At 39.5% G+C, this 117090-nt stretch overlaps 3 protein-coding genes across 3 annotated transcripts; 2 read left to right on the plus strand and 1 right to left on the minus strand.

Moving 5' to 3' along the window:
• The first annotated feature begins 17434 nt into the window (after positions 1-17434).
• LOC146676886 (uncharacterized) lies at positions 17435-26637 on the plus strand. Its single transcript, XM_085383986.1, has 5 exons — positions 17435-18021; positions 18130-18530; positions 18627-18824; positions 18873-19329; positions 26414-26637. The coding sequence occupies exons 1-5, from the start codon at positions 17574-17576 to the stop codon at positions 26635-26637; spliced, it is 1728 nt and encodes a 575-aa protein (XP_085240112.1). The 5' UTR covers positions 17435-17573.
• Positions 26626-115674, plus strand: rxfp1 (relaxin family peptide receptor 1). The gene is given in 18 exon segments (XM_085416036.1): positions 26626-26796; positions 32853-32990; positions 91638-91721; positions 96099-96204; positions 98127-98198; positions 98913-98984; positions 99286-99357; positions 99511-99582; positions 100491-100559; positions 100687-100758; positions 100988-101059; positions 102800-102871; positions 103900-103971; positions 104598-104669; positions 107021-107250; positions 113494-113904; positions 114148-114366; positions 115256-115674. Coding segments are annotated over 18 exon segments (2367 nt in total). The 5' UTR covers positions 26626-26753.
• On the minus strand, positions 46507-57483 carry LOC146676888 (uncharacterized). Its single transcript, XM_085416021.1, has 3 exons — positions 53865-57483; positions 49064-49242; positions 46507-47135 (listed from the first exon to the last, which is right to left on the minus strand). Exon 1 carries the CDS (start codon positions 57448-57450, stop codon positions 55201-55203), a length of 2250 nt encoding a protein of 749 aa, XP_085272147.1. The 5' UTR covers positions 57451-57483; the 3' UTR covers positions 46507-47135; positions 49064-49242; positions 53865-55200.
• Positions 115675-117090: the final 1416 nt, after the last annotated feature.

A 117090-nucleotide genomic window follows, 5' to 3' on the forward strand; every position in this document is an offset into this window, starting at 1 on the left:
AGATTTCTGCTTACAACTTAGAATCTCAGTTCTAAATGAAATTCAGATGTTTTTTAAGTATGGCTAATGTATTAATTGACTTCTAAGGCACGCACACACACACGCACACACACGCACACGAACAACAACACCAACACAGAGAAGAAGAAGAGGGGGTCGGCAGACTATGAATAAATCTACATACTCTGATATATGGTATGTGTTTTATAAAAACCTACTCTACACCAGCTGAGGAAGTAATTAAACACAATGTTTTGCCAAGTTTCCCCTCTGGGAAAAAGTCTGTCTTCATTTATTCAGTTATTGTACTAATGTATGCACATTTCTATGCTATTAAAGGTACTGAAAAGCTTTACTTACACAATACTTTGGGTACTGAGTTGACTTACAACAAAGATTATGCTGAAATGCTGAAAAAAAAAAAAAAAAATATATATATATATATATATATATATATATATATATATATATATATATATATATATATATATATTATAAACTATATAAATAAAAAGTACTTTTAATAAATTAAATTATTTTTTCACATGAAAACAATATTTATATTAATAAATTCTCGTTTAACAGAAATCTCTGATAACGTTTGTGGTGTCAGCTTTTTCCTTTTCAAACTGTGCGAGAGAAGAAGTATCTCATGACATTCACGCCTAATGTGTTCAGCATATTCTGCACAGTCTGCATCGTCACTGGTACCTGTTTAAGGCTGACGGGGGGGTTGAACAGCAGGCTCTGGACACGGGCCCCAGTGGGGAACCTGAGCCCTGATGATGGGGAGGGTGAGTGCAAACACCAGAGCCAAAGGTAGCTTCATGGTAAAGATGTGGCTTTATTACCTAAAGAGAGTATGAAAGAAAAGCAGGTAAGGTAACACAAACCAAAAGAAACATGGCCAACGCAAACAAGATTACTGCTACATCAACTCAGGCAACATTTTTCTTGGCAGAAATAATCTAATATTAACTAATTTATAGTTTAATCCTTCGCATGTATCTCCACAGATTTCTCTTACCTCTGTGTTCCAGTGGTTCAGATATGTGCTCTGTCTTTAGAGATAGAGAGACAAGGCCGTGTGACCGATGGTGACATGGAACTGAATCTGAGCCCCAAAGAGAGAATAAGAGTTATGCTTTTGCACCATATTGTGTTTTCACCGTTCTTTCATAGCAAGAAGAATGATTTTCAGTCAAATGATCCCTACAATCAGTATATTTAATTTCAAAATCAGCCACCCTGGAAATCAACCTACCATCTGGATAACTGTCAGATACTTCTTCCACCACAGGTACTTTTGGATCTTAGGTCCACAGGAGGCAAGACTGTAATACAGGTACATCAGGACATGGATCATCGCATTCATATGTGCACCAAAGAATGCTGCAGTAGAAGAAACAATAAGTTTTTAATTTTGTTCTGCTTACTATAGTTAAAAAAAATCTTAAACTGAGTTGCTCTGAACTCCTGCTGTCTGTATCCAATAAAAAGACAATAGTTGAGGGGGTGGGAGATACAAACAAGTGTAGGTCCAGGGGCCCATGAATCCAGATTAAACTATCCAAGCTACATATGACGATACTATGCTTGTGGGTTTCAGTGAAATTTGTCATCTAGCTTCCTCATCAGTGTTCAGACTCAGTTTACTCTCAGTCACAATCATCTACTTGCAAATATACATATAGCTGCACCTGTGTTTACTAATTAGCAAGTGATAGCGTGTTATCATGCTAAATACATACTGTGAACATGATAAACATTGTACCCAATAGTAAACTTCAGCGATTAAATGCTATTACTCTCAACATGTTGCCTTGTTGGCATTAGCACTTAGCTCAAAGTGCTCCTCTGCCTGTGGTATACCTTTACAGAGTTGCTAGCATGGCTGTTAATATGCAGATGCATATTATAAAAAAAATAAATAAATAAGCTCAACAAACAACAATAATGAATACATTAACCAGTAGTGAATAAAAGGTTTATAGACAAGTAGCTCCACATGTTTGGTTTAGCTTCCTGAAGCATCCACCAAGGCATTTGTGTCTCTTCCCAGCCCTCACCCAGTATAAACCACAAAACTACAGAGCCGGTGAAGGCTTTATCAACAGCAATGCTGATAAATTCATATATATATCATATAGCTGATGTCTGCTGTGTTGTAAGCTACTCACACTGTCCTCCTGCCACCCACTTGATGCCAATCCACCAGAGCGTGAACATGGAGCAATGATGGTAGACGTGCAGGAAGGTGACCTGGTTAAATTTTTTCCTCAGGATGAAAAACACAGTGTCCAGATACTCAATGCCTTTGGAGATGAAATACCTCCACAGAGCTCCTGCCACCTGACTCCCGCAGAAATAAAGAAGGGGAAGAAAAAGACTGTTAACATATGAACATATATGATCAAGAGCTACATGTGTGTGAACTCTGATTTTGGAAATCCTAACCTCGACCCGAGACTGACTCACTTGTGGTTTCTGTTTCAAACTACGTCATAGAGCAACAGGAAGGAAGGTGAAACTGAACACCATTCAACTCCGGCTTGTACTTTTTTCTGATAACAGGCCCGTGCTCTAAATGTATGGATGCCTCTCATGTTTCTAAAAGCTCTCTGAGTGACGTGTCCCTGGCAGGCTGACTGTAATTTTCTGAACCATGGGTACAGTGGAGAATTATTAACAGGTAGGGATCTGGTTCCAAGGAAACTAATTATTGTAGACACAAAAGTCTTAAGATAGTAAGTTACATAAACAGCTGAAGTCCCACTACTATATTCAGAGTTTATCTATGCAAGCGTGTGTGTGTGTGTGTGTGTGTGTGTGTGTGTGTGTGTGTGTGTGTGTGTGTGTGTGTGTGTGTGTGTGTGTGTGTGTGTGCGCGCAGTTGGGAGAGTTGGGGTATCCAATTTCCTTTTTTTTGAATGCCTTCTTGTGAACGCTGTCTGTTTTCCACATTCTGCAACGGTAAAATACGACTTAGAGGCGGATATTTGTTTTACCTTATGGGCAACAGTTGTCTGGCTTTGTTCTTGCTGTTGACAAAACTCGCCTCATGGTTGACTCTGAGAAAAAAACTCTTTCCCACAGAGGGGAATAAACTTATTCGAATATGAGCTTTTTTCCACTAAGACTTGTTTTATGGGGAGATGTACGAAATTATTTACCGGGTTACAAGCAATGATAATATCGGATGTTGACTCCTCAGCGTCATCATTTTCTATCTATTGAGAAAACTTATTGTTAAAGTATTGAAGAAAAAAACTCCTCCTTGGCCCGCGGGGTGTGTGTGTGTGTGTGTGTGTGTGTGTGTGTGTGTGTGTGTGTGTGTGTGTGTGTGTGTGTGTGTGTGTGTGTGTGTGTGTGTGTGTGAAACAAGATCGCCTGTCGCTGCAATTATGGTTTGTTTTTCAGTCTCTCAAAAGGAAAAGTAGTATTCACTAAGGGATATTTATTCGTTTTTTACACATAGGCAGCCTGTAGGTTACAAGCGGATAGAAAGTTCTTCTTTTCATCACAAGCTATGGTGTATCTTAAAGGTTTTTTACAGCGTCTGTATTATAGGAAAATAAAATACTATTGAAATCTCTACAGGAAGTCACTCTTTATTTCCATTACAAACGCCGGTGCAGCTTAAGAAAGTAAAATTACACCCGCTCTGTCTCTCTATACATCACAGAATCAGCTGCTGCATCACCGCTGTGCTTAGGGAACATGACGCAACAGGTCTGAAAATGACTAGACACTTCCGGAGTATTTCCGGTAGGGTCATAAGGTCCGGATCGAGATTGAATATGTCATATTCAAAGCCTTCTTCTTTGGGAGAGCAGATCTCATCGGACACAGGAACGCTGCTGGGCTGCAGAAGGAAATCCATCTTGTGTCTGTGCCTTAGAAATTGTGACGGACTCCACCTCTCTGCTTTTTTATTCTCCTCCAACAGATGGCGCGCTTCCGGAGGTTTCCCCCTCCCCTCTAAAAACTTTTTTTTCCCAACAACAGATGACGCGCTTCCGGAGATTTCCCCCCCCTCCCTTCTCAGGATGCAATTCGACACGCTTAGCAACAGATGGCGCGCTTCCGGGGTTCACCCCCCCTTCTCAGGATGCGATTCGTCACGCGGGGGGTTTCCCACCCCCCTTCTCCGGATGCGATTCGTCACGCTCATTACACGCTTCCGGGGGGGAGGGGCGGGAGGTCAAAAGGTCGTGATTAGGGCCATCAATCACTTCGGATCAAATTTTGTCATAAGCTGTAGGGTATTAACTCTCTTTGATTGATTACCCTTGTAAACAGCTTAGTAGTAATATGAAAAAAAAAGAAATATATGGTTGTCTTGCTGCATTTATAATGTCTCTTAGGTGTATGTAATTTAAAGAAGCCAAAATAAATCCCGGTAATTGCATCAACAGGAGGCACAAAGAATGCATGTCAAATAGTATTGTGAGGTAGATCGATTGAGTTCTGCTACTTCTATATGGCACAGAGTAAATGCTCCTGGCAAACTAAATGGATTTACTTGACAAATACAGACTTAAATACCCTAAAAACCAAAAATATAAAATGAAATATATCTGCATCCTAAAAATAATATTACTGACAAACAGTCCATCTATCTTTTGGAAAAAGGCAAATTTGTTTAGAGCACATCTATTTCTGAATCAGCAAAAGCACAGGGTTATGTGTCTCAATCCTATTTATGATGATTCAGAAACTGTAGAGGCTGCAACAAGAAATGCATATTTGCACAATTTCTCTATGAGCATTTATTTCAATTATTTTTCTACAACATTAGTAGATACTTAGAGGCTAAACAGAAACTATGCAGTACTCTAAATAGAACTACTTAAGCAAGTAAAATATGATAATGTTGTATTTTAAATTTCCAGAAAAGCACAAGCAGTATTATGCCACTGCTGTTTCAACAATTTTATAATTTGCAGAAAAAGAAATGTTTTAGATACTTGGCTAGTTGTTGTTTTTTTTCAGTTCCTGCTCCTCTCTTTCAAATATTATTCCATGGATTTTAATTTATTAAATAGAATTTTTAATATCTACCACAATTAAATGTAAACTATTAGGATTACATAAAAAATAGATATAGCAACACAGGACAAGATACACAAATTTACCATAACAATAAAACCACTTACCTAGTATTTTGTGATCGCATGGCATGAAGGCGTGCCCTTGGAAGGCAGAATGTCCAAGAAAAGCCAGGAGCAACAACTCAGGCTCTACATTCTTTAGACAAGCATGATGTGTTTGGAAGGGTTTCCAAACACATCATGCTTGATTTCTAAATGGAAAATAGCATGACTGCTTAGGTTTCCAAAGTTATTGGGAAATAATCCTTTAGATAGATAAGATCAAAGTGGAGATGTTTGGTCACAGTGCAGTGCCATGTTTGGGCTTGTTTTACAGCTACCAGACCCAGGCACCTTGTAGTCTTTGAGTCAGCCATTAACTCCTCTTTATACAAGAGTTTTGAAGTGTGAAATGTGGAACTATCTGTCCATCTGTTTTTTGTTAAAAAAAAAAATACATTTGAATCTATGTTAGTTTGTTGTTGACCTGAGGTTGTATTTAACTCATTTTAGAGGCAGAATTCTTATTTTTTTTTTTTTTTGAGGGGGGGGGGGGGGGGGGGGGGTGTTATAATTATACATAGAACCTTAGAATTGAAAAAAAAATACTGTGACTGAGCTACTACTTGCCGACTGGTTAACCATAGAGATGAGCACAACACAACTGCTGAAAAACAAAACCTTTAATTAAATCGCTAACACCTGCAAAGCACATGTCTAGTGTCATTTCTGTCACTTTTTTACTCTCTAGCATCTGCTGCCAACCCTCCAGTTTTTTTTTTAATTGGATGAATAAAATCAGCTCAGAAATTCTTTCAAAATGATGAATAACCAAAAACACAATATAACTGGCTCTATATGCAGCATGAGCAGTTTCAGATCTATGTGCAGGTTAGTATATATCAATTCATAAATCAGCAGAAATGTACAGCATGTTTAATCAGCATGTTGGATCAGAACAGCAACGTTATGCTAAACATGAACGATGTTTATAAATCTTGCTTTAATCACATAGTACTATTATTATTTATTTTATTGAGTATGAGTCAGTGAGGAAATTTCATTGCAAAAACAAACATTTTTCAGTCACAACACTTTCCACTGTTTTTGAAGTAAATAGGGTGGCTGTTCATTTTGTCTTCAGGAATAAAGAAAGCAAAAACATTTCTTGACGGCTTCCACCAATTTGCAGTTTTGTAAAAGGGGACAGCATGAAATGAGATGGTTAGAAAAGCCATTTAAAGTGCAGCATCAGCAGCATTCACTCCTGCTGGTGTGGCTTCTTATGTCTTTCTGCTTTGCATTTTAAAGGGCTGCATTTCCCTTCTTCCTAATGGTCAAGAATGCTGTTGAAAAAAGTGACAAGTGTCACCAAAGTTCAAAGAAAATATAACAGATTAGCCTTGTGGTGCATGAAAGGGCTGTTAAGTTGAAACAGTTATAGTTTTTCAGTACACTGAATATCAGAGCCAACAGCAGTCCCCCTAACTCTGTTGTTTTATCATAATAATTATCAGAAAATGTCACCAGAGGTAGGAAATATGATTTTTTCTGCACTGCACAATATATACTATTCTTTATATAGTTTATATGCTTTTCTTTATTCCTTTATATAGAGATATCCCAGGGCTATGGGCTATGAGTACATGTGAGCATTTTAGAACTGAAGCCATACTGGCTTAGCCATCTCCTGGATTAACAAGGCCAGCATCAGGTACATGGTGCATGGAATGCCATAACTAGGTGGCTGGTATAGTATACTGGAACATCTTTGTCAAGTGTGGCCAAAATGGGATACACTCACTGGGTGGCTCAGAATGATGGCGCCTGTGGGGCTTGCAGATACAGACAGACAAATTGATGATTTGTGGCTAACCAACAACACATGATAGTGATAGACAAGTAGAGGAAGTAGGGATAAATGTAGTCATACCAACTGGTAGCAACATTGGGAAGAAAGAGAGATTTGAGAAATATCAAGAGCTGAGAGAGAAACCTGATAAGATGTAGAGGGTTGGGGCAACAGTGCTTGCTGTGGTAATCAGAACACTCATTGCAGTGACACCCCTCAAATTGGGCAATTGGCTCCAGCAGATCCCAGGAACAACATCCAAGATCTCTGTCCAGAAAAGCCCTGTCCTAGGAACACCAAAGATAATGCGCCAGAACCTCAAGCAGGCCTAAACACCGACCACAGTGATGGATGGATGGATGGATGGATGGATGGATAAAGCTTTCTTTTTCAAATTAGGTTCTTGTGTTTAAAAAAAAAAAATCCAGCAGTAGTAATTTAACACTGGTGGTGCCTTTCTGTTTTGATCTGTTTGACCACAGAACAGTTTTCTGTTTTGTCTCATTCCCTTAGCCCAGAGAGGACAGCTTCATTTCTGTATCATGTTGTGGAAGTTTTCCATTAAATAACGCCTGCAGACGAGCTGTGAGCCGTTACTAACATTCTTTAATCCAAACACACAAAGAACAGAAAACCAAGCTTGTGGAGAGCCTACATGACCGCGGGCAGTGTTGGGAAGGTTACTTTTAAAATGTATTCCATTACAGAATACAGAATACATGCCCCAAAATGTATTCTGTAACCTATTCCGTTACGTTACTCAATGACAGTAACGTATTCAGAATACTTTGGATTACTTAATATATTATCATGCTTTTTACAACAACGTGAATGTACTATTGCTGTGTGATTTATTACTATTACTGAAGGTCCGCGACTCCGAACTGTAGTAAAGGGACCTCTGACTAATACGGCGGGGTCCCTGTCGGCTCGTAGCCGAAAACTAGCTTTACTTTGTTGTGTGGGTCAACTTTTCTTGCGACAGACAGAGAGAGGCGTTGAAAGACTGCTCCAACGGAACTTATTGTTTTCGGAGGAAAACACGAACACGGTGTACAGTCGAGTCTTAATAGCTTACTTACAACTGGGCTCGTCAGGCACTCTTCTTGGCTGCAGTGGTTATTATTATATTTACATGCTTCCAGCTCCCGTTTTTCCTCGATGACAACTCCTACCTTTCCACTCCCCTTTTTCTCTCTCCCTCCTCGCGCTCACAGACCCATAATGTGTATGGCAGTCCATTCTCTCTGCAACACGGACTACACTGGCCATGATGCTACATTCTTTAGAGCTATGCTTGTAGCATTCTGCCTGTTAGCTTAGCACAACAACGAAAAGGTGCTCTCTCACCCAGGAAACACACAGTCGCAGAGAGAGAGAGAGCGTCGCCCTGTAACCATGGCAACCGTAACGCTGCCGCCTGGAACAACAGAACGTAGCTGTCAAACAAAACCCAAACAGTCCTGACCCGCGACAAAATGAAACAGGAAAGTACCGCAGTGTAATCCATTTATTTCAACAAAGTAACTGTATTCTGAATACCACCCTTTTAAACGGTAACTGTAACGGAATACAGTTACTCATATTTTGTATTTTAAATACGTAACGGCGGTACATGTATTCCGTTACTCCCCAACACTGACCGCGGGGCAGGTCAGCAGAGTCCCACTGAGCCTAGCATGGCTCTCAGTTAAATACCTTCTTCAGAAAAAAAAAGCAGTACACAGCTGTTTCAGACCTTAAGGTTCACACTTCCTTGCTACCTCCCAGAGTCCTCGAAGAGACAAAAGACTCTTCCTGTGGAGTGTCTGCTCCCCCCAACTTCCTTACTACACCCCCACCATTTGTCTTACTGTATGAGTGTCAGACATATTAAACTCCAGTGGCACCAAGGCATTATACAATAAAATAATGTGATTAATACATAAGTAAAAGAAATTCCTATACAATCATTTCCACACATGACTTCTTTGCATGACAGAATATTTGTAGGTGGTAGGTTGGGATTTCGATAACATCTTTTGTAATGCAGCGCAATCTTTGAGGACCCAAAGATCATGGTCATATTGATTTTCAACCTTGTCCTTTGAATCTTTCAATAATATTATACATTGTAGATAATGAGATATTCAGTAAGTAGTTTTATATTGAGGAACATTATTCTGAAATTGTTCCCAATAAGAATGTAGACATGGTGTTCTGTATATTGATGAAATAATATACAAAATATCAGAGCCATCTTTACTTCTGAGAATTTTTGCCTCTCTAAAGGGCTTTTTCTATACCTCCATAACAACATGTCATGTAACTGATATGTTGCTCCAACCTTTTTTTAGGCATGTTGCGATCATCAAATTCTAGATGACCCCATAAAGGAAATAATAAAATACCAGTTTGATGTTTTCTGTATTTGACTGTGTTTTGAAATTTGCCAATCATTGTATTCTGTTTTTATTCACATTTACAGTGGTTCAGCTTTTTTGTTCCAGTTCATTGTCCTTTGCATATTTCATTGTGGTTTTCTTTAGTTTACTGTAATATTGTGTCTCACACGGGGATAGTTTAGATCACACCACAGAGAAAAGCTGTGAAAAAGCTGGATAAGACTGCGATGTGCTATTGAAAGCCAAATGATTTAATATAGGTTTTTGATTTGAAGGATAAAGTCCTTCATATCCATTGCCTAAGGTTCTTTTGGGACTTAAAATTCTATTGCTGGCTCAATGAGATTTCTTTAAGTGTAAAATTAAAAACAAAACAAAAAACTAGTGACGAAGTTGTTAAAATGCAACATGCACCGATTATAAAACACTTGTTGCTTGTTGCACAGAATTTGTTTGATATTTTGACATTCCCTGAATAAGACCTATGACTACCTGTACTTGGTGTCAACATCAAATCTCCAGTCTGACAGTTTCTTCTTTCAAGGACACTTCAGCGGGGAATGGCTGAGCCACATGAGCTTCAGTCTCCATCTTATATTTGAAGGATGACTTCATGGCACCCTGCTGTTTTTTTCACACTCACCATCTTTTTTTTTTCTCTGTTTTTCATTCAAACGTTTTGTTTCATATTTTTGAGCATACCAACCCAAGTGTATCAGCAATCTGTCACTGCATACAGGCTTCTCCTATGAAGACATTTTAAATTACTTTTAAAAATTTTATGAATGCTCTTGATGTGACTGTGTTTGTCTCCAAGTCCCATTTCACCCTCATGAATTTTAATAGTTTTTTTTTTTTCATTTAATGTAACATTTTGTGAAACTAAACTTTAGTGATTGAGATTTAGCATAATGAGATTTTTTCTTCTGCAAACATAGCTGCCTTCAATCTCAGGAATGTTTATGTAACAAACAATAAAATCTCCAATGAATGGTAACTTATTCAAACCTAGGCTTTTGCAAAGTGTATTATTTCCCATTTTTGATGTAGATGGGAAAAAACCCAATGAAAAATAAGAAGATGGCAGTTTGCATGAGTCCAGAGACAAGACTAAGTGTTATATTGATGTCTTTGCTTTGAAATTATTGAATAGCTTAGAGAGAAAGTTGAGAAACTGTGTGAATTTCTTTTTGGCATTAAAAATGTCAAAATATCAAAAATATTACAATATTTTAACACATTTTCAAAGTCTAAGACTTACTTATGTTTAGTTTGTATTAATAATGATGATCCAGTGGGAAGAAAACAGTGAACATTACACAGCCAATAACCATTTTTCACTGAACATCTTTCCAGTTGAATGCAAAAGAACGCACTTGGAGCTGATGTTAAAATAATAATTATAAACTAGTAAGTTAATAAATAAGTAACATGTGCCAATGCCACAGTATAATACTGAAGGTGAAGGTTGTGCTGTTTTCCCCATCGCATGTATTTTCTCTCTGCACCTCATTGCTTTCTACTGTTTTTTCAAGCGTCTTACATAACAAAAACTACTCAACAAGATTATTCTATCTGACTCTCAGTAAGACAGATGGAAACGTGTGGTCAAAGATAACAATAACGGAGAACAGCAAGAGACAGAGAAAGAAAGACTCTGCGAAGAAGGTGATAGGAAAACTTAAAAAAGAGAATTTTGCACATCAAAGACTCCCTGTTGAATATTAGGTAGAAAGTAGAAGAGTACACACTTGCATGTGTGGAATACTTATGACTTATCTCTGTGAATCTTGCAACGTCTTCAAAAGCAGGTATGCCAGTTTTTTATATATTTAAGAGTATCACTTCTGTTCTCTTACAAGTGATTAAAGTACACATCGCTCACACATCGGGCACACTGATAAAACAGCAATTTTTTTTTTAAAAAAGTGTAAATTATGACATTATGAAATGTAGAAAATGTCCTGTGATGGACTGCTTGTTGTAACCCACTCCTTGCCCAATGACAGCTGCAATATGCTCCAGCAACTAAATTGGTCTGATGTCTTATTGTCCTACTATCAAATAAGAGACGTTAATGATTTCTGGTTTTATAATTTGGGTTTCTAAAATGGTAAAAAGTGGCATTTTAAGGGCACAGTCAGTGTCCTTGTGCTCACTTAAGATTAATTCCTATGCAGAAAAGTGGGCTGAAGCTGTAACACAATGCTTTTAAGTGCACTGTTACTATTATGTCTCTTGTTGATAAGTTATAAATATTTTTAAATATGAAATATGACTGTTTCTAAATTTCAATGGTTTCCAAGAAATGTACTGCTGTCTAAACAAAAACAACAAAAGGCAACATCTTAGCTAAATATAATCATAAAGTAAAATATTTTTAGCAAAGCTACCATTAGCCATTTACCCTCTTAATAAGGACTTTGAGTTAGCAAGAGGGGGTATAATCATATAAGAGTGTCATATACTCTGCAAGATAGGTCATTCTCCAATTCTCTAAAGCTAGTTTATTATGCTAATATATCTTTACTTCATTCACTTTCATCTCTTTCTGAATCCTTAGTTTCTCACGGTACAAAAAAATATCAGCAAACTGATATAATTAGTTATTTCTTGTTCAGCTCAGATAGATAGATAGATAGTAGGGGTGCAACGATACACAAAATTCACGGTTCGGTTCGATACTTTGGTGTAACGGTACAAAAAAATTTTCATGCTTTTTTAATTTGTCATTTATTAAAATTATAAATATATATTTTAACTCAAAAGTACAGTTTTTAAATTTAATGTTGCTGAAACAACAAAGTAATAAAAAAATAAATCTATCTGATTGAGAAATCACTCATCTTTGGAAAAGAGAGTTTATTACAGAGAAATGGCTCTTTCCAAAATAAAAGCTATACTATACGCTTCTTCTGGGGTATACTCTCAGCAGCATATTAAACATATCAGGTCCCCATAAGGAGAATCATGTGCTAACGGCTGTCTAAATGACTCGGGTAAAGTTTGTAGCATGCGTGCTTGTTGTTTTTGTCTGCTTCCACTTGTCTTTGTACTAGGCTGATGTCGGTGTAAATGTGCAGTCATATTCGTTGTGTTCCCACTAGTGCTGTCAGCGTTAATCTGAAATAACGTTAACACCACAACACGGTAAATCTCCGTTAACGAGCTACCGCGGATCGCCCGTGCGTGGGGTTGGACGGCGTCAACACATTAACGAGTAAACTGCTCTAATGCAGTAGTTCCCACCATGCAATTGAGCAATGCATCCGACACACTGTTTTACTTTTGTCCATGATGCGCTTACCTTCAGGGTCATACTTCACATGAAGACCAAAATAGTTCCAAAGGCCAGATCTGAATGAGGGTGGGGGAGGTTCAATTTGCCATGTTGCAACGAGCTTAGCTTCTGTCTTGCTAGCTTGCGCTGCGCTCAGTGGATCTGCGCTCAACAGTGCAGCCTAGGCAGAGTAGTCAAATGCAGATCCACTGAGCGCTCAACACAGACAGCATCGTCAGAAGAGAAATTGATAAAATACATTTAAAATTTTGTATTGTTCGATACATATGCGTACTGAACCGAAAGCACTGTATCGAACGGTTCAATATCGATACGAGTATCATTGCACCCCAGATAGATAGATAGATAGATAGATAGATAGATAGATAGATAGATAGATAGATAGATAGATAGATAGATAGATAGATAGATAGATAGATAGATAGATAGATAGATATTGTTAATTCTTGTGATAACTCTTACAAGTGTGAAAGCTTATTCAGAGCTGCAATCTGACAGTAGATAAACTGCAGTGATTCAAATGTTTCACACTCACAGGCTCCAGTACAACTCTTGCTGCATGACAAATGCACCATCAGTATACATCAGTGGAGTTCTTTGGGTTTAACTGTTATCTACTGCAGGTCTTGATCATTAGTTCATTGGTGAGTAAGTGTTTTAGTTATTTAACAGAAACTATAATGAGAGGCATTCAGCCTATGTAAACAATGTAGTCAATAAGATACCAATGCTGTCAAATGTAAACTGTTATTGCATCATCATAAACATGTACATATGACATCCACAGCCCAATGATGATTTGGATGTGCAATTTGGAGTGTTCAATATGTCCAGTTAATTTGCCTAAATAGGGCAATTTGGCTTTCACGGTTGAGAAATAATTTGCAGTGGAGTCATTTACTCCCCTGCAGTTTGACTCATATTCTTCCATCATTAATAACCCAGAGGGGTGATTCTTTCTGTAGCCTGCCACATAAAAACAAGTGAAATGGTATATAAATACGAGGTCACATAAAAAAACAAAAAAAACAAAACATACCTTTCTTAAACCTGCTGTCAGGAAGTGCTGTTCTGATTGAATGTACTTTCAGATTAAATGTGGACAGTTTGGTTTAGTAATTCATGAGGCTGATCCAGTTCAACTAACTGTGTCCCAATTCATTCAATCTAATGTTTTATTTCTCAATTTATTGCAGATGTCTGTATTTTTACATGACAGGTCTCCAATCGACTGTGGCAATATTTATGACAATATTGATCCATACAAACCCATCTAGAAAATGTGAATATAACTGAGCTGCAGCAGGTCTTGATCAATACTGGTGATGATTTTCAGCCAGTTATCACTGATCAAATTATTAGATGTGGCAGCCAGCTGGAGCCATGTCAAGTCTAATTTCAGCAGAAGACTACAGTAAGTTTTTTTCTTTGGCCATAATGTAGATTGTGTTTTTGTTTTTTTGAGTAAATGTGAGTATGTTGTGGTTAAGGACCTGTGTTTGTTACTATTATTATGATATTATGAGAAAACATAAAGCCTTTAAATGTGTTAAATGACTAACAAAGCCAGTTGTGTAATAGAAACCTTGCTCTCTTGAGGTGTTTTTCAGATTCTATTATATTAATTGCATCTTTGATGTCTTAGATTCTTGCCTTGATTTGGGTTTTTTTTTTGTTATTCTCAAAACCAAGTTTAATAACTTGTGGGATTGTGGTGTCTTTGATTTCTAATTGTTCTAACAAGCTGTAATTGTTTTGCAAAACTATGTTCTGGTTAATGCTTCCATTGTTCTTTTAGTAGTTTGAGTTTGATTTATTTATAATCTAGTTATTAGGAAAGTTTGATGCTTGTTAAGATGGATTTTTGTTCTTGTGTTTTGTTTCTAGTTCTGACAGGGATGTCATACTGATCTGTTGTGGTGCAGAGAAAGCCAAGCATGAAAGTGAAGATGTTGAATTGACGGTCAGTATTTGTTCCTACCCTCACCTATGGTTGCAAGCTTGCGGATTCAAGCACCAGAAATCTGTTTTCTTCTAAGTGTGGCTGGGCTTTCCCTCAGACATAGGGTGAGAAGCTTGGTCATTCAAGAGGTTCAAGTTTTTTTTAGTTTAAGTTCTAAACTCTTGATTTCTATGTAGTTTCAGTTTGTGTTTAGTTCCTTTACTGTTTCCTGCATTGTTCTTTCCTTTGTCACATTGTCATGTTCAGTGAAAACCTGCTTGTCTCCTATTTTAGATATTGTCTTTTGATTTATTACAGTTTACTTTGAAGGATGGTTTGCCTTCGTGCCATGTGTTAGTTTTACTTGCCATATTATGATTGTCCTGATTGTTGTCACTTCTGTAATCCTTTTCATACCCATACATCCTTCGCCACCTGTCTTCACTATCCTATTAAACCCCCCATTTATACATGCCTCGGGCTTCTCTTTGATCATATTTTTCTTTTCCCTGTAGAGGAGCCTTTGTCCATTAACTAGTCCTTGTGTTTTCATATGATTCACTTGCTTTTTTGGACTCCTGGGAAGTGTATACCACAAAATAAGTTCAATACAGCTTTCTGTGTCATAACTGGCTTGGATATACCCAAAGGTTATTATCAACTTTCTTTTTTAACCACTGTTAAAAAGGGGCATTTCACATGTCATTTAAATTCTTGCACACAAAATGATCCCTGTGAGTGCAATCTAATCTAATCTAATCAGAGATGTTACCACGTAGTGATGATGATGATGTTGATGCTAAAATTCTGATATTAATGCTGCAAAAAGATAAAATAGATATTCTTGGTGAGTGTTCTGTGTTCTGGTAGCTGCAGTTCTAGCACTGTAAAAAAGACTTAACAATAGGTTAGAACCAATTATGACAACATAACTATATTTTCTGCACTTAGTTTGTGCTTAATTCAGTTGGTTTAGTAAGGTATGGTAAATAGGTTGCACAGAAAACATAGTCCCCCAGCAGAGAATCTATATTTCGCCTATAACACAACATTTGAAACACAAAACATAACAGCCTCCCAGCTTTTCTCTGTGTTTAGCATAAGATACCATGTTGATAGCACCATGTTTTGTTTGGTGGGGTTTTTTTGGTAGTCAAGTAATTATTTTATGCCATGTTTCTTTATGTCCTGCATTTGGGCCCTCCTCACAATACTCTTCATGACAAACTCAGACTTCCTAGATGCGATGACTAACCACAAAGTAGTCCATTTTCTGTAGCAGATAACAGCATGAAAAATTCCGCAAAAGGAACCACCACACACATGTTTAAGAGGTCCTGTTTTATGGTGTAAAACTATGAAAAGAAAGCCATTGCATGTTTGTTATGAAGGGGTAAATAAGTTATTTTTGTATGAACCTGCTTTAGTGTCTGTCATTATAACAATAGATATAATTTTTTCATCACTTTCTTGGCTGGTTCTTTAACTCATCAAGAACACTCATACTTATAGACTGATAGTAGTCTTGACCACATCATGGTTGAATGTGGTGAGAGATAAAGTATTTCAGTTTACATAAACAGCTGTCCTGACAAAAGAGCCAGAGCTGCAGCACAACTCCTTTTATGACTGTGTTAGTGTCGTACTGCATGTGTTTCTTCTGTATACCAAAACTGGATACTGCATGTTTATGCTGTAAAATGGAGAAACTCTAAGCTACTACTGTTTCTGAATTTCCAAGAGCAGGGAGTACTACAGTTTAAACAAAGATAACAAAAGACAAGGAACTTAAGTAAATATACACAAAAAAATGCTTTAATTTAAAGTTCAATACTTTAGTTGATTTGTTTTGTTTTGGGGATTTTTAATAGCTTCTTCTCCCAAGTTCTACCAAACAAATTAATAAGTATATTCAGACAACCTTGCTATCTTGTGATGACAGTTTTAGTGTGAGTAATATTCATGACAAGAATTAACAACAGAATTGGAAAGAAGAGACAACGCTAATACCAACAAGCGCCGCAAAGTGCAGGTCACATAAGGCCAACCTCTAACACAAAACAAAGCTGCTGCTCGCTCAGCTCTTAAAATTATTTTAAATCTCACATTTTTTATGTGTCACTGGATTTCTTTCATACTTCAGTGTTTATCCAGGAAAAAGAATAACATGGCATCTATCATTTATTAGCTATACTGACACCACACAGCTTTATCTAATCAGCCCGCTGGGTTTTGAAAATGATCTCTTCCTTCTCATTGAAATTAGTAATTCTGTCACGGTCCTGGGTCTCCTGACCCAGCGTTTTTAGTTCTTTGTGATTTTCGTATTATTGTACTTGTGTGTGATTTATTCTATGGCTTCTAGTTTTGATCCCTTGCCCTTCATGTCTCTCTGTGTCCCCTCTGTTCTGTGTAATTGTGTCTTTGCATGTTTGAGTTTCTTGTTTTCTGTCACTCTGCATTGTGCATTATGTTCTCATGGTTGGTTTTTTGTTACTCTCTCTAGTCTAGTCTCTTGTGTTCCCAGCTGAGTATTTCCCTGTGTATTTTGGTTCTTAGACCTCTGCCTTATGGTTTATGTCTCTGTATTTCTTAGTTGCTGTCTCCACTGTGTCAAGTTCGCGTCTCTGTGTGATACTTCCTGTTTTACTTTGAAGGTCCGTTTCTTATGTGAATGTGTCCTGCTTTGCTTGTCTCGTCAGTCCTGATTTCTCCCAGCTGTGCCCTCCTTCTGTCTCATTCCCCTCGTTACTCCCCAGTGTATTTAAACCCTGTGTTTCTCTGAGTCGGTGTGATGTTGTCCCTCATGCTGCGTGGATCTCCCTGTGTCTTGCTGTAGTTCTTAGTTTGTGGCTTCCCAGTTTAGTTTAGTTTGTATGTTTGTTTTACCAGCAAATAAAGCTGTGTTTTGAGTTCATTCCCTCGAGTCTGTGAGTCCTGCATTTTGGGTCCAACTCCCGCCTGCCGCACAGCGATTCATGACAGTACGACGTCACCAGATATGGACCCAGCAGCACTCAACCCACCAGAAGAACTGCGTCTGGACATTATCTACTCCGTGGAAAGACTCCTGCATCTGTGGCTCGAACATGAGGGGAAGGAATTTCGCCGTGCTGTGGAAACCAAACTACAGCGTTTAATCTCTGGTCTTCCCTGGCTACTCAGTGCACTCCACCCACTTGAACAGGATTTAATCCACAACGAACTCCACCTTCATCCCCCAGCTGCTACTACCCACCTGCCTGAAGGGCCGGATGTGGAGCCGCTCGGCCCGTCAGAACCATCATCAAAAAAGAAACGACGATCACGCCGCCAGCGCGCCACCCCACAGCCGGACATTCAGACTTGTACATCGCCGGCTATGGTGAATAAGGACTCTTTTTCTGTGTCGAACCGTGGGACTATTCGTTCAGGGGTTGTGTTTTGTGCTACGGATGGAAATGTGAACAGTTTATTAGCTGCCCAGCCTCCTGAAGCTCTCTTAGCTGCCCGGCCTCCTGAAGCTCTCTTAGCTGCCCGGCCTCCTGAAGCTCTCTTAGCTGCCCGGCCTCCTGAAGCTCTCTTAGCTGCCCAGCCTCCTGAAGCTCTCTTAGCTGCCCAGCTACAAGCTGCGTCTCCTGTGTCCCCGCTAGCACAGCCATTAACTCCACCACACGCTCCATTTTCACCTCTACCATCGCTTCAGTCATCAGTTCGGTCTGCCACTCAGTCGCCCTTAGTTCCGTCATCCACACTACCACCTGTTTCCCTTCCATCACTACACCCAGCCATTCAGGCTGCTACTCAGTCAGACATTCAACCCATAGCCCTGCCGTTAATATGCTCTGTAGCTGAGCCACTAGCCGCCCGACCCGCAGCCACTTCAGCCACTCCTCCACCCGTCACACCTCCACTACAACCATCACTGCAGTCTCTAGCGCAGCCTCCTGCAGCCCTGCTTTCCCCAGTGCAGTCTCCAGTGTCCCCAGTGCAGCCCCCTGCAGCCCTGCTTTCCCCAGTGCAGTCTCCAGTGTCCCCAGTGCAGCCTCCTGCAGCCCTGCTTTCCCCAGTGCAGTCTCCAGTGTCCCCAGTGCAGCCTCCTTTAGCACAGTCACCCACTCAACCACCAGCACCACAACCGTCACTACCTCTAGTTCATTCCCCTGTGAAGTCATTAACTCCACCACCTACTCCACTCTCACCACCACCGTTACTACAGACATCAGTTCAGTCCCCTGTGCAGTCATTTACTTCTCCACCGTTAGCAGCTCAGGTCCCCGTGTGTCCAGCAGCTCAGGTCCCCGTGTGTCCAGCAGCTCAGGTCCCCGTGTGTCCAGCAGCTCAGGTCCCCGTGTGTCCAGCAGCTCAGGTCCCCGTGTGTCCAGCAGCTCAGCTCGCACCTGAACCTTTGGCCCAGTTCCCCGTAGCAGTGCAGTTTTCTAGCCAGCTTAACGTTGAGCCCGGGGTCCCAATTCTCTCTGGCTCTACATCGGCTCCTGCTGGAAGCTCGGATGAGCTCATCCAGCACTCCGCGGCTCCCGTGCCGCCATCTACCTCGTCCGCTGGGGGTTCCAGTGAGCCCAGCCAGCACCTCCTCGTCTCCGCTGGAGGGTCCGAGGGGCCCGTTCAGCCTCCTGTCTCCGCTGGAGGGTCCGAGGGGCCCGTCCAGCCTCACGCCTCATCAGCTGGAGGGCCCGAGGAGCCTGTCCAGCCGCCACCTGCGACCGCCTCGTCGTCGCCTGGTCCGGCTGCATCCGCCTCTGCTTCTGCTACGCCTGGTCCGATCTCAGCCTCTGCTTCTGCTACGCCTGGTCCGGTCTCAGCCTCTGCTTCTGCTACGCCTGGTCCGGCCTCGGCCTCTGCAGCTCCGCCTGGTCCGGCCTCGGCCTCTGCAGCTCCGCCTGGTCCGGCCTCCGAGTCTTCGTCCTCGTCTGGTCCGGCCTCCGAGTCTTCGTCCTCGTCTGGTCCGGCCTCCGAGTCTTCGTCCTCGTCTGGTCCGGCCTCCGAGTCTTCGTCCTCGTCTGGTCCGGCCTCAGCCTGTGCTTCGCCTGGTCCGGCCCCCGCATCGCCACCGTCTGGTCCGGCCCCCGCATCGCCACCGTCTGGTCCTGCCTCGTCTGGTCCTGCCTCGTCTGGTCCTGCCTCGTCTGGTCCTGCCTCGTCTGGTCCTGTGCCCACCAGGCCATGGCCAGCACGCCTGAGACTGGAGGGCCGCCGCTGCCTTCCGCGCGGTCGGCCCCCTGAACTGCTCTGTCGTCTCCTTCGTCGCCGCCGCTGCCTTCTGCGCGGTCGGCCCCCTGAACTGCTCTGTCGTCTCCTTCGTCGCCGCCGCTGCCTTCCGCGCGGTCGGCCCCCTGAACTGCTCCGTCGTCTCCTTCGTCGCCGCCGCTGCCTTCCGCGCGGTCGGCCCCCTGAACTGCTCCGTCGTCTCCTTCGTCGCCGCCGTTGCCTTGCGCACGGCCGGCCTCCTGAACTGTTTCCGCATCGCCGCCGTTGCCTTGCGCACGGCCGGCCCCCTGAACTGGTTCCACGTCTCCGCCGTTGCCTTCCGCATGGTCGGCCCCCTGAACTGCTCTGTGTTTGGGTTGTTTTCTTGGGCTCCGGTGTTTGCTGTGCTCTTCTTTTGTTTTCTGTTCCGAGCCCTCCGTCCTGGGCCCCCGCCGCCCGCCCTGGGTTGTTTTCTGTTTGGTTTTGTTTTTCTGTGTTTGGGCTGTCTGGAGCCAGCCCTTGAGGGGGGGGGGGGGGGTACTGTCACGGTCCTGGGTCTCCTGACCCAGCGTTTTTAGTTCTTTGTGATTTTCGTATTATTGTACTTGTGTGTGATTTATTCTATGGCTTCTAGTTTTGATCCCTTGCCCTTCATGTCTCTCTGTGTCCCCTCTGTTCTGTGTAATTGTGTCTTTGCATGTTTGAGTTTCTTGTTTTCTGTCACTCTGCATTGTGCATTATGTTCTCATGGTTGGTTTTTTGTTACTCTCTCTAGTCTAGTCTCTTGTGTTCCCAGCTGAGTATTTCCCTGTGTATTTTGGTTCTTAGACCTCTGCCTTATGGTTTATGTCTCTGTATTTCTTAGTTGCTGTCTCCACTGTGTCAAGTTCGCGTCTCTGTGTGATACTTCCTGTTTTACTTTGAAGGTCCGTTTCTTATGTGAATGTGTCCTGCTTTGCTTGTCTCGTCAGTCCTGATTTCTCCCAGCTGTGCCCTCCTTCTGTCTCATTCCCCTCGTTACTCCCCAGTGTATTTAAACCCTGTGTTTCTCTGAGTCGGTGTGACGTCGTCCCTCATGCTGCGTGGATTTCCCTGTGTCTCCAAGTATTAGTTTCTTGTGCCCAGTTTAAGTTTTGTATTTTCCTGTCATCTTGTCAGCAATAAAGCTGCCTTTTGAGTTCATCCCTTGAGTCCGTGAGTTTTGCGATTGGGTCCTCATCCTGCCTGCCACACAGCCGACCTTGACAAATTCAATTTTCAGCCTGATGAACACTTCTTTGTTCTGTAGAAGATAACAACTTCAGTAATTTCTTTCATAGCAAGAATGACAATTTCAGTGTGCCAGAAATCTTCTTGGTGAAAAAAGGCATTAAAGTTTCACAGATAAAGTTTTAAGGTCATTTTTGTGATACAGTACTTGTGCTCTATAATAACTATTTATCTTTTAATAGGCATTAGGGTCCAAACTCATTTTATACATATTATGGAATCATATTAATATTTTCCATATATTTATATATATTTAACATTTATATATATATATTAATTAACTTTTACAATAAAGGAAAGTCACACTGTAGAGCGTTTTAAAGAACTGAGGTTTCAGTTTTTAATGCACTATCAAACGAACAGCATTCTGATTTAAAATGTCATGGTGATTTTCAGATATCTATCCGACCTTTACCTCTTTAAAATTGACACAGTGTCTATTTTTTATAAACATTCCACCAAATCAATACATGATAGCACAGGTCCACAACCTGTTCTAATGCTTTTTCTTTATACCTGTAATTAAAATCAAGCGCATTACATCAGCTATGAACATGCTAGAATTCAGGTTTGATAATAGAATAGAAACTTCCCTGGGTTGCTAAAACACTGCTCTTCAAGTCTAAAATTAATTCTAATTAAGTTAACACTAAGTGGGAAATAGTGACTTCCCATCTGTGAGAAAGTATACATGCCTCCCTTAATCCCCCTAAATCTAAATATGTAAAATCAGGGCTTATCATGCACCCACAAAAAGCAACTAAGGGGAAATTTGCATACTAGCAAAGCATAAAAATAAATATGCAATTTCCTTTTCAAAGAACAGCGAAAAGATATGAAGATGAGTTCCTTGAGGAAGCCGTCAGTGGTGTAATGTAAGTAATTCATTGACTGCCAAAATATTACATAATGCTGCAGCTTGCCAAGCACCCACAGCGCTTGTTTGTATCTGATCTTACAGTCTGAGGCTTGTTAGAAACCACAACACGGTTAAAAACAAAGATATTTAATGCTGTCAATGCTAAGTGTTGTGGTATTTTCTTTAACCTCCTAAGACCCAAACTCTTCCACAGTATGCATTTTTAATTTCTCTTTGACATTTGGGCATATTGGGGCCCGATGAATGTAAAAACCAAGAATTACCAGATTTTTTTTACCTTATTTTTGTTTTTAAGAACAATAAGAGCCACATATGAGGATATTCGTTTAAAGTTTTGATAGAACAGCAGCAGTATAATGTCCTCGTAAGTGGATATCAGGCCCATGTAGAGCAAAATTGAGTATTTTGGTCTAAATAACCCAAAATGGGATGTCCACATATGTGGACGACAGGTCCTAGGAGGTTAACAACCTCAATTTTAAAAAAAAACCTTTAAAAGAATTCACCTTCCTGTTTTTAGAAGTACAGTAATGCTCAGCAATTCCAGTACACCATAGCAAATACTGTTTATTCTTTATTTTTCCTGTTTGATGAAGACTTCTTACTGAGGTCAGGGCTGGTTAGAGTTGGTAGGTGGCTTCTTCTGTCTTTTTTTCCCCCAAACAGCAGCAATGATTGCTTAATCGTGAATGGTGCTGCCTTTCTTTTTAATTATGTTTCTGAGTAGAGATGTAACAATCAATGTCAGCCTTTGGATCAATTAAAGTAACTATAATAGGTTTATTTAACAACTTAGGGACAGCAACAATGCTTCTAACAAACACAGTGCAACAATATCACCTATTTTGAGTCATGTTTCTGGTTGTGTGAAGTATACCATTGCGGTCATGCACTCATCATGGACTTGAATGTCATGATAATTTGGGGCTTTTAAAGATGTATTTGAACTTTCTTTTTGCCAGTGTGTAATGACTGTGCTGCGTAGCTCTTTAATGATTTAAACAAATAAATGAAGTGCACAAGTTTGATTTTGAAAGTTTCTCTAATCCACACAGTTCAAATGTATATATGTAGGCTCAGGTTTATATATAAATACCCACTGATATTTGGTTAAATTAGCAAGTTACACCTTGACCACAGGTAGGTCAACAAGCTTTGGATATGATTCTGGCTGTATATTTGACTAGTCCTTCTGGTAGAATTGGTAGATTTATTTATATTGGTTGGTTTCCTGGCATGGACCCAGATTTTAAGCGCTGTCCACAAATTTTCAATAGGGTTGAGGTCAGGACTTTGGCTAGAAGGCCATTCTAGAAGCACAAGGTTAACCTTGTCTTGTCCATTCAGATAAAGCAGTTTTGATAATTGTCTTGTTGCAACACCCAAATATGTCCACATTTCAACTACCTAGCTGTTGATTTCAGGTGAAGTTGAAAAACTTGGAGGTATTCCTTCTTCATTATTCTATCCACTTTGTGTAAATCAGTGACAGCACCACTGGCACCAAAGCAGCCCCAGACCATGATGCTACCACCACATACTTGACAGTGTGTGCAGTGTTCTTAGGTTAGAAAAACTCAACCAAGCATACACCTTATTATTGTGGCCAAGTAGCTCAATTGTCTCTTCTGACCATAAAATCTTTCTCAAATTTTTTTTTATTGGCTTGTTCATGTGGAAAACTACAAATTTCAGTCAAGCTTGAAAGTGTCAGTTTTGAAGCCTGTTTCAGTCCTGTCTTCATCTACTCACCCCCAAACAGCCGCGCCAGCTGTCCACTCCTCCCTGAGCCTGGTTCTGCTAGAGCTTTCTTCCTGTTTAAAGGGAGTTTTTCCTTCTCACTGCTGCCAGACTGCATAAGGGGTGATATAATTTGGGGGGGTCTCTGTTTTCTTTGTTTTATTGAAGGGTCTTTGTAGGGTCTCTTACAATATAGAGACCCTACACTGAAGGCTGGACAGTCCTGCCTTGAGGCAACTATTGTTGTGATTCGGCACTATATGAGCTGTTAGGGTTAGGGCCTTGGAGACCCATCCACCGACCCATCCAAGGTGTACTCTGAGTGGCAGGAGAATAATATGAGTATAACGCCACCATGGCTGGAGATTGAGCAACACTAGAAGAGCATATGGGAGAAGGACACAACTCAAAGGTAATGCTCAGTGGCTTCATAGTTGATCTAAGAACAGACCACAGCAACCTTACTGAACAGGACCCAGTAACCATCACAGCAGTAGACATCCAACAAAGTGTCTCCAGTATGAAGAATTGTCACCAGGCCCTGACATGGCTCACACCTACTGGCTAAATGCATTTGGCGAGCATCTGGCAGCACAGATGAACCAGCTGCTATTTGATGAGGGACACCCGGAATGGCTAACTGAAGGCTGGACTGTCCTGATCCCCAAGGATCCCCAGAAGTGACAGCTCCCATACAAAGGAGGCTCCAAACAACCATGTGCTCACCTCAGACAGCAGAAACCCAAGAAAGTGGAGGAAAAGGAGCAACCATCATGGAAAGACAGGCCACGGCACAGTATGTACCACCAGCAGACAAAGGAAGTGGCTGACATCCAGAAGTCCTTCCAGTGAATGGACAAAAGAAAAATAGATAGCACAGAGTCAGCACAGGAACAAGCTCTGAGCAGACGATCCATCGAGGCTCGGATCTATCACACCAGGCAAGACCCCAGGTGCAGGCTGTGTACAGATGTCCCTGGGGCAATCCAGCACATAACAGCAGGGTGCAAGATGCTAGCAGGCCTAACATCTAGCACGCCTTAACCAAGTGGCCAGCATACAGAAAAATCTGTGCCGAATATGGCCTGGAGGTCCAGAGGTCAAAATAGGAGATGGGGTGGTGGAGAATGGCTGAACTAAGATCCTGGGGGAGCTCCAGATACAGATGGACAAATTAGTGGTGGATAACCAACTGCACAAAGTGGTGGCAGAAGAACAGAAGAAGATGGCTGTAGTGATAGGCGTAGCGATACCAAATGACAGCAACAACAGGAAGAAGAAACACGAGAAGCTTGTGAAGTTCCGAGGGCTCAGAGAAGAGCTCGAGAAGATGTGGAGGATGAAGGTAACAGTGGTCCCAGTGGTAATCGGAGCACTAGATGCAGTGACTCCCAAGCTAGGCGAGTGACTCCAGTGGATCTCAGGAACAACATTGGAGATCTCCGTCTAGAAGAGCGGAGTCCTAGGAACAGCTAACATAATGCACCAGAACCTCAAGTTGACAGGCCTCTGGTAGAGGACGCGAGTTTTGAAGGACCCCACAGGGGCGACTGCCCACAGGGGCAACTTCAACTCTGTGATATTCAGCAAAAGGAAAAAGAAATTCTTTTTTTAAAAAATCTATATTAGCTTGTATTTTGACCCTGTTTGCATGAAAGAAAATGCAAAATAAATTAAAACCGGTGCACCCAACCCTTGTTCCAATCCGTTTTTTTAAGCCACTGAAGATGTACACTGTGCAATCATTCCGAAGAACAAAGAAACCAGTAAAAAAGCAGTTACTGGTACATGGAATAATTATTAGAAAAGTCAGTAAAAAGTAAGCCCAAAATTACCATTACAGTCATGCCCATGATGACTTCTGACTACAAGTAAGTCCAGGATTTCTTTTAGCTCAGGCTTTGGTCTCACAAAATGCATAAAACTAAGACTCTTTAACAGCTGATCCGTTACATTCACGAGTGTCTGTTTGCCATCAGGCACCAGGCAAGCAGCATACAGTTGGTTCATTGGGGAGTTTATTAGATGAAAATAGCAGCTGTGTCTTGAAATAACACTAAAGTGAGAATGAATCGGAACAGCAAGTCACTACCTTTTAAAGCAAAAGAGTGAAGCATGCGGTGAAAGACAAAATGCAGCCTGCAGTGATAATATTCACAGGTTCTTATTCATTCATACATAATTTATATTGACTTGTTAAAACACACAGACATTAATATGTAAATCTACCCTACATATAATATCTTGTACATCTTTTACACTGGCTTTAACAAGCACTACTAAAAGTATACTTCAACTTACAAGCAAGCTGATGAGTTGTTGTTATTGTGTGACGAACGGCGTTAAAGCTAATAATTAAATCTGATATTTCAGATATTTGTTTTGTCTCTAATTGCCGGTTAGAGACAAAACAAATTCTAATTCTCTCTCCTGGTCCAAACATACCAACTTTTTTTATTTTTTTTTATTTCTATAATACAGGAAAATGTTTGATGTGTGTGTGTGTGTGTGTGTGTGTGTGTGTGTGTGTGTGTGGGGGGGGGGGGGGTGATTCGGGGAAAATCGTGTGCGCTATCCCACACTCAGACGTTTTTTTCAGTGATCTCACATACACTCCTCTGATCCTACTAACACATGAATTGTCATTGAGGCTTTTGTAGACTCTGCAGGGTGCTGTGCTGCACAATTAAAGTTTAGCGCTCAGTACAAACACCTACTGATTACAAATTTGATCAGCGAAACTGATTATTGCTTTTGGACTTTAGCTGTTCCTCCTATTCAGAGACCCAGACTGCACCCCCACCCCCTTTTCTCCTGCGAGCGCCCTCTGCGCGCTGCACCTGTACTGCTGCGGCTTGTGCGTCAGAAGATGGCAACTGATTCTTTAGACCCCTCTGCTAGTGGAGATGGCTGCAGACCTAGTCGACTTTGCGAAGTGGCAACGGGTTCTTCTCTAGCTGCATCTGCACCGCACGCGTTTATTACGTAACAGGAACGCAAGGGCAAACTTTTGGTGACATTTTTACGCACAGATTCCCAGTTTGTTTCAACCGCGCGATATTCAGCAAAAGAAAAAAGGAAAAAAAAAACCCCCAAAGCGCCACGATGCAAGTTTATATAGCTGTGGCATTCGCTTACGGAGTGTGGGGTAAGTTTAACAACTTCTTTCATCACGAAAATATGGTCTGGCTGTAGATAAGTTATCTTTTTTCAAGTGTTCCAAAATCTATTGTTTTTCACACCAATTTTAAAGGGAACATATTTTCTAATAATGTCTTTTAAGAAGTAGCCGCCGGGTAAATCCAAGTAAATATCTTTCACATAAGCACGGACAACAAAAAGGGTAGAGAGGGAGAGAGAATAGTGATTTCCAGGGTTTCTATCGAATGCATGACAGAAGATGTAGCAGGATAATTCTGTTGCTTTCACGATAGCTTGAATTGGTCGTATTTAAAATCGTTTTCGGTGCAATGGCTATTCCACCCACTAATAACCACCTCCAATATTATACAATTTAAGCTTATTTAGCCCTGTGCATCCTTTGTCAGTTGCAGACTTGTCTGTTTCCCTTCCGCCCCAGTGGTTCTGTCTCTGTGTGACTCACCAAGGCTTTGTTTTCCTTTTTGATCCTTCCAAGTTATTAGTTAGACTTCATTTTGAGTATGGTGCTCACTCTACAGTGCCTTTTGGTGTGTAGAATTGATTACATTAATTAATGCCAGCTTTGTCTCCATCCTGTTTTCTTGTGTCTGCATTTGAATCACCTCTGAACTTTACGCTAAAACTAGTCATGGAAGAAATGAGCTGCATTTTCTTTGATTAGATTCTAGATACAACCATGCACTGGAAGACAAAATGTCTATACTGTGTGCTGTATTGTGAAAAATGGATCTGTCGCATCAGAAAACAGCCCATTAAGAGCATAGTTCGTATGTTGTCACAGTCAAACAGCTGATTGGCTTTATCCCAGAATCTCACAGAGCATTGCCACAAAGCTCTTTGGAACCATAATTCACAATCAGTCAGTAGAAACTGTTGGACCACATCTGTGGCAAACCATCTTCTCTGAGTTTTTGTCAGTGTGCTTACCTCTTTCCTTATCAGCTTTTGTGGGGCTGCAGCATGTTGAAACAATCCCAGAGACAGTCAATATAGTATAAGAGCTGTCTGAGTAGTTGCAGATCAATTTTAGAGCATATTTAATGAATTTTCTCACATTTCTTTCACTTGAGTCCATGTTTGAACTTGTTATTAAATGCACTATTATTTCATATGACATATATACAACATATAAGTAAACATATAAGACATCCATTTGCATAAATGTTGAATATTTGCAGCTGGTCTTTGATGCCAGCTGAAAAGTCAGGGATAGTTAGTTAGGAAAGTAGTGAAACTTCCCATTAAATTTTGGGGAATATGCATATGCATATTAAAGAGTTATTTCCTCCATTTTTTCTTCATTATGCTGTAACCCTAACAGCAATTATCCGCCTGAAGGGTTTATGCTCAAAGTGTAAATATCACACTTTTTTAGATGAGCAGCTTATCTGTAATACAAATTGCACACTCATCTAAGTGAATGTACTTGTGTCAGTCTAAATATTGAGGAACAGCATATTGTAACTGAACGGTTACGTGCAAATATTACAAATAAACAATGTTAGACAAACAACTGATGAAACGAGCTGATATAAGAGTGTACAATTAATAATAGAATAATTTTCACTGTTATTTGTGATATGCTTTATTATTCTTATACTGTGTAGTACAATCACTGAAATGTCCAGTCCTGAAGAGTGATTAATGGGATCATTGATTAGTTCATGTTAACTAAGAATATAAGTAAGTGAATGTAGAGAAACCTTATATGTGTCCTAGGAAAGTAAGCAACTGATTCTCAAATCAAGTTATAATTAAAGTAAAACAACAAAAAACCAAATAACTGTCATATTTATTGGTATTTATAATGGCTCTAGACCTTTATAAAGAATTAACCATGTGAAAAGTTTTTATCTAGCTAAATATTACAGTTTGCTAATTACTTGGTACTTTTTTTTAATTTTCAGCTTACTGAGGAAGTAAACTGAAAATGTAAAGTTCTGAAATGGCTTGTTGTGGCTGTTATTTGTGGATGTCACTTTTAACCAGACAAGTTATCACCAAGGAATTCATATATCATCGGCAGCCAAGTACGTTCAGAATAGGGCTGCCACAAAGGATTATTTTGATAGTCGACTAGTCACCGATTATTTTTGCGATTAGTCGACTAATCAGATCATCATCCATTAGACGTAAAACGTACAGCTTATTGCACCAGCAGCATCTGCTCTTATATAACTATCATTAGCTTACAGCTTTAAGTGTTTAAGGTCTGTGCTAACTAAAAATAAAGACAAGATGATAGTTTATTGAATTTTAATGAAATTTGCAGATTGTTTCGGTGAAGATTAATAAACTCCTTGCTATCTAAAATATAACAGGACACTGGAGTATATTCTGGAGCATCTCACACTTCTGATAATCAGCTGTCTGCTTGACGTTTATTCAGCTGTGTAAAAACTATAACTTTAATCTCAGACAAACTGATTTACTCAGGAACAAATAAAATACTAAAAAAAAAAAAGCCAAACAATAACATTTTAAGTTATCTAAGTGACTCATATATATTTAACCTGAGTAGCGAAAGACGGCGGTGGGTTTGAAAACGATTTGCGGGGAGTCCGGTGTTCTCACGGCGCTAGTGAGCCTTGCCCCCGGCTCGCTAACGAGCTAGTGGGTAACAGATGTCTCCGAAAACGTCGGAGCGCTTTTGAAAATATGTGGTGTCCTGATAAACTGAGCAGATATTTGAGGTTTACACAGCTACATTCTCGCCTGAAAATATGTTAAACGTTTATTTTGTGACCCAGAAAGAATAATAAGAGTAACATTAAAACTAACTAGCTGCCGCCATTGTTGGAAACTGCGCTGGGCCGCGCTATGAATTCTGGGACACAGCTGCTTCTTCTTCTTCTTCGGGGTTTAACGGTAGCTGACATCCTTGTACATGCAATGCTGCCATCTTCTGTTTCAGTCCGTTATTACACTCTTAAATCCTGCCACTTATTCCTGCGTCTTTTGTGATCGTACAAAGTTTCAAACGACGCGTCGACTATTAAATCAGTCGTCGACGATTTTGATAGTCGACGTAATCGTGACTAGTCGACAAATCGTGGCAGCCCTAGTTCAGAATATTTAATTCTCTGTTCAGTTATTATGAACATCGGGCACTGGCAGAGGCACAACGATCACGTCCAGACACTATCAGCTGAAGTTTCTTTTTCTTGCGTGTTGCACACAAAACAAGGCAAGGACATGTTTTCGCTACAGTAAATAGTCTGGTTAAGGGGTGTCAACAGAGCTTGCAATAGGGGTTTGGCAGAGACAAGACCATTTAATATCCAGCAATGTGAGCTGAACATTTGGCTTCACGTATACAATTCCATTGGCTAATAGCTAGAAACATTTAGGGATAAAGTGTGAAAAGTTTAGTCAGTAAATAATCTTAAATGGTAATGCAACAGAAGCATTCCTCCATGTGATTTCTAAAGGAATATTCCCTGCAAGTTATCAGAAAACTTATGTTGTGCTATATATTTTGATTGTATTTTATTTTCTATTTAAAAAAAATCTAATCTAATATATATTATTACAGTGTGTGATACTGTCATACTTTATAGCTCTCCACTGTTAAAGAGAGATTGTGTGCTATGTTTGAATAAAGTAGAAGTCATTAGACATTAGGGGATTAGGGGTTATGTGTTCAGATGCTGGTTTTCAAAGGAGAATTTAATCGTTTACTTTGCAGCCTTTATGCTGCAAGGCTAGCAAGTCTTCCTGTCTGTCTATAGCGAGTCTTTTAGAGTTAACCAGAAATGAATGTGTTTGATCACCCTAGTTTAACCTGATGCAGATGCTTATGTGACATATTCTGCCGTCGCAGAGGAAATAAATTCATGATGAGCAAGGAGAAAATCAGCTGTCACAGATGATGAGCTCAAATTAAATGAAAATATAAACCCTTCCCTGCACAAGTGTCTCAGAAGGCTTCTAGAAACCTAGGTTAAAAGACTAAAAGTGATAACTACAAAACTGTTTATTCAATTCTGGAACAGTGGATTCAATTGAATCCAATGAATTAAATAAACTGCCTTTGCTACTCTGGTTTACAAGTTCAGCAGCAACTAAATATCTGATATAATTGCCTTTTACTTGAGCTTAAAAATAAAACATGCTGATACATTTTTGATGAGTGGCTCATGCTCATTGTCAAATTTGTGTAAATGCACTTCTTTTGAAAAGTTCATTTAAAATTACAGCCACTCATATTTCCTACACCACCTATTTAAGACTGTTGGCAGTTAGGTTAAGTGACAGCACCAGCATCTACAGGCAAAAGCTAACGTCTAAGAATTGCTTTAATTTTCATTCTTTGAGGAGGGAAAAAGCAAGAAGCCAAACATCGGAGATTTGGGTTATTCTTATTTATGTATTAGACTTTAAACACTGCCAGCATGCCATCTTATTGTGCTGCAGTGAGTAACTACTGATGTGTGAGATCTATGTTAGTATTCCCAAACTGATTTAAATTACAGATTGAACTGTAATTGAACTGAACTACAGATTAAACCCCCCTGGGTTTTGAAAGCTAAATTTTAATATATTGTTCATAATCCATCACTAACATGGTGATTTAGGAAGAATCAAGAAAAGACTGATAGTGTTAGAGAGTAATATGATGATTTTAACTGTTTTAAATATTAAGGGCATATGTTTATTTTATGATTGCAGGTGCTGCTAACCCTGCCTGGTATTAGCGCACTGGTGTTGTATTAGTTCCTTTCAGGAAAAACAAAAAGGAGGCAGAAATGTTGGGCACACCAGGTGTTATCAAAATAAAAAAGAGATTAAAATGATTTCCCAGCATTTTCAGCATAATGAAACTGTCCAGCTTGATGTATAAAATTCAGTGACTTTTACTCGACAGAATCTAATTTCATGCCATCAGGTTTCAAGATGTGAAGCTGATATGGTTTTGTTTTTTTCACAGAAAATAAAGTGTGAGGGGACTTTATTGTAAACATAATCAGAAATACGAGCATGTGCAGCATGCCATGAGTGAAACCTTTTGATTAGTTTCCACCTTCAGCTGTTCAACTTGTTTGATACCTCAAAGGTGCAATGTTTCAAGTCAGGAGCAGGTCTTTTAGGCCTGACAACATGAGGCATTGTTTATTATCCCAAAATATTATTTAAAGAACACACACAAACACATTATATAATACCAAATAAAGCACCTGCATTTACTTTACTTTAACAGTTTGCGCTAAGGGCAAGAGAAAGGATTGAAGAAAAGGAGTAGATTGTGATTATAATTGGGTGTCAGTCCAGGAATGCCAGTATAGGTTTAATCAGTGTTGGGAAGGTTACTTTTAAAATGTATTCCATTACAGAATACACATAACGGGTATGGCAGTCCATTCTCCCTGCAGCACGGACTACACTGCCTATGATGCTACATTCTTTAGAGCTATACCGGTAGCATTCTGCCTATTAGCTTAGCACAACAACAACAAAAAGGCGCTCTCTCACCCAGGAAACACGCAGAGAGAGAGAGAGTGTCACCCTGTAACCATGGCAACCATAACGCTGCCGCCTGGAACAACAGAAGATAGCTGTCAAACAAACCCAAACAGTCCTGACCCACCACAATATGAAACAGGGAAATACCGCCGTGTAATCCGTTTATTTCAACAAAGTAACTGTATTCTAAATACCACCTTTTTAAACGGTAACTGTAACGGAATACAGTTACTCATATTTTGTATTTTAAATACGTAACAGCGGTACATGTATTCCGTTACTCCCCAACACTGGGTTTAATGTATAACCTAAAGTTGGGCCCACATACTGTTTTTTGAACCAAAGGCAGACTCAGTATGTAATTTTAATAGTTAGAGTGCGAATGAAAGAATAGAGAAGACGTCCTTGTTTCATAAAGCCCATTTTACATTTGATGCAGGAGCCTGGATGTTCAGGAGCTCACAAAAATATCAAGATGAGGTTGATAGATGTTACATTTTACTGACACATTTGACAGGAATAAAATAGAGTATCAGAAACTTTCTATTCAATCATATTGCTTTTCTGCTTTGTTTACAGCACTCAATATGACAGAGGAGAGGAGGACTTGCCCACTAGGATATTTCCCCTGTGGGAACCTGACCTTTTGTCTCCCTCAGCTCATGCACTGCAACGGTATCGATGACTGTGGAAATCAAGCAGATGAGGAGAACTGTGGTGAGTCATTGTTTCTACTTGAACACTTGTTAATAAACTCATATGCCCTGATGCATACATCTTCAAAATACCAGCTCCAGAAAGCCCTTAGGTAATGGCTGACACATACACAGTGTTTGAGATTTTCCTGGTTTATTGGTTCATGTGATAAATTACTGGTGTAGATGCTATAAACACACACACTCATACATACAAACACCCTTGCTTTTGAGTAATAACCACTGCTACTGTATTAGAGAACCTTGCTGATGCAAGCTGTGATTTGTAAATGTACAAACTTAGCTTTCCTTGTCACCTGCTGGTGGCATGGGCAGTGGTATTAATATGCATGCTGGCTGCTGTTTTTTAAAATATGTTAATTTACATCTATGATGTACCTTCGAGTCCTGCACTGGTAAAACTCAGTACTGAACTCAACCCGACCTGGACCCAGAAGCAAAGGTTCAGAGCTGGCTCGTGGCATAAGGACTATAAATACAGCTGATGGGTGTCAGGATACAGTAGGAATGAAGAATTTTGCTCAGAAATAATCATTATTCATAACACTAAATCATTTGCATTTTATGCACAGCTGTCATAGTAGCTCTTAAGCATTATATAATATTAAGTTTGAACTATAAAGCAGTTCGACAAATTAAATTACGATGATAACTAACCAAACTCCTCCAATGTATATATTTTTAAGTGTGTTTCTCATTTGCCTCACCCATTGATTTCCTCCTCTGTCCATTTTTTCTTTATTAACCTTGAAATTATATATACACAGGTAGCTCCATGCCCTCCTGGGTTTTAATTGCACCTTAGAACACACATGCATCAACACTACAATGAGCGGGTGGAGGGAGGTTTGGAGTCTTCTCTCACCCCCGTTCTCTGCGGCCTGCTGGAGCGGGGCGGCTAGGAGGAGTTGGCCGTCCGACTGCGGTCTGGAGTGTGGGGCCTCCCTACTGCTGCGGAGTCGGGGCGGTCTGCCTCTCCCCACCGCAGAGAAAAGGGTAACACCACCTGGGTCTGGGTGCAGTTCCCCCTCCAGGGGCAAGGGTACCTAGACCCGGTTCGTAGAGTACGCTTGGGGAGTGTGATCGTGTGTACAGCGTCTCTTTATGTCTGTCTCTGTCACGGGTCTGGGTCCGTTGGACCCAGTATGTGGAGTTTCATGTTTTTGTTATTCCATGTTTGAGGTTATTATGTTTTGGTTTGCATCAGGGATTGTTTTCTTGTTCTCTTGTTGTGTTTATGATGGTTATGATGTTTATTATTTGAGGTTCATGTTTAAGGATTTGTTCTCGGTTGTATCTCACGTTTAGTTTAGTTCAGGTTCCATGTGTCAATCTGTCTGTCTCTCAGTGTCAGGTCTGCGTCTTGGTGTGGTGTTCTCATTTCCTGTTCTATTGTGAAGGTCTGGGTCTCATGTAAGTGTGTTCGGTTTTACCTTTCTCGTCTTGTTGATTATTCCCAGCTGTGTCCACCACCTGTGTGTAATTCCCCTGTGATTCTCTGTGTATTTAAGTCATGTCTTCCGTCATTGTAGTTGCTGGTCCGTCTGTGTTTCCACCCTGCTTCATCTGTGTGTTTCCCTGCAGTCAACCTTCATCTGTTTCCGCCCGCTCTCATTCATGTCCAGGTTCGTGTTCTGTAGTTAGTTTGTTCCCAGTTTAGTTTAGTCATTGCTCCGTTCGCCGTTTGTCCATTTCCTTTTTGTGTTTAATAAACCACCCTCACACCCATACAAGTGCCTGCGTTTGGATCCTCCTTTATTTTCCACACGGCTCATCTCACTCGCCCTGACAGTCTCCACGTTGGTTGAGTGTGGAGTAAGTGCATATGAGAGCATGAGGGTGGGAATGGATGTTTGTGTCTGTGTGTGCCTGTATGTCTGTGTCTATATGTCAGGTTGGGTATCAGACGCCACCTCTCTGGGGACATCTCAGGCCCTCCAAGGTTTGGAGGCCTATCTCCACCCACCACCACTTCCCCTGCCAGTGGCGGACTCCCTCAGGTGTCGGTGCGTTGGTGGTTCCTTGTGTCTGGGGGTGGGCGTCCGGGTACACACCGGCTCACTCCTTGGCAGCCGCTTATCGGGGCCTGGAGCCTGGGGCTCACTCGGGCCACTTCGGAGGTGGGGTGCCCCCGGCCTCTCGGGCTGGGGCTCGGTCACTCAGGCACAGCTGGCTGCCGGCGGAGCTCACGGGCGCGTCACTGCAACTCCCCCTGGCTTCTGCTCCGCGGCTGCTGAGTGAGCCCTCATCTGGGACTCTCCTCAGCTCTTACTGGGACAGTGGCGCGGCTGCCCCTCTGTTGGTCTTCCTTGGTCTCTTGTGTTCTGGGGGCCTCTGGATGTCTGGAGTTTTGATCTCCTCCATACCTGCTTCATACCCTGGAGGACGGGGCTGTGGCCCCCCCACACCCTCTAGCAGATCGTTACATGGAGAAACCTTTGGAATGCAAGCATGCTGATCCACACAGGTATGCACACAGGTGTACACATGGGTATTCACAGACGCGGACTACAGCTTTCTTGGCTGCTGCCTCAAAGCACATTGTGCGCTGTCTATCTTGCGTGCTGCACAATATCGTTTATTACTTAGTATCTACTGATATCTACTGCTAGCTAGTTTATTGTGATGGTGCCGTTTTGTTTTTTTTTTATTATGTTGCACTTTGTTGCTTGCTTTCTCTTCTGTTTTTTTTCTCCATACAGGTGACCCAGGTGTTTTTTTTTTTTTTTTTCTTTCTTCCCCCCCTTCTCACCGTCTCTTCTCCCCTTTGGTTTTCTTTCTCTCCCTCTCTTTCTTTCATTCTTTCTCCCTGTCCTATCCCCCGGTCATGTCTGTCCTGTTTGTAGCAACTGTAAATAAAATAAATTCATAATTATAATAAAGGTCAATCAAATGGACCAATATGGCAAGGCCATGATGATCCACTTGGTAAAATAAATCCGCTTGGCATCTTTCTTGGCCTTAAGACAACAATTCTGATGGCTAAAGATCCAAACGGGACACACACAAAAAAAAAAAGAAATTATATATACACTAAATACCAAGACACAAGTCGGGTTATTAAATTTGCTTTAAAAATATGTGCTTATCTATTTATATCCTACACTGGAATTACATTACTCAAAGTGATTTTGCATCATAACTAACATTTATTGATAACAGAGTGAAAAGGTCCAAAGCACCATAAAGCATAGAAATGCAAACCTTTTAATGTTGGAACTTTCTCACGTGTGCTGATCTGCAGCTCAGAATGCTAGAGTAGGCTTATGTATGACTGATTTCAAGAATTAATCTTGAGGAGACAATCATCAATCATCACTCCTGTGGTGAAACAGGTGCAGCTTATAAACCAACTGTCACATTATAATGAATGACATTTTTTTTTCTTCATGACTTCCGTCCATTCCCCAAGCTTCGTTTCGTGATCCTGCAGGAAGAATTATGATGTGATGTCAGTTTTGTTTTCAGCAGGTGCTGGTGTGTAGAAGTTAAAACTATTTCACAGTATGCAATCACAGATTAGTACATTGCTAGATAACACAGTGGTACACTGTAGAAAGAATAGTCAGTTGGTTTGTTTTGTAATCCAGCACCTAACTGTTAAACATATAGTGTCCATAAGTATTTGGACATTGGCACAATTTATAAAAACTGTACAAATGAATCTACAGGGAGTGCAGAATTATTAGGCAAATGAGTATTTTGTCCACATCATCCTCTTCATGCATGTCGTTTTACTCCAAGCTGTATAGGATCGAAAGCCTACTACCAATTAAGCATATTAGGTGATGTGCATCTCTGTAATGAGAAGGGGTGTGGTCTAATGACATCAACACCCTATATCAGGTGTGCATAATTATTAGGCAACGTCCTTTCCTTTGGCAAAATGGGTCAAAAGAAGGACTTGACAGGCACAGAAAAGTCAAAAATAGTGAGATATCTTGCAGAGGGATGCAGCAGTCTCAAAATTGCAAAGCTTCTGAAGCGTGATCATCGAACAATCAAGCGTTTCATTCAAAATAGTCAACAGGGTCGCAAGAAGCGTGTGGAAAAACCAAGGTGCAAAATAACTGCCCATGAACTGAGAAAAGTCAAGCGTGCAGCTGCCAAGATGCCACTTGCCACCAGTTTGGCCATATTTCAGAGCTGCAACATCACTGGAGTGCCCAAAAGCACAAGGTGTGCAATACTCAGAGACATGGCCAAGGTAAGAAAGGCTGAAAGACGACCACCACTGAACAAGACACACAAGCTGAAACGTCAAGACTGGGCCAAGAAATATCTCAAGACTGATTTTTCTAAGGTTTTATGGACTGATGAAATGAGAGTGAGTCTTGATGGGCCAGATGGATGGGCCCGTGGCTGGATTGGTAAAGGGCAGAGAGCTCCAGTCCGACTGAGACGCCAGCAAGGTGGAGGTGGAGTACTGGTTTGGGCTGGTATCATCAAAGATGAGCTTGTGGGGCCTTTTCGGGTTGAGGATGGAGTCAAGCTCAACTTCCAGTCCTACTGCCAGTTTCTGGAAGACACATTCTTCAAGCAGTGGTACAGGAAGAAGTCTGCATCCTTCAAGAAAAACATGATTTTCATGCAGGACAATGCTCCATCACACGCGTCCAAGTACTCCACAGCGTGGCTGGCAAGAAAGGGTATAAAAGAAGAAAAACTAATGACATGGCCTCCATGTCATGGAGGAGGAGGGGGGAACAACTAAGCTGTAGTGCCTCTTCACCTCACTGTACAATACCTTGTGCAATACTTTTTGTAAATAGTCAACAGTGCAATAGACTCAATACTTGAAATGTGCAATTCACTTGTATTTTTATTTTTTATTCCTATTTATTCTATTTATCCCCTTTGTATATTTTATTTATATTTGTCTCTGTATTTGTGTGTGTGTGTGTGTGTGTGTGTGTGTGTGTGTGTGTGTGTATGTATATATATATATATATATATATAACAATTCTGTAACTGTAACTTCGGTCGTTGCTGTGCTTTTTTTTTTGGAAGTCGAATTTCCCAGAGGAACCCACCCGAGGGATTAATAAAGTTCTATCTTATCTTATCTTATCCTTGTTCACCTGATCTGAACCCCATTGAGAACCTGTGGTCCATAATCAAATGTGAGATTTACAAGGAGGGAAAACAGTACACCTCTCTGAACAGTGTCTGGGAGGCTGTGGTTGCTGCTGCACGCAATGTTGATGGTGAACAGATCAAAACACTGACAGAATCCATGGATGGCAGGCTTTTGAGTGTCCTTGCAAAGAAAGGTGGTTATATCGGTCACTGATTTGTTTTTGTTTTGTTTTTGAATGTCAGAAATGTATATTTGTGAAAGTGGAGATGTTATATTGGTTTCACTGGTAAAAATAAATAATTGAAATGGGTATATATTTTTTTTTTATTAAGTTGCCTAATAATTATGCACAGTAATAGTCACCTGCACACACAGATATCCCCCTAAAATAGCTACAACTAAAAACAAACTAAAAACTACTTCCAAAAACATTCAGCTTTGATATTAATGAGTTTTTTTTGGGTTCATTGAGAACATGGTTGTTGTTCAATAATAAAATTATTCCTCAAAAATACAACTTGCCTAATAATTCTGCACTCCCTGTAAATCATAAGCAAGATGTGATTGAAGTGTAGACTTTCAACTTTAATCCAAGAAGTTTAAAAAAAGTTGTAACTTTTTAGGATACTTTAATACATAATACATCAAATGCTGTGTTTGCTCCCTTGAGAAGCTCTGCTAGGCCTTTACTGCAGCCACCTTCAGCTGCTGCTTCATTGTGGGACTCTGTGGCATCAGTATTATCTTTAATAAAGCATGCTCTGTTGGGCTGAGATCAGGTGACTGACTTGGCCATTGAAGAATATCCAACATTTTTGCCTTGAGAAACTCTGGGGTTGCGTTTCCAGTTTCTTTGAGTTGTTATCTATCTGCACAGTGATGGATTCTATCTGCACTTTAGAATCCATCCGGCTATTTCTATCAGCAGTCACATCTTCAATAAACACTAGTGACACATTTCCATTAGCAGCCATACGTGCCCCCGCCATAACATTGCCTCCATGTTTAACAGATCATGTAGTATATTTGGGATCAAGAGCTATTATTTTCATTCTAAATTCTTTGATCTTCTTAACTATGGTACAAGTTAATTTTTCTTTCACTTCCCCCCAATTTTATTTTTTAAATTTCAAACTGTGCACTTCTGGAGAAGTCTTTTGGTGTTGCTGAGCTGGCCAGTGCATTACTTTTTGTTCGTTTGTTTGTTTGTTTTTGTTTTTTCAGATATACCTGATGTTTGGCCATTGCTAAAGTTTTTGCTATCTGGTTTTTTGGGTTGTTTTTTTTATTTTATTTTGGTTTTTCAGCCAAATGATTCCTCCCTCACTTACAGTGACACCTCTTTGGACCTCATATTGACAATTCAAATTCTAGTAAACAGCTGTTAAATATAAATAATCAACACTATATCTTTTTTCTGCTTCATTTGACATGGAATACCAAACAAACAATCCTCTCCTGGCAATGAATTATTAATAATAAGTTATTCAGTTACTTTTGAGCCTCTGAAAACAGGAGACTGTGAAAATGGCAATTAATGCAATCTTGGTTTTAAAAAAGTCTTTAAAGATGGAAATCCAACACATTGATCCACTTCTATCCAGGCAAATTTTTCGAATATATTTATTTGTACACTGTCAGTCAAATGTTTGGACACAACTTCTCATTTAATGTTTTTTCTTTATTTTTTTACTACTTTCTACATTGTATATACATGCTGAAGACATAAAATATATGAAGCTAGATATATGTGTGTGTATATATATATGAATTATTAAATTATTAAAAACTCTAAATATGTTTTCATATTTTAGTTTCCTTAAAGTAGTCACACTTTGCTTTGTTGACAGCGCTGCAAACCCTTGGCTTTCTCTCAATGAGCTTCATGATGTAGTCACCTAAAATAGTTTTCACTTCACAGGTGTGCCTTGTCAGGGTTCATTTGTTAAAATTCTTGCCTTCTTAATGGGGTTGGGATTATAAGTTGTGTTGTGCAGGGGCTTGTACACAGCTGACAGCCTTATTTGACACCTGTTAGAATTCATATTATGGCAAGAACCAATCAGCTAAGTAAAGAGAAACGACAGTCCATCATTACTTTAAGAACTGAAAGTCAGTCAGTTCTTGCTAAAACTTTGAATGTGTCCCAAAGTGCAGTCGCAAAAGCCTTCAAGCACTAGGATGAAAGTGAGGAGCGCCCCAGGAAAGGAAGACCAGGAGTCACCTCTGCCGCTGAGGATAAATTCATCCGAGTCACCAGCCCCTGAAATCGCAAGTTAACTGCACCTCACCTAACCCCTAATCCTGCTAAGAAACCACTACTAATGAGAAGCAGCAAGCAGAAGAGATTTGTTTGGGCCAAGAAACACAAGGAATGGATATTAGACCAGTTGAAATCTATGCTTTGATTAGTCCAAATTTGATATCTTGGGTTCCACCTGTTGTGTCTTTGTGCAACACACAAAAGGTGAACAGATGGTCTCTACATGCATGGTTCCCACCATGAAGCATGGAGGAGCAGGTATGATGGTATGGGGGTGCTTTGCTGGTGACACTGTTAGGGTATTTATTCATAATTGAAGGCACACTGAATCAGCGTGGCTACCACAGAACCCTGCAGCGACATGCCATTCCATCCGGTTTGCGTTTAGTTCAACCATCATTTATTTTTCAACAGGACAATGACCCCAAACACACCTCCGAGCTGTGTAAGACGGAGAGTCATGAAGTGCAGCGCCAGATGGTGTGACCTCCACAGTCAGCTCACCAGAACCCAGCCGAGATGGTTTGGGATAAGATGGACCACAGAGTGAAGACAAAAGCCCCAAAGATCTCTGAGAAACTCTTTCAAGACTGATGGAAAACCATTTTACGTGATGACTTCATGAATGCCATGAATGGATGCTAAGAGTGTGCAAAGCTGCAATCAAAGCAAAGGGCGACTGTTTTGTAGAATCTAAAATATAAAACATATACTCACTATGGAAATATGGAATATACTCACAAATAACAAATAGTTTTGATGCCTTCAGTGAGAATCTACAATGTAAATAGTCAAAAATTATGAAAAAACATTAAAAGGTCTCTCCTAACTTTACAGACTGCTCTATTAGTGGGTGTTCTGCCTTGCTGTCCATATTTTTGCTAGTCTGCAATGTTGGTCCTGATGGGACGTAAGCACAGATGTCACCAGATGGTCAACAGCTGCTTCTGACTCTTTTATTTCATCATCTGAAAGGCTGCCTCAAATTCATTGATCATTCAGTTCCATTTTTACTCTGATTCATGAAGTAACTAAAAAAAAAAAAACTGTGATTTTCCATTTCACTGATACAACTGCACAATCAAAGGAAAACAGGCCTGGAAATGCCTCACTGTGCTGACTGTCTGATTAAAACATGTCCAAGGGAAAGTACACTCAACAAAAATATAAACACAACACCTTTGCTACTGCTCCCATTCCCCATGGGATGGACGTAGAGACCTAAAATTCAGTCCAGATACACAATATAACCATCCCTCCCAAACAGTGGTCACAAATCAGTCCAAATGTGTGGTAGTGGGTACATCTGCCATATTGAGATAATCCATCCCACCTCACAGGTGTGCCACATCAGGATGCTGATCTGACATCATGAGTAATGCACAGGTGTACCTCAGACTGCCCACAACAAAAGGCCACCCTGGAATGTGCAGTTTTGTCTCACAGCAAAATGCCACAGATGCCACAAGCAATGAGGGAGCGTGCAATTGGCATGCTGACAGCAGGAATGTCAACCAGATCTGTCGCCCGTGCATTGAATGTTCATTTCTCAACCATAAGCCGTCTCCACAGGCGTTTCAGAGAATATGGCAGCACATCCAACCGGCCTCACAACCGCAGACCTCGTGTAACCACACCAGCCCAGGACCTCCACATCCAGCAGGTTCACCTCCAAGATCGTCTGAGACCAGCCACCCAGACAGCTGCTGGAACAATTGGTTTGCACAACCAAACAATTTCTGCACAAACTGTCAGAAACCGTCTCAGGGATGCTCAACTGCATGCCCGTCGTCCTCATCGGGGTCTTGACCTGACTCCAGCTCGTCGCCGTAACAGACTTGTGTGGGCAAATGCTCACATTCGATGGCGTCTGGCACGTTGGAGAGGTGTGCGCTTCATGGATGAATCATGGTTCACATTGTTCAGGGCAGATGGCAGCTGAGAATGTCCCAGTTCTTGCATGGCCAGCATACTCACCGGACATGTCACCCATTGAGCATGTTCGGGATGTGCTTGACCGTCGTATACGACAGCGTGTACCAGTTCTCACGAATATCCAACAACCTCGCACAGCCATTGAAGTGGAGTGGACCAACATTCCACAGGCCACAATTGACAATCTGATAGACTCCATGCGACGATGTGTTGCACTGCATGAGGCAAATGGTGGTCACACCAGATACTGACCGGTTCTGGGTCCCCAGACCCCCAATAGCGCAAAAAACTGCACATTCCAGAGTGGCCTTTTGTTGTGGGCAGTCTGAGGTACACCTGTGCACTACTCATGATGTCAGATCAGCATCCTGATGTGGCACACCTGTGAGGTGGGATGGATTATCTCAATATGGCAGATGTGCCCACTACCACACATTTGGACTGATTTGTGACCACTGTTTGGGAGGGATGGTTATATTGTGTATCTGGACTGAATTTTAGGTCTCTACGTCCATCCCATGGGGAATGGGAGCAGTAACAAAGGTGTTGCGTTTATATTTTTGTTGAGTGTAACTGGCTTTGACACTGCCAATTGGGAAAGATTGTCCTTTTGTTTTGTCCACAGATGTAAAAACATAATGAGTGAATCCTAACTCTCTAAAACTGCACACTCACTACCACTAACTTCTTAAGGGAATATAGGTCTTGGAGATGATTGTAAAGGCGGCTGAGAAAACCTTTGCGGATAAAACCTGGTGGTGCCCAGGTATAAGGATAACAGGATTATCATTGCATTTGCTATGCAAAACCAAAACAAATACAAGCACCTTAACCAGTAATAAGGAGGAAACTTTATACTACATAGAAGCTAAACAAGGGCAAAAAACCACCAACACTCACATTTCCTGACATTTATCAATGCCTGTTTGTGGTGAGTACCAACATATCAAACTAATTAAAAATTATAAATCACTTCAAGCTTGCTTTCTGGCATGTTGGACTCTCGGCCACTGAGCTGTGGCTCTGTGATATATGGAGACAAAGATGTTTGTATAGTTTTTTGGGGTGTTTTACCTATTATTTAATGTTTTACTGGAACAATTTTTATGCTTTTTAATGATGTATTTCAGTTTTATATATTTTATTTCACATTATATCATATCACTGCATACAAACAGTACTATGATGTTTTACTTTGGTATTTAGTAATATAACATATATCATTGCCATCTATCCATCCGTTCGCTTCCGCTTATCCTTTTCAAGCTGTATTTTCAACAAAAGCATAAAGATTTTCTTTGATTTATTCACTCCAAGTTAAGTTAGTAACCCAGCAAGTTAACTGATTTATGTCAATGCTTTGAAAACTCAAACATAGAGTGCCCAAATAATAAATAAATTGAAGGAAGACATGGATACGCCTCCCCAGACCATCACTGACCCATTGCCAGACCGGTCATGCTGAATGATCTTAAAGGCACCATAGTTCTCTGTCTGTCATGTGTTGGTGGTGGACCTGCTAATTCTGGTGTTCTATGGTAAATGCCTCCACTGTGCCGGGCTGTGAGCAAAAGGCCAGCTGGAGGATGTGGGGCTCACAGGCCACCTTCATGAAGTCTGTTTTTATTTGTTTGGTCAGAGACATTCAGTGGCCAAGCAGATGCCAATCCTGCTGATGAGTTAAGGATCTTGCATGGCCCTGTCCAACTCTCCTAGAGTAACTGTCTATCTCTTAGAACCTCCTCCATATTTTTGAGAATGTGCCGGAAGTCACAGTGGAAAAGGCACGTGTTGAATCAAATCAAATCAAATCAAATCACTTTTATTGTCACATCACATGTGCAGGTACATTGGTACAGCACATGTGAGTGAAATTAATTCTTGTGTGCGAGCTTCACAAGCAACAGAGTTGTGCAAAATACAATAATGTAAACAAGCAAAATACAAGAATGGCTACATCTGAAACTAATAAATATATGTACAATATATAATAGTATATGCATTTCTGGATGTGTATACTAAATTTTTTTCTACGTGTGTGTGTGTGTGTGTGTGTGTACACATATTTTACAAATTAAATAGAGTAAACAATGAATAGAATATATAAAATAAATAAAATAAAATATACAGAGTGAGACATGTGCAAAACAGTGGCATTACTGTACAGTATGGAGTGCATAATGTTAAAGTTCCAGTAGTGAAGCTGAGGTGTCTATGAAGTGTTCAGCAGTCTGATGGCCTGATGGAAAAAGCTGTCTCTCAGTCTGCTGGTACGGGACCGGATGCTGCAGAACCTCCTTCCTGATGGAAGTAGTCTGAACAGTTTATGGCTGGGGTGACTGGAGTCCTTGATGATCCTCCCCGCTTTCCTCAGGCACCGCTTCCTGTAGATGTCTTGGAGGGAGGGAAGCTCACCTCCAATTATCCGTTCAGAGCACCGCACTACTCGCTGGAGAGCTTTGCAGTTGTAGGCGGTGCTGTTGCCATACCAGGTGGTGATGCATCCAGTGAGGATGCTCTCAATGGCACAGTGATAGAAGGTCCTGAGGATGCGGGGGCTCATGCCGAATCTTTTCAGTCTCCTGAGAAAGAAGAGGCGCTGCTGCGCCTTCTTCACTGTTTTGTTTGTGTGTACTGACCACGTAAGATCCTCAGCCAGGTGTACGCCAAGGAACTGGAAGCTGCTCACTCTCTCCACAGCAGCGCTGCTGATGGTGATGGGGGTGTGTACTTCTCTGCACCTCCGGAAGTCCACTATCAACTCCTTTGTCTTTGCGACGTTGAGGGTGAGATGGTTGTCTTGACACCAGTGGGTCAGGGCGCTGACCTCCTCCCTGTAAGCTGTCTCATCACTGTTGGTGATAAGACCCACCACTGTAGTGTCGTCCGCAAACTTCACAATGATGTTGGAGTTGTTAGTGGCTGTGCAGTCGTAGGTGTAGAGTGAGTACAGGAGAGGGCTCAGTACACACCCCTGTGGAGCACCAGTGTTCAGTGTGACGGGGGATGAGGTGATGCTGCCCAGTCTGACCACTTGGCGTCTGTCAGACAGGAAGCTAAGGATCCAGCTGCAGAAGGAGCTGCTCAGTCCTAGATCCTGCAGTTTCCTATCCAGCTTCGAGGGAACGATGGTATTGAATGCTGAGCTGTAATCTACAAACAGCATTCTCACATACGTGTCAGGGCTATGGCATCATCAGTGGACCTGTTGTGGCGGTATGCGAACTGTAGAGGGTCCAGTGAGTCGGGTAGTGCAGAGCAGATGAAGTCCCTGACCAGCTTCTCGAAGCATTTGCTTACGATGGGGGTCAGGGCTACAGGTCGCCAGTCGTTCAATGAGGAGATGGTGGAGGATTTGGGTACAGGGACGATGGTGGCCATTTTGAAGCAGGCTGGGACTACAGACAGAGAGAGGGAAAGGTTGAAGATGTGTGTGAACACTCCAGCCAGCTGAGCCGCGCATGACTTGAGGACGCGGCCGGGAATCCCGTCCGGACCAGTAGCTTTGCGTGCGTTCACCTTCCTGAAGCACCTCCGCACATCCTCCTCAGACACAGTGTGCGCACTGACGTCATCCGCGGTGCGCACACTGTCCGGTCTCATGGTGTTCGCTGTGTCGAATCTAGCGTAGAATACGTTTAGATCCTCACACAGAGAGGCCGTGGTCTGCGGTGTGCTGGTTTTCCCTCTAAAGTCTGTGATCGTGTTTAGTCCCTGCCACATACTCCGAGGGTTGTCAAACTGTTGCTCCACCCTGTCCCTGTACTCACGTTTGGCTGCTTTGATCGTCTTCCGGAGTTGGTAATGTGCGTGTTTGTAGTCCGATGTGTTCGCGGAGGCAAAGGCGGTGCTCTGTGCCGCGCGAACATCTCCGTTAATCCAGGGTTTTTGATTTGGGAAGGATTTAACTGTTCTGGATGGGACGACATCTTCCACGCATTTCCTGATAAATCCGCAGACTGAGTCTGTGTATTCATCAATGTCCCTAGCAGCCACGTGAAACATTTCCCAGTCCGCGTGATCAAAACAGTCCCGCAGCGCAGACTCCGATTGGTCCGTCCAACAGTGCACCGCCCTCCGGGTTGGAGCTTCCTGTTTCAGCTTCTGCCTGTAGGCGGGCAGGAGCAGGATGGAGCGGTGATCTGATTGGCCGAATGGGGCGCGGGGGAGGGCTTTGTACGCATCCCGGAAAGAGGTGTAGCAGTGGTCGAGTAGCCGATCTCCACGAGTGTTAAAGTGGATGTGTTGGTGGAGTTTGGGTGAGACTTTCTTCAGGTTTCCCTTATTAAAGTCTCCGGCTGTGATAAACGCCGCCTCTGGGTGTGCGGTTTCCTCGCTGCTGATCGCGCTGTACAGTTCCCTGAGTGCTCGGTCAGTGTCGGCTTGTGGGGGAATGTAAACAGCCGTAATAATCACTGCATTATTACGGTCCTCCACAGTCCTCCACAGTCCTCCATTATTGATGTGCAATAATGGAGGACTTAAGCTATTAGTAGTGGCACTGACCCTAGTCAAATACAAGGCAGGAAAAATTACATTCCTTTGTTACGAGTCGTCTCAGTGTTACACCTGTAGTGTACATGTTATTAATTTCAAATCAATTCAATTCAATTTTATTTATATAGCGCCAACTCATAACAGCAGTCACCTCAAGGCACTTTATATTGTACAGTAGATCGTACAATAATTGATACAGAGAAAAACCCAACAATCATATGACCCCTTATGAGCAAGCACTTTGGCGACAGTAGGAAGGAAAAACTGCCTTTTAACAGGAAGAAACCTCCGGCAGAACCAGGCTCAGGGAGGGGCGGGGCCATCTGCTGCGACCGGTTGGGGTGAGAGAAGGAAGACAGGATAAAGACATGCTGTGGAAGAGAGAGAGAGGTTAATAACAGATATGATTCAATGCAGAGAGGTCTATTAACACATAGTGAGTGAGAAAGGTGGCTGGAAAGGAAAAACAGTGCATCATGGGAATCCCCGGCAGCCTACGTCTATTGCAGCATAACTAAGGGAGGATTCAGGGTCACCTGGTCCAGCCCTAATTATATGCTTTAGCAAAAAGGAAAGTTTTAAGCCTAATCTTAAAAGTAGAGATAGTGCCTGTTTCCCAAATCCAAACTGGAAGCTGATTCCACAGAAGAGGGGCCTGAAAACTGAAGGCTCTGCCTCCCATTCTACTTTTAAATACTCTAGGAACAACAAGTAGGCCTGCAGTGCCAGAGCGAAGTGCTCTAATAGGGTGATATGGTACTACAAGGTTATTAAGATAAGATGGGGCCTGATTATTTAAGACCTTGTATGTGAGGAGCAGGATTTTGAATTCAATTCTGGATTTAACAGGAAGCCAATGAAGAGAAGCCAAAACAGGAGAAATCTGCTCCCTCTTTCTAGTCCCTGTCAGGACTCTTGCTGCAGCATTTTGGATTAACTGAAGGCTTTTCAGTGAGTTTTTAGGACATCCTGATAATAATGAATTACAGTAGTCCAGCCTGGAAGTAATAAATGCATGAGCTAGTTATTTCAGACGCAGCTGAAACCGATTACGACCTCCCCTCCTACTTAAATGACCAATTCAATATTCCAGGAGTTGAATGTGATACTCTGATGTTTTTAGTTTTTTTTCCAAAATGTTTTTGAAGGTTCAGGATTTTCCTTCTTACAGCTGGTACCTAAGCTGGTACCTTTCATACATATAGTTTTCATACATTTTACAGCACAGCAGCTCACCACTCTAATGTCCACAATTCAACTTTAAGACCCCAAATTGATGTCTCCTCCTCAATTCCATGTGTATTACTCTACAGAGTAGTATACATGCTGTATAGACCCACTAGAACTATACACCTGATTAAAAACCTTAAAGGTTGAGTGACCTGAATCATTAAAAAAAGAACAGTGGTGTATTGCAATATAATTGATCTGAATAGAAACAGTGGTCAGATTCTTTTTTGTCTGTAGAATAACAGCATACAGCTGCCCCACTTGTTTTTATTTTCCACACACGTGTCTTATTTCTTGCAGACCCGAGCTTAAAAGAATTGAAAAATATTTACTTCAATCTGTGCATGTAACGATTTGCACCTTGGTTCCAGAAAGCAGACTCAGATAGCAAAAAAGCCAGAACACTGGCAGTGTCTTTTATTATTTCAACATGACAGGGTAGTTAAAAGGTTGGCAATCAGTTCTCAAAGTAAGTGATTGAAAGTGAAATATTTAGTTTTAGGAAGAGGTTCTCTTTTTACAAAGATGTCATTTACTTCCTTTTTTTATCAATACACGTCTTAAATGTTATGCTGATAAGAAGCAAATGTTGTTCACCTTACTGTGAAAGATAAAATACTGTCTTTTTTTTTTTTTACCAAGCATCGCCAACGCCAGTTATGTGTTAAGGTCAATTGCATAAATGTCCTTAGAGATGAGGTGCACAACTGCAAAATTCCACCTGACAGAACTACAACTCCTAAATGTAGAGAACTAAATGAGATAAATAAAGGTTGTTAAATTTAAATCCACCTGCCAGACAGACAGATAGACCAAACTATAATTTGGCTTCGTTTTGAGTCAGCAGACTTTTAAAACATGTTGGAACATTAACCACAAACAACTCTGATTATTTCTTTGTTCCATCATTTTGGAGGTGTTGGAGGAATTTAAATGGTGCGGTTATAGAAAACTGTCACACTCGGTCATAAACACCTGGTTAAAATAGCCACTATGATATGTGAAAAAAAAAAAAACACATAAATCTATGATGACATATATAACTGTAGTAAAGACTGAACCAGCATACCCATTGGTGCAGTAGGGGAATCTCTTCAGACTGAATTGCCATTTCGTTATCTTCAGTACTCAGTGTGACACCTTTTAGCCATTTTCAGGGGGAAAGCGTTGATATCCTGCTGGTTTGATGTCACTTGCAGTCAAGGCTGATGATGTTGCTCCTCGTTTGCTCGCTTAACCATGTACACTCTATCACAGAGCAGAACAAGCTTAGAGAAAACAGCTGTCAGAAAGCAAAGTCCCAATGCCACTTTCAGGTCAGCGACTGTTCCGTTAGCTTCTGTGACTCTTTGCAAACAAATGTCATTTATGAGTCCTTCTGGGACATGAATACAATTTTTCTTGGCATATCTGTTCATATTGTTTATTTTCTTTTTAAACTATTTGATACTGGGTTAAGTATTGTAGGACAAAAAACAAACAAACAAAAAGCCTGTCCTGTGTGGGCACAGCTGCCAAAGGGAGTTCTAATTTAAAGACTAAAGGGATGAGTTATAAAAAAATCATCCCCATATATTTGTTTTGAAGGGGCAAAGAAAATCAAAGTCAGGTCAACCTTCAGAGTGTCCAGTTTTTGGCACATCTGTGTTGTTTTAATTTTTCAGTTGGGTGGTGGTCAGGTGGTTTTGCCATCCCTAGTTCCTCCTGTCCATGTATCTAAGTATCATTTGGATGTTCAGATCAGGGATTTACTTGGGGTGAACATGAAGCCTCCCAAGTTATCAAAACCAGTTAAACCTGTACTTCTTTTGATCTAATTAAGATCCTTGGATTACGGTTTGCTGTTTTTAATACAGTAATTATGATTGCTTTCATTACGGAAGATATTGAGACTTTTAAACTAATTAAGCAAAAGGCTCTATTCAATATTATCTTCTAACTACATTATTGCCTTTGTTCATCTGATTTCTCCTCCCACATTTAAACAGCAAGCCAAAATATTGTTTTATTCGTCTCCAAAAGTTGATTCTGTTCATCTGGACATAGCGTTTTGTGGGAGAAACGTTTCGTCACTCATACAAGCGACTTCTTCAGTCTCATCTGAATACAGCCTCTGTCAGTGCGCCCCAGGGTGGCTGTGGCTACAATGTAGCTTGCCTTCACCAGTGTGTGAATATGTGTGTGAATGGGTGGATGGCTGAATATGTAAAGCGCTTTGGAGTCCTTAGGGACTAGTAAAGCGCTGTACAAATACAGGCCATTTACCATTTACAGGTTTCCCCAATCTTATAAACAGTACATTTGCATACTGACTGAACCCAGCCCACTGAAGGAACAATGGGCTGTGAGGTGAGTTCCTTAATCTTAATTATGCAAATTCTTATGGCCATTGATCAACAACCACTGACCAAATACCACTGATCAATGGCCATGAGTACCATTCACAGAGAGTTGGGGAATGGCTGCAATCACAGCATTGTAAGATGGTGAAAGATGTACCCTTAGACCCCCTCCTCAATTCAGAGATGGTCTTTCCCTTTTCACATAAATGGCCTCCTTGACTCCGCACTCAAACCAGCGTCCCTCCCTGTCCAAGATGTGTACATCCTCATCCTTGAAAGAGTGTCCACTGGCCTGGCGCAGCATGTTTTGCGGTTTAAAAGCCACAGAGATGCAGTGTTTAGAAAAAATGCATTTCAACTGCTCCGATACTTGAGTATGCGTTGAGACGCATTTTTTCTAAACACCAGGTCTCTGTGAATCAACTTTTGGAGATTTACTTACCTGGATGATTGAGCATGCATCAAGATTGTTTTATTAGTACACAGACTGATGTAGTCCAACCACTTTTAGTCTCAGGAGCACACTGTACTTTTGTAGTTGTAATAATTCAAAGAATTGAACTCTAAGGTGTTTTTATACTGCCAAGAATGTCAGTATGGTTGAATAATATGCATATCGAAGTATGTATTTCGATAAGTTCAGGGACTTTTGAAATGTGCGCCTCCTACTGTGACTCTCAGCCTGGAAAGTTGACAAATATGTACTGTTTCAGCATTAAAATAGTGCTCACAAGATACTGAGTTAGAAGTTATCACTGCTGACAAAAGAGCAGTAATCCTAGTTGGTATCTTTTCAAAATAAGCTGAAAAAAAACCCCACCACTTGCTTTAATAAATATAAAAATCGTTTCACAATTCAATGAAAAACCTTGTTTCCTCAAATCAGTAAAAACAGAATGCGTTGAGATTTAAAGCCCTTTAAAATCATATAAACTAACGAAATTGTTATTCTACCTCCTGCTTCTACTTTGCTCATAATCGAATCATCGTCTTGCTTCTTTCTGAGTTTTGCCAGCTTTTTCAGAGAGAATAGGAAGGAAAAAGAAGAGCCTGGGCTGTGACTGAAATGGCAAAGGGAAAAAAAAGGCTTAACTCTGACTTTGGATTTTGAGAAATATCTCTAAATGTCACACACGTTAAAAGCAGCAGGGGCTTGAGTGGTGAATGTCATTTTAAAGAAATGTATAATATGTGGCTTTGTCAGTATTCTCTGACAAAGAGTGTCTGTATTTGAAGTGATGTAGGCGGTTGATAATAAAAAGAGGTTGAGTATATAAGAGGATAAATAATGTTTCACAAGATAAAATGAGAGAGGAAAACTTCTAAGCAAAGTAATGAATTCAGGAAGACTTCTAAATAAAACTCTTGGATGTTTGGAAAGCATCCACACCAGCTCTGTGTGCACAGATTTCTAAACTGAGCCAAACTCTGTGAAAGGACTTGCAATGCATAATGCATAGCTTTGTGTGTATGTGAATTAAACTGGAATTACACAGTAGCAAACATCCATTTTGCCAAATCCTGAATCAAGTGTATAGATTATTAATCCATCCAGATGTTTTCAATGCATTTGTATGAACCTGATATTATAAAAGCTAAACATCAGCATGTTCGTATTGTACTTGTGGGCATTTAAAAGAACCGAAGTTACATCAAAGAATGGTTACACCATATACTTGAGTTTCACAGTGGCATTTTCAATGGATTTAGTAAACCAAAAAGTGGCACCAGCTTGTCACAAGTTCAATAAGATGGAGGCAGCTGCGAAAGTTTTGGAATGTGTGAGTGTGGAAAACTAGTGATGGCTGTGTGAGCTTGATGTGGTTGACAGAGTTGGTCAGAAAGGTGAATGAAGGCAAGCAGAGGAATGAAATAGAACTTGGCAGATCACCACAAGAGAAGAATGTTAGTATAAATACGGCTGTTCGATATAACGATATAAAAAGATCTATCGTTTCATTTTACGCTATCGTTTGTTTCGTGGTGTCACAAAATAAACTGTTTAAGGCAATATTTTTTTCATCGTTTTGATGGTCACTGTAGTGGCTATATTAATTTCTTAAAGTTCTCTCTGTCTCTTATATTTAATATAACCACACTAGGGACGGACAAGCGCCTGTTTTTATGCATTGTCGTTAGCAACAACGACGGTAAAACCATTGCATGTCTGCTTGTTTATTTTCCACCTAAACCTTTCACAATAAAGCTCAAGATCCTGTTGAGACTTTTCAAAATAAACTGAATCACATGATAGAGAATGCAGAGTATTTACGGATGAGAAGCAAAAAAGAGCCGTCAGGTGCTAAAAAATAAACCTTAGACTCAAACGTTAGAACGGGCTTTTCCCCGCAGCACGCCGTGTAATTAATACTTACATCGTTAAAACACTCGACTCCAGGTACACGACGCCCAGCTGAAAACATTTCATGCAAGTCGAGCTGACTCACAGAATTTATAGAAAATGTTAAATTTGTGATTTAAATCGTTATCGGACGATACATATCTTATATCGGGATATGAGCTTTTCGTCATATCGCACAGCCCTAAGTATAAAGCAAAATCATAAGGCGGTAATCAGCCTGTGTGGGCACAGAGGCCTAAGTATAGCGACCATCGTTGCAAGCGGAACGAGACTGGCAGAGAAGTACTAAAAATCCGAGCCAGGTGTTAATGAACCACAGATCTGTATGTTCATGTGATCAAAGCAGAGCCTGAAAGAATAGAAGTGCCAAACTTGCAACATCATGTTAACTCTCCCTGCTTCTCTGGTCTTTCTATTCCTTTTTTCTTTTTGACATTTAACAGTGAACATTTATATGTATAACAAGTGATTACAAGACTCCAAATTCAAAACTGCTATGAGATTAAAGCCCCATCAAAGAAAGTCTTTTAGGATGTATTATATCCTAGGATATATCCATATTTCCTTTTTCTTACAATTATATTCTGTAGTCATGGTCAAAAGAAGGTATGCCCTGTTTAAATTCCAACATTTTTCTTGTCAGGATAAAGTGAAGGTAAACTGATCAGTTATTAAAATGTACTAAATATGACAAATACTGTCTCATTGTTAACTGAAAAAAAGGAAAATGTGTACTGTTCTCTCTATGTGTTAAACTCCCTGAGTGTGAACATAGATAAACAGCCAGCCAAACTCCTTTTCAAGAGCCAGGAAGGTGAGCGTACTTGCTCCTTTAATGACTCCAAACATAGCAATCATCTTGCACTGACATCATTGAACTGGAGTGAAACTAGAAAAACACATAATACAAAACTCTTAATCGATTGACATATAATCAGCAGGTAAATATATTCAGGCACTTACACAGGAGACCATGAAATAAGTATACTGTAGATATCCAAACTGATATTACTACAAAGAAAACAAGCAGGTAGTAGGTGAGCGTACACTTGTATCATTAGCTCAGAAGCTACACCCTATAACTGCACTTCAAAGAAGGTACAAAATAATGTCTCAAAACACCCTATTATTAATTGCTTAATATACAAAGAACTGACAGAACTTACGACTATTGCTTTCTGAAGGACTCCTTTGAAGGATTGCTTTGGATTCCACATGAATGATTACAAAGTTGTAGCCATGCTTTTCCCACTGTTCTCTGCATTTCCTGCTTCCTGTCTATGCACATGTCAAAATAAAAGCCTTCCTGTCTATCCAGATGTCAAAATAAAAGATTCACAATTTTCCGATGTATAACAATAGAAATACACTTTACACTTATTTGTGTCATTAGCATATGAACATATTGAAAACAGAACACTCCCCGTCTGGCATTCCCAAATATGCCACTTCATGCTTAACTGTCTGTGGTTGAGGTCTGACTCTCTATTGATAAGAGCAAAATAACATCACTTATAGGCCTTGAGAAAGTCTTTACTTTGCCTTGTGATGCTGTTCTGACTTCCACTTTGCGCACCTTCCCATCACTACTTGGAAAGGTGGTAGTGACCAACCCCATCGGCCACTCGTTACGAGATGACTGCTTCTGTTTGAGCAACACTACATCACCCACTTGTAAGTTGCGACATGCTACTTGCCACTTGCGTCTTGGCTGCAGAGTGTGTAGATATTCATTTCTCCATCGGGTCCAGAATTCATCAGCAAGTACCTGTACTCGTCTCCACTGGCACTTCAAAAGTTCCTTTCCAACAAACTCGCCAGCTGGAGGTGGTACACCAGGTTTCTGCGTTACTATCATAGCGGGAGTCAGCAGCAGTGGTGAAGAAGGATCGGAGGAGACTGGGATCAATGGCCTTGCATTGATTATAGCAGACACCTCTGCCATCAATGTACAGAGCACTTCATGAGTCAGGGAACTGTGTTTACCGTGAGACAACATGGAGTCCAGTATCCTCCTGGTTACACCAATCATGCGCTCCCACACACCTCCCATATGCGAGGCATGTGGAGGGTTGAACTCCCATGTACAGCCGTGTCCGTAGAGGTAACTCAGGATCTTGTCTTGACTCTGATCATCTTGTCTTATTCCTAATTCAGAACATGCTCCAACAAAGTTTGTACCACAGTCTGACCTCAGCTGCTTCACAGGCCCTCTTAAGGCAAAAAGTCTGCGTAGTGCATTGATGCAGCTGCTTGAGTCCATGGACTCAATGACTTCTATATGCACAGCCCTGGTACTCATGCACGTGAAAAGGATCGCCCATCGCTTACTCTGAGCTGCTCCACCTCGAGTTCTTCGGGTGATTACCTCCCACGGACCAAAAACATCCAACCCTACATATGTAAAGGGAGGAGACATGCTCAGACGTTCTGGGGGAAGGTCAGCCATTTTCTGGACTTCCAGTTTTTCTCTCAGCTTTCGGCAGACAATACAGGAATGGATTACAGAGCTAAGCTTTTGCCGGCAACAATCCACAGGCCTTCCGCTCTGATTGCCCCTTCTGTAAACTGTCGTCCTTGATGTTTTATCTTTTCATGGTAATGGGTCACTACCAATTTGGTCACATGATTCTGTTTTGGGAGAATGATTGGATTTTTCATCCCAAGACTAACAGTGGAGTGTTTCAGACGTCCACCAACCCGTAAAAGACCGTTGCACATGAAAGGGTCTAGCTTGAGGATTGTGCTTGTCTTTGAAATTGCTCTATTCTCTTGCAGTGCAACATACTCTTCTGGATAAGCGTCCCTTTGGACCAACCTAAATATGGTCAGCTTTGCTGCCTCCAGTTCTTCTGGAGTATGAAGTTTGTTGCACATATGCCATCCTCTACATGTATTTGGGGGGTTGGTACTGAATGATTGAGTCTGGTGGCTCAAGAAGGCAACTGCTCTCAGTAAAGACCTCCAGGTGGAGAAGCGTTGGAACCTATTTGAAGTCGACTTACCCTCGGTTATATGGGTAGCACAGGATGTCAGCTGTGGTCTTACCTCCACATCTGCATCTGGTTCCACCAGCTCAAAGGGCTCATGTGTTTCAGCCACAGGAGGCTTGTGAAGAAAATCTGGACCTGTAAACCACATAGTCTCTCCAAGCCGAGATGCTGGGACCGATCTGGTGGCTAGGTCAGCTGGATTCTGATCTGTTGGCACGTAGTACCACTGCTGAGGAGAAGTTGTCTGTCGAATTCGGTGAACACGATTGTGCACATACACATAGAATCGTTTAGAATCATTGTGGATGTATCCGAGAACCACCTTGCTGTCACAGAAAAACTTCATAGTATCAGGTTTAAGATCGAGTTCCCTGAGGATTAGTTCTGCCACTTCGATGGCCAGCACTGCCCCACAGAGTTCCAGGCGAGGGATTGTGGGCTCTGGTTTAGGAGCTAGCTTGGCTTTCCCAAGTACAAAGCCGACTCGACACTGTCCATCTGTAGTGATGACTTTCAGGTAAGCTACTGCTCCTATGGCCCAGTTTGAGGCATCAGAAAATACACACAGCTCAGTAGACATGGCAGTGGAGAGCGACTGTTGTATGTAGGCACGAGGAAGCTGAAGATTACTTAAATCCTGTAGTGATCTTCTCCATGTTTCCCATTCATTTAACTTGTTTGTGGGAAGTTCTGTATCCCAGTCGCATATGTCAGCTGAAAGTTCCCTTAATAGTGCTCGTCCTCGGATGGTCACTGGAGCAGCCAAGCCCAGTGGGTCGAAGAGGCTGTTAACTGTCGATAGCACTCCTCGGCGAGTGAAGGGTTTGTCGTCAGCTGCAACCTTGAATGTGAAGGTGTCAGAATCTATCCTCCAGCACAGACCAAGGCTTCTTTGTGCTGGGAGAACTTCCTCATTTAGCGCCAAGTCTTTTAAACCTGTAGCCAGATCTTCAGGGGTGAAAGCCTGCATCACTTTGATACTGTTGGAGGCAATCTTATGCAGTTTAAGATTAGATTCTGCCAGTGATGCTTGAGTGCGCTTGAGAAGGTCAATAGCCTCTGCTTCTGTCGAGAGAGAGATCAGTCCGTCGTCCACATAAAAGTGTCTCTCCACAAACTGGCGTGTGTCAGGTCCGTATTTGTGCTCACCCTCTTGGGAAGCTCTTCGAAGTCCATATATAGCGACTGCAGGTGACGGGCTATTCCCAAACACATGCACGCGCATGCGGTATTCCCCTACTTCCTTTGTCAGGTCATGATCTTTGTGCCAAAGAAATCTTAGATAATTTCTGTGGTCCTCTCTCACCATGAAACCATAGAACATCTGTTGGATGTCGGCTGTCACAGCAACAATGTCCTTTCTGAACCTGAGCAGCACTCCTAACAGGGAGTTATTTAGGTCAGGGCCTGAGAGCAGGACGCCATTAAGAGAAATGCCACTTTCTTGTGCGCTTGAGTCAAATACCACACGTATTTGATCGGGTTTTTGGGGGTGGTAGACCCCAAAAATGGGTAAATACCAACATTCTTCATGTTCTTGGAGAGAAGGTGCCTTCTCAGCGTGCCCATTTTCGAAGAGCTTCTTCATGAACGCAATGAACTGCTCTTTCATTTTAGGATTTTTGCCCAATGTGCGATCCAGAGAGTGGAGACGAGACAAGGCTTGAGCACGGTTGTTTGGTAGGCGTGGTCTGGGTGACCTGAATGGTAGAGGAGCAACCCAGCTGTGTTGTTCATTCTGACAGAACTCCTTCTGCATGATGTTCAGAAAGCTCTCATCTTCAAACGACAAAGCCGGTTCGTTATCACATGTCTGTCTTGTGAATACGCTTACCCCAAGTTTTTCCTCAGCAGGCATGTTGGTGGAGCCATAACTGGACAGGCAGGGGTAAATATCGGGTCTTTGCTCCCCGCCATACGCCAACTTTTCTTTCACAGATATTTCATTCTGACATGGGGCACCATGAAAGATGGACGTCCATTCGGCAGGACACTAGTCTTATAGACAGCTACAGTAGGCTTGTGTGTCCTGTTGATGCAAACTTCCCCAACTATCACCCATCCCAAATCCAACTGCTGGGCAAAGGGAGCATTGTGGGGGCCGTTAATTTGTTGCCTTACTTTGTGCACACGTATGAGATCTCTTCCCAGTAACATCAAAATCTGTGCTTCGGGATCTATCTCTGGTGAGGGGATTTCAGACCTGTTGGTCATGATGTCATTACATTCAATGAGTGGAGGTAAGTCTAAGCACACTTCACCGTCTAAAGCCTCAATCTGGAAACCGACTGCCTTTCTCCCTGTCATCTCAGTAGTACCAGCGCATGTCTTCAGCAAGTACGGGGAAAGGTTGCTACTGATCCCAAAGAGTTGGAAAAACTCAGATTTGGCCAGCGAGCGATTGCTCTGGTCATCCAGGATGACATACATCTTGACTGAGCGCTCTCGTTGTCCCTTTGGAAAAACTCGCACCAGGCAGATCTTAGCGCAAGATCGTTCAAGGAGACCATCTCCACAGACTTCAGTGCACTTTGAGGTTACCTCTGTTGTGGAGTTGTTTCGCTGGTCTATATCTGACACTGATGCAGGAGGCGACGCTTCTGGAAGAGTAGTCTCCGGATGAAGAGCAGTGCAGTGCTTATCACTCTGACATTCGTTGCACTGTAGGTTCATGTGACATTCCCTCGCAACATGAGTAACTGAGCAGCACCTAAAGCACCGTCTGTGGTCCTTTAATAACTTCTTCCGTTCCATGAGTGATTTCGCTTTAAAGACCCTACATTTTTCCAGAGGGTGGGGTTTGTTGTGAAGTGGACAGTACTTAGCAGGATCATTTGCGCCTCTCCCATCTGTTTCTTCTCTATGTCTGGAGCTTGGATTAGCTACTGTAGACACATTTGTCTTTCGAACGGCTATGGCAGTTCTCCCACCATCATGATTTGCCATGGGTTTTTCATTTCGATTATAATAACGGCTGCTGTTTGTCAAAACAAAACTGGGATCGTTTCTAGCCTTGGCTTCACTGTTGACAAAATCCACAAAAAAGGCAAATGGTGGAAAGCACACTCTATGCTGTTCTTTATACCTTGAACCACTGGAGAGCCATTTCTCTTGCAGGTTCACTGGCAGCTTTTCGACAATGGGGTTAATGCCTCTTGGAGTATCCTAGTAACTAAGACCTGGTAGATAACCATCTTCCTTGGCTGCCAAAAGCTCCATCAGTAGGTCACTCAATTCCCTTAGTTTTAAGTTTTCTCTCAACGTGAGGCGAGGGAAGCAGTCCAGTCGCTTAAAGAGAGCACACTCTATCACTTCTGGGGTTGCATAACATTCTTGAAGTCTCAACCATGACAAATTAAGCGCAGCTTCAGGGTTAGTGATATGAGCAGCACGGATCCTTTTTACATGTTCTGATGATTCCTTGCCGAGCCATTTTACTAGTAGATCTAACTCTTCACTGGCTGTCAGCTCCAAATCCTGAATGGTGCTGAGGAAGGATGACCGCCAAGCTCTGTAGCCTTCTGGCTGATCATCAAATTTAGTGAGACCTGTGGTTACTAATTCCCTGCGTGCCAGATACTTTGCAAAGTCTAACATGCCTGTAGATGGAGTCTGAGAGTTTTGCTGTATGCTGTTCCTTTGAGAAGTATCTGAATGCCTGATGTGTGGACTGCGTTCTAAAGATGCCTTACAAAATAGCGAGGGCTCAATGGAATGGGCTGAGGCGAGAATGGCTGCTGTCCTGTAGTTGGCTGATGCTCACTTAGCTGTGAGTAACCAGGGTTTGTAGATAAAGTGTTATATTCTACGTTGGATTCTGGGAGTTCTTGTTTTGTTGACAACGATGCTTTCTTAACATAGATGGGACTCAGTGTGGCTTGAGAATCTATGGCAGGTTTAAAACTGATTCGAGCTTGGTCTTCGAGGTATGCCTCGGTTTGCTGTTTTATGGACAAAGGTGAGATGCCACTCCTGTTGCCGTGTATATCATCACAGTCTATGGCTGCTGCTGCTTCTAAAACCTCAGCCTCAGCAACAGCAACGGCAGCTGCTTTTTCAAGTTCCAATGCTTCTAGATCTGCCTCAAGAGTAGCCTTTTCTAAATCCAACTTGGCCTTTTGTTTTTTTATTTCAAGCTCCCTCTGTGCAAATGTGGCCCTGGTGCGTGCAGCTTCAGCGATAGCTCTGGCTTTTGCAGCGGCGCTGGCTACTGAATGTTTTGAAGAAGAGGTGCGCTTGGAGCTGGAGACCGATGACACTTTGTCGTCCATTTTGGTATCCATAACTATGCTGGAGAATCCCTCTGACGAATATAGTCTTTCACTGTACTGTTCTCTCTATGTGTTAAACTCCCTGAGTGTGAACATAGATAAACAGCCAGCCAAACTCCTTTTCAAGAGCCAGGAAGGTGAGCGTACTTGCTCCTTTAATGACTCCAAACATAGCAATCATCTTGCACTGACATCATTGAACTGGAGTGAAACTAGAAAAACACATAATACAAAACTCTTAATCGATTGACATATAATCAGCAGGTAAACATATTCAGGCACTTACACAGGAGACCATGAAATAAGTATACTGTAGATATCCAAACTGATATTACTACAAAGAAAACAAGCAGGTAGTAGGTGAGCGTACACTTGTATCATTAGCTCAGAAGCTACACCCTATAACTGCACTTCAAAGAAGGTACAAAATAATGTCTCAAAACACCCTATTATTAATTGCTTAATATACAAAGAACTGACAGAACTTACGACTATTGCTTTCTGAAGGACTCCTTTGAAGGATTGCTTTGGATTCCACATGAATGATTACAAAGTTGTAGCCATGCTTTTCCCACTGTTCTCTGCATTTCCTGCTTCCTGTCTATGCACATGTCAAAATAAAAGCCTTCCTGTCTATCCAGATGTCAAAATAAAAGATTCACAATTTTCCGATGTATAACAATAGAAATACACTTTACACTTATTTGTGTCATTAGCATATGAACATATTGAAAACAGAACAAAATGTGTTTGTATAAAAAAAAATAAAAAAATAAGTAGACCTTTACTGCTTCTGTAGGGAATTAAGAGGGTTAATTGGGAGCCAGGTACTGCTAATTAAATGCATTCATATAGAAAAATTTGAGTGTGCCTCACATTTTATAAAAGCAGAAGTTTTGCCAGTTTGCTGGTCTAAAGCATTAGCAAGTGTGACACACTCGCAAGGAGGAAATGCATTACCAATGATTTTAAAGAAACATTTGCTCCTGCTCATCAAATAGGATAGGACAAACATCTCACGGTGACTATCAAGCATGGTGGTGGATGCATGATGATATGTGTTTGTTTTGAAGTCACATGATATAGGCACCTTAACTAGGGTTGCCAACTCCCTGAAAAATAAATAAGGGACACCTCGTGGCCAGGGCCGGGCGACCCAGTTGTCTTCACCCTTCCCAGTGTGGTGAATTTTCTAGCTCTTTTTTTGTGTGTGAAATTATTTTTTTAACCATTTGACTTGAAGTTGATTTAAGTAGATGCATATTCTATTCTTTGTGATATGAACACATGTGAAACAAATGATCATTTAGCCATTTATTTTTAGCTCAAAATGACAACATTAACACAGTAAAACAGGTCTCTTTCTTAAACAGAAGCCTGTCATGCTTAACTTTTGAGAATATAAGTAAATCTTTCTTTAAAAGCACTCTGTCCTGCTTAACTTAAAATAATAGAAAACAATAGAAAGAAAAATATTCTTGTAACAGTGCACATTTAGTGCATTTAGTACAATTGGCTTCAGTTGAGGTATTATTTCAGCTTTTCTAATGCTAATCAGCTGCTCCTGTTTGTAAACCCGCTTGTTCCCATGATTACGCATCATAACTCATCATCATTATTCATCTATGTATTACTTTTATGTATTAGTCATCAATTTGTTGTAATCATCTATCCTTGCAGTTGTTTATTACACAAAATAAATTATATTATCACACTTCTGGCCACATAGCGCTGATATTCACTGCACATGCCCATATTAACGTTTTCCAGCCAGGTGTTTTCCTTTTCCCATTCTTCCCTTTCTCTGAGGGGAACAAACATTGCTGCTCTAATGCTGGGCTCACACTGTGCGATTTTTGGCCCATTTTGAGCCGATTTTTGAGTGATCGGACCGATTTTGGCCTTCATCGTGCGTCGTGTAGTATACGTGGGGTAACGAGAAGTGATTAACACCTCACGACCAGCTCCCGATCATCAATCGCTCGTGAGGGTGTCACCACAGGCGCTCACACTGCTCACGCGCAAACGTAAACGTTGGTGAAAAAGACGGCGCAGCACGGCTGTGCAGCGTGTGATCTGGACACAAGCGATGGAGGCACAACTTGTAGAACTTTGGAAAGCTCATCCGAGCCTTTTCGATGTGGCATCACAAAATTATCACGACCACAACAACCGTGAAAATAGTTGGATTTACACTGCTGCTCAATCACAGCTGCCTGATCAATGTTTTTCATTAGCAATTTAGCAAAGTTGATGGTAGTGGTGTGTCTGTGTGAGTGAAAGACAGAGAGAGCGAGCGACAGATTTTCTGTTATAACCTTCATGTTATGGAGGCACAGTGTGAGCACTCAGGTCGCATCAGAGCATCGGGCGGTATAGTGTGAGACCTGCATCGTGACATACGAACTTCTAACCCCTGCGAGTCAATCGTGCAGTTTGAGCAGGAGCTGAATAACGTGACTGAAAAAAATCGCACAGTGTCTGCCCAGCTTTAGGTGTACTGTCATCCGAGACTTGCACCGCAGAGTCGGCGTTTGTTCCCCTGTTGGCCATGCTTCTTGTTGTGGTCATCTGTTGTCTTCCGGTATTTTCTCCGCAAGCGACCTTTCCTCGACCAATGAGATGAGCGGTAATCTGAATTGTCATACTCGAATTGTCATAAGTGTGCTGTCAGCTCATTGGTCACAAAGCAGGAGAGGGGCTGGGAATTATGTTTTCAAACAAAGTGTTAATTCCATAAACATTTATAGACTACTTTTGATTCTCACTGTATTACGGGACAAAGTGCGTCCCTTATTAGCTCAATACGGGACGTGTACTTTTGTTTCGAAATACGGGACGATTCCGTATTTTAAGGGACGGTTGGCAACCCTAACCTTAACGTCATTGAGTCAATCATGAACTGTATAACAAAGTATTTTAGAGTTAAATGTGAGGCCTCTGTTCAACAGCTAAAGCATGTCCCAAGCTGGGTCACACAACAGAACAAAGCACAGAAGGAAATTTCCGGTATTTGTTACCATGGCCCATTCAAAGTCCACATGCGCATGTGCATCAACGAATGTCTAAAAACCTCAGTGAACAATGGTTTTTTTTAAAAGTTATTGTTGAAGTTATTGCTGCACCTCAATCATTTCTATAGTTTCTACTATACAAGCTTTTGAAACACAGGATGTGCTTTATTATTCACACACACTGCTTCTGCATTTCAACTTACTTTTGTTAAATAAACAATTACAATGTGGAAAACATCAGAATCAGAATAGCTCATTAATCCTAAAGTTAAAGTAAGGAGAAAAAAGCTGGAAAAACCAAAACAGACTGCATGCCAGTTTATGCATGTGCACAGAGTTAACATCATGTGTTTATTATTATGTTCTGATATGTTAAATTTTAGAATTGGCACAGTGTTCTTTCTTTTTACCAAGGCTTTACATGCCTCTTTCCATTCTACCCACAAAATAAATGGATAGATTTAAAGTACTGGAAGCTCCTCAGTGATGACAAAATAGTTTCTGGGTCACAGAAGAAGACACAATCAAATATAAGTTAGCATTATCAAAAGCAAAAGAGAACAGACAGGACAACAAAACAAGCATATGACCCCTTTGGTTGGTTACTTAGCACAGGTTTATTTGAACTCCATTGTAGAGGAGATTTTCAATAAAAGACGATTTATCAGATTTGATGAAAAAGTCTAAACTACTGTATTTTTTGCACTATAAGGCACATGTTTTCAAAAATCAACAGTGCACCTTATAATCTGGTGCACCCTATGGTCTGAAATATACTTGTAGTCTGTCCCTCAAAAAATGGCTCAAATGAATTTTGGTTTTGTATAAGAACAATAAACCTAATAAATGCATGACACACAATTCAAAATGTTACGTGCATGTGAGAATATTTCGCTTCACATGTGAGAAGCAAAATATTACAACAATCCATCACTTACTGTCATCTCTAAGAACATTTCCTGTCCTCGCTGTCATGTGTAGAATTAAATGACTTCCACATTCTGACATTCTGTGTGTCTGACGTCGTGAGAGCCATGCTGACTGAAAATATCCTGGTGCTGAGCAGCTCCAGACTGCCATGCACAATCACCTGCTCAAGAATTTCTGTCATTAATCTTTTAAGCAAGGTGAAGAGAAGTGAAAAGTTGCCACTGGTTACATTTTTGCTTTTTCCCTTCTAAGCCTTCACCGAACCAAAAGCCCTCTCTGCTGGCAGTTGATTCATGTCATCTTTCACAGGAATGGCTTTGCCTTCTTTCTCTGCTGCTAGCCAAAGTATCTTTCCAGTTGGGGCGATGGGGAAGGGTTACTATAATTTATAGGGTAGCAGCTGCTCAGTTGCTGAGATGTGCTGACATTTGGTTTTTTGCAGATATTATTTCCAGGAGTTTGCAAGATCTTTTTTTTTTTTTAACCCACATGGACATTGGTGTAAAGTACTGTCTTACTGGGGGTTTTTCTATTATTATTTTAGAAAGAGAATGAATATTTTTATCAGAACAACTTACTTTATATCATTTTACAAAATAGCAATTTGCTATTTTCTCATTCAGGGATGCTACTCATTCAAGATAATTCTCAGTATTTTCCTGTTTAAAAATCTATTTGAAATGACCAGAGTAGATGTGAAATATTAAAGTCTATAATCCTTCTTCTTTCACCCACCCATTGCCTCTGACTGCTCTTCCAGAGCAGTGGAGTTCCTGTAACACGATCATACTTACTTTACTTTTCTCCTTGATCACTGCCCCTGGCTGGTTAACTCTCCATCAGTCTCTCTGCTGGCACCTTTGGTTACAAAAGATAAGAAGTTATCATGGGTCTTTCTGATTTTTCATCCCTTAGGCTTGCAGCAGTAGGACAGAGAGGATGAACTGTCAGAGACATATCAGCCAAACATAAACGTGACTCAGGGCCAGACCTGAATGTATTCAGACATATACATCTAATGTAGTAAAAAAGGCTTGGCCTGGCTGCCAGCTAGATGCTTCAATAGCGTGAACCTTTCTCTGGTACCTGTGTTAGTGTTAGTGTCTAGTCAATATGTTACAGATCAATTCCTCTGCTGTGAAGTCTCGAAAAACACGTGTTTCCGGCAGATGCACTGTATTTTCCAAAACTACACAATCTACCATCAATGCTATAATTAAACAACATGTTATATCACATACATTTATTTGTTCATTTTGCCCTAGATTATCCAACATAATAACTCTGTTCCTGTGAATTTCAATAGGGAGCAATGGATATTGTCACTGAATAAATTCCCATTTCAGTAGCCCATAGGCACATCAAAGCAGTGTACCCTGGTTTGTGAAAAAGCATCCTCAAATAGCATAGATCTAGACAATTATTGGCAAATTTCAAAAAAGAAGCTTTGGATTTCAGAAATCCAAAGCTTCTTATGGTAGGCCTGTCAGCAGTATTTTAACTGAAACCATTCGTACACGAGAGGCTGTAACAGTGTCCGATGACATAAGGATAAGCATCATTAGGAAAGAAAATGCAAAGCTGGATCCACGTTTATGAAGCAGCTCAGAGGATTAAATTAGTCTAAAAGCCAATACTTTTAAGCCATGTTTTCTAAGCAACAGCTCTTTTACGGAAACAATATATCCACTTGACTTATCTGTCAAAGACTAGTCAGCTGAATAGAATGAGGTACTGTGACAAAAATTCTGACTTTAGGCTGAGACAAGAATCTATAGAGAAAAGCGTGACATCTGTTTTCTTATCCAGCAGTCAGGGTCGATAGGGACTGGAGATAAATACTCTAAGATTCTTATGGTTCATTTAAAAATGATCAGTTAACCTAACTAGTATGTCTATGGACTATGGGAAGAAGCCAGAGTAGCCAGAGAGAACCCATTCAAGTGCATGCACCATTACTGCACCACTGCACTGGCCTTAACATCATGTGCTCCCTTAAATACCTTGACCCCAAGTCAATGGATTGAAGTGTTCTGTCACATATGTTACAATCCAGTGAGTGATTTATAGATCTTTGTCCACTTGTGGGCTTTTATTTGTTTTTGTAATTATCAAAGCAAACAAAACTTGCAGGCCAATGTAATTTACTAACATAAGAATAAGCATTTAATAAAATAAAAAATTAAAATAAAGCTGAACCTTTTTCTCTGAATAAAGCAGAAAAATGTGAATAATTAAAATAATTAATTAATTTAAAACAAATCACCCGACAATATTACATTCAAGGTAACCTACAGCCCTGATGAGACCCTAACCATAAGGCCACAAGCTCTTTCACTTACCTTAGAATTTAGTCAATATCTTGGATTGGTCTCTGCCTTATATTTCATTTATCTTGTTACTATTGGAACATGTTTTGCCATCTAATGGTTATCAGTACAAAAGCAAAACAAAGGAGGAAAATGAAAGACAACATGCCATCCAGAGAATTGAATAAACACTATGCCATACTTTTCCAATTACACACATTTTCATTTTCTAATTTTTAGACATTTGTCATCTTTGTCATAAGTTTGATGTCCAGTCCAGTAGTAACCAGTTGTTATTGTTACTGGTTTAGGTATCACAAGCACAGCCATATCCATATTTCGTCAACAACATCACTGGAAATATTCCAAGCTTCTAAATTGATCTTTTCTTTTGTTTGCTATTTTTTCAAGTACAATACCACCATGTAAAACCAGGCCATTTCACCAAGTTTACATTTGCATACATTCCCCAATGGAATGTAAAGTTAACATTACTATACTAAGGTAAAGTTAGAAATATTTGAATTTGTTTATATAGTACATAGAAAAATCAACTGAAAAAATAAAACTGTTCTGCTTATTTACCAGTATATCATCTTTTTTTTTTTTTTACAGAAGTTATCATAAATAGAAATTCATTAGACAAATATAAAACATTTGTTCATTTTAAAACAGTACTGTACTATAGACCCTTAAGCTCAAGTGTCTATACATCCATAAAATATTAAGTATTTAGTTTTTGGGTTTTTTTTATCCTTGTTACTTAGTATACAGCAACACTGGTACACTTAATGACTGGAACTCTTTTTCACTCCCTAAATCCATCTCTAGGCGAAGGTGACAATCAGATCTACAATAGGTTATAATCATTAACTTCCCTATAATGCATACAGAGTTGCATGCGGAGACACTGATCATACATAAAGATGATAAACAAGCATTTAAGTGAGCTGCATTATAAGCTGTTTATTCCTGAAACAAAATATATACATTGAAAAACTAAATTAGAGACAACAAAAAGTTATCTGTTATTTGTAAAAATAAAAGATTAATTATTCAGGTTTTCTTCATTTCCTGAGATCAGCTCTACTGGATCACCTGAAGTCTTTCCTTGTATGACAATTCCTCTGCTAGCTTCATTTCCACTGGAAATCCAAAATATGTGATCACACGGGAATAGTTTCAAAAGGAAAGAGCCTTTGCTCCAGTATAGGGTTTAGATCTACAGCTAGCGCACAATGATAACTGTGCTGGATATGAAATAATTAAATTGACTGACTGATTGACTGCCTGAGGCTAAAAACAGATGGCAACAAAGCCAAAACTAAAAACATAAACTTTAGCATTCAACAAAATGTAAAGTCATGTAAAACACATATATGTCCCGTAATTTAAAATAAGCCCAGAAAGGACCTCTGACTGGTGAGTACAGAGTTGTTGATGAAAAACAGTTCTTTCTAAATAGAATTGTGCTTTTGAGATACATTTTTTTTTAATAAAAACTTTGAGTGTGAATGTGAGTGCGAATGGTTACCTGTCTCTATGTGTTAGCCATGTGACAGACTGGCAACATGTCCAGGGTGTATCCTGCCTCTCGTCCTAAGACAGCTGTGATAGGCTCCAGCCCTCCGCAACCCTGACAAGGATAAGCGGAAGTGGATGGATGGATGGATGGAGCAAGGTTTTACTTCCTTGTTTGGTCTGTTGCAGAAAAAAGAAACATGCAACCAAGAACTGCTAAGTGAAGAAAAATAAAAGTAAACCTTAGAAGGCCAGAAGATGCAGGATAAATTTTAAGACATGGACACAGATTTAAATGTATTTTGTGTGTGTAACTGGGTCCAAATATTATTGACTTGATTCTTTGTTCAGCAGTTAGCATGGTCACCTAACATCTAAATAGTCCGTTGTTTGAACAACGTGGTTGGCTGGGGCTTTTCTGTATGGAGTTTTCATGCTCCCCTGTGCATGTGTGGGTTTCCTCTTCATACTCCAGCTTCCTCCCACAGACCAAAGACATTCATTATAGGTTAAATGCTAGGTCTAAATAGATAGCTAAAATGCTTAGGGGTATAGAATACTGTATACATGTGTGGTTGAATTGGGCTTGTAATATAAAGTGCTTTAAGTTTTCAGAAAGGCTTTGTATAAATGGCAGTCCAACACTTCATAACTTTACTTTTAATTTTGTCTGTAATTATGGTTAATTATGACAAGTGAAGTCGATCCCTCTTCAAAACCAATAGCATCTAAAGAAGTGACATCAAGTATGACTGTTTCACTAGGTCCCTGAGTTATTAAAAATGTGTTTATGCATCCGTGTCTAAGTGCCTTACTTTGACTTGTCCTGTGCCTGCAATAAACAAGTGTTCACATACTTTTTTCAGTGTGACGCTGAATATTTGAATAATCCATAGGATCCATAACAGGATTTGTGTGCTGTTAGTTAAAATAGACCATTTTTCTTAATAATGGTGACTCAGATGATGCTCTCACTGTATTCCAAGAGATTTGTTTTACATTAATGCAGATAATCCCATAATGTTCCTTTTTGTTTTCTTTATTTTCTTTTATTTTCTTATATTAAAAATAAAACCTTCAGAGTCTTGTTTTATTATCTTCCACAAACAAATATGGTTCCTACTCCCAGAAGCAGGGCCATCTAATTCAATTTTAGAGCACAATGATACCCAAAGCAGACTCATTCTTTTCTTTATAATGTTGAAGACCACAGCATAGTTACTGTGTGTACCTAACTGACATAAGGAGTAAAATCATTGTAATCAATTTGATGGCATTTTCAATGAATTTGTGATTATGCTTTGCAGTGAATACACTGCAGTTTTCATCTACACTCATCCTTTCAGTATGGCCTTCAAGTGTGCTGAACTATAATGAGCTACAAGAATAGCTTCAGTGAACTTTGGCATTTATTTCACTCTTTATTGTAATTTTAGGTTTGGGAACTCTGAACACTCTTCAAAACATATTCACTCATTTGTTGCTTTTATTTTGGTATCAAAAGTACTGCATTAACTGATCAGGAGTCACAGGTATTTGTATATATAGTCCTTTATTTGTAGAGGCTCAAAACAATTGTCAAGCAGTTTCATGGACACAAAAGGTAACTGACTACATAAAAACAAGGAAATAAGAACTAGAAATGTAGATAACAAAACTCAGGTAGTAGGAAAATTAAACTCGAGACTAACCAGGGGCGGAGCGGGGGGGTGGCTTACGGGGCTTAAGCCCGGGTTGTTTTGTCAGAAGCCCGGGGTATTTTGGAGTGTAATTTTTTCATAGTTAGATGCCTGGCTGACAACTGTATAAAACAAAAAGTACACACAATATTCGAAGCACATAGTGCACACTGTGGGAATTTACGACTGTGCGTGAATCCCCCCCTGATATTGGTATGATCCAAGCTCAGGCACTAAGCGACTGAGCGAGGGGGCGGGGCAGCTGCTGCCCGTGAGTGCGCTGTTGGAGAGACGGAGCCAGCCATACTAAGGAGAGCTTAAGTTTGACCAGGTACCAAAGCAAATCATTCGTACCGTACAAATAATGTAAATATGACGGTGCATCACGAAAGATTGATATGAAACTGATCACTTGACCAATATTATTTTACTTGCTCTTCAAGTGAATCAACAAATGGCAAAATGAAAAGCCGAACAAATGCTATTTTTTTTTTAGAGTCTTAGCTTACGTGTGTTTATTTCATATTTTCAGTTCTTACCCTCCCGACTAAATCGGTTTCAGTTATGTACTGAAACATAAGAATGGACATTCGAGGGTTCTTTCAAAGAAAAAACTCAGGTAAATGTTATTTTATATATTATGCTTTGTATGTTGTTCAGTATATTTCTATGCAAAACAAGAGGGATTTCAGTACACAGCAGGATATTCACATTTGTAACCAGATATTTACATACACTTTAGGGAGAAAACATAAAACATTTTTACTGTACAACATCAATTTAGAGTAAACTTTTGTTTTAGATAAATATTGAAATATATTTTGAATTAGTTAAATTTCAGAATAAAGAGAGACAGAGCTATTTTTATCACTTTCATCAAATTTAGGAGTACATGTACACTAAATTTATTGTTAATTAATAAGAAAACTCCAGACGATTCCATTCTGAGCTGAAGAAGCTTCTGATAGGTTCGTAGAGTCCATGTGAGTAAACTGGTGGCACAGCTGTGGATGCATATAAGGCAAAACACAGAGCCTGTTTCTTTGACATGGGAAAATCAAGAGATGTCAACCAAAACACCAGGAAAAGAACTGTGAAGCTCCATAAGTGTGGCTCAAGTTTGAATACAATTTGGTGCCATTTGCAATTAAGAAATACAGATAGTTTCTCTCTTTACTCTTAAAGTTAACAAATATGTTTTTATATTTATCTAAAAAAATAAACATTTAGTCTGATTTGATGTTACAATTAAAAAAGTGTTTTTATCTGAAGAGTAAATATCTGGTTTCAACTGTATATTTGATGATTGTCAGCACAAAGAGGGAGAGAGAGGAGAACGAGGACAGAACAGATGAACAAGAGCAGGTGAGACACACATGTTAGTCAAATGGTTGTTTACCAAAAGTATCAGCGTATCACAGGTCCTCATGTATCTCGTACCTAGTGTTTCTTTTTAGGTTTGTTATTTTTCAAATTCTGTATTTATTAAGTTATGCAGGCTTGTTTGCACAACAAGGCTAAATAATTATATAAACTTTTCTCAATCTAAATAGTGGACTTTGGTAGAATTAAAAAATAAGTGTAGTGCAGGTCTATGATGATTTTTAGTGCTATCATCTAGTTCTGATTCTGGTTCTGTCTTGGTTAAGTCCTCAGTAGTCCTGATTTTGAACTGTTGTAGTCCTGTTTTAATTCTGGATCAGTTCTGGGTCTGGTTGAATTGGGGTTTAGTCCTCGTGTCTTGATGCAGCCCTGACCTTGTTCTGCCTTGCTGCTTAATTAAAAAACTAGTTTAAGGCGTCCTGCACATGTGATATATATTTTTCCCTATATGAAGTCATTCTTTTTTGAACAGAGCCTATTAATCTTTCAGTCATTTCTACACCCCCCCCCCCCCCCCCCCCCCAAAAAAAAAAAAAAAATCCCACATGCATACTACTCTTTGGGCTAAGCCCCGGGTGTTTCAAATGTCTGGCTCCGCCTCTGAGACTAACTAATAGCTTGAACATCAATTATTACATAACTCCAAGAGAATTCATGAGTCTGAAATAAAACTCAAAATGCAGGATCCAAACCCAGCGATCCTAACAGTCTCAAGTCATTAACTGCAGACGACTTACATGGGAATTTTAAAAATAAACCTAACATTCAATATCATGTTAGTTTGTCCATTTGTGAGGCTCTGAAAATGAGGGACTTTTGATACAAATGGCTGTTATCATAAACTTCATTATATGGTATAGACTATTACTCTGAATTGTGCATTAACTTGCAGTGGCCCTTCCTTTGTCTGCTTGTCCCCATCTGAGGGGCCAGACTATGCAAAACAAATGCCACATTGTCTCTAAAGGGGTCAAGCATTAAGGCCTAGTTCTCTTAGTGCAACAAATGCACTCACCTAACCAGAAAATATGCAGGATGCCTTATCTGACCATGCTGCTTTTCTCTGCATGTCTACAGAGCTGTTAGGATAGCTCCTAGCTTAAAATAGGTGGCTTGAGGAAGAGATGAGGTGCAGACCAACCACATGTTTATTCGCCAACAGTAACAAATGCCAAAAACATAACACAAACTAAAACAATGTAGTCCAGTGGTGGGACATGGTCCCAGCAGCCTCTGACGTTTACTGGCGGCCTTTTATAGACTGCAGCTAATTGGTTCTCAAGCTACACCATTATCTGGGGTTACATGCTAAACTAAACTAATAACTAGACAGGCATCTTATCTAACCTTTGTTAACATCAAACCAATATTGTAAAAATACTGTCAATTATTAAATAAAATATTTTCCCACTAGGTCTACCACCTACAACCACAATGAAAACTAATCTATTCAATCCCCTCTTCAATCACTTGGTGCTATCACCTTTAAAAGGAACCCTGGGGACTCTTGTGGCTGGCATGCCATTGGGGAAAAAACACAGTTAAGACACAATCTCATCATCAAAATATTTACTTAGGATATAAACGGTCTATCCAACCCATTAGGATACACATCAGGTAAAGGTTAAAGTAATATTTTCCACCAGCGTCACCACATTTTAGCAAATGAATTTCAGTTTCTGTTCCTAGGCAGACATTAAACAGTACCAGCTAATAGACAAATAACCTATTGACAAATAAGCAACAAAAACATAACTTTTTGTATGTGTGTCTTGTTTTACACAAATGTTAAACTTCCTCTCGTAATTTAATCTGGCTATGTAACAAAGGGTTTATCCCCTAAAGCCTTATAATCTCTGTCTCCATGTAATTGTAAACAAACTGCTCTTGCTGACACTGATCAAATCCTCTAGTTGCCTAAGGATGAGGTTTTTCTTTTCCTGCTGAAGGATCATAGACATCACAGTTGTGTGCTGTTGGCCACAGTTAACAGTTTTGGGAAAAGCCTGTTTCACTTTAATCACTTTTTTATAGATGCCAAGGGCAGGATTAGAAATGAGTCTAGTCCATCACCATATATATTTATGGTTTTTACTTCATAAATGAGTGGTATTGTAAGTTAAATGAACATTTACACATATGTATTGCTCTTAGACTCTTTGGTTATATTTGAGCTTTTATAGTGATAGTAATTTGGGGGGGGGGCATGCTATCTATGTTTTAATCATTCTGATTAAACCTTATTTTGTGAGGTAAACTCAAAAGCTGCTTGTTCTGTCATTCAGCAAAAGATTTTATTTCATACACAACCAATTATAAAATAAGCAGTGACCTTCATGTTTGACTCCAGGCAACAAAGTAAATAACCACTTGTTGTAACTAAGGAAAAAATGTACAATAATAGAGAAAATGTTTAGTCTGATGAGTCTCAGTTTCTGGTGTGAAATTCAGATGTTAGGAACTGAATTTGGTGTAAACAACACGAAAGCATGGATCCATCTTGTCTGTATCAACAATTCAGTGCTGGTGATGTGATGGCATGTGGGAGGTTTTCTTAGTAGACTTTGGGCCTCTGAGTAACAACTGGGCATCTTTCAAATACCACAACTGGAGACCATGTTCATTTTTTATGATCAGAGTAAACCCATCTTCTGATGGCTGCTTCCAGCAGGAGAGTGTGCCATGTCACAAAGCTCGGATCATCCCCTACTGGTTTCTCAAACATGTTAGTGAGTTCACTGCACTCAGTTTCCTCATGGATTTGTATCATGGATGTGCAACCAACATATGCATAGCAACTGTATCACACTATCATGTTTCTATAGATTAAAACCTCTGAGGAGTGTTTTCAGTACGTTTTTGAATGTATGCCACAAATAATTCATGTACTGCTAGGTATCCAGCCCCAGTACTAGTATGGTGTGCCTAATAAATTGGCCTGTGAGTGTAATTTAAAATGTAACATGAATAATAATAATAATATATGAGCAATGAGAGAATAAAAGCTCAAGAATCAAAACCTTAACATAAATATTTTTCTTCCATCTGCTCTTAACAGTGCTGTTCGAAGCTCTCGGATGATGTATAAACAGTCTTCCACTTCTATTGTGGGCTTGAGGGTTTTTTTTAAACATTACGTCAGAGCTGTATGTCAGAGTTTGTGGAACATGAAAGCAAAAGATTCAGACATCTGAAAGAGGAGCGGTTGTTTTAACTCATGGGAGTGCAAAAAGTAGCGGACATGGGCTCAAAGTGAGGAGGATAAAAATGGGTTACAATGTTTGTTTGGTTTTTTGGGGAGGGGGTTTGGTATATATTTCAGGAAAAGGCTCAGAGAAATGTCAGGTTGAGATTATCAGAGAAAACATTGTGTCATCAAAGGGCTCTAGGCTTGATTGCAACAACCTCTTCCCAGTCCCACATGAAAAAAAAAATTGTACCCATTTATAACTACTATCAGAACAATGTGCCGTATATACAATATGACAAACATATCATCTGGAATACAGCTTACTCCATAAACAAATCAAGTTGTAAAGTGGTATTAGACTGATATGTAACAAGCAGATGTGAAGCTGATTAATTGAAGGGTGCTGTTTTAGTAGGATTTGTTTTTTGTTACAGCCACAGTGAAATTCCCTGGAATGTAACATCATGAAGGGTTTTAACTCGAGTAATTTTTGCCACTGCTAAATCAAGTATCATTTTGTTCCCCCTAACTTTATTGCAAAACAATAAAAAGTAATTGGAGCAAACCAAAACAACTCTTACATTTCAGATTTAATTTCCATTAAACACTTAATACCCCAAGTTAATAAGAATGCGCAGTGTGTAATTGTGCTTGATGGCACCCTCTAACTAATGAATGTGCCTCAGTGTGATCTAACGAGTTGCTGTGAGATGGTGTTGTAAGTGCCAAATGAAGATCTGTACCAGCAGCAGTACACTGATGGATAAATAATAAATCATTTTAATTCCAAAAAGATGAAATATCTTGAAAGAATTAACAACAACAAAACTGATGGGCTATTGCTACAATGAAGCTCAGTGTACAGTTTGATGATGCTTCTGTTGCTTGTCCTTGGATATGTTTGTTAATCTTTTACCCAGTATTTAATTTGGGGGTATCACAAGGAATGGAACTGTTAAAATAATTTTGATGCTCTGGGTTATAAATAAATTATAATAATATTTAGCTCATTACTTTTCTTATTTGTTTTTATTTTAATTACATTTTCAGAATAAAGTAGTTCTCCCCCAATAGCTTTTTTGGGGTGGATATTTGGAGGTTTTGCTCAGTTAATGTGAGGCAAATCATTACTTTGCTTTAATTTGAACAAACTGGCAATATAGTAAAGCCCTTGCCATCCTCTGTAATGTGATTAATTAACAACTGACTAATATTGACTCAAACATGTCGCTCTCAGCATGCATTGTCTTGTTAGTCATGATATGCACACTAACAATCCAATTGATAATTACTGACAAAGAACACATAGTAAGTAAGCTTGCTGACTAGTGAGTCAGCTGCATTGTAATAAATTCACCACTTCTCTAAGCCATTGCCAGCTTATCTTAGAATTTCTGTAATCATTTACCATCAGCATCTCCAGAGGGAGACATATTGGTTGGTGTGTACATGTACATCTCTCTTACATCAAAGTTCATTCTTTAGCACATGGTCGGATATATAATTACACCTTAAAGTGCAGTAGTTACATTGTTCAGTCACTTCCCCACTCAAAGTAACGATGCCAATGCAGTCACTGACCCCCGGTGTCTGAACCCACAATCTTATTTAAGTATTTGTATTTGTTTGGGCAGCAGTACAACTTAGCATTCAGTGCTGTGATGTGTTAACACTGTGTAATGTAACACTTTACCCACGAGGCAGCTAATGTTGCCAAGGGGTGCTTTGATTTCTTTTACCATTATTTTTTTTTCCATATTTCTTTTTACTTCCTCTTTTTGCTGATAAAACCCTAAATTGGCAGTGAGGTGCAAAATATGTGTGATTAGCCATGGTGGATATTTGTCTTGCTTATACCAAGCAAGACAAATACCCAATTTGAATTATATATATTTTTTCTACTTTTGAATACTAGATGCTCATCAATGCAACAGGTATTTTAAGTGTGAGTAATTGAATTCAATCAATCAATCAATCAATCAATCAAGGCTTTATTCGCCACGTGCAGGTTGCCCTGCAGTGAAATAGGACACCCCCCCCGACCTTACACACACAACACAGACATCACATGGGGATACAGGTCGGAGATCGGTAGCGTTACAGAAAAAAAACACTGAAATATACACTACAATGGGAAAGTACAAGAGGAAAAAAAAAGGAGAACTCTACTCATGCTGGGCTCCTGGGAGGACAGCATGAGAACAGAAAACCAAAAAAAACTCCTCTGCACAAAAAAGTACATAAATGTCCACAGCACAACAGTATGGAACACGTGACAAGCCACAGGGTCGGGTGGGGGGTGAGGAATAATCCGAAGCAAACACAGCAGCCATCCAGGCTCAGACCCGCCGTGTTCCCAGGAGGGAACAAGCATTGAAGGCGTTTGGAAAGGGAGGGGGGATGAGTGTATATATGTGTGTGCGTGTCCAGAGTTCAGCTGAGACAATGTCCTTCGCCCTGCTAGGCTAGTAAACAGTCTTCCAGCCAACCCAGGTGGCCTTGCATGGAATGGGAAGGAACAGACTAAACACAGTCGTTATCAGGGTGTTTTTGTTCGGCTCCAGCCTTGAGACCGCAGCTGGCTCCGAAAGGGTATCCGCATGAAGTGATGGTGCTTTTTACTTTAGTGCGAACAGCTCATATGAATTTCAAAGCAGTTCTACAGTCCAACACTGGTCTCTCAATCTCCCATTGGAGAGCCGCAAGTTATCCAGTCTGCACTCACAGATCTTATTCTCAGTATTCACGGCAGCTGTAGCCTTTCCAAGATCTTATCCGTGCTGCACTCAATGAGCCCATTTTGAGAAACTCACGCCTCTTCCCATCGTTCCAATCCCAGCGGGCAGCCTTGTAGGGGTTTGAACAGCCGGTTCCACTTTCTTAATTCTTCGATAAGTCAGGGCCAAGCCAGCTCCGATCAGCCAGGACCCTGTTATCATGGTTCCAAATAGGTAGATATCTTCAGCACTCAGGCTCACCCAAGCCCAAACTTCTCGTTGAGAAAGGGGTGTCAATTGCATTTAGGGACCAGTTGATCAAATCCATAATTCCTCTTTTAGGTTTTAGAGAACAGACTGTGAGAGAGTGTTCCAGGGAAAAGTAATACAAAAAACACGAGACTAGACAAGGACATAAGAGGCTAAGCAGGGAAGCTAAGGGAGAGGAGGAGGAGGAGAGGAGAAAAGTGCGACCGCCTTCGTCAAGAGCAAGAGCAGAATTTAAGAGGACACTTGAAATTGGTGAAGTTCCACAGCTTATCCTTTTTAGCAACAGGTCCCAGAAATATTTTATCGCTTATTAGCTTCAGTTGAAACATCATCCTGAGGTGGATCATTTCAACATCATTTCTGGAAGGTGCCACATGAAACAAAAACCTGAGCTCTGTAAGTCTATCATTTAGACATATTCGTCATTTGTTGCAAACTCCAAATTAATTTAGATTTTTATTTCGTTAAACTTTCATGCCAGTGCTCCAGTTTGCTGGTCTGATACCAGGTTAATCCTTCTTGAGAAGATCAGATTGAGTCTAATATGAGCAGGCAGACAGAATAGTGTTCACCCTATGGAACATCTGATTTTAGGCACGTCTTTGATACAATTTGATTGTAACACAACGGATCAAAATGAATCAAAAGTTCCAGGTAGGATTAAAAGTGTCTTGAGTTATCAATGTCAGTGTCCCCACTCTCCTGCTGAGAGATAGAACTTGCACAGATTCAGGGTTTTTTTTAACTGACTGTATTAACTGTCTGCTTCAAAGCATTATGCGTGTAGAATAACACTCTGCCCAATTAAGCATTTACGCATTCAAAAGCTGCATATATGCTTTGTTTATGCTGTAGCTCTCTTGAGATAGCCACAACTCTTCTAAAGATCCTATGATTTTTAAGTGTGCACAATTATAATAATGAATTGTTACGCATGTCCTCTGAAGTAATTTTCAATCCCTGCCTATGCTACCATGCTGCGGAGCTAGTTCCTTTGTCCTACCAATTACCTAATTACATGTGCTTGGCATCACAGGTAGCAAATAATTAGATGACTAGAATCAAAGCCACTAAAGACTCCATGTCGTGAGAACCTGAACTAAGGACTGAGAGCCACCACTTTACTGTGTAATTGTAATTCAGGGCCAATGCTGCATGCAGCAATGTAGGTCAGAACTGTTGTTTGAAATCATACTTCTGTACCTTTTGAAAGCTCTTGAACAAATTCATTTTAACACATTCAGTCGTAGTCTGTAGAGGAGCCTCTAAAGTAATTCTGCCTTCTTTGAGAGACTGACAGATGGTTGAAAAAAGGGGTCGTTATCAGTCAGATTTTTTATTTTTTTCCTCTAAGTCCAGTGTTTGTATCTGCAGGGTGCCGCGTGTGTCCCTTTGAGTGACTTCAATTTGTGCTTTCACAGATTGCCTCTCCCTGCTTATTTCATATCATTGTGACTGTTCTCTGAACTGCAGTGGCTCCATTTGAATTATTGGTCTGATTGAGCATCAGTCTGTTTGTGCTTTTTAGCTTGTGTGTATCATCATGATCATATAATGAGTCACAAATTAATCTGTTTTGAAGGCCAAGTTCAAAGTAACTCAGTCAATTTTTCCCAATTTCACTTCCATGGTTTATCAAACGTGGAAATTCATAATAATTCATACATCTATAGTTTTCTTCTAAGAACTGAAGTTTTGTCTGAAGAAATATTGCAAACATAGTTTGGAGTGGATGCGGTATCAATGTTGTATTCTACAAATGGAAATTCTGATATTCATTTTTTTGATGGACGAATTTAAAGAAATTTGCAAACTTTCAACCAAGAAATGTAACCAGTTTTTATGGTACAGATATTACAAATTAAAACTTTTTCTAATGCAGAACCCAAACACAACTGTCCTGTCATTGAATGTTCTTGAGCGAACAACGTGAATCTGAAAAGAGAATCAAACAAAGGCATTGTAATGCTATGAAAACAGGTTCTAGTAATAAAAAAATAATACCTGTGCATGCTTTAGCTACAGTAATATGTTTAAGGAACATGGTTTAATTAAAAAATAAATACATATTCACCTTTCTCTCAAGTTTCACTTCCACACACAGCATTTACATTTTCATTTGCTCAGTTAAACTGTGTATCACGCTACAAAGCTTGGCTAACATACCGATATATTATAGCAATCCCTCATTTTTTCTGCTTCTCCATTTCTGTGTATGTTCATGCACTTAACCATTTGGATTTCCATCAAGTTATAAAAAGAAATGCAAGAAATCAAGGTCATATACTTGTTTACCAGGTGTTCAGCCTCCACTAAGTTTAGGTATGTATAGCATGCTCCTTGTTGTATTATAAAGTATATATATTTTGGGAGCTTGCGAATTGTTTGGTTTGCAGCGTTTCATAAACACCTTGGTAATAAATTGATAGTTTTCAAGCTTATCTTTTTGCACAGCTTTCCAGAGACATTTTCATGTTTCTCCTTTGCCTCAGTGCTTCTTAGCACATTCTCTGCCTGATGGTGAAGTGTTCCAGTAACCCTCCATCTGTTTTTTCAGTGGGTGGTGAGAAAGAAAGAACTGTTTGGTATGTCACATTGCCCTTTGTGAACACCCCAAAAGACACTGTAATGCTTTTTCTGTCATCTTGTGTATACTTGACGCAAGTGTCCACTATGGATGGGAACTGATAAGGATTTAGCGATTCCAATTCCACTATCAATATCGCTTATCACTTCAATTCCTGGCAAATTCTCTTATTGATTCTTATTGGCTCTGTTTTGAGAGTCACCACTATTGCTAAATGTTATGACCCGGCTCTGCTATATCTGAGTCACTATTTGTGCACAGTATTTGCATGCTGTATGGTCAAATGTTTGGGCACACCAGAGGTATTTCCCCCTTTTGTTCTGATCACTGTTGGGGTTGTAACTCAAAAAAAGTATTATACATATTACTCAGAACTCTTTTTTTTTTTTTTTTTTAATTTTAAGTAATGCAGTACATGATTACGCCCATGAGAAAGTAACTTGTTTTACTACTCTCTACTTTCACAATTCTCCATAAAGAAGTTCAGGGTCTGTTTGCTGGGCTGGGGTCAGCATTAACTCAGCTTTACCATCACTCTGGGTTCTCGGCTAGCTTAACTTTAGCATGCTGTCTGTGCAGATGCTTGCAAAGAGCTGAAGTTGTGTTAGCAGCATTATGTGGTTCTTTCTGTCCTGAAGTTTGCTTTTCCTTGTCGTGCTCTTGTACTTTTGTGCATTAGAAAAAGTAAAGCCCATATCCACTATGCAGACTGTGCCATTATTTTCCTCCTCTTCCACATAAACTAAAATCAGCTGATTGTAATGCAAGTTCAACCGGAACCAATAAGTGGGATCGATATGCCAGCTGACTAACAGTTCCAAGGAATTGAACTCAATTCACATCCCTAGTGTCTGCTGAGTTACTATTGTGAAAAAGGAAAAATATATTCTTCAGAGTCATGTTTTAGTAAACAAAAATATAACCCCAGTAACTCAGTACATTTGCCAATCTGAATTTACTATATCTGAATATACAATCTGAATGTTGCTCAACTCAGGTAAAATGCAGGTAAGCATATCTGCTTTATGTTTGGTAACTGTAATCTTTAGACTGTAAACTTTAGAATAGATTGCCCAAAACTATGCATGCTTGAAAAGAGTTCCAGTCAACTACTGGCATTATGAAAATGACCTGACCCTGATGATGCACTGTGAAAAATGTGAGTTACTTTACTTGGGGCAGGGGTGGAGAAGGAGTGTCTCACGATTAGTCAATTATATAAGACCTTAATAAATATTGTGGATCATTTTTAGTAAGAAACAATGATGTTTTAAGTGTGGCGATTATACTTATCACTCTGCTGTGAAATTTAAGCTTGCCCTATTTTATAGTTTATTTGCTGCTCTTTGTGCTTACTGGGTTAGTAGAAAGTCTGCTGTTTATTTAGCAAACTAAGTTGTCTGTCATTTCTTTCTGCATAACCAATACACACATGAACATTGCATTGACATTCTGCTGCAGGTGTCAGAACATAATGCTCTCTGGAGCCAAGGCTTAGAAAGGCGCTTCTTTGCAAGTGTCTGGTAGCTGGGCTTTATCCCATGCAGGTTAGGCTAAGTCTAAATGAGCCACATGTGTTCTCCTGTGGGTCCATCCCCCATGGGAGAAACATGGTTACATTTTGCATTGGGTCACAATCAAAGGCAGACATCCCAGAACAAAATTTTTAAATTGTATTGTACTATCAGGTCTTCTGTCATATTGTATGTTTTGGACAAGGTGACAGCTTTTGACCACCTGTTAGCAGGAAAGGAAGCTGTCAACCAGATGTGCCAAAGCATGTAGTTCAGGTGTGTGAAGCCCTAGTTTTGCAGGTCTTCAACTCTTACCTCTAACACAGCCTCAACAACATTATGACGGATGCTGCTAACATTGAATATAAGTGGACCATGTTACTATGTCTATGTCGTCTATGCTCTCGTGTCAGGCGCTTCAGTAGATTCGTGCTATTAACAACGGCCGATAGTTTTTTCTCCCCAGGACATAGCTTACATATTACTGTAATGTTCTTGTCTGCTTGTTTCAGAAAAGTAAAGAGACGGGAATATGTCCATTTCTCGCTTCAGCCGAGTCCGACATCTTCCGCTTTAGAATACGACTATGCAGCAAACTGGCGCGAAATGACATGCACCTGCACTACAGCGATGTTAAAGTGGCAGAGTTTACTTCTACGTTTAGAAGACAAATTATTGAAATTAAATAATGATATTCAGCGAGTTTAATTATTTGATAATGTAACGCAAGTACATTGTAAGTAACTGTAATTAAAATACCTAAAAATGAACAGTAATCAGTTACTCTACTTTTTCAGTGCAAAAGTAATTTAATTAAAGTAATGTGTTACTTAGTAACACGTTACACCCAACACTGGCTGAGACTATACAGCAATGGAGTAACTAGTTGTGCGAACTACACAAAACTGTGGCTTAACTCTTTCCCCCATAAAGATGACATTTGATGACCTCCTCTGCACCTTTAACACTAAGTTTTGACACTTATTATATATAATGATAACTCCTCAGGCTTGGCAGGACCCTTGCGTGCCTCCTCCTCCAACTCCGGCTGGTGACGTATATGAGCCGGTGGTGGGCCTGTCGGTTGTTCAGCGGCCCTCCTCTTGGGAGGAGGAACGGGTGCAGGCCCCGGGCACCAGCTGCTCCTGCCCGAGGAGTGGGGATGGGTGCGAAGGCAGGCTGCGTCCTGGCTGGTCTCACCCTGGAGGTTGGCACAGGTGCCGTGCAGTCAAGGGTCGCAGATGGGGGTGGCGATTGTGTCACCGGGAACCGATCTGAGCTGCCAGCCTCTCGATCATCTGCCTGCGGCACTCAATCTGGTCCTGCAGTCCACCATTTGGGCCAGCTCCTTCCCTGTCTGGCCCAGTCCTGGGTCTGCCGTGCTCCTGTCCCACGGCAGACCCATCCACACATTCATGCTTTTCAGCATCTTGTTTTTATTTACCAGTACACACGTGACCATGCTGCACCACATATATCAATATATACACTTAACAATCTTGTGTTTGAACCAAATGGTGGACAACAGAGTTGTTGGGAGATTGCTTCGCTTGTGGGACTGGTAACTGGTACTAGCAGGCCAAGCAGAGTACAGCTCTCACGATGGCTGGATCAAAAACTTGAATGTGGTTTGACCAGGATGCTTCCTGGTCACCTCCTGGTGAAGTATTCTCGACATGTCGGACAAGAACAAGGCCCTGGTGCAGACTCAGGAGAGGGTGGAGAAATAAATTGTTTCTTAGCTGGATTGGGAACATGTTTGTCCAGAAGATGTGGGAGCTCATCAGCTATGAAGAAGAAAGTCTGAGCATATCATCTTAGACAAAAACCAGGATCCAGATAAGGGATGGATGGAGTAACTATTTAGTAGTCCATTTAACTAATTTATCTGTATTTGTCCAGAGTAAATTACTACGTTGATGGAACAGAATACGATATAAACACAAAGAAATACCAAAATAGTCTTACAAAATAAACTTACTCTCAAAGTATAAATATTATTTTGCATAATTTGCATAGCTGTGCAGAATTCACTGTTTTCTACCCCAACAGGGCAGATTAAAGAAATGATGCAATGTTGTAGAAGCTCAAATTATGCTCAGCGACTTGTGGGTTTACATCATGTTGTAAACAGCCCTTTAAAGGATTAAATAGAAACATTCACATCGCCTTTTGTACTGATTTAGCTTTTCTGAGCTTGGAGTGTTCATGGACACTGAACTCTAGTTACAAAACACTTTATAATCTGACTGAGCTAGAATACAAGAGATAAACACAAGTCAGTGGCTGATAGAGCTAAAGTGGATAGCTTCTCCGAAGGGATAACATCTTTCAACTTGAATAACTCGCTGACCATCTGGGTATTTGGCATCCCTTGGCTTCAAGCTCAAAGCTGCTTTCTATACGTACAATAACTGACAACTTGTAACTGAAATTAACACATGAACAGTCATGTGTGGCCAGGATTTAGGCTGAAGAAAGTCGATTTCGGAGGCTGCCTCAGGCACCCCTTACCAAGCTTAAACTAGAAGACGTCTGCAGTAAATACATGATTATATGGCTTTACTGATTTTTTTTAATTATTATTTTTTACAGTACATTGTAATTTTGACTATTTAATTTAATTAATAATCATTGCAAATAAATAAATAAATAACTGACATTTTAAAACTTTAAAATTATGCTTTTTTGTAGGACATTTCTTTGTAAATGTGATAGTGTTTAATGCCTAAATCTGGTCTTTTTGAAAATGCTGCACTACTCTAATTTATTTGTCATAATCCTTTGCCATATTTGAGCTCTTACAGTGCTTGAGGATCCGTCAAGCAGTTTCTAGTTGAACTTTGCTTAATGCAGCATTATAATGAAGACAGAGATAAATGAAGAGCTGATAATGAGAGCAATCAATATGAAAATCAATACTGGTTTGAGTTAGCAGTCTTATCTTGATCAAAAATGAACAAATCGTTAGAGGAAATTGTGCTTCAAAGGCATCTTTGATCATCAGGAAATAGATTCGTCCAATAATAGTCTAAGTTTTACAAAGTTTTACAAAGTCTTACACAAAACAAAAACCAACTCAACAGGTGAGTAAAAATACCAAACAGGCAACAGGATATCACCAATTAAAACCATAAGTCACTTCAGAATCACATGCCAGTTATGGAGTCATGCCATCTGGTTTCACAGTTCTCACCTTATCAAAAATTATTGCCCTTCAAAAGACAGCACAATCTGCACTTGTAACAAATGTCATTATAACTTTGTCCTCTTCAGATTGTGAGACTATGTTATGAGTAGTGCAGTGCTGTCTGCCTTTACCTTTTGTAATTAAAGTGTCTTTCAGCTGTCACAGAAGCCACTGATAGGCTGTGGCATCAATTTTCTGCAGCAGCTGTATAATGTTGAGTGGCGAGCTGCAGCACAAGTGGCAAATTAGCTCATTAATCTAATCTCAAGCCGGAAACTCATATCCACAGCGCCATAGTGCGTGATTATATGCACTGTGGCGCTTTAAATTATCCCTATAGAGCTCTTCGCTCTCAGATGGGGGCTTACTTCCTGAGAGTTACCAGTGGGAGGTAAACTAAAGCTATCAGGCTCGTCTTCTGTGGTGCCAGCTCCTAATTTTGGTTTTGGAGACAAACATACTCTTGACTTTTAAGATTAGGCTTTAAACTATCAGGTGGCTCCTTAATTATGCTGCTATAAGTATACACATGCTTTTTTTGTGTGTTATTCCCCATGTATTTAAATGTCACTACTGCAGAGAAAAAGTAAAATATTTTCAGTCTTTTGAATAGAATATCAGTCTTCGCTCCAAGGCAAGATTAAAATGTCTTTTTTTTTGTCCCTTGATTTCTCTCTCACTCTGATCCATAGCAAGAATGACCCAGAAAGTCATTAAGTGATTTCTGCTTGCTGGTAATCCTATTATCAATGTCAAGCAGAGTGGCTTTCTCCTGCATCTGTACAGATAACTTATTATCTGATCATTGTTTGTCCTGAAATTTAAATTCTTTTTTGGCACTTCCTTGAAAGTATAGTATACTGCCATGTTCAGCGACATTTCTCTCAGTGGCTGTGAGTTGGGTTTACACTTGCACCAGAATATTTAATCAGAAGAATTACCGTTTTATCAGCAGATACCATATCTTTATGGTACAGTTGACAGTAGTCACTTTATATTCTTTAAGAGTCTGTATTGAAAACAAACTCTCTGCAGAGTTCCCTTCAGCTTGGAAGCCATTATTCTTTGGAAGTGCATATTAGCATATTTACATCAAGACAAAGAGCATAAACAAAAATATTGCAATCAGAAAATTTGATCAAATTGTTTACATGTTAAAAAGTTTCTGTAGTTTAGTTCATAAATAGTTTCAATGGAACCTTTTTATTCTGTGTGGGCTTTTCACATGCTTTCAAATCCCTCTGTTGTTAAGTGTTCAAAGATGAATAGGTAGCACTTGCAAAAGACTTTGCTCAACTACTTCCCTGAAGTTTTGTGCAACTGCTACCTGTTTATATTTAGAAACCCAAATTGGAGTCATATATTTGTTTATAATCACGGATGAATGTACTAGGAAAGAGCATCTTCTTCACAGACTAAATTAGTGCTCTGAAATTATGTTGACATGTACAATCCATCAAAACTTCGTTGCAGACAATACAGTACATGTCAGTATCATTTGTCTACAGCTGCAGCCTTCAGTAATCCTGCCAGAACCCCAAAAGTGCTCAGGAAGTACTTGAAACGAATGACAAAATACCACAAGACACTGAATTTGCCTCCAGACTTCCCGTATTTCAAGCCAATTTATCCTCATTCTGTCTTTCAAATGGTTTTCAATGTTTGCTTCATGGAACAGCCTAAAACCCAGACATTTTCAAATAATCTATTTTTAAAATGCATTTTAGAGCCCCTCGCATTATGTAGCTCAGGTGCTTCAAAATCTTGATTCCATATAACTTACTGTGACAAATACAGCAGATGGCAAAGTGTAGCAATTAGCAAAAATAATTACCAATAAATAATATGGTAATCTAACTAATTTCTTTTGTGAGAAAATGTCAAAATGCACAGCCAGTAATCACAAGAAATAAAAAACAGATGAGATTAGAAATCTCTAAGAAAAACAAAAGGTCTCATGTTGGGGTTTTTTCTCTGAATCACTCGGTATGTGATTATTACTAAATCCCTTCCAACCCTGGCCAGTAAGTAGACAATCAACCCAATTATTATGAACGTTTTAATAAATTGTTGTTGTTGTTGTTGTTTTAATCATATACCTGACTTGTATCGCATTTAAGTTATATGGGATACATTCAACAGAGAGGGGAGGCTCTTTTACCTGCCATAATTTGTTCTTCTGGTTCACTAATCTCTGCAGTTAAATATTAATACATTTTATGTGGTAAATAAAATACTTTTGCATGCTGATTGAAATTTTTACCACACACATGACAACAAACAGGCATTGTTACATTTGGAACCATAGCATAACCGGCTTAACTGTTGTCTCTAATAGAGACAGGAAGGCAGAGGATGCCATCTAAAATGAGCAGATCATAATCCTCACAGGTTATGTAGACCTGTATAAATGGTGCGCTGCATTTGAAAAGTGTCTGTAAATAATATGCTGTTATCTAGTGTTTTGTGTCACTTTACTCTCGACATCCTTTCCTTTGCTCATTATTTGGATTTTGTAAGTTTTGTATCCAAACACACATGTGCTAAAGCTTCTCAATTAGAGAACTCTTCTTTTATTGCAGCTGCTTTTATTATAGCTCATGGACGAGTCACATCAATTGCTCTTTGTGAAATTTGCACTTCACACAAAAACTGCTGTGAATATGTGTGGACCTCCTACCTGCTTTGAAGTGCTGCTGCCCACTGAATTGTAACATGCTAAACATAAATCTTAATGGCACAGTGTGGAGAGGTTTCACTGCCCCAGTACTGTCTGCTGTTGCTTTGATCTGAAACCTCAGTGAGCTCTTTAGCACTGCTGCCTAATCCTGGTAGGTTTCTTCTGTAAATACTGACTAAGAAGGCAAGCAAGAACATGTTTATCAATTTATTTAATTGTGTAAATATATTTATTCTTGGGAAAATTTGTTTTTTTTAGAGGGCTCCCTATTCTTCAAACATGATGGCTCAAGTTCCAAATACTGTCACATTTCAAAGAAACATATCTAATAATCTCTTACTATTGCAGAGCATAGTATAGACCAGGGGTCGGCAACCTGCGGCTCTGGAGCCGCATGCGGCTCTTTAGTCCTTTTAGTGCGGCTCCGCGTGGTTTGGAAAAATAAATTAATTTTTTTAAGTAATTAGCTGAAGTATATTTTATTTATGTTAATTCTTTTTTAACTTGTAGTTCTAAATTGGAAGATTATTGTGATATTGAAATATAAATATAAAATTATATTCTATTAGTTTTTGATCGCTCAAAATAAGTGTCACACTCGCGGAAGCCGGTATACCCGCCGAAACGCCGTGCATTTATCGAAACTTTCAACCCCAGGTAGGGGGTCTTCGGATCCACATTATTTCAGCAGCTATTCTCCACCGTGAACTATGTTAAAAACAAACACCGCTCACGCCTCACAGATGAAAGCTTACAGTCCTGCGTAAAGATGAAAGTCACTTCGTACAGCTCCGAAGTCCCATTGTAAACATATCACGGCAGACCCGACGATGTTTCCATGAACATGCTTTTCAGCATCTCTTTATTGACCACTTTTCACACACGGTTGCTATACGTATACAGCCGGTGTTAAAGCTCACAGCCCGACACACCAACACAACAGCATAGATAGCACAGACGTTAAGGTGGCGAGGTGTGATTGCGGGTGCCGCTCAGGTGCATCCGCATCCCCTGCAGCGGCGTTGCAGACCACGCCCCGCCACACACATTAACCAGGTAAAATACATATTTAGGCAGAATTTTGCAAATATCTATTTTTCATTTTTCAGCAGCATAGTGCTTTTTTTCCAATTATTTTTTTTAAAAGCCAGGTCAAGGCTCCAAAAGCCCAAAGGCGATATATCTGTGGTGGCTCACAACAGTTTTTGTTTGCTGGATCATTTTAGTTCAGCTGTGTGTCTTTCCTTTTGTTATATTTCTTTAAGAGTTCAAAATGTGTTAATTACATAAATAAAATGTAATTTTCTCTGTAGCACTTCCTGGATTTAAGCAGCACGCCTTAGTTGTTCACACAAAGCATAAAGGTAAAAAAACAAACAAACAATATATACAGTGTTATCTTCATTTTAGATGTCAAAAAGTATTTGCGGCTCCCAGTGATTTCTTTTGCATGGAAATCGCGTCCAAATGGCTCTTTGGGTGAAAAAGGTTGCTGACCCCTGGTATAGACTCAAGGTGTAAATCACAAGTTACTGATTTTAGTCAATGCTTTGCAACAACTATGGCTTTGTATACAATCACACAGGTGTCGGTGATATGTTATGAGATTTCATAGAAGATTCATTTGGATAAAACCATTTACTGTATGTCTCAAACACAATATATAACCATTGAACTGTGCGATAAAAGAGGCAGCAAACATTCGGAGAGCACGTTAACACCAAATTTAGATCCTCGTGATAACTAGTATTTGTAAGGAACTGTGCCTTTACAAACAATAGGAAAATATTCACCTGTTATTGAATTTCATATGTTATTGAAGTGTCTAAACTAAAGATATTTCACAATATATGCAGTCTTAATGCAGAGGAAAAAAAAATTAACAGTCAAATACTGATTGATGTAAAATGCATATTCTTAGCTTGTGAAGATTATTTGATTTATACAGGAAGGAACTGGATGGATGGGTGGATGTTTTACTATGACCACTAAAACTGAATGTTTACAGGATAACATTTAAAGGGATTTATGTGGGGGTATATCTTCAAGATAGTCTGAATACCTTACCACTGTAGTTGTGAAGTTATTCAAATAAAACTTTGTGGTAGTTATTCTGAGCAGAACTTGATAAAGTATTATATCAGGGGGGATGGTGGAAGCCCAACTCAATCAGACGTAACAGCGGGGCTCGCTGGTGTGTTTATGGAACGGACCCAAAAGCAGACATGGAAGAAAGGAAGTGACAATAAACAAAAAGCGAGCCTTTATTACGGGGGATACAAAACAGAAAAATGGGGCAAAGCGGAAAACTAAAACCTAAACTGGGAAAACTAAAACTAACTATCAAAATGATGACAAAAGACAAGAACATGAAACTGAAGGGGAACATGCGAAAACGTAAATGTGAAATAATCCCAACATGAGCATTAATATGTACCTGAATAGTAGAAAGCAGAAACTCTGTGACATAATGAGACTTGACATAAGGACAAACAGACGACCCAATGCTGAACAGAGGAAGACAAGACAGACGACTTAAATACACAGTAATAAGAAGAAACACCTGGGGAGACACAGCTGACACAAATGAACCTGATGCCACAGGGAAAAGTAAAACTAAACACGCTGGACATGGAAAGACCAGACTCTTCAAAATAAGATAGGAAACATGGAGAGACGTGGACATGAAAGCACAGGCAGAACGAAAGTAAAACAGAGGACAAGATAGACTTACACAGAAGACAGGAAAGACACGTAAACAGGAGACATGGACAAACCAAAAACTAGAATAAAACTAATAAATAAATAAAATAAGATTAGCTATGGCAAAAGAAGTAGTGAGCATGAGGTCTCTGTAATTACTAAATTGGTCATTCTTACTTGTGGTCCGAGGGCAGGAAGTGAGGAGGTCAGTCTGCTGGCAGACACACTTCCAGAGTAGGAATAAGAAGTACAGCAGAGAGTGGGTGGGCAGATGCAAGTCCAGAAGGTATGGAGTTTCAGGAGCACCGTAAGGCAATTGTAAGCACCTTAGGGCAACTGTTGTGCATTACTGAATTGAAAAAGAAGCCAGGAATTAGGACTGGTTGAGAGCTGAAGAATCCACGGGATTAAACTGGAGAGTCTTCTGATGGGTGAGAAGATTGTAGGTCTGGGATTCTAAACAGGATGTGAGAAGCAGGAGTTAGAACAAAGCAGGTTAAGGAAACCAAAGACAAAGAATGGGGCCAAATAGTACAGCCTATTGAGGAATCAGATATTACTGCACAGCCACCTTGTCTGCCCTGAATCCTGACAAATATTTAATAGAGAAAATATGCAGTGGTTGATATCAGTATTTATGGATACTCTGTTTTTTCCTGCTTATCCCTGAATAAGCAGGAAAAAGATGAGGATGGATGGATGTTTTTTTAAGTAGCCAAAAAAGTTGTAAGGTGATTTCAAATGAATTTTTAATAGCTTTCTTTTGTCACAACAGCCTGTGTCAGTTGTACTATGTAGTGGCTGTGGGTTTTGTTTTTGTTTGTTTTTTTTTGGGGGGGGGGGTTGCCTCCAGCCTGTTGGCTGCTTGTTTGTGCAGTCACATTGCAGTTTTTTTCTGTTTTTTATACTTACAGCTGTGGTTAACTCTCTTCTTAGAGCCATTTCTTTATTTGTACCCATTGACCTTGGGTCTGTACAATGAAACAACTGAAGGATACCCAGAAAAAAAAATCTGAACTTGTGAAATCTGAACACCTTCAAGAACATTCAGAAGAAGATAAATAACGCAGGAACAAACATCCTGCTATGTAATATAGACCACTGGTATGGACAAGGATGTGCAGATGTTTCCCAGAATGATACCCTGAAGTGATGAATTAATTCAAATTGTATGTCAAATAGCACACTAACTATAATTACAAATAGTGCAACCACTTATGTGTATTTATGTGATCTATTCATGACCAAAAGGTAGCTATAAGAAAGTGAGGATGGGGTGGAGTTACGTAATTGAGGGATGCTGTAATTCTGTAATTGTATGCCATCTTGTCAATGTATTGGCTTTTCCACCTCTTTAGCAATTTGTGGCTTAAAGGGAAACTGCAAAGGGTTGGCAGAGTTGATGTGATAAAAGCATCACGTTGGCAGAGTATAAAGAAAAAGGTTTAGCTCCAAACCAGCCAAAGGTGCATGCAACTAAAAGGAACACCTAGAAGCACAGTGCTTGTGTTCAAAATAAATATTAATGACATCACAAAGAGGGAACAAGGAACATAGTAGATAGGAATTGCACCAAAAACAAACAAACAAAAGAAACCCTATACCTTCACAAAAAACAATATGAGATAAACTGTTGTACATTTATTGACCAAAAAAATCACACAGTTACAATAATGTGGTACGAGTAGAACGCTGCAGTATCACTGAATAATCTGGAACAGGTGATTATTATTCTGACTTCCAAAAAACACATATTTCACAAACGTACGCAGTCAAACTGGTGGTTGTATAACAAGACTGCTCGAAGCATGCTCAAGGCCTTTTATATCTCGTGTAGACTTTTGTATCTCATAGCATCAATGGTGGGAAAAAATTTTGCCTTTTGTGAATCTGAAATACTTGATTTACCTCAAATTACACGTTTGGTTTTTGAAGGTCAAGAGATGACTCATAACTTTCTGGTGTGTCTGTCATATACTAATTTACAGGAGATAATAATGGATGGCCCCATCTTTTTGACAAGTATTTTGGAATGCCGAGTCATAACGCCAGGACCAAGTCCAATGTATGCTGTGAGTACCTTCATTTTAAATGTTAGAACTTTGTCCTTAAATCGATTATTTGTTTTTCACAATGTTTTATAGCAAATAGTTATTAATATATCAGATGTGCTTTCATGACAGTATTTACTTTCTGCTTTCGCTTGAAATTAAAACAGTAGACATTCCCTCATTACCGCATTGCAGGAATATCCTAGATGCGTGTCTTCGTTTGCCACTGAAATGTTTACATTATGTTTTGTTACTGTGATAAAATAGTAAAAGAGATGGAGTTCAAGGCAAACATGTTTAATGTTGCAAACTGTACAATAGGGCTGCCACGATTAGTCGACTGGTCACGATTACGTTGACTATTAAAATTGTCAACGACGAATTTAATAGTCGATGCGTCGTTTGAAGCTTTGTAAGATTCCAAAAGACGCAGGAATAAGTAGTAGGATTGAATAGTGTAATAACGGACTGAAACAGAAGATGGCAGCACTGCATGTACAAGGATGCCAGCTGCCGTTAAACCCTGAAGAAGTAGTAGTGTCCAGTATCATAGCTGTGTCCAAATTCAGGAACCGCATCCTCCTGTGCCCGCATTTGTAGGGCGATTACGTTACAGCGACACGGCGAAGACTGTCCAAATTCGAAGACTCCGACAAATGCAACCGACAAATGCTGGGACACATTTTGTGGGATTGACCGATTTACATAGTATGGGCAATAAAATGTGTATACCAGACTTATTTGAGTGTTGGTTTGATATAGCTTTTTTATTCTATTTTGCTGATGTCTTTTCATCTTATTCCGTTTCATACATGTAAAAAAGGAATTTTATGCATCATGACAGCTGCAATTTTAGTCTATTGTTGGTTTTGTCAAAATCTTTCTGTTTAACGATCAATCATGCATGCATGACCAATCTGTTTATGTAATTATTCTTTTAACTTGCCATCCGTACTATAAGTAACAAAGGCTTAAGCATGACAGTCTTAAGAAGATGAAATCAAATTGTCAAGCTTCGATTTTAGTCATCCAGTTTGGATTTTTCTTTTCCCATTATATGCAACTCTTTCAGTTCATGCTATTTAATCTGCCAGTTGTTTGAAAGCTATCTATTATCCACACTGTGCTCACTGACAAGCAGTGTATTTTCTATTCTACATAGAATAGAAAATAAAGACTAGATGCATAACTTTGTGTCCCCAAAAATGAAGCCTTGCAGGCTAAGTTCCTTTTGAGAATGAGAATCAGTAGGATGATAGCTAACGTGACAGCTAATTAGAGATGCACTACTGCACTGACCGGTGACCGCCAGTCAACCTCCCAGATGACTCCCATATGGGCATGTGTTACGCACGCACAGCAGTGCAGGCAAATAGTCACATATATATTTTTTGTCATAACACATTGATGTCAGGATCTGAAAGCAGAAGGCTCTGCCTCCCATACTACTATTAAACATCCTAGGAACCACAAGTAAGCCTGCTGTCTGAGAGCAAATTACTCTATAGGGGTGATAAAGTACTGTGAGGTCTTTAAGATTACATGGGGCCTGATTGTTTAATATCTTGTATGTGAGGGGAAGGATTTTAAATTTAGTTCTGAATTTAATAGGGAACCAATGTAGAGTAGACAATATGGAAGAAATACCCTTCTCTTTCTAGTCCCTGTTGCCACTCTTGCTCAATCAACTCAAGGCTTTTCAGGGAGTTTTTACAACAACCTGATAATAGTGAATTACAATAATCCAGTCTAAGTAATAAATGCATGAACAACTCTTTCAGCATCCCTCTGAGACAGGATGTTTCCAATTATTGAACAAATGGAATAACAATGTCCTATATATGTATTTAATGTGCAAACTACAGTACTACTATAGCATACAGTACTATGCTATAGTACATAGTCAAAAATTACTCCAAATTTCATCACAGTGTTACAAAAGCCAAGGTAATACCACCCAGAATAAGTATCTGGTTAGAAACCATATTTCTAAGACTTTTAAGGCCGAGTACAACAACTTCAGTTTTCTAAATTTAAAAGCAGGAAATTGGAGGCCTTCCAGGTCTTTATGTTTTTAAGACATTCCTGCAGTTTAACTCATTCATATGTGTCACCTGTTTTCATAGAGAGATAAATGCATAGCTGTAAAAATGTATTCTATGCTAATGATACTGCCAAAGGGAAGCATGTCTAATGTAAACAGAATTGGTCCTAGCACGGAACCCTGTGGAACTCCATAATTAACCTTAGTGCATGAACATGAACAAACTGGAGTCTATTAGATACATATGATTTAAGCCACTACAGTGCAGTACCTATAATACCCACAACATGCTCTGTGATAAAATATTATGGTCAACAGTATCAAACGCTGCACTGAGGTCTAGTAGAACAAGCACAGAGATGAGTCCACTGTCAGCGGTCATAAGAAGATCATTTGTGACTTCACTAATGCAGTTTCTCTACTGATGAGCTCTACTGTTTTACAACTACTCTTTCAAGAATTTTGAGATAAAAGGAAGGTTAGAGAATTGCCTATAATTTTCATGTGTTGGTGTCTGTGGCTTCTATACTTTAAGCAGTCACTGACAGCAAATGATTTTCACTGAAGCATTAAAAAGTATCCTCATGTTTAAAATGTTTGTATGTGCCTTTGTGTATTTAATTTTGAGTGTCTGAAAATAGAGGACTATTTATAAAAATGGCTGTAAACAGTTAGTGCATTTTTTGTAAAACCCCTTTAATTAAAGCTGAACTTTATTTTTCTTTATTATTTAAAATCCACTGCTGCAAAGCTTTAAAAAAATGTGCCCAACAAATTATGTATCTAATTGTAGAATGCAGCACAATAACAAGTCTTTTTTTTCAGCTGCATAATAATTTAACTAACCTCTTTTGAACAATTATTTAGATCAGATTTGCCCCTCTGTTTCCCCATCTGCTTAGTCCAGGGAGCACTGTTTCAGGATTGTGATCAGTGTGACCAAATGGCTTGTGAATATCATCACATAAATCTGATATTTCAACCCAGAACATTGCTTCAAGTGTTAGTAATACACCTAGCAATGAGCTTAACCAGCAATACAATCTGTTGTTGAACTAGCACATAGCTACATTAAAATAATGATAGTGTGGTTCACAATTTTTATCAGTTATTATAATTTCTTCTTGAATAATTTGCAGAGCCATTTGCAAGGTATCATAGGGATATGGGGACCATAATTAGACTAATTGTTTTCAAAGACATTGTCACAATTACTGCAATTATAAAGCAGAAGTAAACAAATTACTCTTGTTGGGTTTTCTTTTAAATTAGCTGTTTACTGATAAAAAAAATAATCAAAATGTTACAGAACAAAACATTATCTGTGTGGAGACTGTATTACCTGAAACAGATATAAACACGCCTGGATGTCATATTTCTCACAGTTTTTCACAGTTAGAGACTTGACACCCTCTGTGAATTTGCATCTCTTAATTTCCTCACTTCCTTTACTTTGTGATTTACGGAGAAGACAAATATGTTTTATATAAATTTTGGCCATACAGTAGCTACTGTGACCTCATCTACTGGTTTATGGATTGATAAACCCATGGATTATCTTAGATTATTTGATGGATAACTTGATAAAATTGTTCCATATTGCACAAACACCATAAAGAAGGTTCAGCGTTCGATGGTTCAAATTAATTAAGGTGCCTCTTAGCTGACTCTTAGGTGCCGGCATCTACATGCAAGTGTTACTCAAAGATGTCAAACCTGCATGCTAATACATCAGCCCATCTGTGGTTATCTCAAAGGGGACAGTTAGCTGTCTAGACCAAAACAATTTGTAGCAGGATGTAAACATGTTTATTTCTGGAGTGGATCTAAACATTGGGTCCCAAATGGCCACTTGAGGAACTGCAACTTAGGCCACTTTTGCTTTGGCTTAATTATTCAGCCCTTAAGGCTGCGACTTCTACAGAATCCATTTCAAAATTTTCTCTCACCATCTCTCTGGTTGAAAATGTGTTTTCTCTCACAGGCAAGCTTTTCATTGACTTCCTTTTATGGCTCATTTTGACACATCCTCAAAATATAATTTAAATTCATTGGAGCCAGTAAAGTCTGGTTAGACAATTTTATCTGCTTCATTTAATCACATCTTTCATATTCAAATTGGAATTTAATCAAAGGTAATCACAGCTGGCTTATCCTGGGAATATTTAGTAAGTCTTTTATTAATGATTGCCCACCTGTTCATCCCAAAAGTCACTTTTAATAAATTCTGCTTTCATTTTCTTTTTCTCTCCTGCTTAATCCAGCAGGATTGTGTTGTTGTTCTTCAAAACAGCTCCACTATTGACACTTTTGACCATTTGTTTATCCTTCCCCTGTCTCCTCCATTGCTCTAGTGCTTGGTGTGGTTCCTGAGCTCTGCCTGTGCCGGGACCTGGAGCTCGACTGTGACGGGGCTCATCTTCAAGATATCCCAGTGGTAGCAATGAATGTCACTATGATGTGAGTAGAAAATAACCCCTGTTTTTCTTCGATACTTTCAAACTCAAGCAATGTCCAGAAAGACAGTCATCAGCAGCGATTACTGTCACAACTTGCGAGAATTTTTGTAGCAGACATTTGCCACTTCAAACATCACTTGCCACTGTGAATACCTGTCATTGCCACAACTTGAAAGGTAAAAAGTGAAAATTATTGCCTGAGACATGGCACTCAAAGAACTCAAATCTGTTGGACAATTCTCTGAGAGCAAAGATGGTGGTAGAAGTAATCCTTCTCTGGGAAAAAAAAGTCTTTTAAATTTTTTTTCTTTTAATTTATTCTTTACATGAAAGTTAAGTTCAGCAATATACTACTTTAAACAAAATGCATGGATATATTTCAACAAGACCACTCAGTGTTGAGACTTACTGTTAAAAGCTATAAAAGCTAGCCCGTACTCATTTAAAATATGGCTTTTTTATCAGTACAATGTACAACATCCAGAATCAGATCAACTATGCTACCATAAGCCCAACACCTATGTTACAAATTTAGCCTTCAAAATGTGACATTAAGACAACTATAATGTATGTGGAATAAATAATAAAAGGCTCATTAATCACATGTCCTCACAGACTGACTGGATGCGTCGCAAGCACACTCATTTATAGAATTCCCTGTTCAACAGTTGGACCAGCTTCTAAATATATGACACATACAGCACATCTTAAGGTGTGAGTGTATATTCTGAGCATATTAGCAGTAAACATGTTGCAATGATTTACAAATGTCAGAAGGTACAGAAAGTACAAAAATGTTAATAATTTAATACTAGTAATATTTCCATAATGTGGAGGGGCCCTTTTGCCAGATCTCAGCCCAAAAGAGCATCTTTGGGTTGTAGTGATCCTGGAGTTATACATTATGGAAGTGCAATCAATACGTCTTTAGCAGCTGCTAAATGATGATGCTGTCAAAGTCTCTCATAACTAAAATCTCAGAAGAGTATTTCCAGCAATTCCTTGAATCTATTCAATGAAGAAAAAGCAATTTTAAAGGCAAAGTAAGGCCCAACCCTGTTAGTAATCAAGTAATTTTGTAATTTTGTTTAGTTTTGTTTTCATTTCTTTTAATGGATTGTCAGTTAAAATAAATAACACTGACTTTTTGTTCTAATGAATCATCACCTCGCTTCCTTTCATGAGCCCATTATAATTATCTTGCCCACTACAGGGCTATGAAACAATCTAACTAGGAGTCATAATTAACTGCTTGCACAAAGAGCCTCTGGGAGAAGACGGTCTCTACTTGCCAGCTATCCAAGAAAAACAAAGTTAAAGTAAACAAAGTTAGAGAATGGTGCACCAAAGGGGATTGCGTTAATAGTAAGACGTTTTCCCAAATGTGAAAAAACTGACTACTTCTGCTTGATAGAATAGTGCGTGAGAAGATGAGCTTTTAATCATCCTTTAATCCTTTAAAAGGCTTGGAATCAGCAGCTGAATCAGTTGGTCAGTTCAGGGTCTCTTGACCCTGATATGGTCTCTTGGCAGAATTTAAAAGACCACTAAGCTGTAGCTTGTAATGTTTACAGATTAATGTTTCTGGTAACTGGCTTAGTCAGAAAAAGTAAGTTGGACATTATAGGGAGTTTTTGTCTTTTTATATGTATTTTATGTGGATAATCCAGTTAAGATATTAACATATTAAAATATTAAAATCTGTATATCAAAAATCTTCTTTGAGTAAATTAAAATGCCTGCTATGTAATAAATAAATAGAATCAGCGTAGTGATGTTATGTTTCATTTTAAATCGTTTTTAAGATTCACAGCCACAAAATCCCATTAATCATAGTCAGAAGAAACATGCTGTCCAAGTGTCCAAAGGTGAGTGGTGCTTTTGGTTTCAAGCAATAAACATGTAAATGTCCCTGTCTCTCAGGTCCCTACAAAGGAATGGGCTTCAGAAACTTAGAGCGAACATATTCTTTAAGTACCAGAGCCTGCAGAAACTGTGAGTGTTCCATTAATTGTGGATTACATGCTATTTATGTTCTTTTATTGCATTTGTAGTCTTATTGTCTTTCTACAATATTCTTTTCTGTTTTTTATATTGTTTGTTTTTTTCTTTAAAAAATAAAAAAAGCTCCACACACAATAGATCAGGTGCTATAACCCTACCCTATTCATTGAGTAAAGCATCTTCACTCTACCTTGACCTGGCAAATGCAACAAATAAGCATCACATCTATAAAGCTGGTATGTGTAAGCTAAGAGGACTGCTGGGAACGTTGACAGATTTGTTCTGCTTTGCATACAAATTCATTCATTGTCCACTTGTGTTGTTTATCAGCCTCACACAGTCACACTGACAATGGCAACATGAGAATAGGTCTTATCCCTCGCCAGAAACTATTTGGTAGCTTTTGCTGGACTGAAAACTTCCCTGAGATGTGTATAAACAAACATTAGAATGAATTGCCGTGTGTGAAAACACAAGACAAAACACAACTGTCAGCAGGGGTTTGTCGAGCTCGTAGTGTGCAATATAAAGGAGTATTCTTGGAAGAGATTATCATTATTTGATGTGAACGATTTCATTTACGCAAAAGTTGCACTTGAGCAAAGGCATTCGGGCTTTATGGCTTAGTATGTCTGTTTTGTTTTGTTTTTCTGATAGCTATCAAGTAAAAATAAAGAAAATATTTTGTGCTTTATGTATGGATAGATATCTCCAGCACAACAAGATTCAAGATGTGAGTCCTGATGCATTTAGAGGGCTGTATAACCTGACAAGACTGTAAGTTTGTTACATTTTTGCTTTACGTGTAATTTGATAATACACACTCTGAGTTGCATTGGTTTCTTATCTGTTCTTAAAATGCAGAAAAGCATTAGTTCACTTGCAGTAGTTAATTTTGGCAACCTAGCACATCCTGCTTCTTGACATTAACAAGGTATGCTTGTATATGAACATTCACTTTAAGAGGATAGATTATATAAACTGACCAATGATGAACTGCTTTTGGAAGGTCAACACCACTTACAAATTGTTATCAGCATCTGGTGCAGGTAACCTTCCATTGTCTTTCTGTATGTAGATATCTGAGCAACAACAGGATATCGGTTTTAATGCCTTGGGTGTTCAGGGATCTGCACAAACTGGAGTGGTTGTATGTATCCAGCTTTTATAACATATATCACCTTTTATTTCTTCTTCTTGCTTTGTGCTTTTTTTAATTACTTTCAGGTATGCACGTCAGTGAATGCAGTTTTGTATTGTGCAAAACTATATTCTATTTTTGATGTATTTGTTTTTACTCTAGGATTCTTGAAAATAACAACATCCATCAAATATCCCCCACGACCTTTTCAGGACTGAACTCCCTTGTTCTATTGTGAGTCATTATTTTGACTTTTTTGTGCTGCAAAGGCTTTCAGATCATCGAAAGTGGTGCTATTAAGAGTGCTTGGCAGCTACGTGTCACAGTCTGGCGAGGGCAGACTGTATGAATTGAAAAAGGACCCAAAATGCAGACTCCAAGGAACAGGGAACAAAACTTTAATGTTAACAAAAAGCGAGCCGTTTAATATGGCTGGAAAAAAAGGTACAAACAAAGGGCAAGGCAAACTGAAGCAAAATTAACAAACCTAAACTGGGAAATCTAAACAAACAATAAGAAAAACCTAGACAAGAAACTTGGAAGCATGGCATAGGAAACATGGCGTGGACAACAGACGACCTGACAATCACACACTGAAAACAGAGGACTTAAATACACAGGAGGTGATTAGGGGAAGTGGAGACACATGAGGAAACAGCTGGCACACATGAACATAATGACGTCACAGTGGGAGAGTAAAACTGAACATGATGAACACAGAACACCAGACCTCTTCATAATAAAACAGGAAACATAATGAGACATAGACATGACAACCCGAACTTGACAACGTAAGACACAGACATGAAACGCATGAAGAGCAGGGGAGATTTAACATGGTTGGAAACACGAGGGGAAAATAATAACTAGAAACACTTAGGCATAATAATACAAACTTGATAACATAAGACACGCAGCATGAAACACGAAGGGTGAGGGGAAGCTTAAATACAGGGGAAGAAAACACAAGGAGTCTAATAACCAAATGAACTTAGATAACCTAATGAACAAAATAAACTCAAACTTAAAACGCTGGGTCAAAAGACCCAGGACCATGACACTACGAGCAAATGAGTGTTCTTTCTTTGAACTTTAAGAGAAAAGCCTTTCACCTTCTTTCATTTTGTCTTGCTGATTGACAGGGTTTTGTTGAACAACTCTTTGACAAAGCTGGATGACATCTGTCGAGAAATGCCCAGATTAAATTGGTTGTAAGTAGAATGTCAAAAAAAAAATCTAAACTTCTCCTAACATACAAGTGCCAATTTGCGATCAATCTGTTCTTTGTGAGCAGTTTGGGTGCATTTGTCTGTGTTCATTTGATAATATGTTGTGCAGGGACCTGGAAGGAAATCTCATTGAAGTGATTGGCAATGCCTCATTCAGCTCATGCACCATGCTGACAGTTCTGTAAGTATAAATCTACATAATTTATTACATGGCTGAGGTGCAGTCTTTGCATTTACATTTTTTCTTTTGCTGCAGTTCCTGTTAGAGGATTGCAAATCAACCTTAGTTTCATACAAATTGATGAACTGTACTATCCTAGGTGTGGGATCAATTCTGGCAGTTCATTAAATGGGATTAAGGTAGGAAAAATAGTCATATAATTCTTTCTGTGTCTGTTGCCTGTCTCCAGGGTTCTGCAGCGAAATAGGATCAGCTACGTACATGAACAGGCTTTCTCAGTCCTGCAAAAGCTTGGAGAATTGTAAGTAAAAATATTTTGCACAAACAAACTTCAAAAAACAAAACAAAACTCTCTGGATTGTGCCAAAAAAAAGCTGAATTGAAGCCATGTAAGATGTGGATTTTGAAGATTCATTGTGATTAATGACTCAAGAAGTTCCAAAAGAACAGAAGGAAACGACAGCATTTAAAAACACTATAAATGCTCTGTTCTATTAAAAAAAGCACTGAAATAGCCAGATCTATGCTTTAATCGCTTCCAAAGATTATCCTAGACGTCATTAAAACCGTCTGTAACACCTAAGATACAGCAGCTTCCTGTCTAAGAAGGACAAACATCAAACACTGCTCAGTGCAATAACCGACATCATTTAAGGACGTGTCTAATAAAGTAACATTTAGCTCAAGGGTTTGTAGAAAACCCCTGTGGAAAGGCAGGGTGCACCCGGGACAGGTTATCAGTCTCACAGAGACAAACAACCATTCAAGATAATATTCACTCCTGTAGCCAGTTTACAATCATCAGTTAATTACAATCAGCAGTCCTTGCTGCGCCATCTACTTGACTAACATCTGTATAGACCACTTCAGGTCTCACTTGTATTCTGATACGTTATGGAATTTGCACAGGTGTCACATGAATAGAACTGAGTAATTTAGAAGGAAATTTGATTGAGATCAGCGGTTATAATTGAGCATTTTATAGTCATGTTGATGATCCATGAACTTCACATTTTTATTGTGTCTGTGCTTTAATTCTAACAAGCAACAGTCAGTGGCTTTAAATGTGGAACTTCTTAATACTTTTTGACAATGGCAATTTGATCTATATAGCACATTCAATTATATGTAGAGTTCAGAAGATATAAACCCAGTGTAGGTTTTATATGACTTAATGCAGTTAAAACAGCAAAATAAAGCCCCCACACCAATGTCAAAATCATGAATAATCAAAATCACTGACTTTTATCTGGTATTGTTATAGTAGCAGTGTGGATAGAAAGAGTTAATCCATGACTGGGAAACCTCCTGTGTACGGTTAACATCAGTTAGTCTTTAATTCTCTTCAAAAACTGTGAGTTCAAACATCCAGTCATCCACCCATTCACACACTGGTGATGGCAAGCTACATTGTAGCCACAGCCACCCGGGGGCGCACTGACAGAGGCGAGGCTGGCGCCACCGGGCCCTCTGACCACCACCAGTAGGCAATGGGTCAAGTGTCTTGCCCAAGGACACAACGATCAAGACTGTCGGAGCTGGGGCTCGAACCGGCAACCTTCCAATTACAAGGCAAACTCCCAACTCTTGAGCCACATAAGAAACCACTTGGACATAGACATTTATATTTAATGATGAAGAGGGATAGTAGGTTAAATATATAATGCATTAAAGCCATACAACCACAACATTCACAGTGCTGCAGTTGGTAACACTGAATCTTCAAAATAGGGTAACTGTGAATGTATTATATTAATGCAGTCTGGGAAACCTGCTGTGGATGGTCACTAATGAAAAACGTGGCTACAACAACCCACCATAAGCATAGTGTCAGTATTCAAAGGACTTTACATTTTTTGTTATTGCTGTTTTTCAGCTTGCCTGTCATTCTATCCACCCCCTCTCCCTTAACAGAGTTACTGAGGGTGGATCTTCCTTTGAAGATCTGTATGCATCCATCAAATGCCCAGTGTTGTACATCAATATTTATTCATTGTTCTTTATTTTTGGAGAACTGATGTGGATTTGTCTGTGCACACAGGGATCTATCCAGAAACAGACTGGCAGGAATCCCTCCGAATCTCTTTGTCTTACTTGAGGATTTGCTCCAGCTGTGAGTTCTCTTTATACAAATACCCACAGACGCATAGTTCTGTATGCGGATACCTTTCCCATAGCCTTCTCTATGGCTATTTATATCTTTGTAGTCATCGAGAATGACAGCAGACTGACAGTTTGTCATTTTGCAAAAACTAGACATAGTTTCATGTTTTCAATGAAAAGTGTGTATACAGACTTTGACTAAACTGTAGTAAATTTTGCTGGGGGTTTTGTACTACCTTTTAATTTTTAGAACTTATGATGAAAAATTGCAAATTGCAAAGATAATATATGATTGTATCAGTTTTAAATTAATGTTCTGTGAAGGGGTTATGTACGGCTGGTTAGTTTAATATACAATGACAAGTCATAATTTATTGAGCAAGTACATGTTATGTAAGCATTAATTTTATGAAGAGTTATTAGAAGCTGAAGCTATGAAACACATGAAAGAGTGAAGTATTTACCTTCTTTTAATTGAAAAATGATAAACTGGTAATAACTAAATTGCTCAAAGAATGCAAAAGACAATTCCCTTATAATAAATTATAAATAGCAAGGATAATATCATTGTGATATTATTGTGTTTAACATTGTTATACAGAATAATTGTAGATTAAATACAGAAAATACTACAAAAATAGTGTCAAACTGTGGTATAGCATCTTCCTAGGGATTATAAATTTTAAGCAGAAGACAGTCAATACACTGATTCCCTAACCACTAATAAATATGCTGGTGGGAGGATAACAAGCTAGAAAATGAACAGAGGAAGGACACACCTTTAAGATGTGAAGCAGGAGGTAATGTGACAGTATGACAAGAAGATAAACATGTGGGCGGCAGCTGACATGCATAAAATGCTTCTAGACATATTTAAATGTCACTGGTGTTCTATTTGTTTTCATGAAACTGCATCACTGAAGATTGCTGTGCTTTGTTTCCGTCCTCCCATGCATAATGTACAGTGAACTGTAATTTCATTAATCATTTATGTGTGTGTGCTGTTCATTGTTGCTTATTTTCCCCTTTTTTCTGCAGAAATATATCGTACAATCCCATCATGGAGCTGCAAGTTGACCACTTTGATAAGTTACATAAGTTAAAATCATTGTAAGTATTTGATGATGCATCCTTGATAACATTAAAATTTTAAAAAAATCAATGTTTAGCATTAAATAAAACTGAGTTAATCAATAAATTGATATCAAGTAACCACACAAACTCGGTTTACAATCAACCTTTTATGTAAATATACAGGTTTTTTATTCTAATTCATTATTTTTTTACTATATCATATTTATTTTACTTTCATATTGATCTTATCTTATTGATCTTATCTTTCATGTTGGTGCCTGTCCAATTACTTTGGTCAGCTCCAGTTTTTGATTTGATTAGTTTGACTAGTTTGAAGAAGGTTATCATTTTTTAATGTTTTTCCATTTTTGAGAACCTCAGTATATTCTGCATATTGCTGTTTGAGACATTCCGGCAAGTGATTGTCATACTTCTTCTTCATACGCACAAGCTTGAATTCACAAAAGTCAAAATCTAAATAAACAGAAGACTAAAAATGTCTCTTTCTAGTAGAAATGTCCCCCATTTAGGCCTTGAAAGGCCATTTACCAAGAAGAAGATTTGGTGAAAACACGTTTTCACGTTTTTGTGTACAAAACAAATCAGCATACTGTATTGTGTGTGGCATCAAACTAAGACAAAATCATCTTTATATTTGTTAGGAGCATAGAAGGAATAGAAATTGGAAACATTCAGCGAAGGATGTTTGAACCACTCAAATACTTGACTCATATGTAAGTACTCCATTGTGATGGTCTATGTTTAAACAGTAAATCCTTATTGTTCAGTCTGGACTGTCATAGAGACAATGTGTTACTCACACATAGAAATATTATCCTAGTAATGAGCTTTGAGCTGGCCTTATTGAGACTGTCAGACTCCTCTTCCAACCAGGAGATGATTAAGTCAAGCTTAGTGTAATCCTTCTTTTCTGTTGCTAAAACAACTCAAGATACATCCATGTAAGTCCTGAAGAGATGCAACAAGACAGAGAACATGATAAGATGAATGCCTCTTCACCCTTGGATACAGTCACAGAGATTCTTTAACGTTCCCTTTGTAATAGTGCTTCATACAAGTTTTAGTAAGTGTCAGCTGCATTCAAATCTATCTTATTTTGCAGAAGTAAAATGCATTTTAAAGCAGCAGTGCTCAAGCTACTTCATTCATAAATATTTTGATATATGCCAGCACCCTACCTTAGACATGAATGGAATAGCATTTTTATTTCACAAAGCAATTTAAAAAATAAATTTAAAGTTGCATCTCTATTTGAAGAAATTGTTGCACCTATTATTCAGAAAACTCCAGAAGTAAAGCAGTGAACTGTTTTCAAAGGGATTGTTTCTTTATAAGAGTGCATTTCCATAAAACATGTGCATTAACTAAAGGGACTTAAAAAAAAAATAAAAAAACATAGTTAATTTTTGAACATCGTGATTTGATCGCAATTTAATTGTCATAAAAAGGTCATTCCGCTTTGGTTTTGAAGAGCGAGCACCAGCATGTGTTTGACATTTGAGAAATGTGAAACAAATATTGGCCAATTATTAATTTTGCACTCAATTCATATTTTCCTGGATGAATTCTAATAGCACTGAGGATGCTCTGACTTTCCAAATAGAGACTACTGTCAATACTCTGTAAATTATTGCCATTCCTTTAATACTATAGCAATAAAATAACTGATTAACATATAGTAAGCAAATTAACATTGTAAGGACAGTAGCATGTTCACTTTGACATTTAGCTATGGGCAATGTTGGAAGCTGGAAAATAGTTTGATTTGTTGAAATGTCATTTTTAATTACTGTAAGGACTAGAGCAGGGCAATATGACCAAAAATATTTATCACGATATACGTTTGAAAATTTATAATGATATAACTGACAATATAATTGACAGTAGACAAAATACTTTACAACTCCACAACTTTATTAGTGGAAAAAAAAATCAATGTATTTTCACTTAAACAAGCAGCAGTTTTTTATGTGCATGAAAGTTATATAAAAATTTAACAGTGCAAATGCAAATTCCTTGCTGATATTATGTTGAAGCACAGTACGTATCACTCCGCGAGGCTCCTGCCTACGATAGCCGCAATGCTCCGACAATCCATCAAGCGGTGCGGGTTTCTTAGCTTAGCAAAGTCGTACTAAAACATTTGACAGATTTTCGAGCGCCGTGTAGCACATAAAATCGTTTCGAGGTCAGTAGACTCAACCAGAATTCATACATAAGGCACACGGGATTATAAGAGGCTCTGTCGATTTTCAGAAAAATCAAAGGATTGATTTTAAGTGTGCCGTATTTTCCAAAATACGGCCGTCGCTAGCATGCGCTACCAAAAATAGTGCTTTGTTGTGTATCTGATGGACGAAAGCTAAACCAGTTCGACATCACTGAAGTTGCAGCATTTTTAAAAACCAATTCTGGTTCATCTGTTTCATTCAACGATCCGCTTTCGTCCTTCTCATTTTCCGTCGCCAGCATGCTTTTTCCGCCATGTGTGTATGAAAACAAAGGCACTGCGCATTCGCATTTTACCCATATTCTATCGCGATATTTCATTTTCTTATCTTTGCCCAATATTACACCGGTATTACCGTGAACGGTATGATATGGCCCAGCCCTAGTAAGGACCATAAATGACATGTCAATTTCTATACAGGGGTTGATGGTGGGAGATGGGCAGATAATTCAGCTGAATAAACCCTTTAATTCTTTCTTTGGATAAAATGATTACTGTTAAACTTTTGCAGGTCTCCACCTGGGTAGAAAGACAAAAGACAAAAGCACTCATTTTAATTTAAGTTGGCTTCTTGATTAGGTTTACCACCTTTAGAGTCTCACAGCTTCGGGTGCTATTATTTCCGTATAAAATTGGCACTTCAGATCACCAGAATACCCCTTCTTGCTTTATTCCTCTCTCTTATTTCTGCACCTGCCAGTATGTATAAAAAGAAAAGACATTTACAGTGTGGAATTTTCCTGTTGCCTTGATTGACCCGGAACCTTTTTGGTTCAAATAAACAATCTCCTTTTGTCTGTTGCTTAACCTTACACTTTTTTTGCGTGATTACAGCTACTTCAAGAAATTCCAGTACTGTGGCTATGCTCCTCATGTGCGTAGTTGTAAGCCCAACACTGATGGAATCTCATCCTTTGAGAACCTACTGGCCAATATTGTGCTGAGGGTCTTCGTCTGGGTTGTGTCTGCTACCACCTGCTTCGGCAATATCTTCGTCATCTGCATGCGGTCGTACATTCGCTCAGAGAACAAACTACATGCCATGTGCATCATCTCCCTCTGCTGTAAGTCACGTTACTACATTTAAAGTGGAAAACTCGTATAACTTTTAGGATATAACTTTTACTGGCTACAAAGATTTTATTGTTTGCTGTTGCAGTTTCTAGATTACAACTGACATATTCTTCCAACACTGTGTCCTTCTGATAGCCTTGAATGTCAAAGACAGCACAAAGCATGAAATTAGTTTCCACCGTGCCTATCACCATGTTTCAATAATAAAGGTTTAATATTAAATACACTGGCAATCCTCATGAATACTACTAAATGCAAAAAGCTGGCAGTTGATTAGATAAGATATTCTCATCATCCAAAGAAATAAAAAGTCATTAAGATAAGACATGATTAACATGATATGTAAAAATAGTAAATATATATTCAAACTTAACTCTTGTCATAAAACTGCTTTTATATATGATGCATACTAAGTGGCAAAAAACAGTTTTGACTGAGATACAGCTGAACTACACTCGCCAGTCACTTTGATGGGTTCAGCTATTCAGCTGCTTGTTAACACAAATCAACCAATCAAATTGCAGCAGCTCAAGGCATGTAGACAGGTTGACTCAAATTGACATTCGCTATAACCAAGGTATCTAGACGTGCATTTCTAAGTGCACAACAAATCACAAATCATTGTTGCTAATTATGCCGACCCGTTTATGATCACAGTTTAGCATTTTCTTTTATCTACTCACAAAAGGATAACAGCCCATGACACACTATGTCACAAAGCTCAAAACATCTCAAACTGGTTTCTTGAACATGACAGTAAGTTCACTTGTTCTCAAATGGCCTCTACAGTGACCTGATCTCAGTCTGTTAGAGCACCTTGGGACTGGAATGGGGAAACCGCATCATGTATGTGCAGCCAACAAATCAGCAGCAAATCTGGTATGATGCTATCATGTTGGTACAGCCTAAACTCTGAAGAATGTTTCCAGCATCATGTTGAGTTTGTGCCACAACAAAGTAAAGCCGTTCTGGAGGCTAAAGAGGATCCGACTTGGTTTAAATTAGATTTAAATCTTTCTTTTTGATAAAGCATATAGTAAGGGCTGGATCAGGTGACATGTAATCTTTAGTTATTATTAATCTTTGGCTTTCTCCCACAGCATGTCTTTGTCCTATCTTCCTCCCCTTACCGGTAACCGGTCGCAACTGATGTCCTGAGCCAGAGCCAGAGCTGTTAGTAAAAAGCTGTTCACGTGTTTTGTGGTTTCAAACACAGTGGAAAAGTAAATCCAGTCTTTTTGTGGAGTGCACTGGTGTGTGAATGTGATATGAGAACTGTTTTCATTAGCAAGTAGATTTTTGGCCAAAGAAAGCCAAAAATGAAGCTTATGATGATGAGAAAAGTAAAGCATTTTAAATATGACTTATTCTTTGCTACTTTAGCTGAAGAGTTTAAAAAGAGTATCTTAATGCAAGCAGGATGTGTTTGCATATTGCTTTTAATATGGCTATTAAAGGAGCGGAAAGAGTCAAGGAAGAAATGAACCAATAACAAAGTACAAACATGAAAGTGTTGAGTCATCCGTACTTAGAACTGGAACAAGACTTGACATGAATTAATTATGCTTGTATCAGCCATTGCCTTTTCCTAAGAAAGCCAAAGTATTCATGATCTTTTAGTGACTATATAGGAGCCCCATCACACAGTCGGCAAGTTTAATTTTTGTACCCTTACAATCTTTCTATGACACATTATAACATAAAAAACCCCAAAACATACAAAAGAAAACTTAAAAGCAATGTTTAGTTATTTTATTCCAGGTCCACAATTAATGCCTTCTAAAGAGCTTTGGTCTGATTCAGCATCAAAAGAATTACTAACAGGACTAACAGGACTAAGGAGGAGGATTTGAGTAATGAATTCACCAAACTATCAAAGAAATAAATGGTAAATGGTAAATGGCCTGTATTTGTATAGCGCTTTTAATCCATGACTGATGAAGCAGTGGGCAATTCATCAGAGGATATAAGTTGTGAATTAAATCACAAATTTAAGAAAAAAACATTGTGATAAACAGAATTGAAAGTAGGTATAAAAGAAAATAACAGATGGGGCTGGTAGTTATCTTTTAATTTCAGTTCTTTTTCTCTCCAAGAGTTTCAAGCATGAAACAATGGTTGGTGTACGATGCATAGTCATGTTTTGTATATCAAATTCCAATTATTCCAAGAGATGGAGATTGCACATTGAACAGTCTTTTAAGACAGATGTATAACGTCTCAGCTTGCTTTTTGAACTTCTAACCTTTTGTTAGTCAAAGGAGCTTGCAAAGAAAAGCGTCTGGACTTCTTTAAGTTGCTTGAAGACGTTTCACCTCTCATCCGAGAAGCTTCTTCAGTTCTAAGGTCAAATGGTGGAGAGTCCCAGATATAAACCTAGTAGGAGTGACCCCCCACAGAGGGACAAAAGGACCCCCTGATGATCCTCTAATCGCCTGAGCCAGGGTGTGAAAATGGGTGTGGGTCCCAATCAGCCAGAGTTTCGGGTGTGTTCATTGTGAAACCTGGCCCCACCTTATCATGCGAATTCCTGAGGTCAGATGGCCCAGGATGTGAGTGGGCGTTAAGGCGTCTGGGAAGGGATCTCAAAACTGGATTATAGATGGCAGAGAGTTGGTGTCGTAAACCCCCGCCTCTGTTCAAAGATGGTCGCTCACAGTGGACATAGATGGCTTCTTTCACTCCTCTTTCAAACCATCTGTCCTCTCCGTCCAAAATGTGAACATTGGCATCCTCGAAAGAGTGTCCTTTGTCCTTTAGATGCAGATGGACTGCTGAGTCTTGTCCTGTGGAGGTGGCTCTTCTGTGTTGTGCCATGCGCTTGTGAAGTGGCTGTTTGGTCTCTCCAATGTAGAGGTCTGAGCATTCCTCGCTGCACTGTACAGCATACACCACGTTGTTAAGTTTGTGTTTAGGAGTTTTGTCTTTCGGGTGAACCAGTTTTTGTCTGAGTGTGTTGCTGGGTCTGAAATGCACCGGGATGTCATGCTTGGAGAAAACTCTCCTGAGTTTTTCTGACACACCGGCTACATAGGGGATGACAATGTTGTTGAGTCTGTCCTTCTTATCCTCCCTCGCTGGTGTCTGATCTTCTTTTCTGTGCATCTTTGCTGACTTTATAAACGCCCAATTAGGATAACCGCATGTTTTGAGTGCTTCCTTTACATGGGTGTGTTCCTTCTTTTTCCCTTCAGGCTTAGAGGGAACATGTTCTGCCCGGTGGTGTAGGGTCCTAATTACTCCAAGTTTGTGTTCCAGAGGGTGATGGGAGTCAAAGAGGAAGTACTGGTCCGTGTGTGTGGGCTTCCGGTAAACTTCGATGTTGTGGTTGCCATTCTCTTCAATGTGCACAGCGCAGTCCAGGAAAGGCAAGCTCCTTTGACTACGATGACCTGGATGACTGAGAACCTTCACAAACATAACCTTGTGTTAGTTTGTTAGTTTTGAAGAGAAAGTTACATGCTCTCAAGAATTTCTGCCCGAGGGGGTACGCACAAGTTTTTGAGTGCATTGTCCTCCTCACCTTACTTGCAGCAAGCTGTAATGGGCTCATTACGGCAACCTAACAAAGAGACCCACTTCTTCTTGAGTGAAGGCTGTGAAGTGCATTTTTCATCAGTTGTCGCAAGGGGTGACAATCAAATTCCACACTGAAAAACGAACTTAACTAAGCAACACAAATTTGAGGTTTGGGCTTTAAATGTTGCTTTTTCTAACGTTTATATAAAGAAAAATGTTGTACAGTAGGGGTCAAAGTCTTAACAAGAAGGGCACCTCAGTGTCAACTAATTTATTTGTGTAATATACTGGGATGTTTATAATTTGGAGCTATTTGCATAAGAGGTATTTTGTTATATTTTATAATATTGTAATATAGATTGTAGTAATTACTTTAGTTTATTTAGTTACTGTTCTTACTGTCTTGGAGCAACTGTGACCACATAATTTCCTCTGGGATTAACAAAGTATTCTGATTCTGATTCAGAAACTCTAGTAGGTCTAGTGATGATACCTATAGTTTGTATTTGTTTAGACTTTTTATCATAAAAAATATTGGCTCCGCAGCTTATATTTACATTTGTAATCACATGAATATTTCGAACCCTGGAATCTACAGGTTTGTACAAAACTTCATATCCCATATTATACCATCTCACAACATCCCCAAAAAGTTTCTTGTTTTATCGAGAAAGTTTTCTTAGTCTTCAAATGCCCCCACAAACGTTCCATGGGGATGAAGGTGGGTGGCTTATAGAGCAAAATCAGTGACAGTTGATGTTTTTTCTTTCGTAGCTCTCGGAAAGCTTGTATTGTGGTCATTATTCTGCTGCTGAATAAATTATTTTCTAAAAACAGGAAAACCAAAAGATGTCTCTGATAAATGAAGTGTTGCTGTTGCAAATAGAACACTTTTTCCAATCAGAGAAATGCTGGTGAATGTTAATATATCCCCCAACTGTTATAGGAACTAATACTAATGCACTTATGCTGATTGGAGTCTTGCTTTTTCTTCTATAGCAAAATCTGTATGTGTTCATTTTTTTTCCCCAACTCTCAGTCTACTGAGCCTTATTATTGATCTTCTTATAGTCCGGTCACTCTAATTCCATTTGATCGTGCTTTGAATGTAAATAAGCAGTTTTACCAGTGCATGTAAAATGTCATAACCTCTTCAAAGGTTTTACTCTAATCATCATTTCACACAGAAAAAGCCCTTCTTTACTTTGGATAAAATCAATTTGACTTTGGACACCTCCATTAGTTGATACTGTGTTTCATCCTATTAAAATGTTGCTCACTGATACTTGCAGTGTGCTTAGTTGTGTTTTGCTGGAAATCTTGAGCAATGTCTGCAAGTTCATTTACTGTATTTGAAAAGGTTTCTCATGAATAGATCAAATCCACTTGTATTACATTTGAATGTTTTTTTAATGGAACAGATACTGTCATTGTCACTGTGCTTCCGCCTTGTTTGACCGCCATGTCATCAGCCAAAATAAAGGCTCACTTTTCGTTTGAACTCAGTTTCGTGTCTTCGCCTGTGTCTGAGTCCTCCACACACTCTCCACTCAGTCTGCCACTGCGGATCGTGACAAGATACAACTGAAAGAAATGAACCTTTTTTTAACATGAATAACATGACCTATTTTTTTCAAATTAGACTGAGAGACCCAAGAATACTCTGCAATATTAAATATTTCCCCATTTTACATGTCAGAATTTAGATTGCATTTAAATGTTAATCCTCAAACTCCTGGAACATTTCTTGGTTTAGATAAGATGTTTAAAAGTTTTGAAATTCAAGTGTAAAACTCAGCTGTTTCATTTTTGTTCAGAATCTATAAATATGCAGCACTGTTGTATGCTCCATCACGCCTGTGACCCTAAACTGCGGTTAACAGGATGGATGGATGAATGGGTATCCCTTACATGTTCTTTAATAATACGCAACATTTAAAGTGTGTGTCGATTTCTTCAAAACTGGCTTCTAACTAGCTGTGATATCATAAATCATTCTCCCCTCAAGTAAAATTTAACTCGGAAGAACCTTCCTCTTTGAGTAGAAGAACATAAAATCAGCATTCTAGTTTAAAACACTGAACATACATTATTCTGTTTCTCTTTCATTAGTTTTGCCTTGAGTTCTCTAGTTAATGTGTCAGTTTTGTTTCCCTTGAACAGAACAGAGCTAGTTTTTTTTTCCTATTCAAAGTCTTAATGCTAAGTTAAAATGAGCCCAGCCGCTACTCCTTTTCCTCAAGAGTTTCAGCAAGAATGCTAATGGGTCTATTTTTGCACCATTTCAAACTGATCATATCATTCATTTCCTTTTCATAACAGTTTAGACCGCATGAAAGACTGATGTTAGCCTATAGTATCCCTGGTTCCTCTTAATATGCATGGATTTCCGAGGTTGAGTGGCTGCTGTCAGCATGTTATCATTAATCTCCTTCTTACAGATTCAATCCTTTCATGTTGACCAATTTTTGAACTTGTCTTTTTTTTCAGAGCACTGCAGTGTTTATTTGGTGTTAAAATAAGTCCAACTGACATTGTGCTCACATTTCTTAATTAATCTAAAGTAATGAAACTACATTTTCTGAAGCAAAGCAGCCCAAATACATCGTTATAGCTACAGTATATGTTCAGCCAAATACTCCAGAAATATCAGGATGTAATCTTATACCAAAATCTCATAAGTAATTTGTAAATCAGCTGCTTTTTCTTCGCAGGTGCAGATGGGTTGATGGGCATCTACCTCTTCATGATCGGTGCATATGACCTAAAGTTTCGAGGCGAGTACAACCGGCATGCCCAGGCGTGGATGGATAGCAGCCAGTGTCAGGTCATTGGCTCTTTGGCCATGCTGTCCACTGAAGTATCTGTCCTGCTCCTCACATATCTAACGCTGGAGAAATACATCTGCATAGTCTACCCTTTCCAGTACTTGACTCCTGGCTGGCGACGAACTGTCACCATCCTTCTTGGGATATGGGTGTTTGGTTTTATTATTGCCTTCCTCCCATTAGTTTGCAAGGGGCTGTTTCGCAACTTTTACGGGACCAATGGTGTCTGCTTTCCACTGCACTCTGAACAACCAGAGACTCTATGGGCTCACGTTTACTCCGTCGTTATTTTCCTGGGTGAGGATTTGTTCTTGAAACAGTGCTTTGAAGATTTTTGTTCATGTTTTCACTTGTTTTGTTTTTTTTGTTTTTACTTCTTCTCCAAAGGTAACTGTAAAAGTACAGGTTCTGTATTTAGTATATGTGTTTTATATGTGGGGGGTTTTGCATTTATTTATTTGCTCTGGATGCAAAGATTTATTATACATGTACATTCAAGTACTGCAAATTTAAACTTGTTTGTATGAAATCTTTCCATAGGTCTTAACCTGGTGGCATTCCTCATCATTGTCCTCTCCTATGCAAGTATGTTTTATAACATCCAGAGAACAGGCACTCAGACCACTAAATATAGCAACCACATCAAAAAAGAGGTGACCATTGCCAAAAGATTCTTCTCTATCGTCATTACTGACTCCCTCTGCTGGATCCCCATTTTCATCCTCAAGATCCTCTCGCTGCTGCAGGTGGAGATTCCCGGTACAGTAAAAGAATGACAAGCATTTAAACAAACACTTTGATGAAAAAGAGCATTTTGAGTAAAATACTACCTAATTAGCCTCACAGTTTGCCTCTACAACATTTTTGGCCTCTTAACTCAGCTGTGTCTGCTGCAACTCACTAAAAGAAGCAGATGATTTGATGAATGCAGGCAGGTCTTTATAAGGGTTCAGCAGAATGTAGCTGCTAGACTTTTAACTAATGCCACATGGATACGATGATGGATGTGACTGATTACCTGTGTATAGATTTTATTATTTTTAATGACTTTTTTTTTTTTAATATCCTACTGTTTTACTGATTTTTGCTTTAAGATTATTCATGACAGGCTTCATTTTATTATTCATTATTCATTTGATTTTTTTTTTGTGACATCATCATTGACCAGGTCATTAGCAGTTTGTAATCACACGTCTTTGGCAAAAGAAAGTGATAATGTGTTGCTGATTTGTGTGTGATGAAGTAACTGGTTTTTTGGGGGGAGAAGTGGGTTAAGAATACATTTAAATGCCACGTGATGTGTTTTAGATGATTTTTTAAATTGATTACAGTGAATCAGAGCTGGCTACAGATACATTCTCTTGCAAAGCATCAGGTTGTAAAGTCCTGCCTTTTAAGGTCAAACGGAGCAAAGTGCTCCCAATATGGATTCATTCTGTGTTTTCTTAAAGTGTTTCCCATAAGTTTTACTACTGCATAAGAATGCCATTATGCATTAGATTATGCATGATGACAATTTATTTTGAGGTTAAGGATACTATTTGTATATCATTTTTAATTTGTGATGTCAGTAGTTGTTAAATGTAACAATCTAGACAGACTAAGTAATTAACACTGTAATTGTATTTCTTTCTCTGTTCTCTGACAGGTACCATCAGCTCCTGGGTGGTCATATTTATTCTCCCCATCAACAGCGCACTTAACCCCATCCTTTACACACTAACAACACGGCCTTTCAAAGAGACTATTGTGCAGGTGTGGGCTAACTACAGGCAGAGGAGGCCCCTCCTTAGCAGACACCCAGCTCATCATCCATCGCTCACTTGGCAGGAAATGTGGCCCCTGCAGGAAAACAGCCATAGTGTCAGCGTGGGGCAGGAATTTGAAGCAAATGGCACAAAGCCCAAGCTCACGCCTGTGGAAAATACTAATGAGGGGTACAATGACATTAAAGCATCAACCAGAAAGCAGGAAACACAACATACAGTGCTGTCAGTATGTTCTAAGACTGAAACACCACCACATACACACATTCACACAGGCACACAAACAAATTAACTTATGTAACTGTCTAATGGTAGAGGTACATGTACATGTTTGTATTGTCAACAAAACCTCACCTCAGTAAACTCAATTTCATTTAAGTTCGTTCATCTCAGCAGTTCATATTTACCCTCAGTTTAGTCACTTGTTAGTGTCTACATTCTTTGCAGTTTAAAAGGATTAGTTCTGGTATTTTTTTTTATTTTTATTTTTTGTCTTTTTCCCTCAAAATGTAACAGTGCATGTGTGCATGACCAGCAACGGTAACAGCCATCACAGCAGATAGGGGGACATACTTCATAAAATAATTTCTTAAATTAAGAAAACATGCTCCCTATGAATCCTGTTAAAGCCAGGCAAGTAAAATCTGGGGAACAGAATCTGTTATCAGTGACAAAAAGCTAATAATGATAATAACAATGGATTAATATGCAAACTGAATGATTCCCATCAATGACTTGACTGAAGCTCTTTTCAATGGGTGAGACACATTGAATATTCCATAGGATTAAAAAGAGTATAAACATTTAGGATATTAATAGATAGGGCAATGAAGGGCCTCATAATTATGACCTAGTGGCAGAGGCTGGAAAAACAAGGGGGTGATTGGTACAGTTAGACAGACATAAATCTTAGATAATAGTATTTGACTGATTCTTATATAGCACTTTTCTACTCTCCCAGAGTACTCAAAGCACTCTATACAACATGACACATTCAACCAATCTACAAGCACTTTCTCTAAACTGAGTGCTTTCTAACTACATTCATACTCCGACAGATGCATTGGAGAGCAACTTGGGCAATTGATACTTGGCATGCAGACTGGAGGAGCCAGGGATTGAACCACCAACCTTCCAATCAATAGGCGACCTGCTCTACCCACTGAGCTACCGCCACCCATTTGAATTTGACTTTATTTTTATTATTTAATTTGATTAAATTATGTGACATATTCGTAACATCCCAAACAAGGGTAGTTGAGAGAATCAGGAAATGCACAGGATGACATTAAGGAAAAGAATGGGCTTGGGATTTCAGCCGCTCAGGGCCATTGAGGTCCAATTGTTTGACTAGGATGGCTTTTTTTTTTTTTTTTTTAAATATGTAGGTGAGTATCTACTGAACCAGTGCGCATTTGGCAGAAAAAAAACTTTACTTACTATTTTACTTTCCTCACAGTTGCTCAGCAGTGATTTTTATTGTCAGGAACTCCACAACAAAAGAGACTGTTAAGACAAAAAAACAGTATTGCACGACTATTAGAATAAAAGGCTTGCTATATCTCATTTCCATTGGTACACTAATTGACATTTATAAACAAATAACTGTCACCAGCTTACCTGTATACACTTATTTGTCATCTCTATGGCTACAACAGCTCTCTGCCATTCAAAAAAAATATGCCCAGCTGGAAATTATTAAAACTTTTATTAAAAA

This window comes from Rhamphochromis longiceps, linkage group LG2 (genome assembly GCF_057381845.1).
Source record: "Rhamphochromis longiceps isolate RC_006_pf linkage group LG2, R_longiceps_female_GT1.1, whole genome shotgun sequence".
NCBI classification, from domain to species: Eukaryota; Metazoa; Chordata; class Actinopteri; order Cichliformes; family Cichlidae; genus Rhamphochromis; species Rhamphochromis longiceps.

What these genes read in the sequence shown, in the direction of transcription:
- LOC146676888 (XM_085416021.1), bottom strand. Translation starts at nt 57,450, where the DNA reads ATGCAGAAGGAGTTCTGTCAGAATGAACAACACAGCTGGGTTGCTCCT.
- LOC146676886 (XM_085383986.1), top strand. Translation starts at nt 17,574, where the DNA reads ATGGACCCAGCAGCACTCAACCCACCAGAAGAACTGCGTCTGGACATT. An exon ending in TACGGATGGAAATGTGAACA is followed by an intron (nt 18,022 to 18,129) that starts GTTTATTAGCTG and finishes GGCCTCCTGAAG; the next exon opens with CTCTCTTAGCTGCCCAGCCT. An exon ending in CTCTGCTTCTGCTACGCCTG is followed by an intron (nt 19,330 to 26,413) that starts GTCCGATCTCAG and finishes TTTGGACTTTAG; the next exon opens with CTGTTCCTCCTATTCAGAGA.